The 144,179-nt window shown below is 45.6% G+C and overlaps 1 protein-coding gene across 1 annotated transcript; it reads right to left on the bottom strand.

Moving 5' to 3' along the window:
* Positions 1-39,436: 39,436 nt before the first annotated feature.
* On the bottom strand, positions 39,437-117,655 carry WDFY1 (WD repeat and FYVE domain containing 1). The gene is made up of 12 exons (XM_082252436.1): positions 117,473-117,655; positions 72,055-72,122; positions 65,313-65,386; positions 64,269-64,323; positions 63,772-63,922; positions 62,556-62,668; positions 51,810-51,936; positions 51,258-51,363; positions 49,780-49,881; positions 49,549-49,679; positions 43,507-43,615; positions 39,437-39,776 (listed from the first exon to the last, which is right to left on the bottom strand). The coding sequence occupies exons 1-12, from the start codon at positions 117,604-117,606 to the stop codon at positions 39,717-39,719; spliced, it is 1,230 nt and encodes a 409-aa protein (XP_082108562.1). The 5' UTR covers positions 117,607-117,655; the 3' UTR covers positions 39,437-39,716.
* Positions 117,656-144,179: the final 26,524 nt, after the last annotated feature.

The following is a 144,179-nucleotide window of genomic DNA, read 5'->3' as shown; positions in this document are numbered from 1 at the left end:
GAATCCCAAATGGGATCTATCTCTTCCCCAAAGCAACAAAATAATTAATTTTTTTAGAATATTGATCGTAAATGCCAAAAATTTTGCAAATAGCACTTGTATGTTTTACTCACGTTGTGATTAGCATAATATACTGTATGTACCCTCTTCTCACGTACCCCTAAAGAAGGAGCTTTTGTCTCTGAAATGCATTGGATAATTCTGCACTAACAGTCACATGTACAAGTATTCATGTTAGAAGATAGCGTTAGCCAGAAAAATTGGGTAACCATATGATTGTAACGTATTGCGATATGTACATCTAAAAATCAGCCGTGTCTTCGTTTTTATAATGATTTTTTTGGTTTTGTAACTCAATAAAGACTGATATGTTTTTCTTTTAAATAGAATGTGTTAGTTTTTCCTATAAAACCCTGAATGGGGAAATGTATGGTCTTTTGCTACTTGCTTTAGGGATGTTGGCAACAATGGCAAGCATCAAAGCAAACTCATCAATGTAACTTTACCTATGGATGCTGGGTGGCAGACAGCTCCTGGGACATTGTACGTACAGTGCCTTGAAAAATATTCATACCCCTTTAAATTTTCTACATTTTGTCATGTTACAACCAAAATGGGATTTTATGTAATAGATTAACCAGTGTTAATTTCGTCGACTAAAACCGACTAAAACGTTTTCGTCGACTAACACAATTCAGATGACTAAAATACAACTAAAACTAAAATGGCATTTTAGTCTTAAGACTAAAATACGACTTAAACTAAAATGGCATTTTAGTCAAAAGACTATAGACTATAACTAAAACTAAATCGAAATTTGCTGCCAAAAATTAACACTGTTGCATGTTCAAAGCATAAATAATAACATATTAGATTTTTCACTCCAGGACCAGCAGTAGTATATGATGAGTTTGGAAATTGTAGAGAAATGCTTAAATAATGCATTACAAATTACAATTGAACTACACCCATTTGATTATAGATGACTAAAATGAGTTTTAGTCGACTAAAATGTAGGGCGTTTTAGTCGACTAAAATATACTGGAGTTTTAGTCGACTAAATACGACTTAAACTAAAACACTTGCAGAAGACTAAAATAGGACTAAAACTAAAATGCCATTTTAGTCCTAAGACTAAAACTAAAACTAAATTGAAATTTGCTGCCAAAATTAACACTGAGATTAACACAAAGTGGCACATAATTGTGAAGTAGAAGAAAAATGATAAATGGTTTTCAAGCCCCCGAGTCAATACTTTGTAGGACCACCTTTCGCTGCAATTACAGCTGCAAGTCTTTTTGGGTATCTACCAGCTTTGCACATCTAGAGAGTGAAATATTTGCCTATTCTTCTTTCCAAAATAGCTCCAGTTCTGTAAAATTGGATGGTGAATGTCTGTGAACAGCAATTTTCAAGTCTTGCCACAGATTGTCAAAAAAACATTTATTATTTTCCTTCCACTTCAAAATTATTTGCCAGTTTGTGTTGGTCTATCAAGTAAAATCACAATAAAATACATTTACGTTTTTGGTTGTAACATGACAAAATGTGTTATCGTGGGAAAAGGTCAAATAAGTACTGGTCTATCTCAAAAGGTAAATAATTCTACCAACATTCCGAAACCTCAAATCGAAAACATTGTTCCCCCAATTGTGACTTTAAAGGTAGATAGAAGAATAGTAAGGAAGTATAACAAAATGAAAAAGTAATTTTCTTTACTTTTTGTTATACTTCCTTACTATTCTTCTATCTACATTTAAAGTCCCAACTGGGGTAACAATGTTTTTTGATTTAACATGACAAAATGTGGAAAAATTGAAGGGGTATACAGTAAATACTTTTTCTAGGCACTGTAAAGACCTTGCTGTGGACTCTTGAGTGTGCATGTGCTAGAAGGAAACTTAGTGCCAGAGGATGCTATATGGATTGGGATTGCTATTATTGAGTCCTAGATACACTGGCCATTCCATGTTACCTCCAGGAAAGGCTGCTTAGAAAAGATTATTGAGAAACTATCTTCCTGTTACTTTTGCTATTGCTTGGAAAATTCTGATCCCTGAACCCCTTTCCTGTTCACGTTATTCAGCAATAAATTCTAAACAGACATCCCCATAGACTTAAGCCTAGTACACGCGGGCTGAATGTCGGACGACATTCGGCCCGTGTGTATGGCAGCCGGGCCGGCTTGTGTCAAAGGGTCATGACCAAAAAAGGTGTCCCGACTGGCTCCTGATCAGCGCTTTTAGCCAATGGGTGAGAGCACTAATCAGTGTGTTCTAGAGGGGGGGGGGGGGCTGTCCCGCTGTCAGAACACAATAGAACAATGGGGGAGATCACTGTACTACCATTGAATTGTTAGTACTGCGGTTCCAACCTAAGCTTTCAGTTTTTTAGTAGTGTTTACGAGGCTTAAGCCTGTATTGTTGGTGTTCATGGAACTGTGCTTGTGACTGGCAGCCTCTGTACTGGCATAGGAAACCTCTCAGGGTATATTTTAAGCGGCCCATCTTTGTAGTAGCACTACATATACCTTTTTATTCAAAATGTGTACTGTCTATCATCATACTTTTACCCAAAATCAACTAATTTTGTTCCTCATCATGCAAACTGTAGGGTCCTATTGTTGGTCCATGCGATTTTTCTTTTGCAGTTTTAGCCTTTATATCACTTAACAGTATTTTACCATTGTACACTGGAAATTGTTCTATGTTCTTTGCAGTTAGTTACAAAATAAATGCTTCTTCCCTGGAGGCATACACAAATTTTGTCAGATACGTAATTCTAGTGAAAACTTGTTTATTACTCCTTGTTCTAAAAATATAATATTTTCATTCTCAATATTAATTATTTTGTATTAAAAGAATAAAGAAAAACATTAGAGACATCTTACAGACAAGGTTAGGAGGCATATGGACCTTAACATTTGTATACATATTAACAATGCAACTCAGAAAGAACAACATAATACAAGAAGGTTATAAAGTATCTGTAGAAGCATGGAGAATAATGCCTAGTACACATGATTAGAAAATCAGACGAAAAATACCACTTTCGAAGCAATTGTTTGATTGTCAGTACACAGATTTTGGTAGCCGATCATGACAGTTTGTGCAAAATTATCGGAAGGGACAAACACGAAAATTTTTCTCTTATGATACCAGAACATAAGATTTCAGTTTATTCAGCACAGTATTCATCAGAACAAGACCACGCATACTCGGAAATGAAAAAATACTTTACAATAGAATACAATACATTACATCACTTCCGAAGTTGTATTCTGTCATACAAGAATTTTCGTAACTTTAGTAACCTATTGGTTTTCGATATGAGACTAGCATGCAACAAAAAATGGACGATCACTTGTCCAATATTCTGATCGTGTGTACGAGGCTTAAGAGGCGGGATCAAAATCTCACCAGTTAAATAGCAAATGTCTGCTAATGACTACATTTTGAATAATAGTCAATGCTGAACAATAAAAAAATACAGACTACTTGTATGTGAAGGATTATTAGATTGCGGGAATGGTAATTTGCAAGTGGTATTCTCAGAGGCAGTTTGTTATTACAGTGTGTAGGAGATAGAGCTGGTTATGCTAGACGTACACACCTAGATTACTCTCATTCAGTCTAAAGAGTCCACACGCATAAAATCAAGTAAATTCCTCCATCCACGTTATTGTATTTAAAAATCCACAGTGCCCTCGACTGTCTGAAAACCCAAAGAGCTACTGCATGGGATGCAGAGACTGTTCATCCAACAATTTTCCACCCAGCTCCTTTGAGTTTTCAATCAAAGTTTGTTGGGGAAAATAATGCCAACAGGGCCTCCCATATTATGAACTTCAGCTAAATCTGTAGGAATCATCAAAATTTAAATATGGCAAAAGGGCAGCCAATAATCCTAGGGATACTGATGATTACAATGGCTAAAAACGTGGCTGCTAATTGCCAGGTGGTGGCTAATGTTGTCACCCTGCAACAAAAAGTGCTGTTACTGGCAGGTTCCCCAGGTAAGTAACCTTCACAAACCCAACACAATGCCAAACATACTGAAGAATACATTTGAGGTTTACATACACTTCAAGAAAAAAGAGAAGAAAGCATATTCAATTTAGGGTTGCCATATATAGAGATGTTTTGTGTGCGTGTCTATATAAGCTGGTCAATTTTTTGATTAATTATGAATTCATCTAGTCTATATGTCACTTTTAAGAAAAAAACACAGAGTGCTTGTTTAAAAACTTTGCTATAAGCTAGTTTAACTGTCACGAAAACAAATAGTAATAGTTGGCCTTTAGTTAGGTTATCTACCTAGGAGTACAGGACCCAAATCCTATCTTTGTGCAAAATCCTGTGCAATAGATTGTAAAGTAATTCATAGACTCAGATCATAGCAGTAATACCATTGTATCTCTCATTTTAGATGTCTATGGATGAAGAAAGACAATAGAAAAGTACTTGCAAGGGCTGCGAAAGTAGCTCCAATGGGCTATTTTCAACCCCAGACCATAAAATTGAATTAAACCTCTCTAAACAAATGTTTGAATTTGGGCCCCAGGAGGTTTCAGCCATAATGTGCTAGTACACAATGCATATTAGCTCATTATGGCAGATTTACATAGCTAGCTATCCCCTCTGGTGCTGCGCTGTCAGATCTCCTGTCAGTTATGAGCGCTGCCATCTTCTCCCATACTTCCTTCCAGGTTGCTTTGCTGGCCGGTTCACAGAGCTATGCTATCAATCTGCGCAATTTTGTGAATGCGTGGTCTAACATATAGAAAAGCTGACAGTTGTGGAGAAGAGTTTATAACAGGAGAGACCAACAGGGTCTTTTGGCATTAAAAGCTTATCTGTCTTTTTTAATTTTTTTGGTTTAGTTTCACTTTAAAGAAGACATAGTAATGTCACAAATCTCACTCCAAATTCCTGACAGTGGTGATCATGCCACGTGGGCCAAGATTTAGCTTACCACTTCCAAATGCTTCCTGAATATTTTCGCCCAGGAAAACACTTACAAACCACTCTCTCTGTGGTGTATGATTGTGTGTCCAAGTTCACCCTTCGGTATCTCCCACTTTGGTCCGCGATTGTAGAGCATTGTAGGTATTTCCCAGTTGATGGTCCTTCCCCAAGGCTATTAGGTTATGGACGTGGGTCTACATCGTGATCAGATCAGTCCTTAACATTTCTTTGGCCCGCAACCCTTGGGAAGTCCTATTGCATGAACAGATCTCAGCACTGACTGTGAATCAGAGAAAACTGGTGGGTTTATGTTCCTGGCTGCCGGGCAAACCCTGGCTAGAATGTGGAAACAATCGTTCCTCAATTTCACTGAAGTATGACACAGGCTCATGGGCATGATGGTGCACAGGAAGCCTATTTCCTTCCTAGAGGACACCCAGAACAAATTTCTCAAGGTATGGGATCAATGGATCGCATACAACACTCAAGTGAACATAGACAGAACTTTTCTTTCATTCTGACCAAACCTGGCAACCCACTGATATAGTGACCTGGATGATCAAGTGAGAGAGCCCCCTACTTTTTTTTCTCCCTTATCTGTTCTTCTACCAGGAAGTCTTTCTGCAGCTCTTCCCACATTTCATCTTCTTCATTTACTTTTCTTCACTCATCTGCTTTCCCCCTTTCCTGCCTATTTTGATGCTTTTGCAAACACTCGTTAAGGCCTCATGCACACTGCTGCTGTTAAACTCACATTTTTGTGAGTTTGGACGTTTTTTTTTTAACAGCCCTTTACCATCCTCGATGTTATCCTACACATGGACGTTTTCAGCAGCTTATCAGCATTTATGGGCTGTTGTCTGAACGCCCTAAAATCACGTTCAAGAGCGGTTCTTCTGACCACAAAAAAACACTGAATGCTGAAAAATGCCCAAAAATGCCCATAAACGCTCATAAACTCTACCCACGTTTAGCACTTCAGCGTTTATTTCAACGGCCAGAATAAATTAAAATTCTGGCCAATGAAATAAATAAACTCCCCAACTTTAAACTCTGGTAAACTCTGCTAAACATTTGAAAGAATGCAGTTTAGGTGAGTTTATAATCGCTGATAATCTCCTGTCAGGATAAACAACATTTACAAGAAACTAGTGTGCATGAGGCCTAAGGTGACAGCTACCAATTGAAAAGAGCATCCTTCATTGACTGTCACACTGTATCGATCTCTCTGACATCTTGGCTGCAAACAAAGCACAGTCTGAAAGCCTCTCACAATTTTATGTAGCTCCTCAATCCTTGAAACACTCTGATTATCCCCTCTACCTGACAACTTGGGAGCACAACTTGCAGTGTACACTCTAAAATGTGCATTGCGACAAAATTCTCCAGTTAGCCCACACATCCTCTATCTTCCAAAGCAGCTGAAATGAACTTCAAAATGCTAGCAAGATGGCATTATTCTCCATCACATTTACACCAAATGTACCCTGAATACCGCCCTACATGCTGGCGAGGTTGTGATATAGAGGCCACCCATGCTCATATCTGGTGGACCTGCCCACTCCTACAGCCATTTTGGTCAGATGTCAAATCTCTCATTTCACAAACAGCTGGAGTTTCACTCCTGGACGACTGCTGGACTGTGCTCTTCCATTGCTCCAAAGAATCTCCTAAATCATATAAACGCTCCATTACTCCCCACCTATTGAACACTGCAAGTCCCTAATCCCCACACTCTGGAGAAAGACACAAATCCCTACTATCAAGTCCTGGTTACAGGCAGTTGACCATACTTATACTATGGAAGACCTCACCTCCGTACTCTGTAATACCCAATCATCTTTCACCAAGATATGGGCATGCTTGCTGGACTTCAAATTCTCTCCATGCAATGCAGTAATCACTGGCTCCAATTAAAATCAATCCTGTCCAAATAGTCATAATCCTGCTCTGGATCTGGTTATTACTGGTATTTGTAACCAATGTAACACAGGTTTCTAATTGATAAATGTGTCACGCCTCTCCTCTCTCTCGTTTTATCCTCCCTCCTTTTTCTACTTTTTGGATAAAATACCTGAGATGTTTACACTTACCTCAATGTGGTAAGAACCACTATATTGGTTATATATTATTGCACTCCAAGTTTTTCTGTAACACTTCACGTTTTTTTAACTCATCTCAAAAAAAGATTTATTAAAAAAAAAAAAAAGTTTTGCTAAAGCCTCGTACACACGCAACGATTATCGGCTGACCGATCGGCTGTCTTTTGTCCAGTGTTTTGTTGGTTGAAATGTGCTCTAGACTGCACACGAATTTTCTCGGCCAACAACAACCAACTTCAGAAGTGATGTCATGTTCTGGTTTACTTTCCGTGTGTTTTTTCTTCTCTGAGCATGCCCAGTCTTGCTCATCAGATTTTTGTCTGCCGAAATCTGTACCGACTGACGAAAAATCGGCCGTTCTGTTGACGGCCAACAAAAATTTTATAGCATGCACACCAGATTTTGTTCGGCCAAAAAGTCGGAGTCGGTTGTCGGAAGCATCATACTAACAAGCCGAAAATCGGCCGATCGGACGTTGGCCGAAAATTCACGACCAACTATCGATGTGTGTGTACGTGGCATTGAAGTGGAAGTCAGAGGCAGCAGTGCCTTAGCTTTCACACTGCAGATATACAGCTAAAATACTTTAGGCACAGGAGTGCACAGGGACCCCTTACCAGGAAGTGCACTGCTATTTGTAGGTAGAATTCAAGACAAAATGTAAATCTTCTGGGGCACTGGTTTAAGCACCATTAACCTTATAGATAACATTTAAAATCTTTTCTTTTTGATTTTAGGTCCACTATAAACACCCCTACCCAACTCATTATCAAGTGCAAAATGTAACAAGTCTTCCTTAGAGTCGGTTCACACTGAGGCGACACGACTCCTTACTACTTCGGGGGCGACTTGTGCATTACCATGCACCACGACTTCGGAGCGACTTGCAGGGACTTCACATAATGGAAGTCTATGCAAGTCGCTCCGAGGTCGCCCCGAAGTAGTACAGGACCCTTTTTCTTAGTTGGAGTGACTTGTGTCGCTCCTATTAGAACGGGTCCTGTAGCGGTCAATGGACCACGAGGGAGCGCGACTTGTCAGGCTGACAAGTCGCGCTAGTGTGGACCGGCTCTTAGGAACTATTGAGTGTACATTATTGTCCTAGTCATTTATAGATTTCCTTCTTCAGTATTAACTCAATTCACCTTATAGACCTTCTAGTAAAGAGAAGCAGGTTCCTGTCACTGCATTGTACTGCATTGTGCATAGCAGGAATACCCCCCAGTGTTTGCCCTTGGGAATTCTAGATAAAACACACAAGATTACAAAATCCAAGTTAAAGCATAACCAGCTAAAATGGGACAGCTTATCATTCATATTCTAGGAGGACAGTCAGTCCCAATATACACAGTTACACATTTTTATGTAAGCAATAGGATGTAGATAAGCATGTATGACTCATATGGGAAGTTTTTGTCAGTAATACCATTGCTCGCAGAAGTGTCTTCACCGCTGATACATAAAGGAAGCACTCCCTACATACAGGTTGACCTGGTGCTGGCCTATCTCTGCATTAAGCTAAGAAAAATATGAATATTTCCAGCTCCATAAGACCAATAAGGCCCCCTTCAGACCTAAAAGTCACGCAATTTTACCACGATTTTGACTGGACTTGAAGCAATGCCTGTGTAATCTTGTAACGCATTAGTCAGACCAATGTAGTGCAGGGACTACTTTGAAGTCGCCCAGATCTGAATGGTACTCATTGAAAACCATGTAGTACGACTTGTCATGCGACTTTGCAGTCTCAAGTCGCACAAGTGTGAAAGGGGCCTTAAGCTTTAGTTTGTACAGTACGCACTTATTACACAAATGCTTCAAAACAAACACTTTTTTCTCAGAATATATGACTATCCTAAAAAAGAATGGTGGACAAAACACAATTTGCAGCAAAAATGAACCAGCAAATAAACATAGCTTGGCAGAATGCAAGTTTTCTGGTAATTCCTAAAAGAAGTAAAGAAGTTGTGTGTGCCTAGGATCCACTTTTTGTCTTGTACTGTTGTGTAATTTTAATCCAGATCCTGCCAAGTTTTCTAGCAAAGGCCATGTTTCCTAGCAAACCATAGCTAGCAACATCCACACACTTAGAACAACCAACGTTAGAGGTGATTTATTATTCCAAAGCAAATACACCTTTGCACTTTGGTACGGACTAGTACTCCAATGTTTCTCTTCTCCCTCACTTAGCTATCGTGACCCCAGTGCTGACAGGGAAGGGCAGGGGAAGGGAGAACATGGATGCTGTGCAGGCACCTGATGTCCTCCTTATCAGTTGATGTTGTTAGTTGTTTAGATGCCAGCGGCTAAAAGGTTGTAATGCTGCACAATAAAAACCTGTGGCTTTGTGTAACTAAAAGGCAGGCTTCATCTACCCCCTGGCTTATATACAATTGTTGTGAAATGGTAGGGCATTTTGCCAAGGCAGCCCTAAAGGAACCTGAAGGCATCCTGGTTTAAAAATGCTGCAATAGATTTTAACGTGTAAGACTATGGGCACTTAGTTGCCGTATACAGTGTGTGTTCTTAAACAAGCCCTCACTGGCTATAGGCACTGTGGAGTAATCCATCCTCAAAGGTCAAAGAAGAAACACCAAAGTTCTTCTCTACGCCAGCCGGCTTACCCTTCTCTCCCGTGACAGCAGTGACTTTGCAGTCTGCTTTTCTCCGATGCAAATTTAGAGAAGGTCTTCTGGGTGTTTGAGCAAAGTGAACCAATCTTCAAAAAGAAGCCAGGGTGATTGCAGTGCTTCTGCTTTGAACTTTAAGAATTGCTCTACAGTTAGAGCGGCCTTAGAGGTCTGTGAGGGCTTGTTTTAAATCTCATTTACTGTTTGTTAAAAATATGTTAAGACTTAAAGGAGAAGTTCCCCTTTTCAAAAATAATTATAAATGCACCTCTATTTGCAGGTAAAAAAAAATGGACATTTATTATATTTTTTATTGGTAGCCAGTAAAACATTGTACCCATGATTAGCAGATCATGGATGCTATGCTGGCCTCCTGGAGGCTGTCAGTGTAAAGCCCCGTACACACACGCAGATCGTCGTCATACATACGTTGGCGGACGAAAGATCTGCCGATTGTATGCGTGTTAGTATGGTGCCTCCGACAGATGTCTGCACACAATCCGCGGACAAGAGTCTTTCTTGCAAACATGAAAATTTTTGTCTGCAGACACCAGAACGGACGATTGTTCGCCTGTCAGTACAGAAATCAGCCGACAGACCGCAGATTTGCAAGACTGGGCATGCTCAGAAAATAAAAAACACAGGGAAAGTTAACCATTACATGACATCACTTCTGCAGTCAGCTGAAGTCTGCGGACAAAATTCTTGTGCTGTCCTTGTGCTGTCTTTGCACTTTTCAACAGACACCGACATCCCGGGGAGAAAAGACGAACATTTGTATGACGACGATCTGCGTGTGTGTACGGGGCTTAAGCTGTGTGCTTGTACCTCGTACCTGCAGACAGTTACACACTAGCAGGAAGCATCAATTAAAGCACTCAACAGAACCCTGGTAGTTCATTATGAACTACAAGCTGACAGCCACAAAGGCTGTCAGTACTTGTAGTTCTCCCATTCACAGAACTCTGTGAATGAATGAATGACATGGCCTGGGTGGGAGAAGCTCTGCATGGTCACATCTTTTTTAAATTGTGACAGCTGGAGCCGGGAAAAGATCCCCAGCTTGCTTTCACAGCGTGAACTCAATGGGGGGGGGGGGGGGGGGAGTAATCACAGGGGCAGCTGCAGCAGTAATGTGAACTTATCCATTAATGGCTATAGCTTTGCTAGAGGTTTACTTTAGAACAGTGTATCTTAACCTTTTTTCAGTCAAGGTACCCTTTAAAATTATGCCCAATCTCGTGGCACCCCATAGTTCTACATAATGCAGCAACATCCACACATGTAGAACACCCAATGCCGGAAGTGATTTATTCTTCCAAAGCAAAGACACCTACTGCATACTGTTTCTGACTAGTACTGCAATGTTTCTCTCCCTCACTCAGCTAATGTGACCCCAGTACTGATGGAAAGGGCCGGGAAGGGTCTAACAAGGATGGTATGCAGGCGCCCAATGTCCTTCCTATTAACCAATGACTCAATAGGTTGCTAGCAGTGGGGGCTGGTGCTCAAAATTTTTGGGGGGGCGCAAAAAGAAAAATGTAATAGGTATTGCTTCGCGTCAAAAAACGCAGTAAAAAATTGCGTGACTTTGAAGTCATGGTACAGGCATGGCACAGATGATGGTATAGGCATGGCATAGGTGATGGTACAGGAGATGGTATAGGCATGGCACAGATATGGTATAGGCATGGCACAGATATGGTATAGGCATGTCACAGGTCATGGTACAGGAGATGGTATATGCCCCCTTTCAATGCAGTGACCAGCGTACATGCCCCCTTTCAATGCAGAGACCAGTGTACATGCCCCCTTCAATGCAGAGTTCAGCGTGCGTGCCCCCTTCAATGCAATGAACATTGTGCTGTGCCCCCTTCAATGCAATGAACACTGTGCTATGCCCCCTTCAATGCAATAAACACTGTGCTGTGCCCCCACAATGCAGAGTTTAGCGTGCATGCCCCCTTCAATGCAACTGTGCTGTGTCCCCTTCAATGCAATGAACAATGTGCTGTGCCCCCTTCAATGCAATGAACACTGTGCTATGCCCCCTTCAATGCAATAAACACTGTGCTGTGCCCCCTTCAATGCAATAAACACTGTTCTGTGCCCCCTTCAATGCAATGAACACTGTGCTGTGCCCCAGCAATGCAGAGTTCAGCGTGCATGCCCCCTTCAATGCAATAAACACTGTGCTGTGCCCCCTTCAATGCAATAAACACTGTGCTATGCCCCCTTCAATGCAATAAACACTGTGCTGTGCCCCAGCAATGCAGAGTTCAGCGTGCATGCCCCCTTCAATGCAATAAACACTGTGCTGTGCCCCCTTCAATGCAATAAACACTGTGCTGTGCCCCCTTCAATGCAATGAACACTGTGCTTTGCCCCCTTCAATGCAATAAACACTGTGCTTTGCCCCCTTCAATGCAATAAACACTGTTCTGTGCCCCCTTCAATGCAATAAACACTGTGCTGTGCCCCCTTCAATGCAATAAACACTGTGATGTGCCCCCTTCAATGCAATAAACACTGTGCTGTGCCCCCTTCAAAGCAATGAACACTGTGCTGTGCCCCCTTCAATGCAATAAACACTGTTCTGTGCCCCCTTCAATGCAATGAACACTGTGCTATGCCCCCTTCAATGCAATAAACACTGTGCTGTGCCCCCTTCAATGCAATAAACACTGTGCTGTGCCCCCTTCAATGCAATAAACACTGTGCTGTGCCCCCTTCAATGCAATGAACACTGTGCTATGCCCCCTTTAATGCAATAAACACTGTGCTGTGCCCCCTTCAATGAAATAAACACTGTGCTGTGCCCCCTTCAATGCAATGAACACTGTGCTGTGCCCCCACAATGCAATAAACACTGTGCTGTGCCCCCTTCAATGCAATGAACTCTGTGCTGTGCCCCAACAATGCAGAGTTCAGCGTGCATGCCCCCTTCAATGCAACTGTGCTGTGCCCCCTTCAATGCAATGAACACTGTGCTGTGCCCCCACAATGCAGAGTTCAGCGTGCATGCCCCCTTCAATGCAACTGTGCTGTGCCCCCTTCAATGCAATAAACACTGTGCAGAGTTCAGCGTGCGTGCCCCCTTCAATGCAACTGTTCCGTGCCCCCATCAATGCAGAGTTCAGCGTGCGTGCCCCTTTCAATGCAGAGCGCCACAGCATTGTCCCCAATCACTGCAGAGCGCCACAGCATTGTCCCCAATCACTGCAGAGCGCCACAGCATTGTCCCCAATCACTGCAGAGCGCCACAGCATTGTCCCCAATGATTGCAGAGTGCGCCACAGCATTGTACCCCAATGATTGCAGAGTGCCACAGCATTGTACCCCAATGATTGCAGAGCGCCACAGCATTGTACCCCAATCACTGCAGAGTGCCACAGCATTGTACCTCAATGATTGCAGAGCGCCACAGCATTGTCCCCCAATGATTGCAGAGCGCCACAGCATTGTCCCCCAATGATTGCAGAGCGCCACAGCATTGTCCCCCAATAATTGCAGAGCGCCACAGCATTGTCCCCCAATGATTGCAGAGCGCCACAGCATTGTCCCCCAATGATTGCAGAGCGCCACAGCATTGTCCCCCAATGATTGCAGAGTGCCCACAGCATTGTACCCCAATGGTTGCAGAACGCCACAGCATTGTCCCCCAATGATTGCAGAGCGCCACAGCATTGTCCCCCAATGATTGCAGAGTGCCACAGCATTGTCCCCCAATGATTGCAGAGTGCCCACAGCATTGTCCCCCAATGATTGCAGAGTGCCCACAGCATTGTACCCCAATGATTGCAGAGTGCCACAGTATTGTACCCCAATAATTGCAGAGTGCCCACAGCATTGTACCGCAATGATTGCAGAGTGCCACAGCATTGTACCCCAATGATTGCAGAGTGGCCACAGCATTGTCCCCCAATGATTGCAGAGTGCCCACAGCATTGTACCCCAATGATTGCAGAGTGCCACAGTATTGTCCCCCAATGATTGCAGAGTGCCACAGTATTGTCCCCCAATGATTGCAGAGTGCCCACAGCATTGTACCCCAATGATTGCAGAGTGGCCACAGCATTGTCCCCCAATGATTGCAGAGCGCCACAGCATTGCCCCCCAATGATTGCAGAGCGCCACAGCATTGTCCCCCAATGATTGCAGAGCGCCACAGCATTGTCCCCCAATTATTGCAGAGTGCCACAGCATTGTCCCCCAATGATTGCAGAGTGCCACAGCATTGTCCCCCAATGATTGCAGAGCGCCACAGCATTGTCCCCCAATGATTGCAGAGCGCCACAGCATTGTCCCCCAATGATTGCAGAGCGCCACAGCATTGTCCCCCAATTATTGCAGAGTGCCAGCATTGTACCCCAATTATTGCAGAGTGCCACAGCATTGTCCCCAAATTATTGCAGAGCGCCACAGCATTGTCGCCCAATGATTGCAGAGTGCCACAGCATTGTCCCCCAATGATTGCAGAGCGCCACAGCATTGTCCCCCAATGATTGCAGAGCGCCACAGCATTGTCCCCCAATTATTGCAGTGCCAGCATTGTACCCCAATTATTGCAGAGCGCCACAGCATTGTCCCCAAATTATTGCAGAGCGCCACAGCATTGTCCCCCAATGATTGCAGAGTGCCACAGCATTGTCCCCCAATGATTGCAGAGCGCCACAGCATTGTCCCCCAATGATTGCAGAGCGCCACAGCATTGTCCCCCAATTATTGCAGAGTGCCAGCATTGTCCCCCAATGATTGCAGAGCGCCACAGCTTTGTCCCCCAATTATTGCAGAGTGCCAGCATTGTCCCCCAATGATTGCAGAGCGCCACAGCTTTGTCCCCCAATTATTGCAGAGTGCCAGCATTGTCCCCCAATGATTGCAGAGTGCCAGCATTGTACCCCAATGATTGCAGAGTGCCACAGCATTGTACCCCAATTATTGCAGAGTGCCCACAGCATTGTACCCCAATCGATGCAGAGACCAGCGTGCGTGCTCCCTTCAAACTTACCTGGCGGCGGCGCGGCTCAGCTTCTTCCTCCTCTTCTGCGGCGGGTCCTTCTCCCTCGTCTCGGCGGCGGGAACCGGTGGGCGGCCTCTCCTCTTCTCTGAGCGGTGGTGACGGTGAGTGACTGACGCACGCACCGGCACCGCCCCCATTGCGACGTCAGCGATATCCTGGATGATGATTGGTCCAGGCTGTAGACTGGACCAATCACAGCCAGGATATCAGAAAGTGGGGGTGTCCAATCGCAAAGACTTGCGCCCAGGTTACCCCCCAGAAGGCAGCCAATCGGCGCCTCTTCTGGGACGTAACCCCACCCCCCCAGCCACCAGTTCCTTCAGGCGAGGCCGGCGAACCCAATTTTTTTTTGTACAACTTTATTTGTTCATTTTGTTTTTCTTTTTTTTAGGGGTAGGGGGCGGCGCCCTGGCGCCCCCTATGCACGGGCCGCCACTGGTTGCTAGGATGCCAGCAACTGGAAGGTTATAATGGTGTACAATGAAAACCTGTGATTTTGTGAGACTCAAAGGAAGGCTTGATCCATCAGATGGCTTGTATACAATTCTGGGGAAATTTTTAGCATTTTTTTCTAAGGCAGCCCAGGAGAAACCTGAAGGCACCATGGTTGAAAAAAGGCTGCTTTAGAGCATACAACTAAAGACAATTTTTTTTTTTTAGTATTGTATAGAGTGGAGACTGATTAGAACACCTGTTAAAATGCATTGCTGTCTGGGAATCCCAAATTTTGGATTGTCTCCAGAACAGTAATAGAGGGGAAATCTTCCAATAAGGACACTAGTTCTGGAGACAACCAGGAATTCCCTCACTTCGAAATAATTTTTTTTCACTTCCTGTTTTGACTATGGGACGGGAAGTGAATTAAAATCTCCCTAATGTCTCACAGATGCAAAAAAAAAAAAAAAAAAAAAAAAAATTGGACAGAGGTTACAACCTTTTCCTTTTTCTATTCAAAATTAAAAAAAAAATAGGATTTTTGACTTACCGTTAAATCCATTTCTCTGATGTTCATTGACAGACACAGTTATACTGCCCTCTACAGCAGTAGGACACTAGGCAGAAATAAAGTCTGGCTACGCCTATGGGCAGTCCCAAGGGGAATACTCCCTCTCTCTGCTATAGGTACTCAGTTTTGTTACAAGCAGTGTCAGAAGAATTACACACTACACAGAGCAGTGGGTGCTGTGTTAATCAATGAACATCAGAGAAAATGAATTTTATGGTAAGTCAAAAATTAAATTTTCTCTTTCGTTCAATGATGGACCCAGCACCTGAACTTCTTAACTATTGGGAAGTCCCAAAGCAGTGTTAACCACTTGCCGACCGCCGCCCGACTATATACGGCGGCGGTCAGCCCCTCACAGGCAAAGTGATGTACCGATACGTCACTAGCCTGTGAGCCAATAGGGGGCGAGCGCGCGCCCCCGCTCGTTCCCTAAGCAGCCCGCGCGTGTGACTGGCGGACCAGATGTCCGCCGGTCACTCGCGATCGTCGGGTGGAGAGGGAGAAAGGCAGGCGGCTAATGTAAACACAGCCGCCTGTCATTCTACCCTGTGTAAAATCGCAGATCATACGGTCCTGCTATGTAGGACCGTTGATCTGTGCTGTTACACACACAGCCACATCCAATCACTGTTAGAAGCACGCCCCTAGGGACACACTTAACCCCTCCCTCTCCAATAAAGTTAACCCCTTCCCTGCCAGTGTAATTTTTACAGTAACAGTGCATATGTATAGCACTGATTACTGTAGTAATGTCACTGGTACCCCCAAAAGTGTCAAAAATGTCAGTCAAGGGTCCGATCTGTCTGCCGCAATGTCGCAGCCCCGCAAAAAAAAAAAAAAACAATAAAAATGACAAAAATCTTTCCCTTAGTTAGCTTTTTGCGATTTTTTTTACCAAACATATGTAGCAGAAAACAAATTGGCCTAAAATGTTAAAAAATTTAGATTTTTACATTTTTTGGGGGGGGGGAATTTCATATAAAAAAATTTGAAAAATATTTGAAAAATATTGTTATTTTTGTAAAATTGTCGCTATTTTTTGTTTATAGCGTATGATCAAAAAATCGCACAGGTGATCAAATACCACCAAAAGAAAGCTCTGTTTGTGGGAAAAAAAGGACGTCAATTTCATTTGGGTACAGCATCGCACGACCGCGCAATTGTTCGTTAAAGTCACGCAGTGCCGAATCGCAAAATAGGCCCTGGTCAGGAAGGGGGTAAAATCTTACGGGGCTTAAGTGGTTAAACATGAGGGTTGGGAACAGCGGAAAATAAATTCCGTGGTGACCACTGTCCAATACAAGGGGAGGAAATATTTTCCCAGCCGAAGCACGAAGCCACCATATCAGGGACTCTTATTCCCTGACTGCGGATTCTTGTTCCATTTGGCCAAAATCTCCCTTCAAGGGAACTAGTATGGAACTGTGCAAACAGAACCGCCTCAAAGGAGGTCCAGAATTGGACGCACCTTGCCTTCCTTCCTGGGGACTGTAAACAGGTTTGCATAAAAACCCCTGAAAAAGTGCAGAATTCAGAAACGGGACCATCACCCTTTAAAGTAAAAGGTCTTGCACACCCCAAAAAGAGCCTGTAAGCAGACTGGGGACAGTCGCACATTGGAAGGACGAACCTTACTCGATCTTGTAGCTGGACATTATGACCTTGTGGACCCACCTGACTTGTACAAGGGGAGTCCATGGGTTCGGGAACCAGCGAAGACATCCCCCCACCCCAGGCGCACCTTCATGCTGAAGAGGCCTTATCCATGAGTCTGGAGAAGCCCGCTCTTGACTTGCCAGACCAAGTTTGCTTGGATCATCCAGAGGAAGCCCCGAAGGTCTCCAATCCCTTGTCAGTCAACCCTAAGGGACGCAAAAACTTCTTATGAGCCGAGAAAGAGGGCCCACATCTACGACGAGGGTCCTTGCCCTTAGTTGCCTGCGAAAGAAAGGTACTCTTCCCCCCTATGAGACCTTTAATGATGTCATCCAGGGTAGCACCAAACCGGCGATCTCCTTGAAAGGGAAGATCAGTCAAGGCATTTTTAGAATTCTGGTCCGCAGACCAGATTTGAGCTAAAAGACACGCCGAAGGACCACTGCCGAAACAGAGAGCTGAGCCACTAGGGGAGCCGCATCCAAAAAGACATCACAGATAAATGGCAAACAATGGACCAGCTGGTCCACCAGTTCAGCAAAGGCAGTGGGGAGCTACTTCCCCTCCAGGTCACGGCGCAAAAGCCTAGCCTATTCGGTGAGAGACTGCGACACACCAGGGCAATGGAAAATATCGGCCCCAGTGCCTAACCAGCCAGGGTGTACATATTGCGGGCCACAGCCTCTGCCTTCCTGTCAGACGGGACCTTAAAGGCCAGGGACTCATCAACCAGGATCATAGCTGCCTTGTTTAATCTGGAAACCGGAGGGTCTACCACCGGTGAAACAGTCAACTTCTTAAGAAGGGACTCCTCATAGGGGTATCGCCTAGCAAAATCGCTTAGGGGCCCCAAGGGGACGCTTTAGTCATCCCTACTATTTAGTGACAATTCTGTCAAAATAGGAGAGGAAAGGGAACACATTTCCCACTCCAGATGGCTTGTGAATGCCAAAGGGAACCCACGCCTCAGCTGCGTCCTCCATATTTATGGTCTCACACACAGCTACAATCAGTGCATCGACCATCGCCTTTTTGTACGCAGTTGCAGAAGTGGAGGAATCCTCCTCACTATCTGAGGATTCCAGGCACGTGGTTGCATACCAAGCAGGGTGACCCACATCCATGGCATCCAAATCAGATTCAGGATCTGATGAGACAGATGAGGCAGGGGAAGGCGAGGGGCGCTTTTTGCCAGCCCGTTGCCCAAAAACCACCTCCACTCGGGACACCAAGAATTCCAGGACCGCTGTCAGTGCACCGATGGATGGATGGATGGACCCGCAGAGAGGGGATCAGGTGGGGAGATGTGCTCCAAAGACTCCATGAGTCACCAAGGGGACCCCACAAAAAAGTGTAACACCCCCACCGCTCTGGCAGCCCACCGGGTTGCCAGCCACAGAGCACCAATTAATCCTCAGTAGAGAGGGAGAGGACCCCACCAGACTCACCACCCCGCAGAAACCAGCCGATCGCCCGGTCGCTGGCAGCGCACCCTGCCCCCACCATAGGCGTGGACCAGGCAAACCCACAGCCCCTGCGTCAGTAAATGAGGGGGGGCAATATGGCCCACAGGGACCACCAGACCGATGCGGGGGGTGCCTAATGGGAAGGAGGGGAACCCAGGGGTCCAACTGTTCCATGGAGGGTCCCATATCTATCCCAAAACCCTCAAGGGGGAGAGGGGGGGACAGTCACTTACCACTCCAGACAGACCCTTCTCTCCATCGAAATGGGGGGGCTAAAAGCCAGGAGGAACGCTGTGACTCAGGTCGAGACCCGGTCGTATGCGACCTCGTAAAGCGTTTAACTCGTGGCCGACCAAGCGCGGAGCTGAGGTCTGCGCGCGCCCGCTAGCCAGACTGGGGTGACCACTGGATCTAGATTATCCAGCCTGTCGACCAGTCTGGCAGTGGATTGTATATCTCACAGGAAGAATTCCAGGAGAAAAAATTCAATCTAAAAAAAAAAAACTGCCAGGACCAGAGATCCCAGCAAGGAACTAGGGCCTTACACCTGACTAGGCAGAAAAAAATGAGTACCTATAGCAGAGAGAGGGAGTATATCCCCTGAAACTGCCCATAGGTGTAGTCAGACTTTTTTTTTTGCCTAGTGCCATACTCCTGTAGGGGTCAGTATAACCCAATGGTTAAGAAGATAAGGAGCTGTATCCTTCAATGAACAAAAGAGACGTTTTGCCTTTAGTTTCACTATTACTATCAACCACACCACCAAAACTGTCTGTACTTCATTGACTTGTGGATTCTAGTTAGAATTTCGGACCTGCTTAGTATATTTATGCAGTTTATTTTTTTTTTATATACCATCACTAGAAATAGATCTCTAATGAAACCAGTTATCTGCTGGTGTGACATGAACCATTGCTAGCTTTTCTATAATCCCATAGTACACCCTATTGAATATGTGTCCAATACTGGGGTGGCATTCACACTATGACTGCTGTCTGCTTTATTAAGTGTACAGACACCAAAATCCTCCTACCCTTCCATTCTGATTCCCTAGCAACAGCAGACTATTTATGAAAAAACAGATGTATGGCAACCCAGAATAGAGGGATCTTCTTGCTTTGACTCCCACCAGTTAGCAGTTTTCCTGCTCAAACATTGGACATTTGTTTTGCATTTTGTTCTGATGCAAAGACCTTGGTGTGCTGTGATGATGTGGCTTGTAAGATGCAGAATCAATGGCATTCCATTGCTGAAACAGTTCTCGTCATGCTGGTTTTGTGGAACGTGATGTATGTCTCTCTTCCCCTGCCCGGAGCTGCACCAATCAGTGTATGTGTGATGTCTCATCTAACACTTTTAACTTGCAAAGAGATTTTAGTTACTGAGATTTTCAATTTGATTAGAATACAACGCTTTCATTCAAACAGGCAATATACTTGAGTAACTTTAATGTTCAGTCAAGTAATTTCCCTATTCAACCATTAAGGGGGAAGAAACGATGCTGAAGATATCAGCATAATTTCACTGTGACTTTCAACTGCTGCCAACATATCAGCAATGAATGCAAATACCACACCATTGTAAATGAACAGAATGTGGATGATGTCAGATGTTGAATGACTAAAGGTAATGCAGTAATATTATTCGGATAGGCATTCATTATTAATCACCAACCGGGCCAATTCTGACACTTCTCTCCTACATGTAAAAATCAACTTTTTTTTGCTAGAAAATTACTTACAACCCCAAACATTTTATTATATACATACACACACACACACACAGTGCCTTGCAAAAGTATTCGGCCCCCTTGAACTTTGCAATCTTTTGCCACATTTCAGGCTCCAAACAAAGATATAAAACTGTAGTTTTTTGTGAAGAATCAACAACAAGTGGGACACAATTATGAAGTGGAACGAAATTTATTGGATATTTCAAACTTTTTTAACAAATAAAAAAACTGAAAAATTGGGCGGTTCAAAATTATTCAGCCCCTTTACTTTCAGTGCAGCAAACTCTCTCCAGAAGTTCAGTGAGGATCTCTGAATGATCCAATGTTGACCTAAATGACTAATGATGATAAATAGAATCCACCTGTGTGTAATCAAGTCTCCGTATAATTGCACCTGCACTGTGATAGTCTCAGAGGTCCGTTTAAAGCGCAGAGAGCATCATGAAGAACAAGGAACACACCAGGCAGGTCCGAGATGCTGTGATTTCAGCTCATACAAGGAAAAGACTGATCAGAGATGCAGCCAAGAGGCCCATGATCACTCTGGATGAACTGCAGAGATCTACAGCTGAGGTGGGAGACTGTCCATAGGACAACAATCACTCGTATACTGCACAAATCTGGCCTTTATGGAAGAGTGGCAAGAAGAAAGCCATTTCTTAAGTGCCGGTTCACACTTGGTCGCCTCACAGGTCGCCTCCCATAGGGAAGCTGCGGACCTGTTCTAATAGGAGTGACACAAGTCGCTCCGACCTAGAAAAAGGGTCCGGAGCTTCTTTGGGGCGACCAGGAGGCGACCGCCATAGACTTCAATGTTATGAAGTCCGTGGCGGCCGCTCCGAGGTCGCGGCGCGTTGCTCGCACCGCGATCTCGGAGGTCGCCCCTGCAAGTAGCGTCGCGGTAATGTGAACCGGCGCTAAAGATATCCATAAAAAGTGTTGTTTAAAGTTTGCCACACACCACCTGGGAGACACACCAAACATGTGGAAGAAGGTGCTCTGGTCAGATGAAACCAAAATCAAACTTTTTGGCAACAAAGCAAAACGTTATGTTTTTGGCGTAAAAGCAACACAGCTCATCACCCTGAACACACCATTCCCACTGTCAAACATGGTGGTGGCAGCATCATGGTTTGGGCCTGCTTTTCTTCAGCAGGGACAGGGAAGATGGTTAAAATTGATGGGAAGATGGATGGAGCCAAATACTGGACCATTCTGGAAGAAAACCTGATGGAGTCTGCAAAAGACCTGAGACTGGGACGGAGATTTGTCTTCCAACAAGACAATGATCCAAAACATAAAGCAAAATCTACAATGGAATGGTTCACAAATAAACATATCCAGGTGTTAGAATGGCCAAGTCAAAGTCCAGACCTGAATCCAATCAAGAATCTGTGGAAAGAACTGAAAACTGCTGTTCACAAACACTCTCCATCCAACCTCACTGAGCTTGAGCTATTTGCAAGGAGGAATGGGCAAAACTGATAGAGACATACCCCAAGCGACTTACAGCTGTAATCGCAGCAAAAGGTGGCGCTACAAAGTATTAACTTAAGGGGGCTGAATAATTTTGCACGCCCAATTTTTTAGTTTATTTGTTAAAAAAGTTTGAAATATCCAATAAATTTCATTCCACTTCATGATTGTGTCCCAATTGTTATTGATTCTTCACAAAAAATTACAGTTTTATATCTTTATGTTTGAAGCCTGAAATGTGGCAAAAGGTCGCAAAGTTCAAGGGGGCCGAATACTTTTGCAAGGCACTGTATATATATATATATATATATACATATACATACACACACACACACACACACACACACACACACAGAGGCCCTATAGAACAAAATGGTGGATGTTGCAATTTTTTATGTCACATGGTATTTGCACAGCAGTTTCTTGAACTAAAAATTCTTTTGTAAAAAAAAATACACTTTCATGAATTTTATTGCACACAAACACAATGCAATACAAATTTTTTTTGTAAGATATAAAGATGTTACGCCAAGTAAATAGATACCCAACATGTCATCCTTAAATTATTGCATCTGCCTGATGAATGGCAGCAAACTTAACATTGTACTTAACATTCTCCATAAGTGTTCGGCCGCAGGCCGGTATTTGTGGGAGGAGCTAGCGGGCTTTAAAGCACCACCCCTCCCCTATACCGGCCTGCTGCTGCTCTGCTCGTCACTCGGCTGGTCAGGTGTTCTTGTTGGTCACCTGACGTCGGCCGAATACCGCTGTCTCGTGGACCGGACTTCCGGTCGGGACCCGAGTCTGGAGACACCGCTGCTGGCGCCGAGCTCCTCTATTCCTGCGGCGCATCCCAGCACTTCCTCCGCCTGTGCTGAGCTCGTCCTTCACGGCCATCCGCCCCATCTCTGCCTCCAGCCGCCATCTGCACGTCCAGCTGCCAGCTCTACTCTGCTGCTTCTCCCCGCTGTTCAGCAGGGGGTCAGGTACCTGCAGGGTATGGGGGGGAAGACTTTCCTGCACACACTGCCTGCCTCCCTGTAAGGCCACGGCTAACTCCATCACACAGGCTCTCTTGCACACACTGCCTGCCTCCCTGTAAGGCCACGGCTAACTCCATCACACAGGCTCTCTTGCACACACTGCCTGCCTCCCTGTAAAGCCACGGCTACTCCATTACACAGGCTCTTGCACACACTGCCTGCCTCTCTGCTAGGCCACGGCTTCCTTTTGATATTGTGTTCCCCTGCACTCACTGCCTGCCTGCTGGCTTCGGCTACCTCATCTCACGTTCTCCTGCATTACTGTGCCCGCTTCTGTTACACGGGCACCCTGCATTGGGGGGGGGGGGTCGCTCTGCTTTAAACGGTGTGGGGGGGGTTGGTGCTCGGGGGTTGGGGGGGTCTCATTTGCATTGCAGGGTTTGTGTTGTTCCTGGTTCCATGTTATGTATTTTCTAGTGGGGGGTTATGGGTGACCCCCCTTGACCGTTTTGCCTTTTTCCTTCAGGTTCTCTTCATGTCCTTCAATGCCGGCATCAGGTACTACTTCAGGTTCAGGTTCCTTGGGTACCACACGGCTCCGCTTATCTAGTCTTCACAGACGCCACTGGCGTCACCCATAGACACTGCGAGGCCAGTTCTTCTCTTTGGCCTCCACACACTTAGTCACTTGTCTGGCTTGCGCCCGGTGGTTAGGCCCCTTCCGGTTACACTTCAGGCTCGTTCCACACTCTGTGATTCACCTGCGGACGCCATTTGGTTCCTGTGCTCCGTCACGGCTTCATCACCTCTGTGCACATACCACACTTCATGTCGTTTTGTCCTCCTCGTAGGCACTGTTTTGCTGTTGCACTTCAACTGTGTTGTTCTTGTCATGTTTTGTTCTCCCCCCCTCCCCCGTAGGGCGAGTTAAACTGGCTGTTAGGGTTCAGGTGCTGGCCCTATAGCCCCCCCCTTCATAGCCGGTCCCGCGAGGCCAACCTCCCAATCTCGTCTGAGATTTTCCCGCCCCTCGGGCCAAACCAAAGCTAGCGCCTCGCTCCACCCTTCTCATGGGTTTATAGTTAGGGCCTCACCTGTCACGGCCACTCGTTTTGATTCTGTACTGTCACCGAGAGGCCAACTTTCCCGCCACCACATCAGTGGCTCACGCCCCTCGCCCAAAATCATAGGTAGAGCCTCTCACCGGCCGCTTGGCATCTAGCAGGGCCTCACCTATCACGGGGTAGTTAAGTTTTTCGCCTTTGGGCACTAGCTAGCCAGCCAGTGATTCTCCTTTCATGTTACGGTCGTTAAATCGGACTTGGGCGTTTTATTTTTTGTTTCCTTCAACAGCGGGCCTCAAGGAGCCATCCTGGAAGAAGGATCTTCATCCCCCTCCATGCCACCCAGACCCAGCACCCCCGTCAGATCTGGTACCCCCAGGGGTCGTCGGGTTCCATCTCCGCTGGGTTCCTATGGGCTTGGACCATTCCGAAGATCTCGGCAGTACTACGCCAAAAGGGTATCCCGTTCCCAGCCACGGCAAGGAAAGCGGAACTTTTCAGGTTAATGACGGAACATCCAGAAGATCCTGGACTGGGCACCAGCTCTCAGGGCTGTACGTCAGCTATGCAAGGGACCCTGGACTCCATCCTGTCTTCCCTGCAGTCCATCGGAGATAGGCTGACTAAGCTGGAGGACGCCAGTCCAGCTCAAGGGGGTCCTCCGCCTTCCTTGCCGGTGCTGACCCCAGTTCCCGCTAGTGATCAGGGTAGGCCCCCAGTTCCCCTCTTGCCCTCTTCTTCGGTTTCTCCTATAATCACCCCGGCCCACATGGTCCCCCTAGCTCTCCACGAGGATATCTTGAAAGGGAAGGATGTAAACCTGGTGGCTCTCCTCATCGCCTCCCAGGACATGGTCGAGAATAAAATCTACAATTACGGGGAATTGTCCGTAGTTATGAAGGCCAGGGACCCTAGGCTCAATAAGAAGCTCACTATCCCAGAGTTTGTCCTGGCTTTCGGTATCTACAGGGACGTATTGTGTTCCGTATACCCACATCGTCGGGAGGAGTTAGATCTTTACCTGCATAAGGTCATGGATCTAGGGCACAAATACGGGGGTTTCACCTTCTTTGACTTTCACAAGTCAGTCTCGGCCAAAGCGGCGGCGGCCTTGGCTCAATTCAACGTACGGGTTGATTGGAGTCTTTTGGACACCGAGCTGTTCTGCAGGCACTTTGCAGGCTTGGCACCTCCCTCCTGTGCCACATGCTCCTCCACTTCACACTCTGCCAGCCTTTGTCCCGTGGAGGCGGAATCCTCCCCGGCCGGGGGCCTGGGGGGGGGTGTGCTGGCAGGTCAGAGCAGCGTGGCCTTAGGGATAAGCTGGGTCGTCCCATCGTTTTCTTAGGTAAGGCCCAGGTTTGTAACAATTTTAACGGGGGGGCATGCAGCTTCAGTGCCTGCAGGCTGCTCCATATTTGTTCCATCTGTTTCAGGGCCCATACTAAATCCATGTGTCCGTCCAGGATCAACCCTAAACAATGACTAACCGGGGTCAAGCTTGAGGTGTTGGAATTTTATCTGCAGGCTCATCCGTCTCCTCACCTGGTGGAGTATCTGGTTCAGGGGTTCTCGGGAGGGTTCCACACGGGGCTAGTGTCTCTTCCCTCTGGGACATTGGAATGTCCCAACTTGCTGTCGGCCAGAGAGGACCCGCAGTCGGTGGACCTACTGCTCGAGAAGGAAGTGCAGGAGGGGTTCATGTTAGGTCCCTTCCCGGCCCCCCCCCCCTTCTCCTCCTGGCGTACCAACCCCATCGGTATCTCTACGTGTAAATACACCAATAAAAAACGGTTGATAATCGATATGTCGGCTCCTCATTCTTCCACCAACCCTAGTCTTATTTCCCTTATTCCTTCAGCCGAGTTCTCTCTCCACTATACTACCGTGGACAATGCCATCCAGGCCATCTTAGGGGCTGGTAGGGCTGCTTGGCTTAGCAAGACGGATATCGCCAACGCCTTCAAGCTTCTGCCCATTCACCCCTCCTTATGGCACGTCCACGGTGTTAAGTGGAGGGAGAAATATTATTTTGCTATCAGGCTGACATTTGGGTCCAAAAGCAACCCAAGGTTATTCGATACCTTTGCAGAGGCGCTCTGCTGGCTCCTTCTGAATATATCCAGGTGCCCCACGGTTTTGCATTACTTAGACGATTTCCTGTTGGTCGAGCGAAGCAACTGCACGCCGGTCAGTTTGAGGAGTACTATGGCCTTATTTTCCACCTTGGGGGTCCCTCTGTCGCCAGGCAAGACGGTCGGTCCCGTCACCAGGTTGGATTTCTTGGGGATTACCCTGGATTCCGTCTCTTTGCAGTCCAGCCTCCCTGAGGATAAACTTAGACGCATTCGTGAGGTGGTTGGCAGGTTTTTGGAACTAGGGTCTTTTTCGAGAAAAGAGTTGCAGTCCTTGATCGGGTCATTGAACTTTGCCATGCGCATTATCCCCCAGGGCAGGTCCTTCATCTCCCGGTTGCTGCGGTTGTTGCCAGGTCTTCCGGAGGGCGTCATCTCCCACTTGGATCCCCCTGCCAGGGCGGACCTGGGTATGTGGGTTGAGTTCCTGGAAAGCTGGAACGGCATCTCCATGTTCATCCCGCCCATCTCTTCCCAGTCCCCCGTGTTTTGGACGGATGCGGCCGCCAATACCGGGTTCGCGGCCATCTTTGGGGACTCATGGTTCAGGGATAGTTGGCCGGCTGAGTCACTTGCCTTACCGGCTTTCCAGGAGACCTCAGCTTTGTTTGAGTTATACCCTATTGTGGCGGCAGCTGTCACCTGGGGTAGGTGCTGGTCAGGGATGGCAGTCAAATGTTTTAGTGACAACATGGCTGCCTGTGACATTATCAACAAGGGCCGGTCATCATCCCTGACTATCATGAGGCTGGTTCGCAGGCTGACCTTGGTAGCTGCCACTTACCAGTTTTTTCTGTACTGTGAGCATATTCCGGGTCACTCCAACTCAGCCGCTGACGCTCTTTCCCGGTCCAAATTGCAGGTATTCTTCGCCCTCCACCCGACGGCCGACAGATGCCCCACGCAGACCCCGGAGTTCGAGGAACTGGTCCTGGACTAGCCCGGATTGTGGCGCATGGACGGGAGTTGGCCCGTATGGCTCTGTCATCCAACACCAGGAAGGCCTATGACCGAGCCATGTCCATCTTCCAAAGGTTTTTAGTGGAGTTCGGGTTGGACGACCACTCAGTGCAGACTATGGTCGCCTTTGCTGCCTTTTGCCACCTCCAGCTTAAATTATCTATCAGTACTATCAAACTGTATCTGGCGGGTGTCCAACACCATGTCCTGACGCACCAGCCAGACTCCTTGCCTTTTCTCAGGGCATATCCTCTAAAGAACCTCCTGAAGGGTATTGGCAAGGTGGATCACCATACCTCGGTCAGGCGGTTGCCAATTGATGGGGAGAAATTCCGGGCTCTCTCCAACCTGCTGGACACGGCCCCTTTTGAGCCATTCACAAATGCAGTCGTAAAAGCCGCCATGTATCTGGCCTTCTACGGCTTTCTCAGGCCCGGGGAGTTTACGGTAGCTTCCACAGCAGAGGGACGCTTATGTCTCCTCAAACGAGATCTGGTCAAGTGGGGGGATCATTACGTTTTGACACTCCAGTGCACCAAGACCAGGCAGGTGGGCCGCCCCGTTACCATCCCGTTTTACCCATCAGGGAATCATTGGTGTCCAGTCAAAGTGTTGGATGAATTTGTGGCTCAGATCCGGAGCTCTCCCAGCCATGCACCGCTTCTTACGCTGTTGGACGTTCCCCTCACCACGTCCAAGTTCATATTCTACATCCGAACTCTTTGCATCAGACTGGGTTGGGACCCTGCAGCGCACTCTGGTCACTCCTTCCGGATAGGTGCGGCTTCGGCTGCCTCCAGGAATAACACGCCAGGCCATATCATTAAAAGGCTTGGTCGGTGGGAGTCTGACGCCTTCCAGGTTTATATTCCTCACCCAGAGAAGGAGTTGAGACTAGCGTTTCGTAGGCTTGTGACTTGAAGTTGTATTGAATAAAGTGTGTTGTTTGCTTCCTCTTTTGCCCTCTTTATTTACAGGCTACCCCCCTTACGTCGGTTCAGGCACACCTACACCGACTTTCCATACCAGGGTGATGACATTAAGTATTGACCACAAGTGTTCGGCCACAGGCCGGTATTTGTGGGAGGAGCTAGCGGGCTTTATAGCACCGCCCCTCCCCTATACCGGCCTGCTGCTGCTGCTCTGCTCGTCACCCCACCCACCTTCACCCTTTTTTTCTCAACCTCTTTCCTTTTGGGGTGCCCTCTTTATTTACAGGCTACCCCCCTTACGTCGGTTCAGGCACACCTACACCGACTTTCCATACCAGGGTGATGACATTAAGTATTGACCACAAGCAATGTTTTAAATGCCTTTGCAAGTTACCGGTTTAGAAATACACAGGTGGTCTGGTGCGAGCATTATTTTTCTCACTCTGACATTTGTGACAATACCTCACACATGCATGTGCATTTGCGCGTATGCACGGGGGGGGGGGGGGGGGAGGTTGGAGGCTTGGGGCGCTTTATTTTATACAAAACTTTTTTTTTTTTTTTTTACACTGTCTCCAATTTTAATTTTTTTGTATTAACTATTTTTTTTTTTTTTACAGGGGATGAACAACAAACCCCAAATCTCTCTTCTGGCCTCCAATGCAGCCGATCAGACACAGATTGGTCTGATCGGCTGCTTTCTTGGCCGCTAACAGCAAGGTAAAATGAGAGGTGGAACCGAAAGTGACAACATACCCGTCGTTTCTAGTTTCCCGGTTCACAGAGAGAGGAACAATGTCAGTTCCTCTCTATCTTTGCAGCCATCGCATCACTCCTGTGCCCCGCGATCAGATGGCACACCACAGCAAAAGGTGGCAGTGGGAAGGGGAGCCCCCTTCCAACACCCACAGAAGTGATTCAGTGGCTGTTCAGCCACTCAAATCACCTCTGCAGTACAGGGAATCGCCAACTGACAATTTTCATACTGGAATGATGCCTGCAGTTGCAAGCATCATCCCGGTATAACCACTGCAAACCAAGGACGTCCTTGATTCACAAAACAGAAAAAGTTAAAAGCAATAATATGCACACTGTAGTTTCCCATAGCAACTGAGTGGCTAGATTTTTTTTTTTTTTTACCTGCAAATTATTTCTTTGTGTACTGCTTTACAGAATAAACCAAGCAGTTACAACTGTAGAAAACTGAATAAAAACACCAATTTAGGCAATACAGTGTTCCTTACATGGCCACCACTTTGCAAAGACCAGCTAGATATATTTTCCTTTTTCTCTTTTTAGACACTTTATTAGTTGCTTACTCAAATTGAGTTTTGTTTGCTTGGTGGTTGAATTTGTGTAATTACACACATCAATCCTCTGTTGCTTGGCAACTGTGCACATTAGAAAAGCTATGTATTACTAAAGTTAACTTCAATTGATCATCTAGAAAATGATTAACAGGCTGAGCTGTTATCAATGACAATAGCCCATAAAAAATGCCCTGAATACTTGCAAGGTAAATTGTCTCTTCTCTTATCTTATACAGAGGCATGGGCTTTCAAACTGAATTCTTTTTAAAAAATGTCATGAAAGTATAGCTCTATAACCAAAAACACATGCATGAAATCATTAGCTATCTTGTATGCCATGTATTTAAAGTCACTGACACAAACCCCTGACACACTATATAGTCAGGATGGCGACAGCATGTTTTACTAGTACAAGGTCCTTTATCCTCTCTTTTTTGAGCAGTGTGCAATAATAAATTTTTTTTTGTGGTGCAAAGGGGCCAAAGATGGTAAAAACTGGATTTTTGTCTTACCGTAAAATCCTTTTCTCTGCCGTTCATTGACGGACACAGCTCCATATCTTCTTGACCCTTGGGTTTACGCTGCTCCCTACAGGAGTAGGACATTAGGTGGAAAAAAGTTTGATTATGCCTATAGGGCAGTCCCAGGGGGTATACTCCCACTTCCTGCTATAGGTCTTCAGTTTTGTAACAAGCAGTGTCAAAAGAACTTTTAACCCAAATCAATAGGAGGGGTGGGTGCTGTGTCTGCCAATGAACATCAGAGAAAAGGATTTTACGGTAAGACAAAAATCCAGTTTTCTCTTTCGTGCATTGACGGACACAGCTCCATATCTTCTTGACCGTAGGGACATCCCAAAGCAGTGTTAACATGAGGGATGGGAAGAAAAAAGCAATAATCATACTTCTCAAAGGCTACACGTAGCCAACCAGATAAAACTGGAGCTCAACCAGGAACAACTGGCGCTCACCTGACAAAAAGGTACACCCTCAAAAAGAACTAATCCTCTCCAACAGCGGCCTCCAAATCCTTACGGCCAAAGGAAGCATCCGCAGATGCAAACACACCCATCTCATAAAAGTTTTTGAAAGTGTGCACGAATGACCAAGGGGCCGCCTTGCAAACTTGCACCACTGACGCCTGATGATGGAAGACCCAAGAGGTACTAAGCGCCTTTGTAGAATGCGCCCTAACAGGGAAAGGAGGATCCTGACCCTTAATGGAATAGGCCTGCACCACCGTCTGCCTAATCCATCTGGAAATGGTTGCAGCAGACGCGGCCATCCTGTTACAGGGTCCATCGGTAAGGACAAATAGGGAATCCGATTTTCGGAAACTACTATGTCGCCGCCAGGTACACCCTGATTGCCCGACCCACATACAAAGAATGTAAGGCAATCTCCTAAGGGTGCTTAGGAAACAAGGAAGGTAACACAATGCATTTATTTAAATGGAAACCAGAGACGACCTTTGGAAGGAACGACTGGCAGGGACGAAGCACCACTATCTCTGTGAACCACCAAGGTGAACGACAAGACAAGCTGCCAGGTCAGACCCCCTACGTGCAGAAGAAAAAGCCACCAAGAAGCCTACCTTCTGGGACAATGTAAGCAGAGGAATCTCGCAAATATTTTCCAATGGCGGTTACTTAAGAACCGACAGCACCAAGTTGAGATCCCACGAGGGCAATGGAGACCGCACTGGGAGAGCCAAGTGGCGAACCCCCTGAACAAAGGTGCGAACCACAGAAAACGTAGCCAAAGGACGATGAAAGAAAACTGCCAAGGTTGAACCCGAGGCCAGAGACTGTTCCACACCTCATTGGATGAAAGCCAAATTCTGAGTCACCGAAAAGGAGCGGGTTGAACCCCAAGAGATTCACATCTGCAAAGTACGCTCTTCAAACGCGATGGTAAATCTACCTAGAAGTAGATTTGCTAGCTTGCAGCAGCGTGGGAATCACCGATCGAGACAATCCTCTAGCCTTCAGCACCTGGCTTCTGACAGCCAACCTGATAAAGACAGCGACTGTAAAGTAGGATGGAAGATTGGCCCTTGAGCCAAAAGCTCTCCTCTAAGAGGAAGTCTCCAAGGAGCGTAGGTGATCAACCGTATCAGATCTTCGTACCAAGACCAGCGAGGCCAGTCTGGAGCCACTAGGATGGCCGTAATCCCTTCTGCCTCGAGCCTAAACAGGAGTCTTTACAGTAGTTCTAGAAGAGGAAAGACGTATATCAGACGATACCAGTCACAAAGGAGCCACCAGTGCGTCTGTGGCGTCGGCCAGAGGATCCGGAGACCGTGCCACAAACCCATGCACCTTCCTGTTGAGACAAGAGGCCAACAGGACCAGCTTGGGAGTTCCCCACCGGAGACACAACTGGTCAAACACCTCCGGAGGAAATGTCCAGTATATCGACCTGTAGTCTGGATTCTTCCAGAGTCCAGACTCCCCCTGAGCACAACCCATGCCAAAGAACGCCACCCCACTTGGACAGGCTGGTATCCGTGATGACCATCATCCAGTACAGGGGAAGGAAGATTTACCCTGTCGAAGTGCCAGAAAGCGAAGCCACCGTATCGGGGAACCTCTCATACCCTGGCCCAACAGTATCAGATTGTCTAGAGACTGTAGATTCCTGCCCCACATGGCAAGAATCTCTCTTTGTAGAGATCCCGTGTAGACAGATTTTGGAACGCATCCCATAGGAGGGAGGAACACCCTGGCTAAGGCCGAGTTCAGAACAGACCCAGATAGTCCAAACTAGGTGGACGGAACCAGAGACAATACCTGGAAATTTAACCAGACAATACCTGGAAAAGGTTGGCTCGAGCTCGCTGGCCGGACTGGGAAGACCGTAAGGATCTAGGACAGTGGTCCTCAACTCCGGTCCTCAGGGCCCACTAACAGGCCAGATTTTAAGTATTACCTTGGGGAGATGCAGACTAGAGTACTGCAATCACTGAGCAGCAAATTATATCACCTGGGATGTATTTCAGTTATCTTGCAAACCTGGCCTGTTAGTGGGCCCTGAGGGCCAGGGTTGAGGACCACTGATCTAGGATATCCAGACTGTCGCCCAGTCCGGCAGTTGATTGTAGTTCTCACAGGAACAGAAAATAAGAAAAAGCTCAGTTTAAAAAGGAAACAATGCTAGGACCAGAGATCCAAGCAAGGAACTAGGTCCTTACTCCTGACTAGGCAAAATAAAATGAAGATTCATAGCAGGAGGTGGGAGTATACCCTCTGGGAGGGCAGCATAAACACAAGGGTAAAGAAGATATGGAGCTGTGTCCGTCAATGAACGAAAGAGAAAGAATACCAAATGGGTTTTAACCATTTGCCAGTATAGCCAAAACGAAATATTTTTGGCTGGCGTTTCTCATATACTGTATAAGGAACACTCTTTAGCTTAGTAATTTTGGTTGACTGCAAAATTCAATGCGGTAAAGCTGAACTACAGGCAAACAGCTGAATACACAGATGAAATACATTTAAGGGAGCTCTTTTGATTGCTAAAGGATTTGTATTTCTTTCCACCTGAGTTCTGAGATTTACACAGCGCTTAGATATAGCATAACCATGTCTGGCAAGACAGTAGACCTGATTTTCCCTCTGCTGCGCTTAACACTTACAGGTGTTGTCCCTCAGCAGTCTAAGAGGACAAAGCAGCATGGCAATGAGCTCATTTCTATGTGACTGCTCTCTCCTCCTTTCAGGTTTCTTCTGGTTTGCTCCTTGTGCTGCTGCACTATGCTCCAACCTGAGCTCTGCTGTAGAGGGACTGCAAGAGGCTGATGTCAAGTCCAGTTGAGGTACTCCTACACTGCTAGCACTTTATAAATACAGATTTAACCCCTTAATGCCACCTCCTGGCAATACTAAGATGGGCAATAATGCCTGGGAGCCTTCTCTATAAATGTGACCGCTGATTGGCTCTCTGAAAGCCCTTTTTTCTTGCCACCGCAGATATAGGTTATGCAGTTGGAAAGAGGTTAATGATGTATTATTGAATACAGAGCTGAATTAATTTGTGTATTTTACATCAGCCTCGAGTTCAGCTTTAAATATATATATACTTGACTGTTCATTTATTTATTCCAGACATTTGTAAAGACAAAAAGGGATGATCTGACAACTGTAAAGGAAAGGAAATTTTTATTAGAAAAAAAAATGATAATGACATAGAACAAACTTTCTAAAATAGGCAGTTTGTTATTTCCATAGTCAAGAATACATAGGAAGTCAGCTTAGCAAAATGTCAGACATTCCCAGAATGCACTGAGAGTGTGGAAATGACAGAACAAGGCTGGTGGCTGCTATTGCTGTAAAGAATTCACTCATTTACACATTTTATTATAGAACACATGACTGGAAAGATATATATACTGAGTTATTTCACTGGACACACCATAATCGAACAGAACAACTCTGCAGTGGAGGACACCGTTTAATCAGACTAGAAATACAGACTTGATTGCAATTCCAAAGACACTGGGGCGGAGAATAATTTGTGCTGCTCATAATTGCAGTGAACATATTTCTTATGTAAAATGGAAAACAACAGTTGAACGGGTAACATACTAACTTTATCTTTTAATATTTCCCCAATTGGTTTAATATTCTCTGCTGAACCATGCTGGATTGTCTTTCTGCATAATGACAATTAAAAAACCATAATGAAAATCACAGGAAGAAGCTGTAATATAAGCAGCTTTCAGGAAAATATTTAATGTTTTCACAAAAATGGCCAGCACCACAATTTACACATGCAAACAATACCATTATGTTCAATCAGAATGTAAAAACAGTTACTGTAGCCCTGTGCCACATTTTATTGACTGCTGAGGATCAGCATTTGATTCTTGTGTCATAGGTTCAGCATTGGGGGACATTGACTATCAGATACAAGGCAGAGAAAACCTACATCTGCATAGTGTGGAAGACCAAATCAGATGATTCCATGCTCTTCTGCAAGCATGTAACCTGCTCTGTCACAGACAGAGAGCTTGAGGGAAAGCTTTCAAATCCAGTTTGCATTTGCTGTCAAACATGTATGGGACAATAACTCAGGATTTCTGAAATTTCAAAGGATTGAAGCGGAGTTCCACCGAAAAGTGGAACGTCCGCTTTAAATACCGCTGACCCCCTGACATGCCACATTTGGCATGTCATTTTTATTTTTTTTTTGGGGGGGGAGTGGGTACCTAGATTTGACAGGTACCTGCTCCCACTTCCGCTCGGGCCGCCAAGACCTAGGCCACTCTTGGACAGCAGCACTGTAAACTGAGGAGGGTAGTGTTAAATGAGCTAGTAGGTTTATATAGACTTTGCCTAAGTGGCTTACAAATAAAAGCCGAAGGCTGGTCATAGACTGTTCGAATCTCCAGCGGTTCAGCAGGAACCAGCTGAGATTCGAACAGTATATGGGCAGGCTGAATGTACCAAGTTGATTGATCAAGCGATCAATTGGATACAACCAGCCTGCTGAATTTACTTGCGATTATCGCTAGCGGCTGCTATAGCCACTAGCAAAAATTACGGCCTTCTCCTGGCAGGGACGGCTTTTCACCTGGGAGAATACAATGTCTCAGCAAAAGGGATTCCCTTGTCAGCACTGAGGGAAGAATGGTGCGAAATTTGCACTGTCTATGGCCTGCCTAATTACGCCTAAAATGTTTTAAGCAGTTAAAGCAATCGTTTTTTGGAGAAGACCTTAATCACATCTGGTTATTTGAGATCACGGGCAAAATCGTCATGATTCTGCATGCGATTCCAAATTGCACTGCAGAAGTGTCAAAACGCACCACACGTTTGGGAGCAATTCAATTTAATGGCACTTCAAACGTGGTGCGGGTTTTGCCATGCAGCAAACCGCGTTGCGTGAAGCTTGTTGCCCAAAACGGAGCAGATACAAAAGGGGCCAAAAGGTGAGGGGGGGGGGGGTTACCTATATGAAAAGCTCCCAATTTAGGCACCTCCGTCCCTTCTGATGGAGAGGTTGGTCTGTTAAAGGAAGTTAAAAAAAAAAATCAAAGACTTACTGGCTGGTTCAGCAGGTTATAAAACTATGTTACAGGGGAGACTTAAAAAAAACAAACAAACAAAGGCATTCCAATTGTTAGTTGACAATCTGCATTAGGTGTTATTTTGCCCATAGTGCCACTTTAATTTCAGAATGATTTTTATGTGTTACCGCAGAATGCTGTCTGTACTAACTAAAAAGTGGAGTTATATGTGTGGATAAGCAAATAAGTTCATTACATCTGGTTCTAGAGGTTCCTCTATTGGTTGTGTAAACACATAATTAAATAGGTCTCTAATAAGCCTAGATCTCCAATGTGGGTGGGTAAGAATTCCAGCGTTCAAAAGAGAGTACGGCATTTATAAAAATCCAAATACAATCACTCGAATGAATACAAAATAGGAGTAATAAAAGGAAAAAAAAAGTAAAAACAAACTAAGGTCTAGAATACAAAATAACATTTATTTAATAATGTGGTGCAAACAAACATAACATTTGATAACTAGTCATTATTTCTGTGCAGCTCTAACTTATCCTGAAAAACAATGTATGCTAAAATTGAATTTGGTTGTGATTTACAGCTTCGTAGTGCTAGATCTAAGACATCCCATTATGTGGCCATCCATTTTTTGTTCCCAAGGGCCCAGTCACATTAGGTGCATTAGGACTGTGCTGGGTAGCTTTGCCCAGTGCCGTTCCACACTAATACAAAGCAAAAAGCCTTGCTCCACATAATGCCAGTTCACACCACCGCACTGCAATGTTGTGTGCTGCAGTAAGGCATGCGGTACTTTTTTCCAGCACAACATGGTGTGACGCAATCCTCTGCATTGCACCGTGCGCCACCAATAGAGCCTAATGAAATGTCATTTTGACATTTCAATAAAGTTTACACATTAAAAAAAAAAAAGTAAATCAGTGGAGTGTGCTGGGATTGCCACATCGGCACTGCTCCTCCCAGCACACACCAGCAGCCCTATGTTTAGCACGGCTGTTGGTGTGAATGAGCCCTAAAGCAATGATTCTTAATCTAGTCCACACCCATCTGACCATCTATGGGCAGAAAACGATGACAGCACTGAAGTGGAAACCAACCGGACAGACAAGAAAGCATAAGCCAATACTACACTCCCCGTGGAATTGGGAGCTCATTGGAAGCGCTCTATTCAATAAAAGCCATATGTCAAATGGAAAAACTGGTATTGAGAGTAAACTTTTCTCCAACAGAAATTTCTAAAGCCCTAATGTGTAGGTAACTTAAGCAATGCATATTAGTAATCACCATTTCCTTTTCCTACTTGCAAGACCTAGGACCATACAGAAGAATTCAACAAGTAATGCAGAATGGAGGAAGATGTGAATCTTACAATAAAGTGCTGCCAAGAGCAATAAAAGAAATGAGTGTTTCAAGTAGTATTAGTACCACGCATGGAAATCTAGTGCACCCTAGAAATCTGATCTCAGCAGGACACAATTACATAAAGTGCAAGAAACTTGAACAAGTTTCATCTGCTTTTGCCCATTCAAGGCAGAACAGGTTTGCTTTAATCACCACCCTCCATAGTATATACTTAGCCCCTACCTTTACTCCCGTCACTCTGCACAGCACTGGATGCCAAAGTAATACCCGTGTGACAATGCCAGGACAATGACAGGCCAACATAGGCATGTTTGAGCTGCAACTCTGGAGACCCATAGCTTACATAGGACTTTCCATTGCTCCCAGAAACTGCAAGAAGTGGCAGGATGAGTGATAGGAAGGCACATGTATGCTGCAGAGAAGAGCCTAATTAAAGTGAACTTAAAGTGAAAATTCATATTGCCTGATTTAAAGGAAACCGGTTCTAAAAATATGTAGGCATCCAGTCCTAACTTTATCCTGAAAATGCCATCTGCCAGGCTTTTATCCAGAACAACATATAGCGTGTGAAATCAGAACACCTGATCTGCCTTCTTGCTCCCAAAAATGGAAGCTACTGGATCACTTCAACAGCCAGAATTCCTTCTTAGAAAAGCAAAAATCTGCATTCTTATATATTATTGACAACCGAGACCCCTTGACTTTCAAATATGATCTATTGGTCCCAGGATTTCAAAATAACCAATTTTTACATTTTAGTCTAAAGCAGCCTAAAAAATAAACTGTTACAACAAAATAAGCACATTTATTAGATAAACCTACTTGACAAACACTTACACTAAAGCCTATGTTATACAATTTCAATCCATAAATACAACCCTCAGGCTGCCTATTTATGAAGTCTCATGAAGGTCAATATGGGCTCATGTTTTTTCACCATGCAGACTGCAAACTAAAGCAGTCTTAGGAAACCAGTCTCTATCCAGATGTTGCAGAACTACAATTCCCAGCATGCTTGTGAGTGTGAGCTAGTATGCTAAGGGCATGCAGAGATAGCATAAAACATCAGTATTGCCAAGAATGAAAGAGAAGAACTCTAACTAAATTTGAGAAAATGTGGAGGAATACATAACTAGATATATAACTGCACATTTCTTTATCTTGTGTATGTAAAAATATACAAATTATTCTATACATTGCATTCTGTGTATCTTTTTTCTAATATCCTTCATTTACAAATTTTAGCAATGAATACCTTTCGGGAAAGGAGTTCACGGAGAAGGTAAAAATGGATTTACTGCTTGTGCGGTAAAGTGATATGTCCAGACAGAAATATGAGGAACTGCCAACGTTGACTTGTTTTTAAAAATGCAAGTTCTAAGGCTGCACTCCTCTTCCTTACATCCCTACACAGGAAAAGCAAAAAAGAAGATGGCTACACTAGAACCTACACAAGTCAGAAATGGCAGCTCCCACATTTTTAACCCAAAGATTCCCTTTATCAATTGCTAAGATTCCCCGCCCCACCCAAAAAAAAAAAAAAAAAACCTAATCACAAATGGCTACTATGCTGCTGATATGAAATAAAGTAGGTCACTGATATACCCTATTTCTGTCATTCTGGTATGTAGCAATTGCAGGGTAGGTAATATTAAAAAAAATCTCCAAAAGGTTCCCTAAGCTGAGTTTGTCACCTACAACCTGACTGCACTGGCTGTATGCTCAGATGTCCTTCTAAAGACCCATCCACACCAATTGCTTTGCAGTAATGTACTGTGCATTACATTCCAAAATATACAGCAAGTAGGATTTTAGGTCCTTTGAGGTGTGTTAGGCAGCTCTTTCAAATTAAAGGCCTACCTTGATGCATTGCACGTTAACGCACCACAACAGAACGCCCTGGTGTGACCGGGTCCTGAGGACATTGCAAATAAATGGATCCAGAAACTCCAATGAAAAAATTTCCCCAGCAAAACTGCTTGGATAAATATAGACTGTGGCTGGATCAGTGGTTATAAGCCATGGTTAGCTATTCGATTTGTGAACTACCTGTTAGTGCCGTATATTATTGTAAGCAAATCTTATTACTGCACAGAAGGAGGTTTAATGGTGGCTGTAGAATGTTCTCAGCTTTCGGGATTCTTTATTACAGGATATTTCATCCTAGAAGTACAACTCCAATCAATGCACATAAAATGTAAAGAGCAGCAAGGAGAAGATTATAAGAGCCAAACAATATTCCTAAGTGAGCTTACTAGCGTGCTTTCAGTATTTGATCTTGCCACTTTCTATGCATGACCACCAAGAAGGATATACATTACCTGTAAACAAAAAAAAGCCTGTAATACAGGAACATAGTCAATGATCTGGTTAGGAAAATACTAGGGTCAGCCTTCATACGTTTACGAACCATAATACAGCAGACAACGTACAATAAACGCAAAACAGCCTCTAATCATTAAAAAATGAACATAGAATGATAATGTGCTAACAGACTTTCCTAAATACATATTGGAATAGAAGGAAGTTTGAAAGAAAACAAAAAAGAAAAAAATAACTTTTTTAAAGAGCAATTAAGCAATAAAAATGTGCTAATATAATAAAAGTATCCTGTCTTTATAAAGTTATGTGAAATGATTACAGACAGCTGGTTCCTGTGCGGCTTTGCAGTTTGGGTTGGAACTTGTAGCAGAGTTAAGGTAAGGACGGGCAGCTGTGTGGGGTTTAAGGCACCTCCTCCTGGTTTGGGAGAGCGGTTGCATTGCTTTGCTTCCATAGGGTGCGTACGATAGAAGCACAGAAGGTGGGCAACGCCCTGGGTGAGGTGGTGTGCATGTACGTGGCTGTACATAAGGTGCTTTCTTCAAAGTAAACTGAAACTGGAGGGATCAACGAGGAGAAAAGCCAGTAGCCAGACTGCAACCTACTGTAGGCGTCATGTCCCAGATCTACAAAACGCAATAAAAAGAATTACTGTGACAGGTATACACAATAACATACTTTACACACAGTGAAAGCCATATGCCCCATTTGAAGAAGTTACTTTTTACCCGGTGATGTGTGAAAAAATGTATATAAAAAGATTAAATCTATGCATTTCGAAAAACAGTCAATTATAATTTACGGTAACCACTTAACTACCAGAGCCATTTATAAAACAGTGGCCGGAAGACAGGGATTTTTAGGCACACTCCTGGCTGCTATGCTGCTTTATAAATGTAGTGAGCAAGCGATAGGCTTTCATGTGGAAGTGATTACAGCCACCCGATCAGTACTATAATGTGCCCACAGGCTTCTACATCCCCCCAAGAACATTGATTAGGCTTTAGGCTCAGCAAATTGCTTAGGTTACAAGTTTAAAGTGATTGAAAAAAAGTCTAGTTTTTCTATTAAAATAACAAACATGTTATACTTACTTCCTCTGTAAAGTTGTTTTGCATAGAGCAGCCCAGGATTCTCCCCTCTTCTTGGGTCCCTTTTTTGGAGCTCCTGGCCCCTCCCTCCAGTTGAGTGCCCCCACAGCAAGCAGCTTGCAATGGGTCACCTGAGCCGAGCTGCAGTTCCATGTATCCATTCAGACACTGAGCTGCCGTTCGGCCCCGCCCCCTCTCTCTCCTGATTGGCTGAGTTTAATTGACAGCAGCGGGAGCCAACGACGCCGCTGCTATATCTCAGCCAAATTAGGATTGAGAGTCCCGGATGGCTGATGCACTCATGGACATCGCTGGATAGAGATAGGGCTAAGGTAAGTATAAGGGAGGCTGCTGCACACAGAAGGTTTTATTTCTTAATGCATAGAATGCATTAAGATAAAAAACCTTCTGACTTTTCAATCACTTTAAGACACCAAGGTAAGAATAACAGAGTGACTTATTGTCGCTTATATGACTGGACATTAAATCTCAGTTTCCTGAGAAAAGTTAAATCTCAATAAAAAAAATATGAGTGTCTATCCATGGTGATCCTCAGGGCTGGCCATCACCCTTATGGTGAAGGCAGGGAGAGTCACAGAACACCTTTTATTGCCTCCATTTTTATTTAATTTCCGGTCAAAAACTTAAAATTGCACATTAAGCAGATAGATAACTGCAAAATCCCACTTTTGAATTCCCTGGAAAAAACTCTGATCGGTTAAAGCTGAAATCCAGGTACCCTCATAAATATAGCTCCCTATATTGTAAGGTAAACTGCATATACATTGATCAGCCATAACTTTATGACCATTAACCTAATACTGAGTAGGTCAATTTTTGCCACCCAAACAGCCCGGACCTGTCAAGGTATGGATGCCACTAGGCCTCTAAAAAGGTATGCTGTGGTATCTGGCACCAAGATGTCAGTTGTAGATCACTTAACTCCTGTAAGTCATGAGGTGGGGCCTCCGTGCATCAGACTTGTTTTCCAGCACATCCCATGGATGCTCAATTGGCTTGAGATCTGGATATTTTGGAGGCCAAGTAATACCTAGAACTTCCTTAAACCATTCTTGAACCTTTTTTTATAGCGTGGCAGGTAGCATTATCCTGCTGAAAGAGGCCACTGCCATCAGGGAATTCTGTTTCCATGACGGGGTGGAGTTGATTTAGAACAATGTTTAGGTAATTGGTAAAAGTAACATCCACACGAACGGAAGGATCCAAGATTTCCCAAAAGTACATTGCCCAAAGCATCACACTGCCTCCGCTGGCTTGCCTTCTTTACATACTGCGTCCTGGTGCCATTGCTTCCTCAGGTAAGTGATGTACACTCACCTGGCCATTCACATGATGTAAAAGAAACCGTGATTCATCAGACCAGGCCACCGTCTTCTGTGGTCCAGTTCTGATGCTGACGTGCCCATTTGCAGGCACCTTTGGTTGTGGACACTGGACAGCATGAGCACCCAGACCTGTCTGCGGCTACACAACTCCATACACAGCAAACTGTGATGCCCAATATTTCCGTTATCAACACATCAATTTCAGGAACAACATGTTCACTTGCTACCTAAAATATCTCACGAACGAGATAATCAATGTCAATGTCATTCTCTTTACCTGTCAGTGGTCATAAAATTATTGTTGATCGGTGTAAATTGCTATTAAATTGTTTCTAATTTTTCCACTCTTTCACCCTTTCCTGTCATGCAGTGCTAATATATTTTTCATTTTTGCCTATAGAGTGCCGCTTTCAGAACATTAATATGTCTGAAAGGATAGTAGATATGAATTCACAGTCATAAAATGCCATGTGACCCCAGAATCTTTTGTAAAGGTACACATACACAGAATCTCACTGTCCAATGTCTGTCAGGAAAATAAATCTCTGATGTCTGAAAGCATAACAGACAACCTGTGCAAAGGTCAGTCAGCTGGAACCTGGATGAATAATTCTGCTTTGTTCTCCACAGTTAAAACATTCATTAGATATTGCTTAACCAGCAGGACCAGGTAAATAGGATCACATAGGTGGGGCGCTAATGACTAATTGGACTTTGAAAATCTCACTGATCAAAGTCTTTTATGATCTAATGAATTTTACTCTAATTTCACTGCTTTCCAAACACAATTCCCAATTTGTTCTGCTATCTGACACAAAGGACCAGTGTAACTGTGTAAATGGAAATGTGGCAACTTTGTATTTTCAAATCAAGAATATCCTACAAAACTTTGCATAGGTTTTAAGGGCTTTGCACTTTCTACATTTTTTGCAGAAAACCTACTACATCAATAAAATTTAGCAATTTGTTGGCTGCAAAAGTATTCATGTAAGTAAACACTTGACTGAATCACCCTGGCTACAAATACAGTTGCAAGTGTTCTGGGGTAAAATCTTTACCCGTTATGAAATTTTATGTCCACTTTTTTGGCATAACAGCTTTGTCATGTAGGATGGGACCGCCGTGAGCATCAGTTTTCGAGCAATGGCTTTTGTTTTTTAACAATTTCAGTTCAGTCTTGTTTGTGTGTGTCCTGGGGGGAGATCACTGTCTTGTTGGAAAGGTGGCCTCCCGCACTAGTCTCAGGTCTCTTGCAGATTAAAGCCTAACACACATGGGCCGAATGTTGGGCGACGTCGGTCAGTTCAATAAAAACAGGCCGACATTCGCCCCGTGTGTCTGACAGATGGCCCGGGTTCTTTTGGATGTGCATGCTGGAAAACCAGAAGCCGACCAGCGCCCAATAAGCCCTCTCAGCCAATGGCTAAGAGGTCTGACCGGAGTGTTCTGGCGGGGGTCTGTCTCTGTCAGAACACAATAGCAAAGCATGGGATTGTTAGTACAGCGGCTCTGATCAGAACATTCTGATCTGAATCCGTTCAACCAAAAAAAAAAAAAAAACTAGTGGTGTGTACCAGGCTTTCCTATAGTATTGTCTTTACTTTTGTCCATCCATTTTATCATCGACCCTGCCCAGTTTCTTAATCACTGCAAAAATAAAGCATCTTGACAACACCATGGTGCTATCACCATGCTTCACTGTGGGGATGTGCTCTGTGTGTTTTTGCCCTGTATGCACTACTTTACCACCATGGCTGCTATGAGCTTCACTGCGCATGCCCGAAATCTAAAACCAGAGTGATTCCAGCTACCATTTTTTTCTCTTTTGGTATTCTGCTCAAGAAACTAACAACTAAAACCAGAATATACAAAAATATATGCCTATTTTGATAGTTAACAATAAATTTGTTTTTCATTACCTTTATCAGCCGGTCTGTTCCGCAGGTAACCATAAGTCCTCTTGAGACATCCATTGTCATGTAGCAAATGTTGTGTTTACCCTCATGGAAAGTGGCCAATGGTGTCCGACTTCAGAAGAAAGACAGTGTTTTAATAAAATTGACCAGTTATAATAGAAATAGTATTTTTGTACTCACCGTAAAATCCTTTTCTCTGAGTTCATTGACAGACACAGTTCTATATTCTTTACCACCATAGAGTTATGCTGCCCTCTACAGAAGTTATACTAGGCAGACAACACAAAAGTTTGGCTACACCCTGTGGGCTGCCCTCAGCCAGCATAATACCCCTCTTTGCTTAGAGATTCTCCGTTTTGTAACAAGCAGTAACAGAAGCATAAAAAATTCCTCAGAGGGGTGGGTGTGGTGTCTGTCAATGAACTAAGAGAAAAGGATTTTACTGCGAGTACAAAACAATCCTATTTTCTCTTCTGTTCATTGAAGATGAAGATGCCAAAGGAGGCAACCTGCAGATGCCAAAACATCCACTTTGTAATTTGTAAAACTGAGAAAAAAGTATGCACCAACGACCAAGTGGCCACTGTGCACACCTGCACCACTGACGCCTGATGACGGAAGGCCCAAGAAGGACTAAGTGCCCAAGTAGAATGTGCCATCTGACCTTCAAAAAGACTCGGTGGCTGCCAAATAGACCTGAGTAGCTCGAACAACATCCAGAGTATGCAATACAAATTCCTTGGAATGAGCCACCATGGGACACAAGGACAGTAGCACAATGTCCTCATTCAAATGGATATCAGAGACAACCTTTGGGAGAAACGACGGCTGTGGTCACAGGGCCACCTGATCCCTGTGAACCACCAGATATAGAGAACGACAAGACAAAGCCACAGACAAGACAAAGCCGCCAACTCTGACACCCTGCCAGTAGAGGCGATAGCCACCAAAAAAGCCACCTTTGTGACAGCGCAAGTAAAGGGATCACCCATTTGTCTTCAAAGCAAGATTTTTGAAGAACCAACAGAACCAGGTTCAAATCCCGCGGTGGCAGAGGAGAACGTACAGGCAGAGTAAAATGGCGAACCCCTTGAAGGTATGTACGCACCAATGAATGGAAAGGCAAAGATCTTTGAAAAAAAGACTGCCAGGGCAGACACTTAGCCTTTCATGGTGCTCAAACCAGTTTCTGAACAACACTATTGAAGAAAGGCCAGGACCTGAGCCACTGTAAAAGGAACGAGGATGGACTCCTCGAACCTCACACCAGGAAATGTACATCTGATGATAAAGCTTTCGAGATGTAGATTTCCTCGCCTTTAACATGGTGGGAATCACTGAGCCAAACAAACCCCTGTCCTTCAGCACTTGACTCTCAACAGCCAAGCAGTCAAAGCCAGCAAAAATCATCCCTTGATACAACAGATCGTCCATAAGAGGAAGCCTCCAGGGGATGTCGGCGACCAGATGCACCAGATCGGCGTACCAAGACCGGCGAGGCCAGTACAGAGCCACCAGAATGACCGGAATCCCTTCGGCCTCGATTCTGCATAGAAGTTGAGGAAGAAGCTGGAGCAGAGGATAGGCATTAATCAGATGGTACCGGCTCCATGGAGCCACCAGAGCATCTGTGGCGTCTGCCAGAGGATCTGGCCACCTGGCCATGAACCTCAGCATCCTTCTGTTAAAATGAGACACCAACAGATCCACCTTGGGAGAGCCTCACCCTAGAAAAATCAGATGAAACATGTCCGGATGAAGGGACCAGTCCTTCTGGTCCAATGCCTGATGACTGAGGTAATCCGCCTAAACAATTTTCCATGGTGGAAATGTGCAAACCGTTCTGCCTTCCGGAGAATACAGGACACCTCCAGGGCTGCTAACAACACACTCTTCGTGTCACCCTGGTGATCGACATAAGCCACAGCTGTGGCGTAGTCCGGCTGAACCCGCACTGGGAGCCCCCGGAGCTGCACCATCCAACGATCCAGGCAAAGCCTGATCGCTGGAAGTTCAAAAGACACTGATGGGCATCTGTAGCAAGGTCGGGGAGCACAGCCATCAGACCAGAAAATACTTTGCCGCCCAACTCAGAAAAATCACCTTGTCCAGCGACTTGGGGCATTTGTCCCATTTGACCAAAATCTCCTTTTAAAGAAGTCTCATGTAGAATTGTGCAAACCGCCTCAAAAGGTGGACACCATCAGGCCCAACACTCGCATGCACGCCCAAAGGGACAACCACATGTGGGCTAGCAACAGTTGAATCGCAGAATCTAAATTCTGCAACTTTTCCAGAGGAAGGAACACTCCAGCTAGAGCAGAATCCAGAGTCAGCCCCAGATAATCAATCTCCTGGACGGAACCAGGGCAAACTCCCGAAATTTCAGAAGCCACCTGATCTCCCGCAAAGTCTGGACAGTAATTTCCACATCAACCATCAATGCCAACGGAGACTCTGCTCGCAACCCCACGTTGACGCAGCAACGCTAAGACTGGGGCCAACACTTTCATGAAGAACCGAGGAGCGGAGGCTAGACCAAAGGGTGATAGTGCTCCTTTCTCAAAGCAAAACTGAGGAAACGCTGATGCCGGATGCAAATTGGAATGTGCAGGTAAGCACCTTCGACGTCTAAAGATGCCAGAGAACCCCTTGATGCAGGGACGCCACCACCATCCAAAAAGGACTCCATCCTGAATTATTGCACTCGTACAAAACAGTTCAGGGCCGGGCCTGAGGTCCAGAATCGGACAAACTCGCCCTTCTTCCTAGGAACCATGACAGGGTATGAATAAAAACCCCTGAAAACGTTCCGACACCGGAACTGGTACAATCACGCCTTGGGACAACAAGTCCTGTCCACAACAGAGCTTGCAGCCGATCCAAGGGCAAGTGCACAGTGGAAGGAAGGAACCATTCTGAAGGACAAGAATGGAATTCTATCTTGGAGCCGGATACGATCACCTCGTGGACCCACAGTCCCGGAACCAATGAAGATGTCCCCCTACTCCAGATATGGAGAGGGGCAAACCTTCATGTCGAAGGGGCCTTGTCAGCAGGTCTGGAGAAGCTTGTTCTCTGATTGCCAGACCAAGGCTGCTGGAAAACCACCCGAAGAGGCTTTAAGGGGTTTGGAACCTTTTTCTGAAGTCCCCGTGGGAGGAAAAAAACGTCTTATTGGCTGTGGAAGGAAGGTACTCTTACCCCCCCCCCCCCATCAGACTTCTAATGAGGTCATCCAGGGTAGCCCCCAACAGGCGCTGGCCCTGAAAAGGTAATTCAGCCAGGGCCTTCTTGGAGGTTTGATCCACAGACCAATAGTTAAGCAACAAACTATGCCTAAGCACCACTGCTGAGACATATAGCTTAAGAGTCTCACGGGAACTGCATCCAAAGATGCATCGCAGACAAACTGAGGACCCTGGACCAACTCATCTGCCTGTTCGCCATAGGCGGAGGGAAACTGGCTGCCCCCCCCCATAGCCAGACACAAAAGCGTCACCCACACCATCAGTGTCTGAGAAACCAGAGCAAAAACAGGCCACAATAAGGCACCAGCCACAGTAAACAGGTAACGGGCCTTAGAGATTTTGCCTGCCTGTCAGCCAGATTCCTAAAAGCCGGGGATACTACCACCAGAAAATGGTTGCCTTAGTCAATCTGGAAATAGGGTTCCACTATTAGCCTGGGCACCAACCCCCAAACGCCACAAGGGGGGGCGGAAAAACCCTGGAGGGATAGACCACCCCAGGGAGTACCTGCGCCCCACATCCCATCCAGGGAAGGAGAGGAGGAGGAGGTTCTTACTTACTGATTCAGCAAAGCCTGCAGTTAACACTCCTAAGACAGGAACCTCCTCGCCACCGAAGTGGGCGAGCTGTCGGCCAGAAGGAATGCTGCGAGGAGGCGTATTTGAGCTTGCGAGATGTTTAACCCACGGGCCAGCCCCCGTCCAGTGGGGCTATGTCGTGGCCGACTGAGCACAGAGCTATTGCCTGCCCACTTGCTGGCCGGGCTGAGGGGACCCAATGGAACTACAATAGTCCAGCCCATCACAGTTGCCAGAAGATCTCCACAGGAAAATCCAAAAGCAAACAGCAAAAAATAGGGCCGAGAGAACTAGGCAAACAGAAATGGAGTATCTCTAAGCAGATAAGGGGATTATGCCAGCTGAGGACAGCCCACAGTGTGTAGCCAAGCTTTTGTGTTGTCTGCCTAGTCCTACTCCAGTAGAGAGCAGCATAACCCTATTGTAAAGAATATGGTGCTGTGTCTGTCAATGAACGGAAGAGAAATCTACTTTTTGATCAATGCAAGTTTATTATGAAACAGTTGTTAAAAAGTTAAATTACATGACAGCCTGGATTACTGTGACAAGGTAGATGCTAATGTTACGCCACTCTTACAGGCGTGGTACAGTGTACATGCATACAAATGTAGGGTCCTGACAGCACACGGTCTGCATTCGGGGCCACGCACCCACAAGGTTGTCAAACAGAGCAGTAGCTGTGTCCATACAGCTGCTGTGTCCCTACTGACATGAATGGGAAAACCTGCATGGAGATGCACGAACACCTGTACATCCCCGTGCAGGTAAACACAGCCCTTGCACGAGCGTACACTGTAGCATGCCCTTGTGATTCAGACCTTGACAACTGTAGTTATTTTAATTTTGGAATTTACTTCCTATATGTATTCTGCTGCACTTTATTTTGTATGGCTTCGTACTAATCCCTAAACGTTTTACTGCCAATAAAAATGTAAAAATGTAGATAATCATGTTGAAAGAAATTAATAATGTTTTGTATATTATTTCTGTAGTCTATTCATTACTAAAAAATATTTTAACTGTCCTAAAGTTGGATAAATATGAAATGAAGTGTAGAGTATTTCATACTTTCATTAGCAGCCAACAGGTGGCACTACAGGCTTGGTAGTTACACATTTAACAGTCTATTATCAAATTCGAACCGAAAATTGCTGCAAAATTTTCAAAGTAGAAATTTAGACTAAAGGGTTATTTTTTTGCCAAGTGTTTGTATTTGGAGAAACCTTTTTTAGAGGATATATATATATATATATATATATATATATATATATATACATATACATACATACACATACACACACACACACACACACACACACACACCGGTATATGTATATATATATATCAAATATTTATATATTTTAGAGTAAAAATATGGTTTTGTACTTTAACTTATACTTTAACTTTAGATGGTGGTGGCACATTTTTGGTTTTCTATTTAACAATGTCTTATGTAGAGCTGTTGCTCACACCCCTTCAGTGGTGCAGTGCACACTTTGTAGACCAGTAGTCAAATTATTTGATATAGGGGGGCCTTGAGTGCAGCCCCTGACATCACTGAAGAGCCACGCATAATATTCTGTGAGATGTAATGGTACAGAAAGCGTTAAGATTAAAAAATGAAAAAAGCAAGAAAAGGAATGGATAGCATGGAAAAAAGGAATTCCTCTTCTTTTCATAAGATTGTGATTCAATAGCAAGTATGTTCTCTATGTATTGATAGAACATCTTGCATCTTTCTGATGTTTATATCGGATTGTTGTGCACAAAAAAAAAAAAAAAAAAAAAAAGGAGGAGTGTGAAAGAATTAAACCAAACTTTTTAACAGCTAGAAGACAGTATAAAGACTATTTTCCTTCTCTGGTCTAAGCGAAAAGCAACACACAGACTATCATGTGCAGAGGCCACCAAGAGATGTGCCATAAGTGTCAAAAGGGCTGCAGGTTGGAACCCAAGAGTGCAGACTTTTAGAATTCAAATCTCAGAAGCTCGGCAGAAAGACATTTTTGTATATCAACAGATGCTGCCACCTCTGTAAGAGTTAAATTTTTGCGCATCCTGGATATTAAAAATAGACAACTCCACTTTTCAGGTAGAGAGGAAGAAAAGAGGAAATAAAAAAAAAAGTAGAAACATATTTGCAAGCACTAAGGACAATAAGTTAGCTCACACAATAGTTAAAATGTCCTCTGTTCCCCCACCACCCCGATACTCACTCCTCATCTTTGATGGTTTCATAACAAGAGTCACAGACCCGCACCTGGAACTCAAAGCCCATGATGGGATAACTGGATCTCTTAGAGCTGCATTTACCGCAAACAGCCTGGCCGCACTTTCTGCAGTGATGCTGAAAAAAAGAAAGACACATTTTGTTCAGTAATCAGCAAAAAAGACAAGTGGAATTAAATACAAGAATACAAAAAAGTTAGAGAAGACACTTTACCCACCTGTCGTAACCCAAGTGTCTTTGAATCCCACATCTGCTTAATGTTCCAGAAAAAAGGCTGTGCACATTTCTGGCAGGAATCACTTTCTAGCCACTGAGGAGCCTGTAACGCATTCAAAAGTACATATGTGAACTGCAGTAAACAGTAAAATATGAGTAAAGACAGATTAAGCCCAGTCTGTTTTGAGTTAATCACCATTACTGACCATTTAAGAAACAAAACCCAGCATATAAAGCCTGCACTGCTCTGTCATGTTTCCTTGCTTCTGATTCCCTGCTCAGTACAGAATAACCACTGGAGCCAAGAGGCAGATGCTTTCAATCTATTACTTAAAGGCCAACTCCACCTTTAAGACTATTTTACACCCATATTAAGGGTGCAACATGTAACATGGTGCCAGGTGAACCATGCCCCAGTAATGATCACAGTTGCAGAAAGATAGAAAATGCACATTTTCTGCAAATACTGTATATGTACATTTATTTTATTAGTTTCTTTTACATAAGGTGGACTTAGCCTTTACGCAATCCTGGGTGCTTGGGGGAAAGCTTCTTTACCAGAGTGACAGTTGGCAAGCATGAGAAATAGCATTGCAATTTAAACTACAGTGTTTGCTTTGATGGGTCCTACATTTAGGAAAAACTCTAAGACATGGGATTAAAATGGGAAAATAAATCTTTCCATAACAATGTGCAGTTGACTTTATTTGCCAATCCTTGAACAGATGTAATACATTTGTCTGCCACATTATCCTAATCTGTACAATCAAATGCCTACCAAGGAATCCTACTACAAATAGCAGTACCTGTCTTCACTGTGGATGGCACTCACAGATTTAGGTTGAAAGTTCAGGTATGTAAATTATTCAGAGTAAGCCTACATTCACATCTGAGCAGAGCATATTCCTGGTGATTTTTAAGCGTTTTACAAGCATCTTGCACATGTATCAACTTTCAGAAGTTTGTTCCTGAGCTAGGCGAGGGGAGGAGAAGAGTTCTTAGGTCTGAAAATGCACGTAAAGCTCCCTCTAAAATCTATGAGACAAAAATGGACTAAACACTCTCAAAAAAAAGCACACATACATTTTAATTGCCCAGGGCTACTGGGCGTAGAAGAGTACACAAGGACAATTAGAAACAATGGGATTCTGCATTCTAAGCATAGTCAAGCATAGGGAAATGAGAACAAAAATGTTTAAGTGTGAATGAGGGCTCTAAACCCACATGTGCTAATGATGTAAACTTTTATACATTAAAAATATATTTTATACAATGTTCGAAGCATTAAATCGGGTTTCTCCTTTAGTGTAAAGCAAGTTTGAGCACCTCTCCACTGTGCTAACTTTTAGATTTACATATGGGACACTGCAAAAAATGGAATGGTAGCACAGAGCCCACCAAAATTTAAGAAACACTAGCATGAGGTAGATTTTAAAAAATCCAGATTACAAATACAGCAACGCAGAGATTAAGACATACCTCTTCTCTATCAATATCCATATTCCATACAGAGATTCCTCCATCAACAGAACATGACACCAGCTGGCGTGTGAGTTGCAGGTAGCAGAGTCCCTGCACCTTGTCACTGGGCAAAGAAGAAAGCAAGTTGATGGTTATCACAGGCTTCCCATACAGTCTACCAATATTGTCTACAGATTTTCTGAAAGTTTACTAAATCAATGATAAACTGATAAGCACACAAGGCAGAACTCATTCTGCATCACAGTAATTACATGTACAACCCCCCCACTCCATTTAATGACAAGTGATGTCACACCTTTCAATCCATCAATTACTAAATCTTTCTATGGATAACAATGTGGTCCTGATGTTGGCCATCATCCTGTCTTATATGCCATGTACGTAACCAGTGACTCAGAGTACATCAAACTATGTCTTTCAATTACATTAAAGTGAAGTTTGGCTTAGAGCCAGAATCATCTTTATGCAGCTCAGACACGTGCCAGCACAGAACTGAATGGAGCAGTGTCATACAAATAGTGGAAGCATGTGAAAAAGAATGATCCTTACTGGTGTCCTTGGAGGATTATGGTTCGTCCTTGTCTCCCTCCAATATCCCACAGTATAATACTGTGATCTGCTGACCCTGAAAAAAGAAACCGTTGCACGGGGTCCCAGTACATGCAGGAGATGCTGCCTAAATGGAATAAAAATGCAACACGTGTCAGGGTCAGGTCCGCTTTAAACACCGAAACATATCTAAAATGCAAAATGTGTATTTTATGAGATACAATTAGTAAACTAATTTAGGTGTTTCAGACAGGTATATGAAGATTAAGAATATCACACAATGGGGGAGATTTACTAACGTTGGAGCACACAGAATCTGGTGCAGCTGTGCATGGTAGCTGATCAGCATCTAACTGCAGCTTGTTCAATTAAGCTTTGGAAATCAAACCAGAAAGCAGATTGGTTTCTGTGCAGAGCTGCACCAGACATTGCACTCTCCAGTTTTAGTAAATCCCTCCAAATATGTCGAAAAGAAAAAGAGGGGAGGGACTGAAATCCGATGGACTGGTATTTTACAAAAAAAATGAAAATATTAATCTGTAGATGAAACAAATGAATAGAGATTTTATTAATGCGGTTTTGGTGCTACAACACGCTTCCTTCAGCCTTGGCTACAGTTACCTGTTGGATGATCGTTTGTTGACTAAGTGGCCAGGTCATCAGACATGTAGCCAGCATTGAAGGAAGCTTGGAACAGTATTTTCACTTAGAAAAGGTAAATATTTTAGATCCTGTGTTACTACTGAAAATAAAATAGGCTGTTCTCGTTGCAAGGAAGTCTTTCCCAGAGCTAGGTGAATGTAATTTTGCAAGGAATACCGAATGACGTGCAAGAGAAAAAAAAAAAAAAAGCTTTTTTACTTGCACGTGATTGGATGATTGACGTCAGCAGAATCTCACCTCATCCACTAACCTCTGGGGGAAGTTCCTCTGCATGGTTCAACATCCCTTGGAAAGAAACCAGTCTATTTGGCTTTAAATCAACCCCTATATCTAATTTCCTTTCCCCGGGAAAACTATAGAAGGATAAGTTCACTTTTTTTTTTTCAAAAACAAGAATAAATGCACATGTTTTTGCAGTGAAAAAAAAAGAGCATTTATCATTTTTTTTCACATGAGCCTGCAGAGCATTGCACCTCTGATCAGTGAATCAAGGATGCAATGTCAGGCTCATACACACACTGCTTGCAGCTTTGTTACCCGTACCTCTGCACTGGCTGTTACAGAACTGCAGGCAGTGTGTGAATGGACTACAAGCATGCTAATCAGTACACTCACAGTCTATTGAGAACTACAAGCCATCTGCTGCGGTGGAAAATGGGACTTTTTTCTCATTCAGAGGCTCTTGTGAATGACGCGGTTGTGCGGGCATGTAGAGAGTGGGGTGGGCGATCAGCGATGCAGAGGGCAGGTCTGGAGCATGTTACACATTACACTCCAAATATGGGTGTAACATGTTACCAAAAGTATTGGGACGCCTGCCTTTACAATGATTAAGCACACAGTCAGTGTGTGAAACGCGTCTACCTTGTCACGATTGTCATATTTGGATGTCCAGTCAATAAACCTGGATTTTGACTCAACCTGGAGTGCTGCCAATTCCTTTTCTTTTATCAAGTTTTCACGGAGGCGAGCCGGGGCATGCACCGGTGTGAGTCATCAGGCAATTACACCACCTTGAGCAGTGACTCCTTGTCTGTTCAATTGCCTTTACACACACATGAACTTTAATGACATCCCAGTCTTAGTCCGTAGGGTTTAATATTGAGTTGGCCCACCCTTTTCAGCTATAACAGCTGTCCACAAGGTTTAGGAGTGTCTATGGGAATGTTTAACCATTCTTCCAGAAGCGCATTTGTGAGGTCAGGCACTGATGTTGGAGGAGAAGGCCTGGCTCACAGTCTGTGCTCTAATTCATCGCAAAGGTGTTCCATCAGGTTGTAGTCAGGACTCTGTGCAGGACAGTCATCAATCATTCAAATAATTTACTGGAGGGGGGATTATGGTGTGGAGTGTTTTACAGGGGTTGGGCTTAGCCCCTTAGTTCCAATGAAGAGAACTCTTAAGGCATCAGCATACCAAAACATTTTGGACAACTTCAAGCTCCCAACTTTGTGGGAACAGTTTGGGGATGACCCCTTCCTGTTCCAACATGACTGTGCATGTTGTAATCACCGAACTGTAGATACATGCCCAAAATTGTATAAATTTACCTGCTGTACTCTGCTGTAATTCAGTATTATAAATATCCCTCCTCCTGTTGTAGCTTTGAGATCTTTTAACAGCAATCAGTGCTTGTATGGTGTGTATGAGCACATGCCTAGCCGCAACACAGAAAGAAAGAGCCAGGACATGCTTCTTTACATCAGCTTGTGGCACAAGTAAGTGTCAGACGACACACAAGGGCAGCGCTCTCAACAAAGGAGAGTCCTGACAAATCTGAAGTGGAGTCTTACGACTGAGCACACAGGCTTAAAGGATCGCCATCCATTGTAACAGGTATTCCGAAGAAAAGGTAGAGTTGCCGGCTACCTTTTCTTCTTATTACAAGTAAATGTCAACATGAGAAAAAAAACAAAAACAATGCAGCGCTAACTTACTAATCAATAATACAATGATGGAACCCTCTAATGTATGGAAATCTCAAACTTCAATATCACCACAATACCGGTCTCTGTGTTATGCAACGTCACATTTAATACACATCATTGTAAATGTGTAAATGTGCAAAAACTGCACTAATCCAAAAGAAATTGCATCTCTAGCTTCTCACACATAACATGGTCATAAAAAACAAATAAAATGAAAAGTGTAGCGCTAAACCAAATCTAATAAATATCACATAGATAAGTTGTGCAAATATATCAATGTAAAAATTGTGCAAAGTACAAATAAAACCACAAAAATACACAAAGATGATAAAAAAAACAGTGCAGTCCGATAATTAGTAATAAAGTCCACAGACTGAAAGCATGAGCCTCAGTGCAGGAAATAGTGTAGAAATAAACCGTGCTGCTTTCTGTGCTTCAATCCTCAATGTGTAACCTCCACCACTAGAAATCACTGTTTACCAGAACATGTGGACTCCGTTACCCATACATGTACTGGGTCAACCACGTTTAGAATCTGTTCAGAGCATGACTCCAAAATATTTCCAAACAGGATAGTGCCATGTATTCGCTCCTCACAGTGTGGTATCAAATGGTATGTAGAACCATAGGATAAAGAAAAAGGCTCCACACAATGTAAAACTTTATCACTCAATATTTATTAAAGAAGGTAGAAAACTTCCATCAAATCCGAACAAGCGCTTGTAACATCACCCAGCATAAAGGATTAGAGTGCAATGGCCAGAATAATAACAAAAAACCCAACGGGTTTCATCTTCAAAGACATCATCTGGGGTCTGAAGACATGCTGGCCATTGCTTGTATATATAGCATTTACAGTAATTATACAAAAGTCCATATGCAGCGATGAAAAGGAAAAAACATTGAATAGTCCATGATCAGAGCAGGAGGATGCAATCTCATCACCAGCATCAGTGTAGGTAGACAACACACTACACCGCAGTGCCCAAAAAAATCTCCTTACCAGAGTCAAATATTACATGGATATGGAAGTGTAGAGATATGGTCACCAGCAGTGTTCAGGTAAACAGCCTCCTCAACAGACACTTCCACTTGGCAGGAAATAATCAACTCCACTCCTCCATACATAAACCAATGCTATGCTGCAAGGGCTGCCTTTAATTCCAGACGTGGGGATATCATTACCAAGAAGAAACAACAAAGCGGTATATAGTGAAGGTCTGCGGTCTGCATGAACCATAAGAAATTTATTAAAAACATACTTTCAAAAATATGCGATAAAAGAGCATCATAAACATCATGTTCTGCCGCGGCTCGAAGCGTAATTGTGATTAGGCGTCCCACTCCCGAGCCGCAGCAGAACGGCGCAAAGCACCACTTTATCTCAGTGAACAACCAAGTAAGGTGAATGACAAGACAAGCTGCCAGCTCCGACACCCTACATTCAGAAGAATGGAGACCGCAGTGGGGGAGCCAAGTGGCGAACCCCCTGAACAATTGTGCGAACCACAGAAAGGGTAGCAAAAGGACGATAAAAGAAAACCGCTAAGGCCGAACCTGGCCCTCAGTGGTACCAGAGGCCAGACGCTGCTCCACACCTCATTGGAGAAAAGCCAATCTCAGAGTCACCGAAAAGAAGCAGAGGTGACCCCAAAAGATTTCCATGTGCAAAGTACGCTCTTCAAACGCAATGGTAAATCTACCTAGAAGTATGTGTGGGAATCACTGATTTAGACGGTCCAGGGGTGTCAAACTGGCGGCACTCCAGCTGTTGCAGAACTACAAGTCCTATCATGCCTCTGCCTATGGGAGTCATACTTGTAACTGCAAAGCCTCATGGGACTTGAATTTCCGCAACAGCTAGAAGGCCGCCAGTTTGACACCTGTGCGAGTCTAGCCTTTAGCGCCCTGCTTCCGACAGCCAAGCCGTTAAAGCCAGCGACTGTAAAGAAAGATTGAAGATTGACCCTTGAGCCAACAGATCCCTTCTAAGAGGAAGTCTCCAAGGAGCATCGGCGAACAAACGTATAGGATCTGCGTACCAAGACCGGCGAGGCCAGTCTGGAGACACTAGAAGGCCATAATCCCTTCTGCCTCGAGCCTACGCAGGAGTCTTGGCAGAAGTTCTAGAAGAGGAAAGACGTATATGAGACGATACTGGAACCAAAGGAGCCACCAGCGCGTCTGTGTCGTCGGCCAGAGGATCCCGAGACCGTGCCACAAACCCAAGCACCTTCCTGTTGAGACGAGAAGCCAACAGGACCATCATGTGAGTTCCCCACCGGAGACACAACTGATGAAACACCCCCGAAGGAAATGTCCACTATATCAATCGGTAGTCTGGATTCTTCCAGAGCCCAGACCCCCTGCGCACATCCCGTGCCAAAAAACGCAACCCCACAAGGACAGACTGGCATCCGTGGTGACCACCATCAAGTACAACGGAAGGAAGATTTACCCTGTCGAAGCGACGGAGAGAGAAGCCACTGAATTAGGGACCTTCTACGCCAGCCCAACAGGTTCAAATTGTCTAGAGACTGTGGATTCTTGCCCCATATGGCAAGAATCTCTCTTTATAGAGGTCTCATGTGGATTTTTTGAAACTTGTCAAATGGGAGGAACACCCTGGCTGAGGCCGAGTCCAGAACAGACCCAAATAGTCCAACTATGTGGAAGAACCAGAGCCAATACCTGGAAATTTAAATTTCCAACCAAACTTCTGCAGAGTCCCCACAGCAATCTCCCGGTTGTCCTTCAGAGCAGTCGGAGACTCTGCTCGCAGAAGAAGATCATCCAGGTACTCCAGTATCACAATTACCCGCTGGCACAACAATGCCAACAACGGGCCTAACACTTGCTCCTCGCCCACGGCAAGCGAAGAAAGCGCGAATGACCGACATATAGCAATATGAAGGAAAGCGTCCTTAACATCGATAGAAGCCAGAAGACCCCCCTGATATAGGGATGCCACTACCGTACGAATGGACTCCATTCAAAACATCTGTACCCGCACAAAGAAGTTCAGAGCTTGAGGTCCAAGATTGGATTAACCTCGCTTTCCTTCCTGGGACCTGTAAACATGAAACAAATGTTCCCATTCTGAGACCGGAACAATCACCCCTTGTACTAGCAAGTCTTGCATGGCCCCGAAGAGACCTCACAGGGGGTCTGGGGATAAATGTAGGTTGGACAAAAAGAACCTCTCTGGAGGAGAAGACCGAAAACTCGATCTTGTAGCGAGACCGAATCAGCTCGTGGACCCACTTGTCTTGAATCAGGTCCACGGGTCCGGAAAGAAGCGAAGAAGTCCTCCCCACCCCAGATAGGAGTGAGAGCGTTTCTTCAGGCAGAAGAGGTGTTTGTCTGCAGGTGTGGAAGGACCAGCTCTCGGCATACCAGACCAGGTCCTCATGGAACCCCCGGAGGAGGTCCTTCCAGGGGAGCTTCTAAAGACGATTCCCCACAAAGGGGAAGATCACATAAGACCTCCTGGAAAGTCTGGTCCAGACCAGACCAGCATTTAAGCCATATCCTGCGCCGAAGGATCATTGCTGTCATGGACAGCCCAGAGACTAAGAGAGCCGCATCCAGAGAGGCATCACAGACAAACTGCAACCCCTGGACCAATTAGTCTGCTAGCTCCGCAAAGGTAGGAGAAATCTTTTCCCCCTCCGGATCCTGGCGCAAAAGCTTTGTCCACTCTGAAAAGTCAGGGACACCATGCTATGGTGAACACCGGCCTAAGGACCCAACCGGCCACAGTAAACATGTGGCAGCCCAAAGTCTCGGCTCTCCTGTCAAAAGGATTTTTTAAAACCGGAGAATCCTCCGCCAGAATTAGGGTGGATTTAATCAGCCTGGAGACCTGGGAGTCCACCACAGGTGGGACTGGCCACGTACTCCACAGAGACTCCTCAAGGGATTCCGTCCATCGTCAGGCTTAGACACAGCCATATTGCGTTTAGAACAACTCCACTGACTCGTGAATTTTGTCACAGTAGGCGGGAAAGAGGAATACTGTACCTTTGCCGCTTCAGAGGATCTGCGGGCCCCCGAGAGGACCGGTGCCTCTGACACAGCAGCTGCATCCCCAGTCAATCGGACAGCTTGGTCAATCTCTTGGACAGCCAGTTCCGTCAGCTGCGAGTAGACCGCAAGGCCACGGCCTACATTTTTGGTACAACCTGGCCACGTGAGGCGCCCATCCGTCAACAGTACCGTCCGCTATATCATCAGCTCGGGCAGCTTGGTCAGGCGCTCGGGCAGCTTGGTCAGGCGCTCGGGCAGCTTGGTCAGGCGCTCGGGCAGCTTGGTCAGGCGCTCGGACATCCGCGAGTAGGACGCTAAGCTGCGGTTTAACTTTTCAGCCCGATTTGGCCACGTGAGGCATAGACCTGCGGATGAGGAAACGTACACTCCCCCCAGCCCAAGAACCACAGCAGGGAGCCCAAAGTACATCCCTGCCCCAGTCATTAACCCCCAGGGGGCTGGAACCCACTCAAAGACCCCCCGTGTGCGATCTGGACAACCCGGTCAGCAGCAACCACCCCCACCCACAACAGGAGCAAGTGGCAAAGCCAGCTCTTACCCCACCCAAGGAGGGGGGGGAGATGGGGGTAGGTTGGGGTCAAAAGACCACCATGACTGTTAGAGGGGCTGGGGGAATGCAAGGGAACCAGGGGGTCAGACCATCCCAGGAAGGGGCCCACGTCCACCTTGAGGGACCACAAAGGGAGAGGGGGGACACTACTTACCACACCATGGAACCGGGTGGGAACCTACCTGACCAGACCGCCTCCCCATCTTGGAATGGAGGGTGCTGCGGGCGAGAGGCAGGCTGTGACTCAGGTCAGGACCAGGGCTATGCGTCCTCGTGAGGCGTTTAACTCACTGGCCAGTCCCCCTCCAGTGGGACTATGTCGTGGCCGACCTAGTGTGGCGCTGGCTGGCCAGACTTGGAAGACCGTAAGGATCTAGGATATCCAGTCCGTCGCCCAGTTCCGGCAGTTTATTGTAGTTCTCACAGTACAAGAAAATAACAAAAGAAGTCAGTTTAAAAAAGGAAAAAATGCCAGGACCAGAAATTCCAGCAAGGAACTAGGTCCTTACTCCTGACTAGGCAAGAAAAAAACTGAGATCCTAGAGCAGGAAGTGGGAGTATAAGACCTTGGACTGCCCCATAGGCATAGTTAAGCTTTGTTAACTTTTGTTAACCCTTTCTCGCCTAGTGTCCTACTCCTAGGAAGAGCAGCATAACCCATCTGTCAAATGAAGTTTTGAAGCTGTGTCCATCAATGAACATTAGAGAAAAGGATTTTTATTGTAAGACAAAAATCAATTTTTCTGCTCTTGTTTAGGTTTTTATGTTGGATAGGTAGGGCCAAGCTCATTTAGATGTCCCTATCTATAGTGAGGTTGATTTCAGATGAGGTTGTCACTTCCCTTTTTGTGATCCGTTGGTCTGCCTAGGGGGGTAATGATCGTGTTGGGCAAGTTTGACACATGCGCTTAGTGGTAATCTATACGGCGCGTGCGCACCAAGTCATGTCCGGATTACATTGTGCGTTCACATATGTAATCCAAGACGAGGCTTGGATAGCGCCACCTGATACACACATAGGGGAATTCAAAATGAGGCTTGGAGCGCACTCTGATAATCATGAGAATCCAGTGAGGCTTGAAGCTCACTCTTTACCGCCATGTTCATTACCAGGCAGTATTTTTCCCGGATGGATGTGCATGGGGGGACAGCAATTAAGGTAATTACTGTAAATGCTATATATACACAAGCAATGGCCAGCATGTCTTCAGACCCCAGATGATGTATTTGAAGACGAAATCCGTTGGGTTTTCTTATTATTCAGGCCATTGCACTCTAATCATTTATGCTGGATGATGTTACAAGCGCTTGTTTTTCGGATTTGATGGAAGTTTTCTACCTCGTTTAATTAATTTTGGGTGATACAGATTTACAGTATGTGGAGCCTTTTTCTTTATCCTATGGTTCTTACATGCCATTTGATACCACACTGCGAGGAGCGGATGCATCGCACTATCCTGTTTGGAAATATTTTGGAGTCATCCTCTGAACATATTCTAAACGTGGCTGACCTAGGACCTGTATGGGTAACTGAGTCCCAGTGTTCTGGTAAGCAGTAATTTCTATAAGTGGTGGAGGTTTCACATTGAGGGTTGAAGCCCAGAAAGTGGCACGGTTTATTTCTACACCATTTCCTGCACTAAGGCTCACGTTTTCACTCTGTGGACTTTATTCAATTATTGGACTGCACTGTTTTTGATCATCTTTACTGTGTATTTTTGTGGTTTTATTTGTACTTTGCACAGTTTTTACATTGATATATTTGCACAACTTACCTATGTTATATTTATTATTAGATTTGGTTTAGTGCTACACTTTTATTTTATTATAATACACATCAAACTAAAAATAAGACCTAAAAAATAAAACTTTCCAGGGATGGTAGAAACCCCTCCTATGGATATTTGGCAGTGGGCAGTAGACCGTGTCATCAGTGCAGCCCATTTGTTCCACCTATCCTTGCCCATCAGTGCAGCACATAAGTGCCCATCAGTGCAGCATATTAATACCCATCGGTTAAGCATATCAGTGCAGCCTATCAGTGCCCATCAGTGCAGCTTATCAGTGCCCATCAGACATGCCTCATAAGTGCCGCTTCATCAGTGCCGCATATAAGCGCACCTCAGTGCAGCTTTATCAGTACCCATCAGTGCAGCTTCATCAGTGCCCATCACTACAGGCCCATCACTGCAGATTATCCTTGCCCATCAGTGAAGCATATCAGTGTCCAGCAGTGTAGCTTCATTTGCGTCCATCAGCGCAGCTTGTCAGTGGCCCATCAGTGCAGCATATCAGTGCAGCTTACCCGTGCCCCATAAGTGCAGCTTCATCAGTGCCCCAATAGTGCAGCATATCAGTGCCCCAATAGTGCAGCATATCAGTGCCCCAATAGTGCAGCATATCAGTGCCCCATTAGTGCAGCATATCAGTGCCCCATTAGTGCAGCATATCAGTGCCCCATTAGTGCAGCATATCAGTGCCCCATTAGTGCAGCATATCAGTGCCCCATTAGTGCAGCATATCAGTGCCCCATTAGTGCAGCAATTCAGTGCCCCATTAGTGCAGCCTCATCAGTGCTCCATTAGTGCAGCCTCATCAGTGCCATTCAGTGCACCATATCAGTGCAGCCTTATCAGTGCCCCATAAGAGCAGCATATCAATGCCCATCAATGCGGCTTCATCAGTGCCCATCTGTGCAGCCTCATCAGTGCAGATTAGCAGTGCAGCATATCAGTGCCGCATAAGTGCAGCCTCATCAGTGCCCATCAGTGCAGCAGGGATCACAAGGAGGAATCGGCCCAATCACACAGAGCCAGGATCTCCCGCTGTGACACAGCTGGTACATGAAACGCTGGCCGCTGTCAAACAAAGTCCCACCACCAGTGTGTGGTCTATCATAGGAGTCGGTCCAGTAGGCTGGTCTTTGTTGGACAGCGGCAGGCGTTTCATATACCAGCTGTGTCAAAGGGGGATGTCCCCGCACTGTGTGATCCAGCCAGCAATGCTCAAGATTCTTACTTTGATCTCCCTGCAGCAGTGACAAATGGCGAATGAAAGTACATCCCTGCTTGACCGGTCGTTGGGGGAATCAGAGGAATAGCAGACATCGGTCTTACAAACAGGAAATCACAGGGCTGTAATGGTTTTATTTGAAAATCATTAGGCTATTACACAGCAACTACTGAGCTAAGAAGATGGATGGCATATTCGGTAAGGTATTAAGGTAAGAGATCAGCAACAAGGACATGGGAAAAGGTTTTTGCCTGGATTTCTCCTTTAGAGTTCATATGTGTGTAAAGGCAAGCGTCCCACTACTTTTGGTAATATAGTGTAGCTTTATGTTAGCATTATTGCGTAGGTGCAATTTAAAATGCTGCATGCTTGCTTTTGTCACTGACATTTTCCTTAGTGGAAACTTGGTGGTGTGTTTTTCCTTCATGAATTGTAGAATAAGAACTACACGGTAACCAGTTTTTAAAAACAGTACATTTCTATATTAGTCAGCACTGAACGCCCAGTTTAAAGACTGAATGATAAAGTTATTTGAGCAATTACCTTCATGGCCTTTAAGTGTTGATATCACAGAACATTTGTCTTTCTCCAGCTTTAGCAGTGTAATCAGCCCAGAAAAATCACCAACAAAGGCATATCTGGTGTCTTCATCGTATCTGAACAAGACTTTTGTTAAGGATCACATGGCTTATTACAGAGATCAGAGAGGACAAGATATAATACTAATCTCCTAATAAACTGCAAGTTGTCATGGAGACAGTTCTAAACCTTAGTAAAGCTGTATCAATGGAACCAGCAAATTATAACCCAATAATAGAGAGCAAGATAAACGTTAACACCTTTACAGAACATCATTAAAATGTATGAACAAATGGAGAGAACAAGGAAAATACTTCCTGCAATGAAGCAGCAATACTTCATGCACTCAGGGAAAGCATACAATCATCATACATTTACATATTCTCTACATGCAAATTCTGGATTTCCCACAAAAATGCAGATACACGGATTAGAGTTCAAGCTTAGCAGTGGTGTTTTCACAAAAGAGGAATCACACAAACAGGAGATTAATGTTGGATAAAATAGCTTAGAATCAATCTGGACAATTTCAATCAGTTGCTTGTACTGGACAGGGCGATAAGGGACTTGTGTGTACATGTATCTCTATAGTCATTGCAAGAACTGGTATTCTAAACTGGACGAGTTAATCTCAACCAGGACACTACCTGCATTGAGTATGCATGTTATCCCTGTGCTTGCAAGGGTTTCCTTTGGGTATCCTGTTCCCTCTCACTCTCTAAATACAATCTTCTAGTTCAATTTGCTCCTGTCATAACTGGTCCTAATATGTATGCATGTAAGAAAGGGACCTTCGATTGTTAGCAGATCAATGTGAGCAGGGACTGATATGAATGTACGAGTAAAAGGGCTGCTTAAACTGTTGGTGCTATATAAATACCTGTAATAAATAAATGACACAACAAAAAACATTACAGGAAGAATTCCCGTATCTAGGCTGTAACACGTTCCTAAGCATCCCCCCACAGCCACTGTCACATTTAAATCTGGCATGGTTGTGTGGGGTTCCACTCACACAGCTACATCCTTCATTGTGATCTGTGGTAGACAAACTAGTAGTTTCAATGGACGGCTAGTGTAGTAATCAGCGCACTCATCGTCCATTGATGCTTCCTTCACCTAACTAAAAGCCTGTACAGAGTATAAATGGTTATAAATTACAATAGGCCCCAAAGGATACTGAAGGCAGGATGCCCAAGCAGAGAAAGCATATCTGCCCACCAAGGAACCACTCTGAGTGCACATCCAGGTGATGAACTTATCCTGTCCAGTGCTAATCACCCACTCAGGTCCAGGAGAGTAAATGACCTCTGTCACTCGGCTCTGATGAGCTGTAGAGGCAAAAGAGAAATCCATTAGTGAGACTAGCTGCCAAACAATGGGGCTGATTTACTAAAGGAAAAAACACTGTTCACTTTACAAGAGAGTTTTCACTGGAGCTTGGTGAATGAGGTGAAACCCAGCTAATTTCCATCATCTAATCATGCACAAGCATAAAATGTGAATTGTTTTATTTTCCTTGCAAGTAATTGGGTATTCCTTGCAAAGCGAAATTTCACCATATTCACTAAGCTCTTCACTAATCTCCCTTGCACTGTGCAACTTCCTTTGCAAGAAGAACAGCCCATTTGCCTTCCAATGTGCCAGTAAAAGACGAACAGTACAATGATTACCCACCTGGGTATGTTTTTATAAAGTTCATTTTGTTGAAGTCATCAGAGATGACAAACTCCTACAAAACAGAAAAAATATATATATATAAAAATCACATTAGGAAACTGAACATATTGGGGTATCAACTTTAATGAATAGGTACAGGTTTTTATTTTCTAGACTTTTACCTTCAGAAGTAAAGCATAAGTGACTGAGTAGCCATTTCATTAATGGCTATAAAGCCTGGTACACACTGGCAGGTTCTTTTCGTTCAACCCGGTGGGCTGAAGGAAAAAAAAAAAAAAAAACAACAACTAAAGAGCTTGGGAGAAGCGGCTGTGCTATCTGATGTTAGTGCAGCGATCTCCCCCACTGAGCTATTGTGTTCTGACGGGGGGGGGGGGGGGGGATTTATGGGCAGACAGCTTGCGCTGAAAGTCTGTGGGAGACCTGCATGACATCAGTGATTTTCTGTTCTCTGGTGCAATGCTTTCCAAAAAAAGTAAATGCACACACACACACACACACATATATAATTATATATATATATATATATATATATATATATATATATATATATATATATATATTTTATATTTATGTGAACTTCTCCTTGAACAGTCTGTGTCCAGGGCATCGTGTATGTCCCTGTGCGCATATACTTCTCAGATGTGCATATATCTGCGTAAAGCAGCTGTATAGTTTAGCCTGCCGTTGATTTTGACAGGCTGCTGGCAGTGGACTGAACGTAACTCTCCAGCAGAAAATTACATCTGAATGTGCACTTTACTGCCATCTTGAAGCCATATGCATTGGCCCTTATCTTTCTAATTGCTTCATGAATGTGTTTAACTGTATTTATCTGAGCAAAACTAAAACCAGCTTAGAGGAGGGAAAAAAACAAAGGTGAGTACAGAAAAAGCAGAGCTACTGCCCAAAGTAACCAATCACGTATAACTTTCATGATTAAAAGGCTGGATACAGAAGGGCAACACCTCCTTTTTCTGTGCTGCCGATTATCCAACTCCGTTCTATCTATACTGGCAACAATAGAATTGATTGACTCACCACATTGGCGCCACTATCCTGTCCCACAAAAATCTTCCTGCTCTCATGGTGGTATCTCAGTGCTGAACAAGGAGCTGAAAGAAGACAGACAATAATATGTTACTAGTGTAATCCCAGAAGTGTTTAATAATGGTCTTTAAAAAAAACGATGTCACTTAAAGGATCATCCAAAGCAGCACTCTAGGTATACTTTCTGCTGTCTAACAGAGGTAGAATTCAATATAAGTAATGAATCAATGTTTTTTCATCAACAAATCCATTCAGTATGTGGTTATACACAATACACATAATTAGCTTCACAAGGAAACGGTACCTTCTGCATTTAGGTTCATGGTAAATATACGTAAAGGCCAACGCTGCTTCCATTATAGGCCAAGAAGAGGCCCGCCAGGAAGTCAGCCATTAGAGGTCACTCCTTAGCATTGGATTTTTTAACTTTAGTTTCTTCAGTTCTGAAAAGGTTCAGAAACTCTTGTTTATCGTGCATATCAACTATTTGCCTAAGCCAAACGATGCCCAAATACTTGCCGTCCTTAGGCCATTAGGCTTGGACTTCAAGTGGTTTGAAACAAGCTCACAGCTTGATACCATTTTGTTTTTAGCAGGTTCTTAGCTTTTTAATAAAAGATTTAGGCGGGTTTCATTTTTACATTACCAAGAATGACGGCAAGTGGTTAAGCAGAGTTTGGCTTACATAAATGGCCAATATAAAGTACATAATTAAGAGATTCGGGAGCTTGTCAGAACTGAACCTGGAAGCAATGAACACGGTCACTTCCTGTTTGTGCTAGTTTAGTTGTAGTGGAGATGCCATCACATAGGGGGCATGTTAAGCTGGCCAAAGATTGATTCAATCTTGGCTGGTACAGCATGGACCGCCCAAGATTTGATTCATCTATTGGCAGGCTGGTTGTACTGAAGTCGATCCATCTATCAACTTCATTACACCAGACCTGCCAGATTTTTTGCATGCCATCACTACCAGCGGCTATAGCTGCTAGCAGTGATCATCACATTTGGCTGGCAGGGAGGGCTTTCTGCCGGCAGAACACAATAGCATAGCCGGAGCGATTCCCCAAAAAAACACTGTGTGGAGGGGGGGGGGGTGTTGAATTGAGCAATTTTCTTTCCTCCAACCCGTGGAAGGGAAGAAAGAAAATTGTACAATGTATGGGCTACATATATAGGGAAACCGCAACTGTGCTTCACATGTCAGATACTGCCACAAACGTCTAAGGGAAAGAAAAAAAATTATATGGCCATAATTCACAGTTCATTTTAAGATGATAAACTGTAAATACTTTTTGTCATTTTACAGGCATGCAATTTTAAAGTGGTCACAAACCTTTGACAAAAAATATGAGCAAAGCATATCCCTCTATACTGTGTACTTGTCTGAATCCAGGAGCACTAAAGCTTCGTACACACGATCAGTTTATCAGATGAATTTTCATCCGTTTTTTTGTTTCATGCTAGTCTCATATCGAAAGTGAAGAGGTTAATTTCAAACGAAAAAATTCTTGTACGACAGAACTCAACTGCAGAAGTGATCATGTCATGTGTTGAATGGTTTTGTATGTATTCTTTCATTTCTGAGCATGCCTAGTCTACGATTTTTTCGGATGAAAACTACTAATTAAACGAAAATCGGACATTGTGTTGACGTACGATAAAACTTTTATAGCCTGCACATCTAGTTTTTGTCATACGAAAATTCGTAATCAGCTGTCGAAAGCACTAAACTAACGATCCAAAAATCAGCAGATCGTTCAGATTAAATTTACTTCTGATTTTCTTATCATGTGTACAGGCCTTACGTGTCATTTCTGTCTGCTGCCCCATTCTTCTGCTATCAGCACGAGTCACTTCTGACAAGTTGTCCTGACACCAAGAGAAAAATGGTGACGGGGAGGGACCTAACTGAGCTCTGCAGAGTGTAATTTTAAAGGAGAATCTTGAAGAGATCTGGACTGTCCTTATTATGACAGACATGGCAATTAAAAAAATCGAAATACCTTCTATCAGATATTTCCTGACTCCGCAATAATAATGACTTCCTTCAGATGGAGTACAAAGATTTAAAACCCAGGAACTATCCAGCTGATGTATGTTACTTCTTGTTGTTAATTGACAACAAAGTTTCCAGGATATTACAAGGACAGAAGGTTTGTTTAGCTTTACTCACAATTCACGTCAATCCAACCAAAAGCACAGAACTCTCTTCTCCCATTTACACAGTTCTCCAAAGAAACTAACAATTTAATAGGGAACTCCAGACAACAAGTAAATTCCACCAGTGACCTGCAGTTAAAGGAGAAGTACAGCCAAAGCTCATTTGGCTGTACTCCTGTGGATGATAGGAGTGCAGTTCGTTCTGCACTCCTGTGACCCGTTTTCAGCAGACAGCAGGGTGAAGCCCGCTGTTAGCTGATGTCACAGAACTGGTCCAGGCTGGGGCAAGATCACGATAATAAAGTCAGGATTCACCCACAACCCTGGACTGCCACTTGGATCAGCCTCTCAGAGAGCCGCTGAGAGCCTGAGCCAGCCGCCCCCCACCACAGCCCAATGCTCCAATGAGCATGGAAGGAGGGGCAGAACAGACAGCGACAACTGACAGTCACCAGCTCTCCGCTCACAGAGCTCTGAGAATCAAGCGATCAGCAGTAAATGATTGCTTGGTTCTCAGTCTTAGAGCTGGCGGGGGACAGATGCAGCATCGGACCGATGTTGCATGCACATAAGTAGATTCTTTAAAAAAAAAAATCCGAACTTCTCCTTTAATACTGCAGCTTGTGCTAAAGTCAGTAAACCTGCTTAGCTTATTTGCTAGCACAGACTGAGAGCACATTCCTGTTCATGGGTCTTATGGCTGCACCTGTTTCCTTGCAGGGTGTCACACAGCCTACAAGCTGACAGGAAGTGTAAAATGCAGCAAGGACAGGCCTGCCAGGAAGACAATAAGAAAGCAGAAGGGAAGGGGGGGGGGGGGGAGAGACACATGACAATACTGCCATGAGACCCACCAGTGAGCACAGCTCTACATGGACTGTTTCCTCCACATTACTTTCTCCTGTGTGCAATTACTTGCTTATGGGCCATTGTATTTTATATTAACCATTTTATACTTATATGTTTTAATGACCATAATGTGATTGCGCTACTGATACCAGTTTCTCTACGAAGATTAGTTGGTGTTGCAATATTATTCCCTTCAGCATACTTCACTGTTGGGTTGATGTTTTGAGGTTAGTAAGCTGTGCCTTTTTTTGCGCTATACAGTGCCTTGCGAAAGTATTCGGCCTCCTTGAACTTTTCAACCTTTTGCCACATTTCAGGCTTCAAACATAAATATATAAAAACTGAAATATCCAATAAATTTCGTTCCACTTCATGATTGTGTCCCACTTGTTGTTGATTCTTCACAAAAAATTACAAACTTTGTTAACAAATAAACTGAAAAATTGGGCGTGCAAAATTATTCAGCCCCTTTACTTTCAATGCAGCAAACTCTCTCCAGAAGTTCAGTGAGGATCTCTGAATGATCCAATGTTGACCTAAATGACTAATGATGATAAATAGAGTCCACCTGTGTGTAATCAAGTCTCCGTATAAATGCACCTGCACTGTGATAGTCTCAGAGGTCAGTTTAAAGCGCAGAGAGCATCATGAAGAACAAGGAACACACCAGGCAGGTCCGAGATACTGTTGTGGAGAAGTTTAAAGCCGGATTTGGATACAAAAAGATTTCCCAAGCTTTAAATATCCCAAGGAGCACTGTGCAAGCGATAATATTGAAATGGAAGGAGTATCAGACCACTGCAAATCTACGAAGACCTGGCCGTCCCTCTAAACTTTCAGCTCATACAAGGAGAAGACTGATCAGAGATGCAGCCAAGAGGCCCATGATCACTCTGGATGAACTGCAGAGATCTACAGCTGAGGTGGGAGACTCTGTCCATAGGGCAACAATCAGTCATATACTGCACAAATCTGGCCTTTATGGAAGAGTGGCAAGAAGAAAGCCATTTCTTAAAGATATCCATAAAAAGTGTCGTTTAAAGTTTGCCACAAGCCACCTGGGAGACACACCAAACATGTGGAAGAAGGTGCTCTGGTCAGATGAAACCAAAATCGAACCTTTTGGCAACAATGCAAAACGTTATGTTTGGCGTAAAAGCAACACAGCTCATCACCCTGAACACACCATCCCCACTGTCAAACATGGTGGTGGCAGCATCATGGTTTGGGCCTGCTTTTCTTCAGCAGGGAAGGTGGTTAAAATTGATGGGAAGATGGATAGAGCCAAATACAGGACCATTCTGGAAGAAAACCTGATGGAGTCTGCAAAAGACCTGAGACTAGGACAGAGATCTGTCTTCCAACAAGACAATGATCCAAAACAAAGCAAAATCTACAATGGAATGGTTCACAAATAAACATATCTAGGTGTTAGAATGGCCAAGTCAAAAGTCCAGACCTGAATGCAATCGAGAATCTGTGGAAAGAACTGAAAACTGCTGTTCAGAAACGCTCTCCATCCAACCTCACTGAGCTTGAGCTGTTTTGCAAGGAGGAATGGGCAAAAATTTCAGTCTCTCGATGTACAAAAATGATAGAGACATACCCCAAGTGGCTTACAGCTGTAATTGCAGCAAAAGGTGTCGCTACAAAGTATTAACTTAAATTAACAAAGTTCGAAATATCCAATAAATTTCGTTCCACTTTATGATTGTGTCCCACTTGTTGATTCTTCAAAAAAAATTAGTTTTATATCTTTATGTTTGAAGCCTGAAATGTGGCAAAAGGTCGAAAAGTTCAAGGGGGCCGAATACTTTCGCAAGGCACTGTACATAGTGCTGAGAATTCTTTTCAAACATTTCAACTTTTTTTTTCCATCAGTGGACAAAACGTTTTGCGAGTGGTTTACCAAGGTACTTTTTGGTAAACTTCAGGCACCCATCAATGTTTTTTTTAAGAGAAGCAGCTTCCTGTGCTGTTCTGCCATTGGATACCCTGCCTGTTCAAAGACTACGTATTGTGGACTCATGAACGGGGAAATTTGCCAGTTCCAGTGATGTCTTAAAGCCTTTAGCTGCTACTTGTGGGTTCTTATATACCTCACTGAGGATTCTGTGGTGTGCATTTGGATTCATCTTGGCTGGGCATTCACTACTAGGAAGAGTAGCCCCAGTACTAAGCCGTCTCCATTTATAGACTATTTGGCTGTCCACTGACGGATGCTTATACACGTTGAGATTGCTTTGTATGCCTTTCCAACCCTATGCAGATCAACTAATCTTGATTATATGTCTTCAGAGAGCTCCTTTTTGTGAGGCATGGTTCACATCAGCTGATGTTGTTTATGAACAGCAATCTTAAAATGTTTGAGTGTCTTATCAAAGTAGCTTTAAACCACATAGCCAAATTCATTTTAATAACTGGCCTCCAGGTGTACAAACTACAGACTCCTATTAGCTTTCCTTTAAAGAGGAAGTAAACCCTCCTCTACAACTTGTACCTATAGGTAAGCCTATGATAAGGCTTATCTATAGGTACTGTAAATATCTCCTAAACATGCACCGTTTTGACATCACTGGTGCATGTGCTCCGAAGGAACGGCGCTGGTGCCGTTCCTTCAGAGCCCTGTGCCGAGACCGTCGGCTCCCGCGCGCATGACGTCATCGCGGCTCCAGCCAATCAGTGCCCGGATGCCGCAAACCTGGAAGAAGGGCGACCGAACATGTCACCCGTGAGAGAGGTGAGCGGGCGGCACTGCGGGGGCTTCGTTCTAAGGTAAGTATTTCATTATGAGCTAGTATGCGATGCATACTAGCTCATTGTGTGTTTTTTTTTTTTTTTTTTTTTTTTTTAATTCTGAGGTTTACAACCTCTTTAGGTAGTGTAAGGTTTCACTTACATTTTCCTCCAGCACTGTGAATGTTTAATGGGCTTGTTCAATAGAAAAAATAATACTTAGTATGTGATCAGCCTAAGCACATTGTGTTTGTCTATTGTTGTGACTAAGATAAGCATAAGATCACATTTTATAGCAAGTTTCTGCAGAAAAGCAGTTAAACATTTTCTTGCCATTGAATGTAATGGAATAACAGACAATGTGGGTTCACAGTGGGAAGTGGGATCAGACACCTGCTTTAGGTCACTAACCCGATTCTGTTTTTTGTGGGTAGGGTATAGGTAGAGCAGTATTTCTCATTATTTTTTTGGTCAAGGCACCCTTTAAAATTATGGACATCTCGAGGTACCCCATTCTAAAATGTAAAAAAACTACTCTAATAGTTTTATATAATGCAGCAACATCAATACATGTAGGACACCCAACGTTCAAGCTGATTTTTTTCTTCCAAAGCAAATGCATTTTTGCACACGGGTACTGACTAGTATTCCAATGTTTCTTTTCTCCCTAATTTTCTCTTCATCAGTCAGCTAATGTGACCCCAGTGCTCTGGGCGAGATGCAAAGGAGGTTCAAACAAGGATGCTGTGGAGGCGACAGACATACTCATCATATGATAACATCATTTGTTCTTAGGATGCCAGAAAGTTGTAATGGTGCACAATGAAAACCTGCGGCTTTGTGTAAATAAAAAGCAGGCTTCATCCACCTGCTGGCTTGTATACTATTTTTTATCAATTTTTAGGCATTTTGCCAAGGCACCCCTGAAGAAGCTTTAAGGCACCCTGGGTGAAAAAGGCTGAGGTAGAGTATTAGATGAACTCACATGACATGGTATGGTAGATACTTGGCCAATACTGCCCGCTGTCTCTCTTCAGCCATACTCGAATTGTCCTAAACACAGAAAAATTGTTCAGATTAAATAATGTCCACATCCTGAAACAAAAACATACAGACACCGAATGATTACAGTAAATGCTGAAACAAAATACATAATTTTCATAATAAATCCATAATTGTTCGCTTATCGCTGTTTCAAATGAACTGATAGACAGGAAGCCTTAGAATCCACTCTATTGTCTTCTCTCTTTATCAAGGTTTACACATACAGCAGCTTTTGCCACCCCTCTAAAGTAGTGGCTTACCTTTCAGATGTATTCAACAGGCACTAACAGCTTTCTTTTTGTGGTATTTAATCAAGACTGGGTTTTACTTTTTGCAACAAGCAAAAAAGAAAAATCAGAAAACTTAAAAAAAAAAAAAAAATTCTCCTGTTCTAAAACCTATCCAATAAAAAAGAAATCAAAATATTTAACCACTTCCGGACCGCTCCCGCCGCAGATTTACGTTGCTACTTTGACGTTAAATACCAGGGTTATGGCAGCAGATCGCGGCGGATTTGCCAGTCGTTTTCCCCGCTTACCGGAGTGGAAAGCGATTCAGTCCTTTCCCCTCCTAGGCAGGAAGTTGAGTAAGGGCAAGCTGGCCCTCACTCGACTCTATAGCCTTGAAGGACAGGAGCAACATGATACGTCGCTTCCTCCCAACGGCCTTAAAGCGGAGTTCCGGCCACAAAAAAAAAAATTCAATGAACATACCCCTGGGACAGTCAGGGCTAGTACATTCCACAATGGCTAGCCTCTGATCTGTCCCGGTTCGCACTTACCTGCATGCCCAGAAGCTGTTTAGCAGGGAATGCGGCGTCGCACCGGAAGTGACGAGTGGGGCCGGTGCCATCGCATTGATTCCTGGGAGCGATGACGTTCAGCTCCCGGGAATCATTGCAAACCGGAAGTGACGGCACGGGCCGCGGCCGCCGAGGGAGGAAGTGGAAGAAAGGTGGGTATTTATTTCTACAATAACAAGGTAAAAAAAAAAAAATCTAACTATCCATTCCCTTTTCAGGTGAAGAAAAGCAAGCGGATGGCCACAAAATCGATTATGTCGATTATGTCGATTTTGTGGCCGGAACTCCGTTTTAAAGAGCCCATTTTTTTTTTAATGATGAAAAAAAACTTCCTTTTTTTTGCTTTTGTCTTTTTGACCCCAGATCTCACATTAAAGAGGACCTATCCTACCTATTCCTATTACAAGGGATGTTTACATTGCTTGTAATAGGAAAAAAAGTGATAAAAAAAAAATGGATTTTTGTAAAATCTTACCGTAAAATCCTTTTCTCTTAAGCTCATTGACAGACGTAGTCCTCGTTGATTAATAACAACTCGGGTTATACTGCCCTCTACGGGAGTAGGACTAGACAGGAAAGAAAACATTCTGGCCACACCTTAGGGGGCAATCCCAGAGGGTATATCCTCTCTCTCTCTGCTACAGCAAATCAGTTATGTCACAAAGCAGTGTTTAGAGAATTTAACCCAACCCAACTCAAAAACAGAGGGGCGGGTACTACGTCTGTCAATGAGCTTAAGAGAAAAGGATTTTACGGTAAGATTTTACAAAAATCCATTTTTCTCTGTCGCTCATTGACAGACGTAGTCCTCGTTGATTAATAACAACTCGGGACGTCCCAAAGCAGTACCACAAATGAGAGGTGGGAAAATGGAAATCAAAATCCAATCTAGAAGGCCCAACCGGTGCCAACTAGAAGTTCTAAAGGCTCATCAATCAAAGATGAGACTCAACAGAAATTCCAACGGAAAAAAACCCTCGAGGTAGACCACCGGTCTCCTCAAATTGCGGCCTGCAAAACCTTGCGGCCAAATGAGGCATCCGCCGATGCCATCACATCAATTTTATAAAATTTTGTAAAGGTATGTACCGACGACCAGGTGGCCGCCTTGCACACCTGGACCACTGACGCCTGATGGCGGTAGGCCCAGGAAGTACTGAGCGCTCGAGTGGAGTGCGCCTTAACAGGGAACGGAGGATTCCGACCCTTAATAGAGCCTGTACCACCGTCTGTCTAATCCATTTGGAGATAGTCTCGGCAGATGCAGGCAACCCCTTTCTGGGGCCATCCGTTATCACAAAAAGTGAATCAGTTTTACGGAACGATTCCGTAGCCTTCAGGTGTACCCTGATTGCCCGAACCACATCCAAGGAATGCAACGCATGTTCCCGATGATGATTGGGCTGAGGACACAAGGAAGGTAGCACAATATCTTCATTCAGATGAAAGTCTGAAACCACCTTTGGAAGAAAGGATGGCTTTGGATGAAGAACTACCTTATCCCTATGAACCACTAAATATGGGGACTGGCATGATAATGCAGCCAGTTCTGACACCCTGCGTGCAGAAGTGATAGCCACCAAGAAGGCCACCTTCTGGGATAAAGTAAGCAAGGGAATCTCCCTGATATTTTCAAAGGGAGGTTTCTGCAGAACCGACAAAACCAAATTAAGATCCCAGGGCGGTAAGGGCGCGCGGACTGGTGGAGCCAGGTGCCGCACCCCCTGAATGAAATTCCGCACTAAGGAATGAGTAGCCAAGGGCTTCTGAAAGAAGATTGCTAATGCTTAAACCTGACCCTTGATGGTGCTCAAGGATAGTTTCTGCTCAACCCCCTTTTGCAGAAAAGTCAAGATTCGGGTCACCGAATAGATACGTGGAGGAAATCCCAAAGATTCACACCACGCGATTTAAGTCTTCCATGTGCGATAATAGACCTTGCTGGAAGTCGCTTTCCTTGCCTTAATTAGATTAGGAATAACTGAAGCTGACAACCCTCTGTCCTTCAGTACCTGGGTCTCAATGGCCAGGCCATTAAAACCAGCGACTGTAAAGCACAATGGAAGATCGGTCCTTGAGACCGCAGATCCTCCCTGAGAGGAAGTCTCCAAGGAGCGTTCGCGACTAGCATGTCCAAGTCGGCCTGACCGGCTTGACGAGGCTAGCCTAGAATTTCCAGGATAACTGGAGATCCCTCCATCTCCATCCTGCGGAGAAATCTCAGCAGCAATCTGAGAGGAGGGAATGCATCTAATAGCTGACACTGCCTTAACAGGCCATTCAGCGCGTCTGCTGCGTCCGCTAGAGGATCGTGGGCGTGCGTTACCAACCTCCGCGCCTCCGGGATGCTCTGAAGAAGACACAGATGGTGAAATCCTTGGTGATCGACCTAAGTCATCACCCTGATATTGTCTGACTGGATCCGAACCAGGCTGCCCTAGAGCTACCTGGCCCAGGCAATCCGACAAAGTCTGATCGCTCTCTGTTCCCACACATTTATCAGACACCCGATTCCTATCAGGAGTGATGATTTCTCCTGGTTGAACATTAGAGACCGAAGTCACCCGGCTAGATGCTCCTTGGTCTGTCTGCTCAACCGGATCCGATTCCTGTGGGGAACTGAGACTAATCTTTGGAAAAGGTAAAGAAAATGATCTGTTCAGGGAACGGTAACTACCACTCCTTGTGGTACTTAAATGTTGGAAGGGAAGAATCGCACCGGTAGCAGTGATCGATGCTCGATCTAGTGCTCTGAATACCGGTGAAGACGTCCCCCCACCCTCAAGCCGGGTGGGGGCGCACCTTCAGGCTGTATAAGCCTTAGCTTCAGGTTTGGCTGAGTCGGTCTTTTGTTTGTCCGACCAGCGCTTCTTGAACCCTCCTAGAGGGGTTTTGCCTTTCCCGCTCGCTCCAGCAGAGCGAACGAACCCTTTATGAGCGGCAAAGAAAGGTCCACGCTTGTTGCGAGGTCCTTTAGCTTTAGCAGCCTGCGGCAAAAAAGTGCTTTTGCCCCCAGTGACATCCTTAATGATCTCATCTAGGGTGGCCCCAAATAGGCGATTCCCCTGAAAGGGGAGATTCGCCAAGGTCTTTTTGGAACCTAGGTCCGCTGACCAGCATTTTAACCACAGCACACGTCTGAGGATTACCGCTGACATAGATGCATGCCCTAATAGGGGGGTGGCATCCAAGGCTGCGTCACAGATGAACTGTAGTCCTTGTATAATCTGTTCCATCAAATCAGATGTTGCCTGGGGGATACCTTTCCCCTTCAGGTCCTGGCGCACCAATCTCGCCCATTCCGTTAATGTCTGTGAAACTAAACCAATGACAATTACTGGTCTAGAGGCTGACCCCATCAGGGAAAAGATAGTGCGGGACTCCGCTTCCATCTTCCGATCCACCGGATCCTTAAAGGACGGAGCGTCCTCCAACGGGATAACCGTGGCTTTATTCAGTCTGGAAATAGGTGGATCCACCACTGGTGGTACCGTCCATTTCTTAATGAGGGATTCCTCAAACGGATAGCGTCTAGCAATGCGCTTGGAAATAGTAAAGGTACGCTTTGAATGATCCCATTCCTCTTTAATCTTATTACCAAAACATCTGGGTAAAGGAAAAACCTTCACCGTCTTGGTAGGTTTGCTAGTACCAAAGGGAATTTCCATTTCAGTTGCCTCTGCCGGTAAAACCTCAAGTCTTAAGGTTTCCCGAACCGCCACAACTAGTGCGTCCACCAATGCTTCTTCTTGTGCTATGGCGGAAGCAAGAACGTCCTCCTCACTGTCTGAGGGAACTTTACCTGAGACAACAGCCCCTGCAGAGGGACCTGCAGCTGCAATGACCATCTCAGAATCTGAATCTGAAGTATCAGATGATATAGGGGTAGGCGGGGGTCGCTTTCTTGACCCCCGTCCCTGACAGGCCGTCTCCACCCGAGACACCAAAGACTCCAAAACTGCTGTAAATGCATCCATACTCTGTGAACTGGCGGGTCCTGCGGCCACCTCGAGGGAAACAGGTGGGGGTACCTGTGTGGCAGGGTCCATGATAATTCCAGACACTACCCGGAAAAAAATCAATTGCCAAAAATATAAAACTTTTTTTTTTTTTTCTTTTTTTCAGACCCCCAGCGCCACAATGCCCCTCAGTGTTACCTGCTTAGGGACCCCTACAGAGCAAGAGAGAGATAGACCCCAAGGCTCACCACTTGATGCTCAGAGTTTCAAATGCAACTTGTTTCAGCACTGTCTATAACAGACAGGAAGTCTTTGGCTGGCTTCCCGGGTAAAAAGGAGGCGGCTCCGCCCCTTTGCACGCCTTCCGGCGCCTCCCCTAGCTCCTCGAGGTGTTTTGGTCACCTCAAACATGGCCGCCCCATGCTGGAGACACGAGGCTACGCCAATATGGCGGCCTCGTGCGATCTCCCAGACAATGGCGGCGGCCTGTACAGGATAACGGCGTGTCTGGCGGCCTGCGGGAGTATCTCGGCCCCACAAACCTTCACCCTGATGGTGATCAGCCTGGCCGGCGGTACCGGACCCTGGCAGGCCGCATGCGGTCCGTGGGCCGTCGGAAGGCAGCCCTCTGCCCTTGCTGGAGGAATGCGATCTGGACTGCAGGGATTCATGGCATCGCCCTGTGAACACCTCTGACAGGTAGGATACCTTATGCTACCATAGTAACATTCTAGTACTGCCACGGACTTCAGTCATCTTTACAGTTTTGAAATGACATTAGATTGTCAGCTCCCAAACCAAGCCTCCTGGTTTCTTGTTCACAAAATCAAACTCAAATAGGGGGATCTGTGACCTGTTATAGGATAGAGGGGAGACCCATCCTTACCATTTCAGAGAGGGGCCCTCGTTCACCACAAACCCGTCAGGGGGAAAAGGGGGAACATACTCACCATACCGGAACCAGGCGGGCGCCACTCCTGACAGAACCCCTCTCCACCGGGGTGGGGGGGCTGTCGACCAGTACAGACGCCGTGACTCTTGGTCATTGGCGTTCAAGCGAGACGTTTAACTCGCAGGGTCAGTCCCCGTCCAGTGGGACTATGTCGCGGCCGACCCAGCGCGGAGCTATGGCCTGCACGTGCTCGTAGGCGGAACTGGGGTGACCACTGGATCTCAACATCCAGCCCGTCGCCCAGTTCCAGCTTTCTTGCTTGAAGATCTCACAGGAACACTGGAGAAAAAAGCTGTCTAAAAAAAAAATCTTTCTAAGAAAAAAATCCTGCCAGGACCGAAGATCCTAGCAAGGCATCTAGGTCCTTACTCCTAACTAGACAGAAAAAAACTGATTTGCTGTAGCAGAGAGAGAGAGGATATACCCTCTGGGACTGCCCCTAAGGTGTGGCCAGAATGTTTTATTTCCTGTCTAGTCCTACTCCTGTAGAGGGCAGTATAACCCGAGTTGTTATTAATCAACGAGGACTACGTCTGTCAATGAGCGACAGAGAAATGTTTTTTAAAAGACAGTGTAAAAAAAAAAAAAAAAAGAATATAAAGCGCCCCGTCCCTCCGAGCTTGCGTGCAGAAGCGAACGCATTTGCGGGTCGCGCCCACATATGTAAACGGTGTTCAACCCACACGTGAGGCATCGCACGATCGTTAGAGCGAGAGCAAAAATTCTGGCCCTAGACCTCCTCTGTAACTCTAAACTGGTAACCTGTAGAAATTTTTAAAGCGTCGCCCATGGAGATTTTTCAAGTACCAATGTTTGTCACCATTCCACGAACGTGCGTAATTTTGAAGCATGACATGTTGGGTATCTTTTTACTCGGCGTAACATTAGCTTTCACATTATAGAAACAAATTGGGCTAACTTTACTGTTTCGTTTTTTTTTTAAATGTAGTGAAATTTATTTTTTCCAAAAAAAGTCGCGTTTAAAAGACCGCTGCACAAATACTGCGTGACACAAAAAATTGCAACAAATGCCATTTTATTCTCCAGTCTTTGCACAAGAAAATTATATTATATATAATGTTTGGGCAATTTTCTAGCAAAAAATATTCATTTTAAACTTGTAAACAACAAGTGTCAAAAATAGGCCTGGTCCTTAAATGGTTATCTCTTCATAAATTCAAGCCAAATGTATTCTGCTACATGTCTTTGGTAATAAAAAAAAAAAAAAATGGGAATTTTGACTTACGTAAAATCCATTTCTCTGATGTTCATTGACGGACACAGCTCCTGATCTTAACCATTGGGTTATACTGTCCCCTACAGGAGTAGGACACTAGGCAGAAATAAAAGTCTGTGTAGGTTTTACGCCTATGGGCAGTCCCAGGGGGTATACTCCCTCTCTCTGCTATAGGCACTCAGTTTTGTTACAAGCAGTGTCAGAAGAATTACAACTCCACAAAAGGGGTGGGTGCTGTGTCTGTCAATGAACATCAGAAAGTCAAAAATCCCATTTTCTCTTTCGTTCATTGACGGACACAGCTCCTCATCTTCTTAACCATTGGGACGTCACAAAGCAGTGTTAAACATGAGGGGTGAGAACAGCAAAAAATAAATTCCAAGGCTAACCATATCCAACCAGGTAAACAGGGGCTCAACCAAAACAACTGAAGCTCACCTGAAAAAAACAATACACCTTTAGGAGGACCAGATCCTCTAAACAGCTTGCAAAAACCTTGCAGCCAAAAGGAAGCATCCGCAGATGCCAACACATCCACGTTATAGAACTTTGTGAAAGTGTTCACTGACGACCATGAGGCTGCATTGCAAGACGGTGCCAGGAGCAGACTTCTGAAAATTCAGAATCCAGCTGAACTCCTGCAGAGTGTGTATTGTAAGCTCCCGGTTTTCCACCCGAACAGAGGGAGACTCCGCCCTCAGAAGGTGATTGTCCAAGTAGTCCAGTACCACGATCCCCCGTTGGCGTAGCAAAGCTAGCACCAGGGCTTATACTTTTGTGAAGACCCGAGGAGCAGAAGCAAGACCAAAGGGTAACACCACAAACTGATAATGCTCCTCTCCCACAGCAACGCGTAGAAAATGCTGGTGACTGGCACATATCGGAATGTGAAGGTAGCCATCTTTGGTATCGATAGAGGCAAGGAAATTTCCCAGATGCAGGGATGCCAACACAGTTCGGATGGATTCCATTCTGAACTTCTGTACCCGCACAAAGCTGTTGAGCGCCTTGAGGTCCAAGATTGGACGCACTTTGCCCTCCTTCCTGGGGACTGAACAGGTTTGAGTAAAAATCCTGAAAACGTTCCGAAGTTGGAACCGGGACAATCACCCCTTGAAGGAACAGGTCTTGTATCGCCCCAAACTAGCCCTGTAAGCGGTCTGGGGGACAGGCGCTGGTTCGAAGGAAAAAACCTTGCCGGAGGACAAGAGCGAAACTCGATCTTGTAGCCAGAACGAAAGACTTCGTGGACCCACATGTCTTGCACCAGGGAAGTCAACGGATACTACAACCAGCTAAGACATCCCCCCATCCCCGATATGGTTGAGAGCGCACCTTATCCACGGGTCTGGAGAAGCCCGATCTTGGCTTCCTAGACCAGGCTCCTTTGGATCCCCCTGAAAAGGCCCTGAAAGGCTTTGAGCCCTTGTCAGTCGAGTCTGAGAGACGGAAAAACTTATGAGCTATGAAGAAAGGCCAACATCTACGATTAGGTTCACTGCCCGTAGTGGCCTGCGGAAGAAAATTACTCTTCCCACTTGTGAGACCTTTAATGATGTCATCCAGGGTAGCTCTAAACTGGCGATCTCCTTGGAAAGGAAGATCAGTCAAAGCCTTTTTTGAAGTCTGATCCGCAGAACAGCACTTGAGCCAAAAGACACGCCTATGGACCACCGCCAAAACAGAGGGGCGAGCCATCAGGGGAGCCACATTCAAAGAGGCATCACAGATAAACTGCAGCCCCTGGGTCAGCTGGTCCGCCAGCTCAGCAAAGGCAGAGGGGAGCTGTTCCTCCTCCAGATCACGGCCTAAGAGCTTAGCCCACTCAGTCAGAGTTTGAGCCACTAGGGCAATGGTAAATACCGGCCTTATTGCCAAACCAGCGGGCCACAGCCTCCGCCTTAAAAGCCGGGGACTCTTCAACCAGAATCATGGTTGCCTTGTTCAATATGGAAACTGGAGGGTCCACCACCGGTGTGCACAGTCAACTTCTTAAGAAGGGACTCCTCATAGGGGTAACTCCTAGTAAAGCGCTTAGGAACCCCATGGGGACGCTTTGGTCGTCCCCACTCTTTTACAACAATTCTGTCAAAATAGGCCGGGAAAGGAAACACCTTTGCCGCTTTAGATAGCTTGTGAGTGCCAAAGGGTACCTGCGCCTCCATCGCAGCTTTAGCTGCGTCCTCCATCTTTAGGGTCTCACGCACAGATATAATCAGTGCATCCACCAGCGCGGTTGCAGACGTGGGGGAATCATCCTCACTATAAGAGGACACCAGGCGCATGGTTGAAGACCCAGCGGGGCGACCCACATTCGCAGCGGCCGAAATAGATTCAGGATCTGATGAGACAGATGAGGCAGGGAAAGGTGGGGGGCGCTTTTTGCTAGCCCGTCATCCGAAAGCCACCTCCACCCGGGACATAAGGGACTCCAGTGCATGGATGGATGGTTGGGACCCGAAGCCTCAGAGGGGATCAGGTGGGGATATGTGCGCCAAAGACTCCATGAGTCACCAGGGGTCTAAGGGACAACCCCCACGGCGCTGGAACCACCCGATCGCCCACAGCGCTGGCAACACCACCAGATTGCCAGGCACAAGACGCCAATCGATCCTTAGCAGAGAGGGGGGAAGACCCCACCAGACTCACCCCAGAAACCACAAGGATATTGCACTACACGTGGCGATCAGGAAGTAAAATCATCCAGGAGTCAGCACCAGGGGATGAGGGACTCCCACCGCCCAAATCACCACCCACAGAGCTCCACTGTCAAGGCCACCGCTATTTTCAATGGCAAACCACAGAAAAATTGCTGCCAGACAACACAAACATGGCTGCCGTGTATAGTACTACACAGGCTACAACAAAATGGCGACAACACGAGGGAGACAAATGTAATATAAATAGAAGAAAAATTTCCGCGCTAGATGTGACAGAAAACCAAATGATTAAGAACAATAGTGAGCAGCTGGCACAAAATCAACTAACAGTGATTCAAAAAATACAATAAAAACCAAAAAGTGCAGCGCTGAAATCAGTAAACAATTATATAGCTGAAAAGCTCATATAAAGAAAACAAAAAAGGAGAGGGGATAATGTCCAAATGAATAGTCCCAATATTAAGTGCAGAGATGTGAATCCACGTGCAAAATAACTTTCTTCCAGTGACACCAGGGAAAAGTGTAGGAAGGGGACACCCTTGTGCTCAGGTATAACAAGCAGCTTACCGAAATTCCGTGGCTGCTCAGTTTAATGAGACAGCCTCTCCCAGCTAGTAGTAAACCAGTAGGTCAACCGATATCAAGCTCAGGTGCTTCGAAAGACTCCAAAAGCCGAAAGCCGTTTCCGGTGTGTTGTTAAACCGATCACATTAATATGTGGCACACTTGGAACTTCTCATATACTCCATTGAACGTAAAGCCATATGTAGAAAGAAACAGAGGCCCATAGCGTAATCCCGTAAACCAATAGGTAAATTTATTAAAAAAACTACTTACAATTTAAAAGACAAAAACAGGCATGTAGTATGTGCCGGTCATGGATCTAACCGCGGCGTCCCGCAAGTCTCCAGATCAGCATATGGATAAACAGCCGGCTTCGTTGGGGGGCGTGTGGACGTTTATGTCTGGGATCGCCAACGTTTCGTCATAAGAAAGACTTCTTCTGGGCGTGACCCCAGACGCAACACACACGCCTATGTACCCCCACACCTATGTCACATGACGGTCACCTCTGCCAATGGGGGAGACAAAGCCTCAGGGACAGATCCAGGCAGAATGAGGGGGCCCTGGCAGGAGCCCCCACCAGGTACAACTCCCCCTACATCGTCCGGTCGCCGGCAGCGCACCCCCCCGGTCCCCATCGCTAGTAAGCGCCCTGCCCTCACCCCAGAAACAGTGGCCAGGCCACCCAAAGACAGCCCCAACATATGTGGAGGGGAGGGGGGGTCAGGTGAGGGACTCGGCAAGGGGGGTAGCCTGCGGGATGGAGGGGAACCCGGGGGTCCGACCATACCAGGAACAAGGCGGGCACCGCTCCAGACAGAACCCTTCTCTATCGAAATGGGGGGAGCCATCAGTCAGGAGGAACGCCTCATGAGGCATTTTACTCACAGGCCATCCCCCGTTCAGTGGGGCTATGCTGCGACCGACCTAGCATGGAGCTGAGGTCTGCATGCGCACGCTGGCCAGACTAGGGTGACAACTGGATCTAGATTATCCAGCCCGTCGCCCAGTCTGGCAGTTGATTGTAGCTCTCACAAGAAAAAATTTCTATCTAAAAAGAAAAAATTTGCCAGGACCAGAGATCCCAGCAATGAACTAGTTCCTTACTCCTGACTAGGCAGAAAAAAAAAACTGAGTGGCTATAGCAGAGAGAGTGAGTATACACCCTTCCCCTGGGACTGTCCATGGGTGTAGCCAGAATTCTTTTCTATTAAAAAAAAACTGCCCATTTTTATTTATGGACTCTCTTCAGATTTGGTAGTAATTTCTTTTGCATTTGCGCTTTTCTTTTTTTTAAATATATATGTCTTTTGGTTCATAGCTGCAGCAGCTTTGGAAATACATGGGTATGCTCCCCCAAATTTTTTGCCTGTTTATTATGTATTCGGTCTGACCAGACTATCGGGGTTGAGCAGCCCTCCCCACCCCCCACACACACCTGTACTCAATCAGTGTCCACCATCAAGTGGATATAGGAGGAGTCCCCTGTAGTGCATTTGTACATTTTTCCCAGCAAGGAGTATTATCTCCAAGGGTTAGAAAGGCTGGATTCATCTCTTTTTCATGGATAGTGTAGGACCCACTGATAATGGGGTACTTTGACGCAGTAGTGGGCTTGAGCACGATATGGCCATATGGTGGGACCAAACCCCCATTTTTATTTATGGACTCTCTTCAGATTTGGTAGTAATTTCTTTTGCATTTGCGCGCTATTCTTTTTTTTAATATATATGTCTTTTGGTTCATAGCTGCAGCAGCTTTGGAAATACATGGGTATGCTCCCCCAAATTTTTTGCCTGTTTATATAGAATTCTTTTCTGCCTTGTGCCCCACTCCTGTAGGGAGAAGTATAACCCAATGGTTATGAATACCAGGATCTGTGTCCATCAACGAACGAAAGAGAAATAAGCATTTTTTTTTTTTTTTTTTTAATTGGTATTAGGATAAGTTAGTGTCAGCGTACTTTAGGTAGGAGGAAAAAAAAAGCAACAAGCAGTTTGTTTCTGGGCCCTACTACGGGTACAAACAGCAAATAGTATACACATATATACAGCTCTCCCCCAGATATACAACTCATCCACCACAGTCATTACCTTTTGTAATACTTGACCCTCCCTTTTATACTGTAAGCTCTAATTAGCAAGGCCCTCTGATTCTTCCTGTATTGAATTGTGTACGGTCTGCCCTCATGTTGTAAAGTACTAAGCAAACTGTTGGCGCTACATTCAGTAAATCCTGAACAACAACAATTTGTTTTACCCTCTGCCATGAAGAGGTTAAGGGGGGGGGGGGGGGTGCAGTAAACATATGGCTCAACTGACTGTTTTTACCACCCTCCAGTTGCAGTGTAAACAAGCCTTAACAGTGTGTACCTTTAAACATTTTTATACAATGGGACTATGCAACATACATAACCAGTGTGAAAAGTGCTGTAAATGAAGAATGCTTTCAGAAATAGAAGCGTTAATAGTTTATTTTTATCAATTAACAAAATGGAAGGTAAATGAACAGAAGAGAAATCCAAATCAAATCAATATTTGGTGTGACCACCCTTTACCTTCAAACAGCATCAATTCATCAGTTCCTCTAGGTACACTTGCACACAATTATTTAAGGAACTCGGCAGGTAGGTTCTTCCAAACATCTTGGAGAACTAACCACAGATCTTCTGTGGATGTAGGCTGCCTCAAATCCTTCTGTGTCTTCATGTAATCCCAGGCAGACTCGATGTTGAGATAAGGGTTCTGTGGGGGCCAAACCATCACTTCCAGAACTCCTTGTTCTTCTTTACGCTGATGACTTTTTTGGGGGTCATTGTCCTGTTGCAGAATACAATTTGGGGCTAATCACACCCCTCCCTAATGGTATAGCATTATGGATAGGTATCTTCCTGTATTTTTCAGCATTGAGGACACCATTGATCCTGACCAAATCTCTACCTCTATTTGCAGAAATGCAGCCCCAAGCTTGCAAGGAACCTCCACCATGCTTCCCTGCTGCCTGCAGACACTCATTATTGTACTGCTATTCAGCCCTTCGGCAAACAAACTGCTCCTGCTACAGGCAAATATTGTACATTTTGACTTATCAGTCCAGAACACCTGCTATAATTTTGCTGCTCCCTGGTTCCTACGTTTTTGTGCATAGTTGAGCCGCTTAGCCTTTTTTCCATGCTGGAGGTATGGCTTTTTGGCTGCAATTGTTCCACGAAGACAAATTCTGGCCAGACTTACTCCGGAAAAAAATGGGTGTACCTGGGTCATGCTGGTTTCCATCAGTTCCATGCTGATGGCACTGCTGGACATCTCCTGAAGTCAAAGGGAAGTATGATGTGCCTTTCATCTGCTGCATTAAGTTTTCCAAGTAAATGGTACGCGATTCTGCACTTCCGGTTCTGAGGCAAACAGTGACCCGCTCCCACTGTTATTGGACACAGCGGGTGCCAATCAGTGGGTCCTGTGGACTTGATGTCCACCAGCAATTATTCAGGAGAGAAGCAGAACAGCGGTCTTTCTATGTAAACAAGGCAGATCACCGTTCTGTCAGTAGGGAAGGTAGTGATCTTGTGTTTCTGCTACGCAGTTTCTGCTACGCAGATCTCTGCCTTCCCACAGTACAAGCACATTCCTCACAGTTAGTAAACACTACCTAGGCACACATTTAACCCTTTGAGCACCCCTGATGTTAACCCCTTCCTAGTCAGTGTCATTAGCACAGTGACAGTGCATATTTTTAGCACTGATCTCTGTATTAGTGTCACTGGTCCCCCAAAAAAGTGTCACTTTGAGGTTTATTTACTAAAGCTCGAGAGTGCAAAATGAGTCACAATTCTGCCGAAGCTTAATTGAACAAGCTGTGGTTAGCCCATTGGTTTCTTTGCAGAAATGTGAAAAATTTTGCACTCTAGGTTCAGTATTTAAACCCCTTAGTGTCAGATTTGCCCCCCCCCCCCCCAATATCACAATTCCGCTATAAGTCGCAGATCGCCACCATTACTAGTAAAAAAAAAAAAAAATATTCCATAAATATATCCCATCATTTGTAGACGCTATAACTTTTGTGCAAACCAATCAATATATCCTTATTGGGATTTTTTTACCAAAAATATGTAGCAGAATACATATTGCTCTGATTTGATGAAGAAATTTGATTTTATTACATTTTTTATTGGATTTGTTTAATAGCGGAAAGCAAAACAAGTATATTTATTTTCTTCAAAATTGTTGGTCTTTTCTTGTTTATAGCGCAAAAAAAAAAAAAAAAAAAGTTGAGGTGATCAAATACCACTAAAAGAAAGCTCTATTTGTGGAAAAAAGGGCATCATTTTTATTGGGTACAGTGTTGCACGACCGCAAAATTGTCAGTTAAAGTAACGCAGTGCAGTATTGCAAAAAATGACCTGGTCATTAAGGGGGGATAACCATCCGGAGCTGAAGTGGTTAAACAGCACATCTTGAAACCCCAGTCTGCTTTAAATTCTTTGATTGGGAGAGACTTTGGTGATGCAGTACCATTGCCTTGTGTCTTGTTGCTGTGCTCAGTCATGCCATGGGGTATGACCTGTGACATGAAACTCTCCCACAACCTCACCTTAGTAGCAGAGTTTGGCTGTTCTTCACCCAGTTTTAAAGGGATTGTAAAGGCAGAAGGTTTCTTTTTTTTTTTTTATAATAATGCATTCTATGCATTAGGATAAAAAAGCCTTCTGTATTCAGCATCCCCCCCTTCATACTCACCTTAGCCCATCTTTATCCAGCGATGTTGCAGAAGTGTCATAGCTGCCCCGGACTCTCCTCCTTGTTGGCTAAGACAGCCGCGCAGCGTGACTGGCTCCCGCTGCTGTCAAAGTCAGTCAGCCAATCAGGAGAGAGAGAGGGGGCGGGGAGGGTCACAGCTCCATGTCTGAATAGACACAGGGAGCTGTGACTCAGCTCGGGTGCCCCCACAGCAAGAGGAAGATCCTGGCCAACTGCACAGAGTAGGTAAGTTTTTTTTTTTTTTTGTAAACGAGCCTTTACAATCACTTTAACCAGTTCTGGACCGGAAGGATTTGCCCCCTTAATGACCAAGCCATTTTTTGCGATTCGGCACTGCGTTAACGTTACCGGAAAAGTGCGCAGTCGTGCGACGCTGTACCCAAATAAAATGTATGTCCTTTTTTCCCCACAAATAGAGCTTTCTTTTGGTGGTATTTGATCACCTATGAGATTTTTATATTTTGCGCTATAAACAAAAAAAGAGCGACAATTCTGAAAAAAAAAAATACATATATATTTTTCACATTCTGCTATATAAAACATTCCCTCCCCCCCCCCCCCAAAGTAAAAATCGTTTTTCATCATTTTAGGCCAATTTGTTAAAAATAAATAAAAATAATCGCAATAAGCGTATTTTGATTAGTTTGCACAAAATTTATCGCGTCTACAAACTAGGGGAAAGATTTATGTCATTTTTATTGTTTTCTTTTTTTTTTACTAGTAATGGCGGCGATCTGAGATTTTTAGCGGGACTGCAACATTGCGGCAGCCAGACTGGATCCCTGACTGACATTTTTGACACTTTTGGGGGGACCAGTGACATTACAATAGTACCATAATCAGTGCTAAAAATATGCACTGTTACTGTAATAATGACATTGGCAGGGACGGGGTTAACACAGTGGGTGATCGAGGGGTTAAATGTAAGCCTAGGGGAGTGTTTCTAACTGAGGGGGGGTGGGCTTTTGAAATGATCACTTTGAAATGATCACAGAGACCTGTGATCCTATATAGAAGAGTCACAGACGCTCTGTGATCATTCCAGACAGCTGACCGTTCTCTGTCAGTGGGGAGCGATCGCAGGTGGCCAGCTGCAATTGGAGCCGCTGGCCCCGTGCATTGGGGTCCCTGCTGCCGAGTGAGGGCAGGAGGGGCTGCCTGCCGCAGTAAAATTGTGGCAGACGGTCCTTAACCACTTAAGCCCCGGAGGATTTGGCTGCTAAACGACCAGGGGGTATTTTGCGATTCGGCACTGCGTGACTTTAACGGACAATTGCGCGGTCGTGCGACGCTGTACCTAAACAAATTTGACGTCCTTTTTTTCCCCACAAACAGAGCTTTCTTTTGGTGGTATTTGATCACCTGTGCGCTTTTTACTTTTTGCGCTATAAACAAAAAAAGAGCGTAAATTTTGCAAAAATAACAATATTTTTCACATTTTTTTATATGAAATTCCCCCCCAAAAAAATGTAAAAATCAAAATTTTTTAACATTTTCGGCCAATTTGTTTTATGCTACATATGTTTGGTAAAAAAAAAAAAAAATCGCAAAAAGCGTATTTTTATTGGTTTGCGCAAAAGTTATCGCGTTTACTAAAAAAGGGAATGATTTTTGTCATTTTTGTTTTTTTTTTTTTTAACGCGCAATGGCGGCGATCTGTGATTTTTTTTGCGGTACTGCGACATTGGGGCGGACAGATCGGACCCTTGACTGACATTTTTGACACTTTTGGGGTTACCAGTGACATTTCTACAGTAATCAGTGCTATACATATGCACTGTTACTGTAAAAAATACACTGGTGGTGAAGGGGTTAACTTTATTTGAGAGGGAGGGGCTGTGTGTGTCCCTAGGGGCGTGATTCTTACTGTGATTGGCTGTGACTTGAGGTGTAAGGACACTGATCAACGGTTCTACATACTAGAACCGTGTGATCAGTGTTTTTACACCGAGGAGAATGACAGGTGGCTTGTTTACACAAGCTGCCTGACTTTCTCCCTCTCCCATCGTCCGCCGGTCACACGCGCGGGGGGGTCCGTGAGCGCGCCTTCGGCGGCGCGCGCTCGCTCCCCAGACCCTCCCAGGCTAGTGACGTTAATTAACGTCACTCTGCCTGTGAGGGGCTGACCGCCGCAGTAAATTTACTTGCGGCGGTCGGCAAGCGGTTAAGTGGTTAAGCATCCTGCACAGCTGATTAGGTTTTAGTTAATGACTAGATTTCAACAAACATATGAAATTGATAATCATCAGCACCTGCTTAGTATAATTGGTTAATCATGCACCTTACTAGAATCCTACAAAATCTCTGACTTTGTGCGAGTGTACAAAGTATACAAGTGTAACAATGGAAGCTGGTTTAAAGCCAAAGGGTAGTCACACCAAATATTGATTTGATTTAGATTTTTCTAGTGCACGCTCACTTTGCATTTTTGTAAATTGATAAAAATAAACAAAATTAAAAATAGATTATTGAAAACATTCTTACTTTACAGCATTGATTCACACCTGCCTAAAACTTTTGCACAGTTTTAGGCAGGTACAGTGCCTTGCGAAAATATTCGGCCCCCTTGAACTTTGCGACCTTTTGCCACATTTCAGGCTTTAAACATAAAGATATAAAACTGTAATTTTTGGGGAAGAATCAACAAGTGGGACACAATCATGAAGTGGAACGAAATTTATTGGATATTTAAAACTTAAAAAGGGAATAATTGGGCGTGCAAAATTAATCAGCCCCCTTAAGTTAATACTTTGTAGCCCCACCTTTTGCTGTGATTACAGCTGTAAGTCACTTGGGGTATGTCTCTATCAGTTTTGCACATTCCTCCTTGCAAAACAGCTCAAGCTCAGTGAGGTTGGATGGAGAGCATTTGTGAACAGCAGTTTTCAGTTCTTTCCACAGATACTCGATTGGATTCAGGTCTGGACTTTGACTTGGCCATTCTAACACCTGGATATGTTTATTTGTGAACCATTCCATTGTAGATTTTGCTTTATGTTTTGGATCATTGTCTTGTTGGAAGACAAATCTCCGTCCCAGTCTCAGGTCTTTTGCAGACTCCATCAGGTTTTCTTCCAGAATGGTCCTGCATTTGGCTCCATCCATCTTCCCATCAATTTTAAACATCTGTCCCTGCTGAAGAAAAGCAGGCCCAAACCATGATGCTGCCACCACCAAGAGTGGCTTTCTTCTTGCCACTCTTCCATAAAGGCCAGATTTGTGCAGTATATGACTGATTGTTGTCCTATGGACAGAGTCTCCCACCTCAGCTGTAGATCTCTGCAGTTCATCCAGAGTGATCATGGGCCTCTTGGCTGCATCTTTGCACCTTGTATGAGCTGAAAGTTTAGAGGGACGGCCAGGTCTTCGTAGATTTGCAGTGGTCTGATACTCCTTCCATTTCAATATTATCGCTTGCACAGTGCTCCTTGGGATGTTTAAAGCTTGGGAAATCTTTTTGTATCCAAATCCGGCTTTAAACTTCTCCACAACAGTATCTCGGACCTGCCTGGTGTGTTCCTTGTTCTTCGTGATGCTCTCTGCGCTTTAAACGGACCTCTGAGACTATCACAGTGCAGGTGCATTTATACGGAGACTTGATTACACACAGGTGGATTCTATTTATCATCATTAGTCATTTAGGTCAACATTGGATCATTCAGAGATCCTCACTGAACTTCTGGAGAGAGTTTGCTGCACTGAAAGTAAAGGGGCTGAATAATTTTGCACGCCCAATTTTTCAGTTTTTTATTTGTTAAAGCGGAGTTCCGGGCACAAAAACAATTTTTTTTTTTTGTGCCCCTCCGCTAGGTAGAGCTCACCTGAAAAGGAATTGGATAGTTATTTTTATTTTTTTTGTTTACTCACCTTTTTATTGAAGATCGTAAATACTCACCTCTGACTGCTTCCTCCCTCGGAGCCGCGGCTCACCCCGTCACTTCCTGCCTCGCGATGATTCCTGGGAGCTAAACGTCATAGCTCCCAGGAATCAATGAGAGGGCACCGGCCCCGCTCGTCATTTCCGGGCGACGCCGCATTCCCCTGCTAAACAGCTTCTGGGCATGCCCAGAAGCTGTTTAGGAATGCGGCGCCGCACCGGAAGTGACGAGAGGGGCCGGTGCAGTGCATTCTGGGACACGAAGATGCGGAAGAAGACAGAGAAGAGGACCGCGCCGGCTTCAGCTGCCCACAACAGAGATGGAAACGCTGTGGAAGAAATTTTCTAAGTAAGTATTTCTTCTAAAAGGTAAGTGCGAACCGGGACAGATCAGAGGCTAGCCATTGTGGAATGTGCTAGCCCTGACTGTCCCGGGGGTATGTTCAGCAAAAAATCATTTCTGTGCCCGGAACTCCGCTTTAACAAAGTTTGAAATATCCAATAAATTTCTTTCCACTTCATGATTGTGTCCCACTTGTTGATTCTTCACAAAAAATTACAGTTTCATATCTTTAGGTTTGAAGCCTGAAATGTGGCAAAAGGTCGCAAAGTTCAAGGGGGCCGAATACTTTCGCAAGGCACTGTATATATCTGTATAGCTACTCTGGTTATCGGTAAGTCATCTGATTTTACTGCTGAATGCCATCTTAAAAACCAGTAGAACAGGATCACACTGCAGAAAGTACAGCAGTGAGGTCATAAATGCAGATCCTATCTCTTGAGGAAATGGTTCCATGCACAGCAGCCTGCAGTGGTTTATGGGGGGTAGTATTGGGTCAAAGCACTCTAAGGAATTATGCGGAGCTGGGAAACAGAACATCTGCTGAATTGTTCATCACTGAGAGATCAAAGGGCAGACAGGGGCCTTAAACTCTTCCAGGGCTAAATTATTTTCCAAATGACAGTAAATCTCCCCAATGAAACAATGACTTTTATCTCCTGTCCCATGGACAACAGGAAGTGAAAAAAGTTCTCTCTAAAGCATGGGTGTCCAACCTGCAGCCCTCTAGCTGTTGTGGAACTACAAGTTCCATCATGCCTCTGTCTTTGGGAGCCAAGTTTGAAACTGTCAAACTTGCAATGACTCATGGATCCTATAGTTCCGCAACAGCTAGAAGACCTCAGGTTGGACACCAATTCTCTAACGCTGGGATCTCCAAACTTTGACCCTCCAGCTGTTGCGGAACTACACATCCCATGAGGCAATGTCTGTGACTGTCAGAATTTTACTCTGACAGTCACAGACATGATTAGGCATAATGGGAATTGTAGTTCCGCAACAACTGGAGGGCCATAGTTTGCAGACCCCCGCTCTTGGTTAAGTGTTCCCATTGGTAGATTCTCTCTCTATTCCTGCTCTGGGGACAACTTACATTTTTTTTGATTTTCCCTTCACTTTCCCAATTTTAGAAAGAGTGATCACTGGAGCAAGCAATGTAACTTGATCAACAGAGGTAAAGACAGCTATAAATACCTGACAGGGGTTCTAAACTTTCACCACTCTATCCAAATAAAGTTTTGGCTTTTTACACTTAAAGGATAAGAGGCAGGTAAGGGAATCTTTGAATAGTGCCCACCAGGCATTGAAATATTTATTTTGACTGGACTGATAAAACACAGCTTGCAAATAAAGCTAGGAACCTTTTAGAGTAGCAATTGTAAAGGCTGAAGATTTTTACCTTCATGCATTTTATGCATGAGGGTAAAAAGCCTTAAGTATGCAGCTCCCTCCGCAGACCCCCTAAGGCTCCATTCACATATTGGCGTCTCAGATAGAATGGGCAGCGATTATGCCCGCAATCCCAAATCATTGCAAATCGCGGGAGACCCATGTGATTCCCGTGACTTGCAATGGTATCCCAAAAGCAGTGCGATTTTGCCGCGGTTGACGGCGACGAATAGTGGTAAAATCACGCAAACAGAAATGCTGGACACCTGTCGCCCAAAAAACGGAATTTTTGTAAAATCTTACCTGTAAAATTCCTTTCTCTGAGTCCTCCGACAGTCGCCGCCTCTTCATATTCGTCACATATGGGGTATTAGACTTTGCTCCGAAGGAGTAGCTAGGCAACAGAATATGTTAACATTAAAGCTTTTAACATATCCCACCCTCAAGGGGTGGTCCCTTCAGTCAATACCCTCCTACTTCCTGCAACCATATCTCAGTTTTAGTGGAATAGCAGTAGAGTATACAACCAAACCCCAAAAGAGGGGCGGGGGCGGCGACTGTCGGAGGACTCAGAGAAAGGAATTTTACAGGTAAGATTTTACAAAAATTCAGTTTTCTCTTACGTCCTCCGACAGTCGCCGCCTCTTCATATTCGTCACATATGGGGACGTCCCAAAGCAGTGCAAACATGAGGGGTGGGAAACGCATCCGCGCCGAAAAGGCAACGCAGTCTCCGCATCAAGAAAGGAACCTTACCAAAGGAAGGAAACCAGCTGGGCAACAGGAAAAAACAGGTGCTCAACAGGAGCAACAACCCAGGAAAAAACAAATAACCATGGGATAAAAATTTTTTCCAACAGCCAGAGGTCCCCATAAGGGACCCTAGGGAATCGCCGCACTAAGAACCTTGGGGCCAAAGGAAGCATCCGCCGATGCCTGAACATCTACTTTGTAGAATTTTGTAAAAGTGTGTACGGTCGACCAAGTCGCCGCCTTACACACCTGGGCAACAGAAGCCCCATGACGACAGGCCCAAGACGTACTCAGAGATCTAGTAGAGTGCGCCTTCACAGGCACAGGGGGAACCTTCCCCTGCAAGGCATAGGCCTGTTCAATGGTCTGCCGGATCCATTTGGCGATGGTAGAAGCCGACGCCGCCATGCCCTTCCGAGGACCCTCTGGAAGAACAAACAAGGAATCCGTCTTTCGAAAAGACTCAGTCGATTTAAGGTAAACCCTTATCGCCCGAACAACATCCAGAGAGTGTAATCTCACCTCCTTTGGATGTTTAGGCTTCGCGCACAGCGAAGGCAAGACAATATCCTCATTTAGATGGAATTCCGAAACTCTCTTCGGAAGAAAAGAAGGATTAGGTCGCAAGACCACCTTATCCAAATGGACAACCAGATACGGAGACTTGCAGGACAAAGCTGCCAGCTCCGATACCCTGCGAGCCGAAGTGATCGCCACCAAAAAGGCGACCTTATTGGACAACATAGACAATGAGATCTCCCTGATCTGTTCAAAAGGAGCACGTTGTAACACAGATAGAACGAGGTTCAAGTCCCAAGGGGGCAAGAGATCCCTCCTAGGAGGAACCAGATGCCGCACACCCTGAACAAAAGTGCCAACCAAGGAGTTGGAAGCCACGGGACGTTGAAACAGAACGGCCAGTGCAGACACCTGACCCTTTATCGTAGCCAGCGCCAAACGCTGATCAACACCCGTTTGAAGGAAAGACAGCACACGGGAAACCGAGTACGTGCGGGGTGAAAACCCCCTGGACTCACACCAGGCAAAATAGGCCTTCCAAGTACGGTAATAAACCTTCCCCGAGGAAGACTTCCTCGCGTTGATCAAAGTATGAACGACCTCTGGAGAGAGACCCTTCTCCTTCAGGACCTCGGTCTCAACAGCCAGGCCGTCAAAGCCAGCGACTGTAAAGCAGGATGGTATATCGGTCCTTGAGACAGTAGATCGTCTCGAAGAGGCAGACGCCACGGGGCGTCGACCGCCAGATTCACGAGGTCTGCGTACCAGGCCAGGCGAGGCCAGCCCGGTGCCACAAGAATCACCGTGCTGCGTTCCGAGTGTAACCTGCGAAGGAACCTGGACAGCAACTGAATCGGTGGAAACGCGTACATCAGCCTGTACTGATGCCACGGGGCCACTAACGCGTCCGACGCGTCTGCCCGAGGGTCGCGCGTCCTTGCCACAAACCTTTTCACCTTGTTGTTGAGATGAGACGCGAACAGGTCCACATCTGGAAGACCCCACTTCGCGCACAACATCTGGAAGACAGCCGGGTGGAGAGACCATTCCCCCTGATCCAGGGTCTGGCGACTCAGATAGTCCGCCTGCCAGTTCTCCACCCCCGGAATGTGAACCGCCGTTATCGCCGGGACATGAGTCTTGGCCCAAGACAGAATGCCGGCCACTTCTCAAGCCGCTCGGGCACTCCTGGTGCCCCCTTGGTGGTTGATGTAGGCCACCGCCGTGGCATTGTCCGTCTGCACCCGAACCGGGCAGCCCTGCAGCCGGTCCGTCCAGCGATGAAGACAGAGACTTATCGCACGCAGTTCCAGAATGTTGATCGGAAGGGAAGACTCCCCCTCCAACCAAGTTCCCTGGGCGGACAGAACGCCCAGAACACCACCCCAGCCCGACAGGCTGGCATCCGTGGTGATCACCGTCCACGAGACAGGACGAAACGACTTGCCCCCGGACACTAACGGGGACTGGAGCCACCACAGAAGGTTTCTTCTGGTGCGATGACACAACGAGATTTGAAGATCCAGAGATTGAGGTCGCCCGTCCCACCTGGACAGGATCTCCGCTTGGAGACCCCGCGTGTGAAACTGGGCGAAGGGAATCGCCTCGAAGGCCGAGACCATCAATCCCAGACATCTCATGCACGTCCGCAGAGACGAGTGCGGAACGTCCCTGAGGGACCTGACTTCCTCCTGAAGAGTTCTGAGTTTGTCTTCCGGCAGGAAGACCTTCGCCTGCACCGAGTCCAGAATCATTCCCAGGTAGGGAAGACGAACCGACGGACTCAGTGTCGACTTTGGAAAATTTATCGTCCAACCAAACTCCTGCAGAGTTTGCATCGTGACAGACAGGTCCTTCTCCAGACCCTGGCTGGTCGCAGACCGAACCAGAATGTCGTCCAGATACCCCAGGACAGAAATGCCCTGGGCCCTCAATAATGCCAGAACCGGTGCAAGCACCTTGGTGAAGACCCGCGGAGCCGAAGCGAGACCAAAAGGCAACGCCACGAACTGGTAGTGATCCTCCGCAATGGCAAATCGAAGGAACCTCTGGTGACCCTCGAAAATGGGGATGTGAAGATACGCATCCTTCAAATCGATGGAGGCCATGAATTCCCCCGGAACCAGGGCAGCCACCACCGACCGCAGGGATTCCATGCGGAACTTGCGAACCCGCACAGAGCTGTTCAGAGCCTTCAAGTCCAGAATTGGACGAACCTTGCCCTCCTTTCTGGGCACGGTGAACAGATTGGAATAAAACCCCCGAAATCTGTCCCGATGAGGCACCGGAACCACCACTCCCTGAGCCCTCAGGTCCCGCACCGCCAGGTGCAGGTCCCGCAAACGCTCTGGAGACAGTTGGAGATTTGAGGGAAAAAATCTGCTCTCCGGCCGAGAGAGAAACTCGATCTTGTAACCAGATCGAACGATCTCCTGAACCCATCTGTCCCGCACACGGGCCAACCAGGGCTGAAGAAAACCGAGCAAGCGTCCCCCCACCCCAAAACTGGGTGAGGGCGCCCCTTCAGGCCGAACTGTTATGGGCTGCAGATCCGGATTGACCGGACTTCTGTTTCCCAGACCAGGGCTTCTTCTGAGAGCCTTGACCTTTGAACGGCTTGCCCTTGTAGTGCGGCCGAAAGGCACGAAAGGACCCCTGAGGGGGCCGAAAATTAGCATGCTTCTTCCCAGAAGCCCCCTTAGCCTTGGGGAAATGGGGTAAGAGAGTGCTCTTACCTCCAGTGATCCCCTTAATCAACACATCCAAGGACTCCCCAAAAAGGCGAGACCCATCATAAGGCAGATTGGCTAAGGTCTTACGTGAAGATTGGTCCACCGACCAACATTTTAACCAAACCAGGCGGCGAGACAACACCGCCACGCTGTGCACACGTGCAGCCAACGGAACCAGGTCCAGGTCCGCATCACACAGATACATGACACCTTGGTGTATTTGATCCACCATATCCAGGGTCGCCGGCGAGGCCGAATCGGCCACCAGGACGCGCCTAAGCATCTGCGTCCAACTTGCGATCGCCTGGGCCGCCATGAGAGAAGCAAACAGAGCCTTAAGCATAGAACCTGTAACAGAATAAGTATGACGGGCAAGAGACTCCAATCTCCTATCCGTGGCATCACGGAACACAGGGGAATCCTCTGCAGGAATCGCAGTGGCTTTGTATAAAACCGCAATTGCGTGATCCACTGGGGGAGGCACACACCACCTTTCATCAGTGGAAGGCGAGAAAGGATAACGCAGCTTGAATCTACTTGGTACAGCAAAAGGTTTGCGCAGATTGCGCCATTGTTCCTTAACAGCGCGCTGAAAATCATCATTGCAGGGAAAAACCTGCGGTGTCCTGCGTTTTCTCTGCGTCCCATAAGCCGCCAAGGCGGCGGGGGGACACACTTCATCCTGCAAACGCAGTGTTTGCTTTATGGAAGCAATCAACTCATCCATGATTGCAAGCTCTTCAGGCGAGCCAGGGGGAGAATTATCAACCCCCTCAGCTTCAGCCTCCACCTCGGACCCCACTAGATCTAGGGAGGAGCGGGACCCCGATAAGGAGGCCCCCGCCATAACAGCCCCATCACCTTCACCCTCAGAATCAGAGGAAAGAGCAACTCTGGGCCTTTTAGTAGATTGAGCAGCCACCAGCATCTGCACCTGAGCAGCAAGGCCAGCCACAATAGTGGCTAAATCCCCCCCTGGGGGGGAAACAGCGGTCCCCTGGCTTTCCACCAAGGCGGTAGGAAATTTGCCCTCCTGAGAATCCATTGCCCCTGTAATGCCGGACAATAAAGGGTTAACTGCCCCTTTAAGCAAGCGCGGCAAGCGCAGCCCACCGCACCACACTCAAGCACAATGAGACCCCCACAGGGAGTATGCAAACTGAACACAGGCAATGGATAGCAAGAACAGAAGGATAAAACCTGAGGAGACCCTCGCCGCTGCTGCTGCCTCGATCGGTGTTCCTGGAAAGAGGAAGTGATGCTGCCAGGGCGCTCTATGAAAGCCTATGGAGGCTACAAGAAAATGGCCGCCATGCATGTAAAACATGCGGCCGGAGCGAGTGTAGGCAAAATGGCGCCGTTTGGCGCCGAAACCGCCGCTCCACAGTGCAGCAATGCACACGTGACATCCCTGTATAAGAATACATGTCAGATCGCCGCAGCGATCGCTGTATATGCCCAAACATGCCAAAAAAACATGCCCCACAGCACACAGCTTCTCACACTGACCAGGCTGACACACACAGTGTCACACAGCTCCCCCCCCCCCCCTTGCAGCCCACAGCATGCAGCCGAGAGATAGGGAGACAAGCAGTGTGAATAGAGGCAGGTTACACAGTCCCAGACTGACACCCCCCCAGACAGACAGGTCCCCACATAGATACACTTACCTCTCAATGGCGTGGGGGACCCGCACAGGCGAACAAGCCGCTGCACATGAGGCAGGGAGAGTCGCAATTCAAGACGCACAAAATGGGGGTTAAGAAACCGCACAGCGTCCAGTGAGGTAGCCACCTCACCAATCATCCCTGCACCGAACAGGGATGGGTCGTTCACTGTGCCAGGAGCGTTACCTGGCTGAACGCTCGATGGCAGGCTGGGAAGCCACTGACCCACGACCTGCGACCAGGGGGATCAGCCCGAGACCCAGCCCGCATGATCCTCTTCATCAGAAGAACTAACTAACGCTGACAAAAAGAACAGCTAAGTAAAGGTAGAGAGAAAACTCAAACAAAATTTCAAAAAGAAGAAAGAGTCTGGGGCAGAAAGCCCCAGCACAGAAAAAGCCAGCCACTCCTGACAAGCTAGACATTAAAACTGAGATATGGTTGCAGGAAGTAGGAGGGTATTGACTGAAGGGACCACCCCTTGAGGGTGGGATATGTTAAAAGCTTTAATGTTAACATATTCTGTTGCCTAGCTACTCCTTCGGAGCAAAGTCTAATACCCCATATGTGACGAATATGAAGAGGCGGCGACTGTCGGAGGACGTAAGAGAAAAAGTAGAACTTTTTGGGCGACAGGCATCCCAGGTTTCTGTTTGCGCGATTTGTCATGTGACCATCGCGGCGAGTTTGGGGTGCCATTGCAAGTCACAGAAATCGCACAGGCGCCCTGCGATTTGCAATGATCCTGGATCGCTGACAGAATCGCGGTGAGCCAAGCCCTGTTCTGCCTGTCTTATCGACACACAGAGCGGGGCTTGGGAGTGAGCACAGAGCCAGTGGGACAGAGCAGGTAAGTATAAGCATGTTTATTAAATTTTTACCTTTACTATCACATTAATTATTTTGAGGTCTCCACTGTACTGATAACACCAGTTCCAAAAATCATGTCATTAGAAGCCCTTTTAGGTTTTCTGGTTTCAGAAGGAGAGAATGAAGTCCACATGCAAAAAACCCCACAATGCCTAAGACAAAGACAGACCCCATATAGCTGATCATATGAGAGGCGAAGAGGGTTAAGTGTGACGCCTCACCTCACATGTTGTGAACTACACAAGAGATCCTTGTTCAATTCCAAGAACGAACAACTTCCCCCTTTATTCTGGGCCATTTACATATTACCAATTAGATTTGAAAGGGTCAGACAGCACTGAGCGCCATTGTGATCAGCAGCCGCTGGCTAAATAGCTAGAAAATGCTCATAAGATGTAGATAAAAATAATGGGAATAATTAACAGAGGGAAAAGTATGGAAGCAATATACAGCTTACTCTGTCGTTTTCAAAGTGAGTATAGTAAAGTCTCTATAGAGGTTTCTCTCTCCACATTACTATAAAATTCCAAGTGACGTGTTTATATGGAAACCAACTGTTTTTTTTACACTTACACTTATATAAATGTAAAAGGGATGGGGCGGCTTGTGTGCCAGGGCAAGTGACTGGTTTCACATCACCCAGTCCTCAAAATTAAAGCGGAGTTCCACCCAAAAGTGGAACTTCCGCTTTAAATAGTCCTAACCCCCTGACATGCCACATTTGGCATTTATTTATTTTTTTTGGGGGGGAGCGGGTACCTAGTTTTGACAGGTACCCGCTCCCACTTCCACTCGGAGCACCGCGGCGCCCTGAGTGGAAGTTCTCCTCTCTCCCTCCAATCTTCTGGGACATGCCAGAGGTCCCAGAAGATTGCCGGCCAATCACAACGCGTAACGCAACTCGTGCATGCGCAGTGCGTACCCGGCTGTGAAGCCGCAAACTGTCACAGCCGGCTGCCCACATCAGTGATGCCGGCGCCGCGGAGCAGAGAGGGAGAAGACGGCGCATCGCTGGACCGTGGGACAGGTGAGTGTGCGGTTAGGCTGGAACTCCGCTTTAACATTTATTTACTGCCCGCCGAATGCAATCTATTCAACTGAACAGGGCCGCGCCCATTAGGTGTTAAGCCAGCCATGCATCGAAATTTAGCTGGTCCCTGCTGAACCTGCACAATTTTAATTCATGTATGGTCAGGCTGATTGTACCCAAGTCAATCTATCGATCATCTTTAGTACAACCAGTCAAGTCCAATTTTTGGCATGCGATTACTGCCACTAGCAGTAATCATTGTGTTCTGCCACTAAAGAAATTTGTGGTGCTTAGCACCTTACTCCTGCGCTCAGAAACCGGGCTCCCAGGCTACTCCTGTCACGGGACTCATACTTGGCATCTCCAATGGCTAGACCTTGCTGCCCTCTACAACCAGGGTGGTCAACATAACACTGCAAACAAAAACACAAAGAAAGGGCGCACCAGCCTAGCACATTATCCTCAATAAGGTCTTTATTATTCTTAAAATAAAAGATGTCTGCTCAAAAACGGGTGATGTAAACTAGCATGACAGATTCAAACAGCGAAGTCCATCGTTACAGAGTCCACAGTTTCAGTATGTGTTGTTGGCTAACGCATTTCGAGGCTACGCCTCTTCCTCAGAGCAGGGAAGGCTTTCTGCACCCTCCCACCCGCAGAACACAATAGCACTGTGGAAGGCATTCCCCTATCAACACTGAATCAAATCATGTATGGGCTGCCTTAGTGAACACTAAAAATGGTTCCTAACACCACATATTGGCATTTGGTTGATTTACCTGAATTTACCAAATGCAAAACAAGTGGAAAACAGCCAATAAAGATGAGGTAGGGAAAATAAATTCAGTGGCCTCCACCTGTAAAACCATTCTGTTTTGGAAGTTGTCTCATTGTTGCCCATCTAGTGCCCCTGTTAATTTCATTCACACCAAAGTAGCTGAAACGGAAAACCCCTAACTAAAAACCCCCTATGCCACTTAACTGACCAGAATTGACCTTTGATTAAAAAGTGTTCCTTTCATTTTATTTAGCTGTGTGTGTGTGTGTGTGTGTGTGTGTGTGTGTGTGTGTGTGTGTGTGTGTGTGTATATACACACACATACATGAGTGTGTAGTGAGTGTACAGCTTGTATAACAGTGTAAATTTGCTGTCCCCTCAAAATAACTCAACACACAGCCATTAATGTCTAAACCGCTGGAAACAAAAGTGAGTACACCCCTAAGTGAAAAAAGTCCAAATTGGGCCCAAAGTGTCAATATTTTTTGTGGCTACCATTATTTTCCAGCACTGCCTTAACCCTCTTGGGCATGGAGTTCACCAGAGCTTCACAGGTTGCCACTGGAGTCCTCTTCCACTCCTCCATGAAGACATCACAGAGCTGGTGGATGTTAGAGAACTTGCGCTCCTCCACCTTCTATTTGAGGATGCCCCACAGATGCTCAATAGGGTTTAGGTCTGGAGACATGCTTGGCCAGTCCATCACCTTTACCCTCAGCTTCTTTAGCAAGGCAGTGGTCCTCTTGGAGGTGTGTTTGGGGTCGTTATGTTGGAATACTGCTCTTCTGACCAGTCTCCAAAGGGAGGGTATCATGCTCTGCTTCAGTGTGTCACAGTACATGTTGGCATTCATGGTTCCCTCAATGTGTTGTAACTCCCCAGTGCCGGCAGCACTCATGCAGCCCCAGACCATGACACTCCCACCACCATGCTTGACTGTAGGCAAGACACACTTGTCTTTATACTCTTCATCTGGTTGCTACCACACACTCTTGACACCATCTGAACCAAATAAGTTTATCTTGTTCTCATCAGACCACAGGATATGGTTCCAGTAATCAATGTCCTTAGTCTGCTTGTCTTTAGCAAACAGTTTGTGGGCTTTCTTGTGCATCATCTTTAGAAGAAGCTTCCTTCTGGGACGACAGCCATGCAGACCAATTTGATGCAGTGTGCGGGGTATGGTCTGAGCACTGACAGACTGACACCAAATTTAACACACCTGCTCCCCATTCACACCTGAGACCTTGTAACCCTAACGAGTCACATGACACCAGGGAGGGAAAATGGCTTATTAGGTCCAATTTGGAGATTTTCACTCAGGGGTGTACTCTTTTGTTGCCAGCGTTTTAGAAATGAATGGCTGTGTGTTGAGTTATTAGATGGGACAGCAAATTTACAATGTTGTACTACAAGCTGTACACTCACTACTTTACATTGTAGCAAAGTCTAATTTCTTCAGTGTTGTCACATGAAAAGATATAATAAAATATTTACAAAAATGTGTGAGGTGTACTCACTTTCGTGAGATACTGTAATTATATATATATATACACACACATATACACACACACACACATACACGTTTGTTTTAAAAAAAAAAAAAATTTTTAAATATATAATTACAGTATTATATGTATATACATTAAATTTATGATACCTGCAATATGTTACTATAGGAGCAGGGATCCTCACAATACGGCCCTCCAGCTGTTGCGGAACTACACATCCCATGAGGCATTATAAAACTCTGTCATTCCTAGACATGACTAGGCAGGCATGATGGGAATTGTAGTTCCTGAACAACTGGAGGGCCATAGTTTGAAGACCCCTGCTATAGAGTATAGACTCTCAGTGTTTCTGTGTTGCTGGATTGGAATATGCCGTGGGAACAGAGTGAAGCAGATAGTCACCTACATGTAACTCCACCCACACGATTGTACTAATGATGAATAATGCATTCTGTGTTGTATAGAAACTTTCTGTAACAATATTGCATCATGCTGTGATGTTTAAAGCCCCGTTCACACTAAGGCGACCTGTGAGGCGACCTGGTCACCTCACAGGTCACCTCCCATACAGAAGCTATGGACCCGTTCTAATAGGAGCGACACAAGTCCCGCCGACTTAGAAAAAGGGTCCGGAGCTTCTTTGGGGCGACCCGGAGGCGACCGCCATAGACTTCAATGTTATGAAGTCCGTGCCGGCCGGGGCCTTAAATTTACTTTTATTAAGTTTAAGATTTTGTTTGTTTGTTTTTTTTTTGGGGGGGGGGGGGCGCGCGACTGCACATATCATCGGCACAGCACCAATCAGCGCTGGCAAAAAATCAGAGACAATCACTATACAAGTCAGAGAGGAGTGAAGTCTACTCCTACAAGAATATATATTTATTTATTTATTTGGGATAGGCCGATATATCGGGGGCCGATATGCACTTTCCCCGATATATTGGCCCCGGAAATTGCTGATATTTTTGTGACGTCATTCTGCCTTCTTAGGCCGCCTCCCTCGCCTTGGACAGCCTCATCTGGAGTCGGGACTAGTCTCCCAGGAGTGTATCACAGCCATACACCCACCCATAGCAGCCCGAAGCCAGCCAGCCACCCACATCCACAGGCCCTGTACCAGCCAGCCACAAGCACTGTACCAGCGAGCCAGCCAGCCACCCACAGGCCCTGTACCAGCCAGCAACCCACAGGCCCTGTACCAGCCACCCACAGGCCCTGTACCAGCCAACCAGCCAGCCACCCACAGGCCCTGTACCAGCCAGCCACCCACAGCCCCTGTGCCAGCCACCCACAGCCCCTGTGCCAGCCACCCACCCACCCACCCACCACAGGGTGCCAGCAAACCAGCTATTAAGCATTAAACAAAACTTAACATGTTCAGTACCAGATTTGTGTGAAAAGTTGTCTTTATTTTTCAAAACTTTAAATGTAAAAAATATCGGCCCATATCAGCCGATACCGATATGTTGTGTATTGGCCCTGAAAAAAAAATAATCGGTCTATCCCTTTATATATATATATATATATATATATATATATATATATATATATATATATATATATATATATATATAATTTAGCCGAGACCCTAGAGAATAAAATGGCGTATGATTGCAATCTTTTATGTCACACTATTTGCGCAAAAGTCTTTCAAACGCAGTTTTTTGGGAAAAAATACACTTTAATAAAAAAACTAAAAATAAAGTTAGCCCAATTTTTTTGTATAATGTAAAAGATGATGTTACGCCGAGAAGCGTGATCTTTAATCTAAGCAAAAAAATAGTGATTCTCATTTTATCCAGAATCGTGCAGTTCTAGGTGGAGCAGATCAGATCAGAGGTAGTCAGGTGTAAACAGACAGTGGAGTCCATTTACTCCCAGACACCCATAAAGCAGAGTGATGTATCATCACTCTGCTCCGATCAGCAGGGGATCAGCTCACAGATCCCCTGCTGATTGCAACGGAATCCACCCCATGTAAAAGGGGCCTACAGTACAAATGAATTATGCCTGCCCCTAAATTGTGGTCTAAGCTCCTTGGCAGCCAATTTACATATAGCAAGTCCAACACAGGAAGCAAAAGTCATTTGTAACCGATCATTATTTGCCTACCTGTAAAGTATTACTACAAATAACTCAGAGCAGAAGTGAAAGCTTCTCAACGCGAAGCATCTGTTGAACGTTCCTCCAAAGTAACTCATTGTATAGGATAGTGGTTTTTGTTCATTGTAATAAAGGGCAATGGCAAAGCACCAGCCAATCCCATTTGCTTGTTCTAGCTTAAAGTAGAGCTAAACCCACCAATTTAACAGTTTCCCAAACCAGTTACATTCAATGCATGCCATGAATGATCACCGTTACTGATTGGACAGCGTATTTAATGTGTCAGCACTGACCAATCAAAATCCATCTGATCCATCCTGAAAGCGCTGATGGAAAAGAGGGAGACTGTGAGGGTGCTGACAGCTCAGCAACCCTGGAGGCAAGTACAGTGGGGACTGGAGGGTGCAAAGGTGAACACTTTAGTCTTTGCACCAGATTATTAAATAAGCAACAATACACTAAGACAAAAAAAAGTCAAGTGTCATCTGGCAATTTAGTGAAAAATATGGGGCTGACATAGCTAAGAGCTTTCTGAATCACCTAGAACAACTAAGGGACAGAGAGATCAGAATTCTTAATGCTCAAGTGCACCTGTGTTTAGACTATACAAAATATTTGTATGTTCCTAAACCACTATGATGGAGTGTAAAACGAATCCTTTTGACCTGTCATGGCGGCTACCCCCATAATTTCCTGGAATGTCAGGGGTCTTGGTAGTCCCTTAAAGAGGGCGATGGTATTCTCAGATCTTCGTAAATACCAGCCTGCTATTGTTGGTTTACAAGAAACCCACTTGGTGTTTACGGTACTCCTGGGTAGGCTGGGCGTACCACTGGTGTACAGGTCCCTGGATTTTCAGGAGTTGCATACACAGGTGGACCCGGAAGGGAGATATGTCTTTTTGCACTGTAAATTGTTTACCATGACATGTACTGGCGATGCTATATATTCCTCCTCCATTTTCTTCAGTAGTGCTGCGGGAATTGATAGCCTACGTCTTTACGAAGCCAGACATCCCCCCTGTATGTTTTGGGTGATTTTAATGGGGTCATAGACACTAAAATAGATAGGCATCCACCTGCGTCAGCTACATCCTTGTCCAGGGGCACAGCCCTTTCGCGTTTTATGCTAGAGGTGGGCTGGGTGGATTTTTGGCGTATGAAATTTCCTAATATTAAACAATTTTCATGTTTTTCTAAAACACATGCCTCTCTCTCGCGCATAGATCTGTGTCTCGGCTCTGGGTCTGCTTTGGCCCGGGTACGTGGCGTGGAATGTGCGCAGAGAGGGGTCTCTGGTCACTCTCCGGTGGTGATGGGTGTAATGGCCAGAGCTTCCATCAATTTATTGAAGGTCCTGTGGCGAATGAACACCTTTTGGCTAAACTTGATACCATCTAGTGCAGCCATCTCTTCCCAATTGAAATTTTTTGGGGAGAATGCCTCCTGTGAGGATGTATTGATTAGATGGGATGCCTTTAAAAGCTTTCTTAGGGGTATTTTTATCTCTGCCATAAATCAAATTAAATCCTGCACGAGTGAATTGGAGGAGGAGTTGACACGGCGGGTGAGGGAGTTGGAGGGGGGAGTATGTGGCTGACCCTGGGGATGCCACTAGGGCAACCTGGCTTGCAGCTCAAGATGTATTGACTAAAGAAATTCATTTAAAGGCGGAGAGGAAACATTTCTTTTCTAGGGTAACATTCTATGAGGAGGGGAAGCAGACCAGCCGCCTCTTAGCTAAAATTGTTAATGTGCGCCCATCGGTTCCAGCTATTGGAAACTCCAGAATGGTAAAATGGTTAATTCCCAGGAGGGGATTATGCAGGAATTGGTTAGATTCTATACTGATTTGTATGCATCTCGGGCGACTTATTCCTCCGAAGAATTAAATACTTATCTGCAAAATATTACCCTTCCTCAGCTTATGGATATTCAAAGGTTGCAATTGGAGGCCCCACTTTCATTGGAAGAACTGCGGGAGGCGGTAGGTCTGTTTCCCAAATCCCAGGCCCCGGGGGATGACGGGTTACCGATGGAGGTATATCAAAACCACTCAAAAATGTTGCTGCCAAAAATGCTAGAGGTATTCAATGAGGCAAGGGTTCAACAGAGGTTGCCCGAATCCATGACTAAAGCCAGCATAGTATTAATACTTAGGCTGGATAAACCGGTAACTGAGCCAAATTCATACCGCCCTATCTCAGTTTTGCAGACTGACGTCAAACTATTGGCAAAAGTTATCGCCAGACGATTGAATAAAGTGGTGAGCTCCATAATACACGAGGACCAGGCAGGATTTATGCCCAATAAATCTACATCAGTGAACATGAGGAGGCTATATGCTGATATGCAGACTCCAACTGACAATGGGGGACGGAGGGTATTACTGTCGATAGATGCCAACAAGGCATTTGACAGTGTGGAGTGGGAATATCTGTGGGCCGTTCTGCAGGGATTTGGGTTTGGTCCCGGGTTTATATCCTGGATACGTTTACTGTATAATGCCCCTTGTGCATCCATTAGGGAAGGGGGGAAGGCAATCTGCTGGGTTCCAATTGGAGAGGGGAACCAGACAGGGGTGTCCCCTCTCCCCATTGTTATTTGCCCTGGCAATCGAGCCATTGGCGGTGTGTATTCAAAATAATGAGCATATTGTGGGGTTCAAGTACGGTTCTTTACAGGAAAAGATTCTACTATATGCGGATGATATGCTTTTGCTTCTGGGGGACTCAGATTCCTCGCTCAGGGAAACTATGGCCACTATTACTGAATTTGGGAGGTACTCTGGGTTTACTATCAATTGGACGAAATCTGCTCTGATGCCCCTAGATGGGATGATGGATCCATTGGCGAGTAGTTTCTGACTGGTTCCGGTAGTGGCCTCATTTCAGTACCTGGGGCTGGTGATCTCGCCAGCCCTGACGGATTTTTGTAGACTTAATGTACTATAGCTACTGGTAAAACTTAAAGATCGGGCCAAAATCTGGAGGAAGCTATGGCTATCTGTTGCCACACATGTTAGTCTGGTTAAAATGATTCTCATGCCTCAATTACTTTATTGTCTGAATAATTCCCCGGTGGTCATTCCACTGCGGACTTTTCGAATGATAAATTCTATTTTTAGGGATGTAGTCTGGAAGGGAAGCACTGATAGGATAAGGCTGGAACAACTTCAAAAGCCTAAGGAGGGGGGGGGGGGGGGCTTGCCCTCCCGAATCCCTGGCTGTATTATATAGCTTCACAGTTACAGCATCTGGTGGGGAGACTGGCGGCTGGACTGGAGGCCTCATCATTACGTGTTATGCTTCAATATAGCGGTGCAAAGTCTTTGGCGGAGGGCCTGGAGGCCCAATTATTTGCTAAATCTAACAAATCATTCCCCACGTACAGACTTGTCCAAAAAAATATGGTATAAAACCAAGCAGTTACAAGGTGTATCTGGGTTCACAAAATATAGCCCGATATGGAATAATTATGGAAATGGAGAGGCGATAGGAGCTATATGTTTGCAATTTTGTATAACGAATAGTATTTTTGTAACATTAGGTATGTATGGACCTGTTATAAAATGTACTGTTGTTGGCATTTAAATAAAATTGTTCTTTATTAAAAAAAAAAAAAAACGAATCCTAATACTTAAACCAAGCTTTGCAACTTTTTACTGTGCTCGTAAAACTGTACATATCACTGCAATTATTTGCTGTATACAGGTAAATTATACTTTCTTTGTTTCGGGACAGATTGGGATTTAATTTGGTGGTAAACGGTACATCTAATTTTTTTTTAGATACATATAAATGAATACCCCTAGACCAGCACAAATACCAAATAAAAATTTTAAAACAAACTATATACATTGAAAGCAACACTTATCAAATTGAAATAAACAAGAAATTGACCAAGCTTTCAGTGCAAACAGATAAAGTGACAAGTGAAGTAAAGTGCATAAAGTCCCAAGTTAAATCAATTCATGAAAAACACAGTCCCATGAGTGGTTAATATCCTCTAAACACCCAAACTTACGAATCACCCGAGAAGTGGGTGTGGCGTGTCATGTTTAGTCCCACCCTACACACACTGACGTAACGCGTAGGCTGGGACTAAACGTGACATGCCACTTCCACTTTGTGTACCGCATCGTGGAGTCCCCTAGTTTACGATTATGCTTGGAAACTTTCATCCATTGCAAGTGTATTTTTAACCTTTAAAAATAAAATTACTAGAACATACTGCACTATGAGAGGCTTCTCTCTTTTCACCTCTACATGGGTACCATGAATATTTAGACCTACAGGATTACCGTTACTGACAGGCTCTACCGGACTCATCTCTCTAAAGTGGGGATTTCTATTTCTGGCTGTTTTTGACCACCTGTAATGGGGATCAATACGGTCTGGTAAGTGGGATGCACATATGACTGTTGGTGGAGAGGAGACACCAGGTCACGGTGATTCGGCAGTACGGGTGTTTGGAGATATTAATCACTTATGGGACTGTGTTTTTTATGAATTGATTTTAACTTGGAACTTTATTTCACTTGTCCCTTTATTTGTTTGCACTGAAAGCACAGTCAATTTCTTGTTTGTTTTAAATTTTTTTTAAATCAAATGAAAACTGGCACAAAATAGTAAAAAAAAAAAATATATACAAACACACACATATATATATATATATATATATATATATATATATATATATATTATACACACATACATTTTTTTTTTTTAACATTTAGCTGTCTATTTCTCACTGTCTACTACCAAAGAACCACCCCAAATAAACTCTTCTGCCCGAGGATTGCAGCAATAACACATCTGTACTGTATTCTGATTTTTATATCCTACCTAAAATACATTAACCGACATGGACACTACATTTAAAAATCCTTTTTTTTTTTTTTTTAATAAATTCTACCTAAAACACACTGACCCTAACAAAAATCACCTAGATCAAACTCTGATCTAGCTATTTTAAACTTACTTATTTTTACAGATAGTTTTTTTGTTTATAATTTTCTCCTGTAGCAAGACACAATGGGGTCGAGTACAAAATCTGGTCTCTGCATAGACACCAACCCAGAGGAGCGGGTTGTACTGTGACTTTTCACTGCCATAGCTAATTAGAGCCTATCACAGTGATCAGGGGATTGGGCCTCCCAGGTCCCAATCATTAGTGCATAATCCATAGTTCTCGGTGAGAACATGGTCACTGTGCTGGGAACATGCTGTGCAGCATGCTCTAAGCACAAACACAACAGTGTGTACACACAGCCCCACAGATAAAGACCCACTTCCATGTAGCTGCATATATGTATACACTTTGCAGGAGTTATATACCAAAAGATCTGTAAACCAAGCCAACTCTTACCCCTCAAGCTGCTAACATTGTGGGGTTATTAATTCTCAAGAATCACAACAAAACTGTAAAGTAAGGTTTACAGATTTTGAAAATTAAATCAGGGGACACCCGACTGACCACCCCTACAAAACCTACACCCCCATTTGAAGCCACACACAAAAAATGACACACATTTTAAAAACACACCCTGAAATCAACTAGTCACAGACTTCTGGCAGAGATTCAAGGTATAACAAAATGGCTTGGGCACCATGAGCAGAGGAATTATATGGCGAATGAAGTAAGCTGTGATGTATTGGCGTAACAGTTTGAGGGGCTTAAACAAAAAAAAAAAAAAAATCTGTGTATGGGGAAGGCGTAAAAACACATGGATGCAGGAGTTGGAAGCATGACTTGCACAGATTGCAGGGGTAAGTAATGCACAGATTACAGAGGTAACACACATACAGAGGTCAGCAGTAACGTAGAAGGTGCAGAGGTCAGGAGTATGTAACACATATAGAGGGTCAAGGGTGCAGATTCACGTGCAGCAGTCAGGAGTTATGCACAGAATTCAGCGGTCAGGAGTAAAATAAATAAAGCATGGAGTGCAGGGGTCAGGACTAACAAAGTACAGAGGTGAGCAGTAACACAAAGGATGCAAAGGTCAGGAGTATGTAATGCACATCAAGGGTCAAGAGGGTAGAATGCAAAGGTCAGGAGAAAGTAGTGCATGGAGCACAAGGGTCAGGAGAAAATAGAGCACGGGGCCCAAGGGTCAGGAGAAAATAGAGCACGGGGCCCAAGGCTCAGGAGAAAGTAGTGCACGGAAAGCGCAAGGCTCAGGAGAAAGTAGTGCACGGAAAGCGCAAGGCTCAGGAGAAAGTAGTGCACGGAAAGCGCAAGGCTCAGGAGAAAGTAGTGCACGGAAAGCGCAAGGCTCAGGAGAAAGTAGTGCACGGAAAGCGCAAGGCTCAGGAGAAAGTAGTGTACGGAAAGCGCAAGGCTCAGGAGAAAGTAGTGTACGGAAAGCGCAAGGCTCAGGAGAAAGTAGTGTGAGAAAGTAGTGTACGGAAAGCGCAAGGCTCAGGAGAAAGTAGTGTACGGAAAGCGCAAGGCTCAGGAGAAAGTAGTGTACGGAAAGCGCAAGGCTCAGGAGAAAGTAGTGTACGGAGCGCAAGGCTCAGGAGAAAGTAGTGTACGGAGCGCAAGGCTCAGGAGAAAGTAGTGCACGGAAAGCGCAAGGCTCAGGAGAAAGTAGTGCACGGAAAGCGCAAGGCTCAGGAGAAAGTAGTGCACGGAAAGCGCAAGGCTCAGGAGAAAGTAGTGCACGGAAAGCGCAAGGCTCAGGAGAAAGTAGTGCACGGAAAGCGCAAGGCTCAGGAGAAAGTAGTGCACGGAAAGCGCAAGGCTCAGGAGAAAGTAGTGTACGGAAAGCGCAAGGCTCAGGAGAAAGTAGTGTACGGAAAGCGCAAGGCTCAGGAGAAAGTAGTGCACGGAGCGCAAGGCTCAGGAGAAAGTAGTGCACGGAGCGCAAGGCTCAGGAGAAAGTAGTGCACGGAGCGCAAGGCTCAGGAGAAAGCAGTGCACGGAGAGCAAGGCTCAGGAGAAAGTAGTGCACGGAGCGCATGGGTCAGGAGAAAGTAGTGCTCGGAGCGCAAGGGTCAGGAGAAAGTAGTACATAGCTGTTAGGAGGCGAGAGCACAGCAAAATCGGGTTGACCTCATCGGTGTACTGCTCCTCTTTTCTATGTTGAGTTAACAGGCTTGGAGTGGGTTGTAGACTTGTCACTTAAAATATGAAACTGCCACAACGAAAGATCAGAACCACTCCCCGGCCAGACCATGATTTAATAGTGGAACTTTACCTAGAAATTAAAAAGTTGTAAAATGGCGGGTGTGCTACTGCAAAGACACACTGGGGTTGATTTACTTAAACTGGAGAGTGCAAAATCTGGTGCAGCTGTGCATGGTAACCAATCAGCTTCTAACTTCAGCTTGTTCAGTTAAGCTTTAATAAGAAAATCTGGAAGCTGACTGGTTTCTATGCAGAGCTGCACCAGATTTTGCCCTCTTAGTAAATCAACCCCACTGTCTCTTCTGCAATGAAGGGACTGGCTGTCCATGGCTAGCAGGGAAGGGCAGGGAGTATCAACCTAGGTAGCAGAGGGCAGGAAGTAGCAGGGAAAGGGAAGGGAGTATCATCCTAGGCATTGTAGGGCAGGAAGTAGCAGGGAAGAGCAGGGAGCATCAACCTAGGCAGTAGAGGGCAGGAAGTAGCAGGGAAAGGGAAGGGAGTATCATCCTAGGCATTGTAGGGCAGGGAGTAGCAGGGAAGGACAGGGAGTATCATCCTGGGCAGGAAGTAGCAGGGAGGGGCAGGGAGTATCATCCTGTGCAGTAGAGGACAGGAAGTAGCAGGGAAGGGCAGGGAGTATCATCCTAGGAAGTAGAGGGCAGGAAGTAGCAGGGAAGGGCAGGGAGTATCATCCTAGGAAGTAGAGGGCAGGAAGTAGCAGGGAAGGGCGTATCATCCTAGGCAGTAGAGGGCAGGAAGTAGCAGGGAAGGGCAGGGAGTATCATCCTAGGAAGTAGAGGGCAGGAAGTAGCAGGGAAGGGCAGGGAGTATCATCCTAGGAAGTAGAGGGCAGGAAGTAGCAGGGAAGGGCAGGGAGTATCATCTTAGGAAGTAGAGGGCAGGAAGTAGCAGGGAAGGGCAGGGAGTATCATCCTGGGAAGTAGAGGGCAGGAAGTAGCAGGGAAGGGCAGGGAGTATCATCCTAGGAAGTAGAGGGCAGGAAGTAGCAGGGAGTATCATCCTGGGCAAGAAGCAGCAGGGAAGTGCAGGCACTATCATCCTAGGCAGTAGAGGGCAGGAAGTGGCAGGAAAGGGCATGCAGTAGAGGGCAGGAAGTAGCAGGGAAGGGCGGGAAGTATCATCCAGGGCAGTAAAGGGCAGGAATTAGCAGGGAAGGGCAAGGAGTATCATTCTGGGATGTAGAGGGTAGGAAGTAGCAGGGAAAGGCAGGCAGTATAATCCTGGGCAGTAGAGGGCAGAAAGTAGCAGGGAAAGGTGGGAAGTATCATCCTGGGCAGTAGATTGCAGGAAGTAGCAGGGAAGGGCAAGGAGTATCATTCTGGGCAGCAGAGGGCAAGAAGTAGCAGGGAAAGGCAGGTATCATCCTGGGCAGTAGAGGGCAGGAAGTAGCAGGAAAGAGCAGGGAGTATCATCAGAGGAAGTAGCAGGGAAGGGGAGGGCGTATCATCCTAGGCAGTAGAGGGTAGGAAGTAGCAGCGAATGACAGGGAATATCATCCTAGGCAGTAGAGGGCAGGAAGTAGCAGGAAAGAGCAGGGAGTATGATCCTGAGCAGGAAATAGCAGGGAAGTGCAGGCAGTATCATCCTAGACAGTAGAGGGCAGGAAGTAGCAGGGATGGGCAGGGAGTATCATCCTAAGCAGGAAGTAGCAGGGAAGGGCAGGCAGTATCATCCTTGACAGTAGAGGGTAGGAAGTAGCAGGGAAGGGCAGGGAGTATCATCCTAGGCAGTAAAAGGGCAGAAAGAAGTAGGGAAGGCAAGGAGTATCATCCTGAGCAGAAAGTAGCAGGTAAGGGCAGGCAGTATCATCCTAGGCAGTAGAGGGCAGAAAGTAGCACGGAAGGGCAGGGAATATCATCCTGGGCAGGAGCAGGCAGAAAGTAGCAAGGAAGGGCAGGCAGTATCATCCTGGGCAGAAAGTAGCAAGGAAGGGCAGGCAGTATCATCCTGGGCAGAAAGTAGCAAGGAAGGGCAGGCAGTATCATCCTGGGCAGAAAGTAGCAAGGAAGGGCAGGCAGTATCATCCTGGGCAGAAAGTAGCAAGGAAGGGCAGGCAGTATCATCCTGGGCAGAAAGTAGCAAGGAAGGGCAGGCAGTATCATCCTGGGCAGAAAGTAGCAAGGAAGGGCAGGCAGTATCATCCTGGGCAGAAAGTAGCAAGGAACGGCAGGCAGTATCATCCTGGGCAGAAAGTAGCAAGGAAGGGCAGGCAGTATCATCCTGGGCAGAAAGTAGCAGGGAAGGGCAGGCTGTATCATCCTGGGCAGAAAGTAGCAGGGAAGGGCAGGCAGTATCATCTTAGGCAGTAGGGGGCAGGAAGTAGCAGGGAAGGCAGGGAGCATCATCCTAGGTAGTAGGGGGCAGGAAGTAGCAGGGAAGGCAGGGAGCATCATCCTAGGTAGTAGGGGGCAGGAAGTAGCAGGGAAGGCAGGGATTATCATACTAGGAAGAAGCAGGGAAGGGCAGGAAGTATCATCCTTTGCAGGAAGAAGCAGGGAGTATCATCCTTGGCAAGAAGTAGCAAGGTGTATCATCCTTGGCAAGAAGTAGCAAGGTGTATCATCCTTGGCAAGAAGTAGCAAGGTGTATCATCCTTGGCAAGAAGTAGCAAGGTGTATCATCCTTGGCAAGAAGTAGCAAGGTGTATCATCCTTGGCAAGAAGTAGCAAGGTGTATCATCCTTGGCAAGAAGTAGCAAGGTGTATCATCCTTGGCAAGAAGTAGCAAGGTGTATCATCCTTGGCAAGAAGTAGCAAGGTGTATCATCCTTGGCAAGAAGTAGCAAGGTGTATCATCCTTGGCAAGAAGTAGCAGGGAGTATCATCCTTGGCAAGAAGTGGCAGGGAGTATCATCCTTGGCAAGAAGTAGCAGGGAGTATCATCCTTGGCAAGAAGTACCATCCTTGGCAGGAAGTAGCAGGGAGTACCATCCTTGGCAGGAAGTAGCAGGGAGTATCATCCTTGGCAGGAAGTATCATCCTTGGCAGGAAGTAGCAGGGAGTATCATCCTGAGGAGGCAGTGGCAGGGAAGGCCAGGGAGTATCATCCTGAGTAAGAAGTATCATCCTGAGGAGGAAGTAGCAGGGAAGGGCAGGGAGTATCACCAATTGAAGTAGCAGGGAAGGGCAGGGAGTATCACCAATGGAAGTAGCAGGGAAGGGCAGGGAGTATCACCAATGGAAGTAGCAGGGAAGGGCAGGGAGTATCATCAGAGGAAGTAGCAGAGAGAATGGCAGGGAGTATCACCAGAGGAAGTGGCAGAGAGAATGGCAGGGAGTATCACCAGAGCAAGTGGCAGAGAGAATGGCAGGGAGTGTCACCAGAGGAAGTGGCAGAGAGAATGGCAGGGAGTGTCACCAGAGGAAGTGGCAGAGAGAATGGCAGGGAGTGTCACCAGAGGAAGTGGCAGAGAGAATGGCAGGGAGTGTCACCAGAGGAAGTGGCAGAGAGAATGGCAGGGAGTGTCACCAGAGGAAGTAGCAGGGAAGGGCAGGGAGTATCACCAGAGGAAGTAGCAGGGAAGGGCAGGGAGTATCACCAGAGGAAGTAACAGGGAAGGGCAAGGAGTATCACCAAGGGAAGTAGCAGGGAAGGGCAGGGAGTATCACCAGAGGAAGTAGCAGGGAAGGGCAGGGAGTATCACCAGAGGAAGTAGCAGGGAAGGGCAGGGAGTATCACCAGAGGAAGTAGCAGGGAAGGGCAGGGAGTAACACCAGAGGAAGTAGCAGGGAAGGGCAGGGAGTATCGCCAGAGGAAGTAGCAGGGATGGGCAGGGAGTATCGCCAGAGGAAGTAGCAGGGAAGGGCAGGGAGTATCGCCAGAGGAAGTAGCAGGGAAGGGCAGGGAGTATCGCCAGAGGAAGTAGCAGGGAAGGGCAGGGAGTATCGCCAGAGGAAGTAGCAGGGAAGGGCAGGGAGTATCGCCAGAGGAAGTAGCAGGGAAGGGCAGGGAGTATCGCCAGAGGAAGTAGCAGGGAAGGGCAGGGAGTATCACCAGAGGAAGTAGCAGGGAAGGGCAGGGAGTATCACCAGAGGAAGTAGCAGGGAAGGGCAGGGAGTATCACCAGAGGAAGTAGCAGGGAAGAGCAGGGAGTATCACCAGAGGAAGTAGAAGGGAAGGGCAGGGAGTATCACCAGAGGAAGTAGCAGGGAAGGGCAGGGAGTATCACCAGAGGAAGTAGCAGGGAAGGGCAGGGAGTATCACCAGAGGAAGAAGCAGGGAAGGGCAGGGAGTATCACCAGAGGAAGTATCAGGGAAGAGCAGGGAGTATCACCAGAGGAAGTATCAGGGAAGAGCAGGGAGTATCACCAGAGGAAGTAGTAGGGAAGGGCAGGGAGTATCACCAGAGGAAGTAGCAGGGAAGGGCAGGGAGTATCACCAGAGGAAGTAGCAGGGAAGGGCAGGGAGTATCACCAGAGGAAGTAGCAGGGAAGGGCAGGGAGTATCATCAGAGGAAGTGGCAGAGAAGGGCAGGGAGTATCACCAGAGGAAGTAGCAGGGAAGGGCAGGGAGTATCACCAGAGGAAGTAGCAGGGAAGGGCAGGGAGTATCATCAGAGGAAGTGGCAGAGAAGGGCAGGGAGTATCATCAGAGGAAGTAGCAGGGAAGGGCAGGGAGTATAGCCAGAGGAAGAAGCAGGGAAGGTCAGGGAGTATCACCAGAGGAAGTAGTAGGGAAGGGCAGGGAGTATAGCCAGAGGAAGAAGCAAGGAAGGGCAGGGAGTATCATCAGAGGAAGTAGCAGGGAAGGGCAGGGAGTATCATCAGAGGAAGTAGCAGGGAAGGGCAGGGAGTATCATCAGAGGAAGTGGCAGAGAAGGGCAGGGAGTATCATCAGAGGAAGTAGCAGGGAAGGGCAGGGAGTATAGCCAGAGGAAGAAGCAGGGAAGGTCAGGGAGTATCACCAGAGGAAGTAGTAGGGAAGGGCAGGGAGTATAGCCAGAGGAAGAAGCAAGGAAGGGCAGGGAGTATCATCAGAGGAAGTAGCAGGGAAGGGCAGGGAGTATTATCAGAGGAAGTAGCAGGGAAGGGCAGGGAGTATCATCAGAGGAAGTAGCAGGGAAGGGCAGGGAGTATCATCAGAGGAAGTAGCAGGGAAGGGCAGGGAGTATCATCAGAGGAAGTAGCAGGGAAGGGCAGGGAGTATTATCAGAGGAAGTAGCAGGGAAGGGCAGGGAGTATAGCCAGAGGAAGAAGCAGGGAAGGGCAGGGAGTATCACCAGAGGAAGTAGCAGGGAGTATAGCCAGAGGAAGTAGCGGGGAAGGGCAGGGAGTATCATCAGAGGAAGTATAAGGGAAGGGCAGGGAGTATCACCAGAGGAAGTGGCAGGGAAGTGCAGGGAGTATCACCAGAGGAAGTGGCAGGGAGTATCACCAGAGGAAGTGGCAGGGAAGGGCATGGAGTATCACCAGAGGAAGTAGCAGGGAAGGGCAGTGTGTGACTGTATGAGGGAAGAGGCTCATGACATACTTTGTAGTACAGGGCTGTCCTATTCTACTTATAGTATGTGTGTAAATACATGAAGGGAAGATCAGTGTGTCACTGTGTGTAATGCAGGGAAGGCACAGAATGACACAATAGGCAGGGAATAGGCAGTGTGTGTCAGTGTTTACAATGAAGTTCCAGCAGGGAAGGTGGATTTATTTTCTAGTGTCTCGTGACGTCAGAGGGTGATTTGAGCCCCCGCCGCCCTGTATAATTACCGGTCTTCGCCGGCGGTGATGATGCCGTCCTCTCTCGGGATGAAGCAGGCGGAAGTGACCTGCTCCCGGTGTCCGGGTATCTTGGTGAGAAGTACAGGGCCGCGCGGAGACCGGGAATGGATCTCAGCCGCCATGACCAGTCATGTGACCTAGACGGTACCCTGTCTACAATACACGTGATAGCGGCGCACAGTCACTCGGCAGGAGCCGCAATGTACCATGTAGCGGCGCCTCACGGTCTATAAGTTCCGGCGATGCAGAGCGGAGTTGCGCTTTTATACTGTGTAATACGTGAGATGTTGTAGTGCGCATTCGTGGTGTATAAATAGCTGTAGGTCGGAGATGAGGTATGTCATATCATGATGTTATCTTCTACAGACAGCGGCCAAGGTCCACACATATGTGTCTCCTGTATGACACTCTATGGCCATACCACACCGAGATTATGCGATAAAAGTGTCAGTAATAATAGTTCATTAGCACACACAAGCAAAGTCTCACCTACATATAGTTGTATGGATAAGAAGACAGAGGCTTTTCATTACAATTGCCAGCAAAGGCATTCCTTTCCTAAAGCAGAAATAAATGCTAAACTTTTTTTCATTTTCGAGAAAGTGGTGGAAGGTTACAATCCCTATCTGTTTTTTTTCCCCACCACCCCTGTCCCATTGCAGAGATTTTCCTTCACTTCTGGTCCCACAGCAAAACCGGAAGTGCAAGATCATTTTTCCAAATTAAAGCGGAGTTCCCGGCCCCAAAATCGATTTTGGGCCATCCACTTGCTATAGGTCACCTGAAACAGAAATGGATAATTAGGATTTATTTATTTTTTTTACTTACCTTGTAATTGCAGAAAAATATACTCACCTTTCTTCCACTTCCTCCCTCGGCGGCCGCGGCCCACGCCGTCACTTCCTCTTTGCAATGATTCCTGGGAGCTGAACTTCATCGCTCCCAGGAATCAATGCCCCGACGTCAGTTCCGGTTCAGGCGCCGTCATACCTTGCTAAACAGCTTCTGGGCATGCCCAGAAGCTGTGCAGGGATGAAGCTGCGGCCCCGGAAGTGACGACGGGGCCGGTGCAGTACATCGTGGGACCGAAGAGGACGCAGAAGAGGATCGCGCTGGCTTCAAGCTGCCCACACCTGAGATGGCAGCGCTGGAGAAGAAATTTTAAAAGTGAGTATTTCTTCTTGCAGGTAAGTGCGAACTGGGACAGATCAGAGGCTATCCATTGTGGAATGTACTAGCCCTGACTGTCCCGGGGGTATTTTCATTGAAATTTGTTTTTGGTGGCCGGAACTCCGCTTTAATGAAGTCCTACTTTCTGGTAGTCACCAGAACCCATGTCCCCATAGGAAGATTTTCCTCTGTTCCTGTTCTGGTGACCACTCAAAATGTAGGATTTTCTTTCACTCTCTGTGATAATGGCAAACAGGACAAATAGAGAGGGTGAATCTTTCTAACGGGGCAAAGACAGCAATAAAAACTGACAGGTGTTCTAATCTCTCTCCACTATCTAAATCTAAAAAAAAAAAACAATCGACATATACAAAAGGTACATTATAGTTACAGATATGATAAGAGGGATATATGTGACAGGGGTTTCATTCTTGGCACCGCCATGACTGACTGTGGTGGAAATAGTGACATCTTTCCCCCTCCATCCACTCACAGGAAGTGTTGTGTTCATTGATAAAATACAAGGCTTCCTGTGAAGCGGCCCAACTCCATTTTGTTCTTGCAGCAGACAGGAAGTCTCTTGGGACACTGCTGGATAACTGTGCCATCTACTGCATTTACTGTATTTAGCTGTTAGGCCCTTTTCACACGGCTCCGTTCCATCGACGGAGTCCGTTCTGCTCAGCGGGGGATCGATCTGCCGATCCCCCACTGAGCAGGTGGATGACAGCTCCGTCTCTGCTGTCTGTGCAGAGATGGAGCTGTCAGATCCCCACTCTCCCCTATGGGGGAATCGGATGAGAACGGACTGCCTGTCTGTTCTCATCCAATCCCATCCGATCCAATCTGCTGGATGGATGGAAAATAGTTTTCCATCTATCCGGATTTGACGGACAGGATCGGATCGGATGGCAGCGAGTGTCAGCGGACATGTCTCGGCTGACATCTGCTGCCCCATACAGATGCATGGGGCATCCGATCAGGGCCGCCTGAAAAACTGACAGGCGGATCTGATCGGACCGTATGTGTGAAAGGGGCCTTATACATTTTATACAGCGCTGGCAGCAGGCACATCTCTAAGATGCGTTAAATTAAAAAACCTTCTGCTTTTAGAACTTGGCTGTTTTGAATGCTTTTAAGTGCAGAGGAGGGGTTTGGGGTCTTTTAGACCCCCAAATCCCTCCACAACTGTACCTGTAAAAAAATATATATATTTTTTAAATGTCAGAAAATATCGGCCAATATCGGCCTATATATCACTACTACACACACTGCCAGCCGAAATTAATGTTCCCATTCTACTAGCTGCCTTGTGCCAGCTGTCGGCCACGAGCCCTGGTGTGGACCTGTTTACTAGATTTCTAACTGTAAAATGTCGGCTTTCCCATCACTTGGCTTTAAAGTAATTTACAAAATATTTTTTTATTAGAGGTACTTAGATAGCGCCATCAATTTATGCAGCACTTTACATATATATATATATATATATATATATATATTATTTTCAGTACCTGAAAATAATAAATAATAATAATTATACATTCACATTTGTCCCTGTTCCCAAGGAGCTTAAAAATCTAAGGTCCCGAATTCGTACATACACATACTAGGGCCAATTTAGAAAGGATCCAGTTACCTACCAACATGTCTTTGGAGTGTGAGAGGAAACCGGAGTACCTGGAGGAAACTCACACATGCACAGGAAGAACATGCAAACTCCAGGCAAATAGTGTCATGGTTGGGATTCGACTGATGAGCCTGGTCCTGCTAGGCAGAAGGGCTAACCACTTAGACCACTTATGAATTTTTAAGCTACTTTTAGCCAACCAGTAGGAACTGCCTGGACACTGGTGCATGCTGGGACAAAATATAAATGTTTGGGGAGGCCAGGCGATCTTCCTCTTCCACACAGGCCCTGGCCTTGAGTGGGTGGATTTATGTGGAGCAGCTGTGTGACTAGGCCTGAAGCCTGAGGCCTAACTATCCACTCTGGTCTCTGAGACTTGGGAGCCTGTCTAAAGATACTGAATGACCTAAGAGGACGTGTTAGAGGTTACCCTGCCATAGGGGGAAGCTAAAGAGAACCTGGGAAAGCGCTCATCCAGTCTGTTCCTGCATATACTGTGAGTCACCGTTGCTATTGGAGAATTCTGCTAAAGTTAGTAAAGAACACTGAGCCAGCCTAGAGGCTCTTTTCTATACTGTTGGCCACTGTCTTTGTAGGAGTCTGCTAGCTCCTGTTTGCTTGTTCTGGATGTCCTGAGCCCTTATCCCTCTCTCCCTGAAATTTTCTTAAAGTGAGCAATAAATGCTCTTTTGTTATGTTCTAACAGTGACTAGTGCCTATTTGTTATACTCCTATTCCCATCCCACCGTGCCCAACTACCGACATCCTAAGGTTAAAAGTGAGCCCACCCTGATGCCAGGGGTCAGTAGGGTGCTACATATGCTTCAGTTTATGGATAAACAGGAGCCTCTGTCTCCTGTTCATTCATCTGCAGTGCAGCTGAGGCTTTAGAGAAAGGGACTGGGGAACGTGTTTCTTCAGTCCCATTTCTGTCTCAAAAATGAGACTTCAGGGGACTGTTTAGAATAGTGATCGACCGATATAGTTTTTTCGTTGCCGATACCGATATTTTGGCGATCGCATATCGGTATTGGCCAATATTTTTGTACATTTAAAATTTTGCAAAATAAACACAAATCTGTTACTGAACATGTAAAACTGTATTTATTAACAATTTTAACATTAAGGGCTTGTTTTTCACACCTTAACTGCATGAGAACTAATGTGAAAAATTCAATTGCAGGGACATTTAGTTTCACATCATTCTGATTGTGCATTAATGCATAATAAACTGCTGCAGTAGTGCACTCACTCACTGCAATACTTTAAATCCACTACTGCACTGCAGGCAGTGCAAAACTGCTAGAAAAACAGCTAGGCAGTGGATTGGAGTCAATGGACTACCACTGCAGTAGGGCACTTGATAAACTCCACAGACACGATGTGGTTCTGCACTCAGTCCTTTATTTTCTCCTACACACTAACTAAACAGGAAGGGGAAATACATCATAGAATAGGAGGGAACACTGAAAAAGATGCAGTAACCGAAATGACCACAAGATGGCAGTATATTAAACAACTATATCCCTTGTACATGAAGTTAACAATCTCACTCTCTTCTTAACCGCTTGCCGACTGCTCACAGTATATTTACTGCGGCAGTCAGCCCCTCACAGGCAGAGTGACGTAGGTCTACATCGCTCGCCTGTGAGGCTCTGGGGAGCGAGCGCGCGCCCGCGGAGGCGCGCTCCCGCGCGCCCACGGAGGCGCGCTCCCGCTCCTGCGCAGTCACGGACCCCCCCGCGTGTGTGACCAGCGGACCCGATGTCCGCCAGTCACTCAGCGATCGGCGGGGGAGAGGGAGAATGTCAGGCAGCTTGTGTAAACAAGCCACCTGTCATTCTCCTCGCTGTAAAAACACTGATCACATGGATCTACTATGTAGATCCGTTGATCAGTGTCCTTACAGCTCAAGCCACAGCCAATCACAGTAGAAAGCACGCCCCTAGGGACACACACAGCCCCTCCCTCCCAAATAAAGTTAACCCCTTCACTACCAGTGTATTTTTACAGTAACAGTGCATATATATAGCACTGATTACTGTAGAAATGTCACTGGTAACCCCAAAAGTGTCAAAAATGTCAGTCAAGGGTCCGATCTGTCCGCCCCAATGTCGCAGTACCGCAAAAAAAATCGCAGATCGCCGCCATTACACGTTAAAGAAAAAAAACACCAAAAATGACAGAAATCTTTCCCTTTGTTAGTAAACGCGATAACTTTTGCGCAAACCAATCAAAATACGCTTTTTGCGATTTTTTTTTACCAAACATAGGTAGCATAAAACAAATTGGCCGAAAATTTTAAAAAATTTTGATTTTTACATTTTTTTTTGGGGGAATTTCATATAAAAAAATGTGAAAAATATTGTTATTTTTGCAAAATGTACGCTCTTTTTTTGTTTATAGCGCAAAAAGTAAAAATCGCATGGGTGATCAAATACCACCAAAAGAAAGCTCTGTTTGTGGGAAAAAAAGGACGCCAAATTTGTTTAGATACAGCGTCGCACGACCGCGCAATTGTCTGTTAAAGTCACGCAGTGCCGAATCGCAAAATACCCCCTGGTCGTTTAGCAGGAAAATCCTCCGGGGCTTAAGTGGTTAAGATAAAAAAAAAGAGAACGGGTGAGTTTGACATAAAACATTGTCACACAAAAATGATTTTCAGAACGCAGTAGTATTCAAGTGAGTTTGCGTATTTAAACAAAACAAAATAAAAATACCAAGATATATGCTCAATGGACCAGATTTTACAGTTTCCATACACCCTCATACAGCGCTTTAAGAAGCATAAGAGAGGAAGCACCTTTTTTTGTCAAACAGTCAGCAAGTTGTGACTTGGCTGTTGACCAACGCACTTCTTTGATTTTATTAGCATGTATGAGCTCTTTGACACCGCTTATTTCTAATCTTAGTCTCTTCTCTGTGACCTGTTTTGTAGACTTAAGAGCGTCAAACAGGGAATGGTTATCAGTAACACAGACAAGAGGAAGAGCATTAAGATCAGCTTTACCAGTAGTGAGCTCAGAGTAGAGCATAGCCAAGAACATAGCATTGTCAATACCATCTGACATGGCAAGGGTTTCTCCTGCCAGTGTGCTTCTTACCACACGTCTAATTTTTTTAGATTGCCAAAACAGTGGGGAGAACTTTCCTGATTTTTCCATGAGGGCAATTAGAGCCCCACCCTGTGTACCTCCATCTGGAAGATTGCCCAGTGAAGCATCACTGAATACTACCAAACTCAAATCCTCACTGTTACCCAAGTATTGAAACTTAAGTGTTACCTTCTCTGACTTAAGTTTACGGAGCACTTTGTTCACTTCATGTATGGACTGAACAGTAGCATTCTTAATGTTGGATGCTAGGCTACATGTGTCAAACATAACATCTGGTCTTGTTTGTTTAGCAACCCACAGAACCTGTCCTATTTTGGATCTGAGTTGTTCTCTTTCTTTCTCATTCAGTGGGGCCTCTCTCTGTACAGCATGTGTTGCCTGCAAATGAATTGGTTGTAGGTTTTCAATATAACTGTGCTGATGCACCTGTACTACACCACCCACAGTAGCAATGTTCATGAAAAACTCTCACACTCTTCACGACCCACGTGAAATGCAGATTTAAGCACAGGGATGACATTGGTTACAAAATGCTCTGAACCTGCCCAAAAAAATCATCCACATGGCATGCCAGTACTCCTGTTACCTCAGACTGCTCATTCTGCCAATAAAACACTGCAGGATCAACCCGTGACATTTTACCCCCACTGTTCAGCATGAGTTCTTTGACCTTGTTGTACCAGTAGAGGGAAGCATCTGCAAGTCCATACAAACATTTCTTTAGTTTCCACAACACATTGTCCACGCTCGCTTCTGGTGGGGGACGAATGTAAATGTCTCTTGAGAGTTCCATTCCCTGCAAAAAAGCAGACTTAATATCCATAGAGTTCACTTGCCATTTATTTTGACAAATAACAGCTAACAGGAGCCTGAGTGATTCTGATGCACATGTGGGAGAATCTTTCTGTAATTCATGCATATTGACTTCTTCAAAACCTCTCGCCACAAGGCGGGCTTTGGGAACAACACCACTAGAAGTTTCCTTTAACGTACAGACCCATCTAGTAGAGATACATTTCTGACCTTTGTCTGTGACTTCTTCGTAAACATTATTATTTTGCCAGTTGTCAATCTCTTGCTGTTTAGCAGCATCAAAAGAGATGTCTTTGGTAATAAGTACATCGCCATCGGTGTTCTCACATTCAGTGAGAAGATCATCAACTTGTGACACGTCTAAAGCTTCCTTTTGACCCTCGTTGCCATTTGGTTCAAGATACTGCACATTGTACCAGTTTCTATATTGCCCTTTTGCTTTCCCTGCTCTGCCTAAAACTCTGGCCGTGTGTTTCGTCTCATCATTTCTGTTTGTAAATGTCACTGTCTGACCTGTTTTCAGTTTGACACCCGTGGAACCCACTGTATTAGTAGCATCCCTCTCATTAGTTTGTCTCACATCTTCTCTATCATCTGTTTCTGTGTTTTCATGGATTTGCACTTCTCTATTAACACTCATTTCATCATCTGAATTTTCTGACATAGTGTGTATTACATTTTCTTTTTCTGTACTATCTCCAGGAATATCAGGTAGTACAAGTGTATCCCCATCCTGTGCATTAACTTTATTCAGCCTGGACTGGTGTACTCTGACAAGGATACCACCATGTCTGACAAACACTACAGAGCCATCTTGACCGATAACTACAGCAGGACCTTTCCACTCTGTACTGTCTGCTCGTTTGTAGTACACTCTGTCTCCTGTCTCATACTTTTCATCTGTAGGCCTAAGCTGCTTTTGTAAAGCTCTTTTTATTCTTTCTGAGCATTTCACCTCTGTGAATGCTCTTCTGGAAGCATGCAATGCTGCTAGGTGCTGTCCTACTCTAGTACTCATAGAAGTACCTTCTAGAGCAGGCAGTTTATTAACCAAAATGGAGGGAAGATTAGGACTGTGACCAAACACCAGCTGGTGTGAACTATAACCATGCACATTAATCATACTGTTCTTGGCCATTAAAGCCCAGTCTAGAGCAATCTGCCAGCCACACCCGTTTTCCCTTTTCACCTTCAGAAGAATCTCAGTCAGAGTCATGTTGTTTCTCTCCAGCAGCCCGTTGCTCCAAGGACTGTATGCCGCTGTGGTCTTCATCTCAATGTTGAATTTTTCTGCCATCTCTCTTATCTCCTCATTATTGAACTCACCACCGTTGTCAGTGTATATCCGTTTTGGGGCACCATGAACACTTATCCACGAGTGAATGAAAGAGTTGACAATTTCAGAGGCTTTCTTTGTTCTCACAATGTTTCCACCGCTGAAGCGTGTGAAATGGTCGATGATGTGGAGGTACCATATGCCAGGTTCCAGCTCATGTAAATCCATTGCCACCGTCTCATTGTACTCTGAGGCAAAAGGCAAACCCACAGCAGGCCTGGGCTTGGTCCTATTATATCTTTGACATACCTCACAGTCACGGATAATCTCTTGCAGAATAACTGGATAGTCTTTGTCAGTATTTCCAGAGCTGAGGATAAGCCTCTGCAGCCGGTCTGCAGAGGCATGGCCAAACTGTTTGTGAAGCTTCAGGAGAATTTTACACTTCTCTTTTGTAGACATCTCTGCTGTGATGACAAGAACTTCACTTTCATTGGTGTCCACTTCAGTATTACCATCTCTAATGTCGACACAGTAGTGTCCCGAACTAGTGAGCTCAAGAGGCACTGGTTGCTTGAACATGACAACTTTGTCATTCTCCATGTCTAAAACAGTTCCTGCTCTCTTTAGAGCCATTTTGCTCAGCAGTAAAGGGATATCAACAGGAACAACTTCCGTTTCAATGTGACATTTTGTTGGTCCGATCTTAGCGGGAAGCTTTACCTTTCTGTAGGAGTGTACCACCTGACCATCACCAAATCTGAAAGGTCTACAGCTTGAAGATTCTGTTTGCATCAGTTTGTTTATTTGGCTTTGGCTCAGGTCTTTCATGTAACTATCCAGCCACTTTTCACCACAAACAGTACGTGTGCATGCTGTGTCAATGATAGCTGATCCCAGTGATTCAGTTAGGAAGATCTCCGAGTCCGTCATAACTTTTGTAAACAGTGTAATGTTACACTCTTCGACATTTTCATCTTCTGCTAGCTTTACTTCATTTCTCTGATGAGGACAGTCTTTGGCCCAATGGTACGTGCTCTGACAAATTACGCATTTTGTTCGCTTACCATATTTGTCGAGCGGGTTTGTACCTTGCTGTGGCTGCCACTGTCTATTCTGTGACTGGCTGTTGTTCCGTCTGAATTTACCTGGTGGCCTCTGCTCCGTGAAAAACGCCGCATCTTGAGTCAAGCTGTCTCCACTTGCTCCACTGGTTTTTCCTCCGAAAATCCGTTTTAACGCTGACTTCATGGATGCAAATGTTAAATCCGTGCACGCTGTAAGTGCTAGCTGCCTACTCTTCTCTTCAAGACAAGCCGTGTCCAGTAGTTTAAACGCTAACACAGCATCAGGCAAGGTCATGTTGTATTTCTTCATGCGGTTGTATCTCTGCTCCAAGTCTATGATGTAGTCTGCCATGGACATCGCGCTGTCTTTGGAAATCGAGTCGAAATGAGAGTATGCTTCATAAGCGCGGTCTTTTTCTTCTCTCAAGAATACAGAGTCCAGCTTAGCTAACAAGGTTTCCATACCATTGTCTTCATTCAGATCGCTCGCGGGTATTTCCAAAGCAGTCTCTCTGGCTCGCCCCTCGAGCCCTAACACCACCGCTAGTGCCTGCTTCTTCTTGTCCAAATCCGTAACAAGTTTCCAAATACTAATTTCATTTTTCCAGCACTCGTATGGTCTGATTTCGTCAAACTTAGGTGGTACTCTATAGTTGGAAACCATCCTCTGCTACCACTGATAAACTCCACAGACACGACGTGGTTCTGCACTCAGTCCTTTATTTTCTCCTACACACTAACTAAACAGGAAGGGGAAATACATCATAGAATAGGAGGGAACACTGAAAAAGATGCAGTAACCGAAATGACCACAAGATGGAAGTATATTAAACAACTATATCCCTTGTACATGAAGTTAACACACTCACTGCAACTACTGCAGTCAGTGCAATACTGATAGAAAATAATCTAGGCAACAGCTAGACATTGGATTGGACTGGAGTCAGTGGACTACCACTGCAGTAGGGCACTCACTGCAACTACTGCAGTCAGTGCAAAACTGCTAGAAAAAAATTTAAGCAGCAGCTACACAGTGGATTGGATTGGAGTCAGTGGACTACCTATGCAGTAGGGCACTCACTGCAACTACTGCAGTCAGTGCAAAAAACTGCTAGAAAAAAAGCTAGACAACAGCAAGACAGTGGATTGGAGTTGGACTGAAGTCAGTGGACTACTGCTGCAGTAGTGCAACTACTGCAGTCAGTGCTAAACTGCTAGAAAAAAGCTAGGCAACAGCTAGTCAGTGGATTGGATTGGAGTCAGTGGACTACCTCTGCAGTAGGGCACTCACTGCAACTACTGCAGTCAGTGTAAAACTGCTAGAAAAAAAGCCAGGCAACAGCTAGACAGTGGATTTGTGTGGACACTACTCTTTTCAATACTCCCAGTTAGGTAGAACAATATTATACTGCAGAAAGCAGAACATTTCAGCATGTCCATGGTCACCTGTTAAAGGGCTTCTCTTTTGTTCATATAATGCTGCCACTTCATAAATATGCTCAGGAGGAGAGGAAGACAGAGGAGCAGAGAGAGAGAGGTATCTTCTAGCATGGGAAGCAAGTCTTTTGTAGCGTGCCTCATTTTCTTTCCACCACTGAAGAGGATCACTTCTGTCAATTACTGGTTCCTTCAAATAGAGATAAAGCTCATCATCCAGGCTCATTATTGCAGATTCATAAGAAATTGAATCCTCCGCATAGGGCCCCAATAAAACACTAGAGAGAATGGGAGGGAAGTAATTGGACTTTATTGGCACCGGTATTAAAATTGTATATTTTATTGGAAAATTCACAAAAACACATTAATAACAAAAGCACAAAAAAGAGGGATAAAAAGGCCAACATACAATATACATACAATGCAGTAAGGCGGCAAAGCCTCAAAACAGTGTGCAAATCGCATAGCCTGTCAGGTACTAATAGTTGTAACAACAATCACATAAATTACAGAGTAACCTGTGTTCATGAGGCGGCCATAGAGAAGGATAATGACCGTCTCTAAAGGTCGTCTGTACAGAGTGGATACACAGATGTTAGGTTGAGTCCCAGCTGCCCTACATGTTTCGCTTAACCTAGTAAGCTTCTTCTGGAGCATGTGGTAAAAACAGACATCTGAGAAAGATTTCAGGTGATAAGACCTTGTAATGGACCAAGCCTGGTAGGCTAGAATAATAACGAGGGGGGTCGGTACGCTGTGGTTGGAGCAAACTGCCTAATACAATTGCCGGAAATAACATGAGACAAAGTACTTCATATAACATAGGTACAGATCAGAATCAAGGGCTCACTGTCATGGAAATCCGATCCCAAAAAGGGATTGTGTACAGAGGCCGGAGGAAAAGGAAGCCCCGACCTGCAGAACCAAACAAGGGCAGGCGAGGTGGGTACACCTCCTATGCCTAGGACCCAGGTGTATTAGGCACGAGTATGCTACCAGTACAGCGACCGTATTTATACCCCCCCGGATGGGGATACCGCCATAAATTGCAGTTTGCTCCAACCACAGCGTACCGACCCCCCTCGTTATTATTCTAGCCTACCAGGCTTGGTCCATTACAAGGTCTTATCACCTGAAATTTTTCTCAGATGTCTGTTTTCACCACATGCTCCAGAAGAAGCTTACTAGGTTAAGCGGAACATGTAGGGCAGCTGGGACTCAACCTAACATCTGTGTATCCACTCTGTACAGACGACCTTTAGAGACGGTCATTATCCTTCTCTATGGCCGCCTCATGAACACAGGTTACTCTGTAATTTATGTGATTGTTGTTACAACTATTAGTACCTGACAGGCTATGCGATTTGCACACTGTTTTGAGGCTTTGCCGCCTTACTGCATTGTATGTATATTGTATGTTGGCCTTTTTATCCCTCTTTTTTGTGCTTTTCTTATTAATGTGTTTTGTGAATTTTCCAATAAAATATACAATTTTAATACCGGTGCCAATAAAGTCCAATTACTTCCCTCCCATTCTCTCTACTATATAACTCAGGATGTGGCACCCTTAATTAAAACCCCCCCTTTTGTGCGCCTAGACACCCTGCGACCTAGGAGCGCACATATAAACTATTTGACCCAATAAAACACTGAAAATGTCCTGATCAATTTGACCACGATTAAGAACATTCTCTTCTGTACATTGACGTATTTTTGGCCATTTTTCTGTTTTTGCAGCATGCTGCTCTTTCATATTATAAAAATAGTGATCTGGACTTGTCTTTTCCATACCTCCTGCACCTTCTGTTGAATATCTTCTGTCAGCCATTGTTTTGCCTTTGCCAATACATCATCAGAAGAGAAAACATTGTTCTTGTATTGAGGATTCAAAAGACTTGCAAGCACAACATTTTTAATCTGTTCATGCTTCTAAAAACATATATCAATCAAAGCTCTTTAGCTTGACAGACCATCATTTGAAAGTTGGAGGATGTTGTGTGCCATGACACTGAGGTATGCCATATCATCAAGCCTCATTCCTTTCTGCAGGTTTGCTCCACTGTCTCAAAGTAGCGCAAGCATCACTCTGTCTTTGTTGATTCCCCAGTCTTCAAGCATGCCTAGAAACATTACTCTACTGTACTCAGTGTGGGATCCTTGCATCACTTTTGTATTCAACACCAATTGCCTTTTTTTCCACCCGCTGTCAATGAAGTGGCATGTCAGAATCATTAGTGACTCTGACTCTCTTTGTCCTGACCAGCAGTCAGTCGTGAATGAGAGTGAGTTGTCGCAATTCTCTGGTTGCAGCATAGCCTTTACTTTGTCAACGACCTTTTGGTGAATCTTTCCCGGCATTTCTGTTCGATAATACTTCTCACTCTTCAGTGTGTAGCTTGGCTCAAGTATGGACATCAACCACCTAAATCCTGAGTCAGACACCATTGGAAATGGCTGGTTATCAGTGACAATCATCTCTGTGATTACTCTGTCCAGCAGTTGGGATCTTCCATCTAAATCTAGACAGTGACACCTGTTTTTTTTTCAGAAACATATCTGTTATTGTTGCCTAGGGTAGTGGAGGAGGTATTTCAAAATCACATTGATATTCATTTTGTTTTTTCTGTGCTGCATGATATAATTCAATTTGATGAACTCTTAGATGGGCCCGAAGATTTGACATATTTTTGTTTTTTGCAGTTACTGATCCCATGCTTATGCTGTTTGTACATGTGTTGCACACTGCTGCTTTTCCTGGAGAAGGTTGACATGAGAAATAGTTCCAGAACACACTTTTACTTTTTCTCTCATCATCCATCTCCATTTCAATTTGAAAGACACAAAAAAAGATTAAAAAAAAGGCTTGCTGAAGTTGCTGGCACCCTGCTGTAGGTTGGTGGCTGAGGCCTGGCAGCCGGGCCGCTGATAGGGGGGGACCACCAGCCCTCTTGTAGGGGGCCCTAGCACACAGGGGGGGGCCACACAGAGAGGGGGATTAGTGATGGACAACAATTACAGAAATCTTCCTCCAGCACCTGAATCTGATCTGTCCCTCTCTCTGCTATCAGCTTTTATCTGTTGAGAAAGAGACAGTTGTCCCTCACTAATCCCCTTCCCTTGTGTGGGCCCCCCTCCCAGCACTTATCTCTGCTCAGGAGTTTATTTGTAAATTGTAACTTTTGTTTCTCTCTGTCTCTCTGATCACTGAGCTCCAACTGCCCAGCCTGTATATTTTTCTCATCTCATCTTCTTTTTTATTTAACATAGTTTTTTTTTTAGATTTAGCAGGAATTATGCGAGTTATGTTATATTTGTGTCTGATAATAGTCATTTGTTGTAATTTTAGCTAAATATATCTTTAATATTTTCTTGAGGGGGCCCTGCCAGGTAGTCTGTACGGGGCCCCGCAATTTCTAACAGCAGCCCTGCCTGGCAGTGTGGGTTGCTTGCTGGCACCCTGTTGTAGGTTGGTGGCTGACGCCTGGCAGTGTGGGTTGCTTGCTGGCACCCTGTTGTGGGTTGGTGGCTGATGCCTGGTAGTGTGGGTTGCTTGCTGGCACCCTGCTGTGGGTTGGTGGCTGATGCCTGGTAGTGTGGGTTGCTTGCTTGCACCCTGTTGTGGGTTGGTGGCTGACGCCTGGCAGTGTGGGTTGCTTGCTGGCACCCTGTTGTGGGTTGGTGGCTGACGCCTGGCAGTGTGGGTGGCTTGCTTGCTGGCACCCTTTTGTGGGGTGGCTGGCTTCTGTCACCCTGTTGTGTGTCGGTGGCTGACGCCTGGCAGTGTGGGTGGCTTGCTGAGTTGCTAGCACCCTTGTGGGTCGGTGGCTGACGCCTGGCAGTTTGGGTGGCTGGCTGGCACCCTGTTGTGGGTCGGTGGCTGACGCCTGACAGTGAGGGTGGCTTGCTTGCTGGCACCCTGTTGTGGGTGGCTGGCTGGCTTGCTGGAACACTTTGGTGGTGGGTGGCTGGCTTGTTGTCACCCTGTTGTGGGTAGCTGGCTTGCAGGAACACTGTGGTGGGTGGCTGGCTTGGTGTCACCCTGTTGTGGGTGGCTGGCTTGCAGGAACACTGTGGTGGGTGGCTGGCTTGGTGTCACCCTGTTGTAGGTGGCTGGCTTGCTGAAACACTGTGGTGGGTGGCGGGCTTGGTGTCACCCTGTTGTGGGTGGCTGGCTTGCAGGAACACTGTGGTGGGTGGCTGGCTTGGTATCACCCTGTTGTGGGTGGCTGGCTTGCTGGAACACTGTGGTGGGTGGCTGAGTTGGTGTCACCCTGTTGTGGGTGGCTGGCTTGCTGGAACACTGTGGTGGGTGGGCGGCTGTCTTGGTGTCACCCTGGTGTGGGTGGCTAGCTTGCTGGAACACTGTGGTGGGTGGCTGGCTTGGGGTCACCCTGTTGTGTGAGTGGCTGGCTTGGTATCACTCACACACCCTGGCCTGTTGTGGGTGGCTGGCTTGCTGGAACACTGTTTGATCACTGGTCACAGTGGCGGGTGGCTGGCTTGGTGTCACCTGGGTGGCTGGTTTGCTTGCTCGCTGGAACCCTGTTGTGGGGTGGGTGGCTGGATGCTGGCCGCTGGCACCCTGTTCTGTTGTGGGTCGGATGGCTGGCGACTGGCACCCTGTGGTGGGTGGCTGAGGCCAGGGCCTGTGGGTGGATGGCTGGCACCGTGAGCACCGTGAATGGACCAGACTGCAGCTGGCTGGACAAGAGGCTGTCCGAGGTGTGGGAGGCGGTCTTAAGACAGAGAACGTGTGCAGCGTGCAGTGAAATTATGTCACGTATGGGCCGCACAGGCGTGGGAGGCGATGATAGAAAGCAGAACGTTGTGATATCAAGAAAATATCGGCAATATCAGTAAATCCAATGGCCGATTCGATATATCGGGGAAAGTGTATATCGGCCCCCGATATATCGGTGTTGCCGATAATCGGTCGATCTCTAGTTTAGACCCCTGATATTTCACCAGAGCCTCCCAACAGGGCTCCTTAAAAACCTTAAAATAAAAATAATAATAATATTGTAAAAAAATAATAAAAAAAGAAAATTGTAAAAAATAAAATAAAAAAATAAAAAACTACTGACGCCATCCACTGCCCTGGTGACACCGTCCTCTGCCCTACTGACACTGTCTACTGACACCATCCTCTGCCCTACTGACACCAACCTCTGCCCTGCGGACACTGTCTAGTGACACCATCCTCTGCCCTAATGACACCCACCTCTGCCCTACTGACACTGTCTACTGACACCATCCTCTGCCCTAATGACACCAACCTCTGCCCTACTGACACTGTCTACTGACACCATCCTCTGCCCTAATGACACAGACCTCTGCTCTACTGACACTGTCAACACACCACCCTCTATTGCCCTACTGATTGACACTGTTAACTCTCAAGGTAGTGTAAGTTTAAATTTTTACAATGACATTTGTTTTGTTATATTTTTCCTTACTATTTAGTTAGTCCTGGCTAGTTAATTTCTTTAAAAAAAAAAAAAAAAAAAACGAACCCTAGTGATCTTTGTTCTCTTTGTAGATCTCCGTTTCTCAATGGTTGCCTACCCCTGGTCTAAAGTAACTGATACTTCTAGGAGTGTTGGATTCCTGGCTACCTGCGCTGTGTGGTTCAATCTGCTGGCCTCCTTCTCACTACTGCGTCCTGTAGTAACATGGGGGTCAATGAGAGGAACCATAGAGCACAGTAAATGTTCACATTTTGTGAATTTGTGAATGTGCTTATTTATAAGGAGATGGGTGTGTCCAGGATTTGGCTTATCCTTGGGGGACAACAGTGAATGGCCAAGAAAACCCATATGCTTCAAGAGTGCTCTCTGCAGGCTTGTATAGGAGTTAGGATATGTCAATAATTGCCAAGAAGTGTATAAGCATTCCCCAATCCAATTATAAATATTCTGATCAACAGCCATGTCCACTCATCCTAAAATCCTGGGAGTCACCAATGTTTATATAACCCTCGCCTGGGCTCTTTGCATGTCTTTGGAATCTCCTGTGATTCCTGACATCCACCAGACACCCCATATCTGCCACATTCATTTGCTATTAGGTGCAGCCTAAAAAGTGTATGTTCTGGACATCTGCCCTTCCCAGATTCTTTCCTTGCATTAAACAGCCAACGCCAATGAATTGGTTTAGGAGGGGTTCCCCAAGTCCTAACAAATATTTCCTGTAAGGTAAAAAGATTGCTATACACTTTCCCACAGATTCTTGGATAGTGGCTTTTGAATACACCATCACTATTATTATTATTATTATCATACAGAATTTATATAGCGCCAACAGTTTGTACAGCACTTTACAATGTAGAGGGGGGACAGTACAATTACAATACAGTTCAGTACAGAAGGCATAGCAGAGCCCTGCTTGTGGAGCATACAATCTAAGGCTCCATTCAAATATAGGCGTTTCGGATCACGTACAGAATCGCCGCAATTCTACCTGTGATTCCGAAGCATTGCAAGTCGCGGGACGCCTGAGCGATTCCCGTGACTTGCAATGGCACCCCAAATGCGGCGCGATTTTGCCGCCAATGTCACCCGACAAATCACGCAAACAGAATCGCGGGATGCCTGATGCCCAAAATAAATTCTTGTACTTCTTTTGGGCGTCAGGCATCCCGCGATTCTGTTTCCGCGATTTAACCGCAATTCGTTAGGCGACAATCGCAGCAAAGCCGCGTTTAGAGTTCCATTGCAAGTCACGGGAATCGCGTCCTGCGACTTGCAATGGTTCGGAATCACAGGAAGAATCGTGGCAATTCTGCCTGCGATCTGAAACGCCTATACGTGAACGGAGCCCAAAGGACCCTGGAATTTTTAAGGTTTCCAACTTGGAGTAGACTTTGTTATTGTGCTTTTGGACCTGTGCCTGACTTTGGGCTTGTGTTAGGCTAGCCATACATGTATCGAATTTCGAAAAGAACATTCTTTCGCAAATCAGAAATTTTGTGCGTTTTGCGATTCGATGGTGCCATCATTGTTTTCCAAATTCGACCGACCAAGCCTTCTACCTTATATTGCTACTGAAAAGAATTTTCATGGCCTGGGAATCTTCTTTTCTTTCTGGCAATTTTCTTTTCTTGCAATCATGCTCATTTCTTTTTTGATTATATTTCTCGTATGATTTTCCCATCATTGATTAGAAAATCCTTAGTTTTTCAAAAAATTTCCAACATGCCCGATCATTCAAATTCGATGACCGCATGAAAATCTTAGATAAGATTTTTAAAAGAACATTTTTTTGAAGATTGACTAATGTATGGCCTACCATAGTGTAATCAGGTCAACATCCACTCGAGACACTTCTGCAATCATTTAAAATTAATTGACAGGTGCGTTCGACCTTCAGTTGACTTTCTTCTGACTTGTATTTGGCCTGCTTCAAGCAAGTATGGGAAAGCGAAAACTGTATAAAGCAAAAAAATAAAAAACCTGTTGAAGGCAGCTCTTAGATAAAAAACGGAAAATTTATATCAAATACTTACCGTAATTTTCCTTTCCTGATGGACTCCATGGCAGCATACGTATCGGGTTTGGCCCCGCCTCCAAACCTACCCATAGGACATCACTCCCATAAATCTTTGCACCTGTTCAGCACACGTGTTCTGTAACTATCCTCCTCAGAATCCGGGAGGGAACTCCTGCTGCCATGGAGTCCATCAGGAAAGGAAAATTACGGTAAGTATTTGATATAAATTTTCCGTTTTCCTGACAGACTCCATGGCAGCATACGTATCGGGAAATAACTCGCCGTACACAAAAGGGTGGGCAGGTGCTGAACAAAAGTTTAATTTTACTCTGTCAAACAGACAGGACTTGTAAACCAAAGTTAACAGAAGAAAGAGCCGCCGGCTCAACACAATAGTGAGACAAAAAAGTATTTATAGAGGACCAGGACGCTGCTCTACAAATCACTTCAGGGGAGACGTGACTGGACACTGCCCAGGACGTAGAGACACTCCGAGTTGAATGAGCCGTAATCGCCACTGAAGGGGTCAAGCCCTTAGCCCTATAAGCCCATTGGATAGTTTGGATGATCCAAGAAGAGATGGACCTTGAAGAAGCCCGAAGACCCTTGTTCTTTCCACTGAAAGTGACAAACAAATGATCTGACTGTCGAAAGGAGACCGTAGCTTCCAGATACTGCTTGAGGCAATTTCCAACATCCAGCGGATGGACAGAAGAATCTTCTTCTTGCCTAAAGGTAGGCAGAACTATTTCTGTGTTTTCATGAAAAACTGAAGTAACCTTTGGTCTAGCCTCCAGCATAGGGATTAATACTACCCTGTCTGGAAAGAAGGTTAGAAAGGGCTCCTGTGCCCCTAAAGCTCCGATTTCAGAGACTCTCTTCGCCGATGTAATGGCTACCAGGAACACGGTCATCAATGTCAACTCCTTGACAACAATCGTTGTGATAGAAAGTCCAGAACTAAGGGGAGATCCCATTTGGGAAACCTTGGCTTCTTCTGGGGCCTGAGTCTCATTGCCCCTTTGAAGAATTGTCGGACTAGCGTATGGGTAGCCCAAGAAATGCCGGTAAAGGCTGAAATAGCCGACACCTGAACTCTCAGAGAACTGATAGAGGAAGATGTAGACCAGGCTGTAGAAAGTTTAGCACATCCTGAATCTTGATGGATGAATGAGGGTTGAACCTAGTGGCCAGATGAGAGGAAAATCTTGACCAAATTCTCTCATACACCTTATTAGTTGAACTCCCTTCTGGCACTCAAAAGTGTAGAGATGGCCCCTTCAGAGCACCCTAAGGCTTGTAGCCTTCCCCTCTCAACAGCCAAACCTTCAGATGCAGCCGGGCTGGACAAGGATGCAATATGGTGCCTTGAGATAGTAGATCTTGCATGAGAGGCAGCGGAATAGTTTCCTGAACGCTGAGAAGTGTTAGCAGAGGGAACCAAGGCCTGTTGGGCCAGAATCTAATCACCGCCACTATTTCCGCTGCTTCCGACCTGAGTCTCCGGAGAAACTGAAGGATTATGGGAACTGAGGGAAAGACATATGCCCTGTTGAACCTCCAACAATCCGTGAGGGTGTCCAACCCCAGAGCCTGAGGATCCCTGAACCTCGCACAGTATTTTTTCAACCTGCGGTTGCGAGGAGAGACACACAGGTCTACCCCTGGGGAGAACCCCAGGCTCAGGATCCACTCGAAGACCTCCTCGTGGAGAGACCACTCGTTGTTGTCCAACTGCACACGAGATAGAAAGTTGGCTTGGACACCTTTGACTCCCGGAACATACACTGCTGACAGGTCAGACAAGTTCTTTTGAGCCCAGACCATAATTGGCTCCACCTTTCGCAACAAGGACCAACTGCGTGTCCCTCCTTGCTTCCTTATGTATGCGACTGCTGAGGTGTTGTCCAGTCTTAGCATCACTGGAAGACCTTTTGTCAAGTGAGGGAACGCTTTCAGAGCTTGAAGGGCCGCCAGTAGCTCCAGAATGTTGGACATTATCCCCTGGGAGGGGAATTTCCATTTGCCCTGAGACACTTCCGAGAGGCAATGAGCCCCCCAACCTGTGCTGCTGGCATCCGATGTTATCACAACCCATGAGGTCTGTACAAGAGAATGGCAGCACAGAAGATGCTCCCACTGCAGCCACCATGGAAGACTTGCTCTCATGGCTGGGGTCAGGAAGATGGTATGATCCAAATGCCAGGTGTCCCATTGACGAAGAAAGCCTTTTTGGAAAGGCCTCATTCTCCATAGGGCCCACTTTACCATGGGAGCTACAGCCACCACGGTCCCGATTATTCTCAAGCACTGACGCGCTTGGAGGTGAGGTGATGCGAGGGCACGGAGAATCCTGTCCCTGACCACCATGATTTTCTCCTCCTGGAAGGGACACTGTCGCTGTTAGTGTATTGAACAAGGCCCCGAGGTAGACGAGAGACTGGGTGGGAATTAGATGACTTTTCTCTAGATTTAGCAGCCACCCAAACATCTGAAGGGTGGACACTACCTGGTCCAGGTGCTTCAACAGCCAAGATTTGTCTTGGGACAAGAAGAGCAGATCGTCCAAGTAATGATGTAAGCGAATGCCCTTTGTTCTCAATAGAGCTACCACAGCCAGCAAAACTTTCGAGAAGGTTCGTGGAGAAGTGGAGAGCCCGAAGGGGAGGCAAGTGAACTGAAGGTGTAATTAATTGACGGAAAACCGGAGGTATTTCTGGAAATCTTCTGCAACAGGGACATGGAAATAGGCGTCCTTTAAGTCTATAGACACCATCCAGTCCGCAGGTTGGACCGCCTGTTGAATAGAAAGAAGAGTTTCCATCTTGAACCTTCCTTTCTGATGAATTGATTTAGAAAGGTCAGATCGATGACTGGCCTCCATGTTCCGTTTTTCTTGCGAACCAAGAAAAGAGGGGAGTAGATTCCCTGGCTGCACTCTGGTTCTGGTATGGAGACGACAGCCCCTTGAGAAACTAGTGACTCTATGTAGGAAAATAGTGCCTGGCGCTTCTCTCCTGAGGGTGGCAGGGAGGTAGGAAGAAACCTTGATCTTGGGAGTTTCTCTGAAAATCCACTTGTGCCCGTACGTGACTGTCCTGACAGTCCAGGAGTCTCGGACTGAGGCCGCCCAGACATGCCGGAAGTGTAGCAACCGAGCCCCCACCCGACATGTCTGAGCGGGCCCAATCTCAAAAAGACTTGGTCTTATCACATTCACCGGAGGGGATACTCTTAGAAGGTTTCCGCAAGGAGGTTTGTCATGCTCTCCAGTTGCGAAAAAATTCTCTGCCAGGCCTATAGGTACGTGCTTCCCTGGTACGGTCAGGAACATACCTTCTGGGTTGTCCTTTCCTTGTATTGAGAGGGCGTCGAGCCTGAGGGAGAAACCCAGACTTGCTGCCCGTGGCCCTGGTTTTCGACTCATCCAGCTTATTCCCAAAGAGGGAGGAGCCTCCAAAAGGAATACGGCTTTAGACTTGTTTGGAAGCTGGGTCAGCCATCCAAGGGCGGAGCCACAAAGCCCTCTTGGCCGTTACTGAGGACAGCATAACCCTGGCCAACAGACGTATAAGGTCAATAGATGCCTCCCCCAGAAAAGACAAAGCCACCTTAAGTTCCTGAATCGGGGGAACTTCTGGCAGCCTCCTCAGAAAGGCTCCGAAAGGACTCATCCACTAAGTCAGACCACAACTCCATTGCTTTGGATAATGAGGCTAAGGCCAGTGCCGGCTTGCAGGCCATTCCCACAGTCAGGTAGATTCTTAAGATCAGAATCCATCCTCCTATCCAAAGGATCTTTAAATGAGGCTGTGTCCTCTAGTGGGAGGGTCACATGTTTGACCAGCCTCCCATGGAGTTAAACAAATATGACAGGCAAGGAGTACTCACGACCACCAACGAACCGCTAGCCACCAGGGATGGATGAGCATACAGCACACACCGGACTTCATGATTCTTTCAGGGTACCGGCCACCCGCAGCAGCTGGGCTTTTTGGCCAAGGAGCACGTCAGAAGAATCTTCGCCCCTGCTCCATACCCCACAACAGCTGGGGCTTATTGGAGAACTCAATACCCGAATGGTAGAGACATCCATCTCCTGGGATCCATCTTCAGGTAGGATACAGGTAATCCATTAGGAGGACAAAAAAAGAACACGTGTGCTGAACAGGTGCAAAGATTTATGGGAGTGATGTCCTATGGGTAGGTTTGGAGGCGGGGCCAAACCCGATACGTATGCTGCCATGGAGTCTGTCAGGAAATGTATGTAACCTGATATTTTACTGCATTATAAGCATAGCGATTGGCAAAGAACATAAAAAATCTGGTAATAATTAATTTCTGTGTGAACCCTGAACAGTCTTAGGGCTCTTTCACATGGGCGTTCCTTTTTTTTTTGCCCGATCAGGTCCTTTTATTTTTTTGGAACGGACACGGATGACACTTGTGTCATCCGGTCCGTATGTCCGTTTTTCATCCCATCCGTTTGCGGATGAAAAACTGACATAATGCATGTCTATGTAAATACGGATGTCTGCGGATGACACCACTGACATCCGTTTTTGCTTCAGTTCCGTTTTTTGAAAGGAAGAAAAAATAGGGTTCTCCTCCGTTCAAAAAAACTGAACTGAACTGAACTGAACTGACAAAAAACGGATGTCAAAGGATGATCATCCTCTGACATCCGTATTTACATAGAGATACATTATGTCCGTTTTTCATCCGCAAACGGATGGGATGAAAAACGGACATACGGAACGCCCGTGTGAAAGAGCCCTTATAAGGTAATTAATTTGCCTTCAAACAACCTACTCTGTTCCAGTTAAAGTGTATGTCAATGCAAGAAAATATTCTGTAATAGTGCATAGCTAGTCAAGCTGAAAAAGAGAAAAGTCAATTATGTTCAAACAATGGGAAAAAATGAATAGAAAATCTCCATATGTGAAACCCTACACCCACAGTTGATCCAGAGGAAGGGAACAACTGTATAAAGCATGATCCAATTTGATCCATCAGGAGGCAAAAATACTTTCCTAATCCACAAGACAATCAGATATTCCCTTGATAAACAACCTTTGGTGATATTACTTAAATTTGTTAATATCCAGTTATATTTTGCACAGTTAGGAGTACATCCAGCTTTTTTTACACAATCAGCTAAGGTGGCCAGAACATGTTCCTGAGGGAGTCTCTTCAATATTTTTTACAGCCTTTCCCTTTGTGGAGGTTGAATTTCTTTACCTCCAGATGTAAGTGTGCCATCTTGTCCTTTGTAATGACTATACCAGTGGTTCTTAACCTTGTTGGAGGTACTGAACCCCACCAGTTTCATATGAGCCTTCACCGAACCCTTCTTAATTGTAAAAATAAAATATGATTTTTTCAAATTCAAAACATAGGTATATATTATTTTAGGTATATATTTATACATAGGTGCACAAAATGAAAAAAACCATTAAGAACAAAGAACAAAACCATTAAAACATGATTTTCACACAAAAACATAATGAATATTTACTGCAAATTAGTGTGACTTCTGCTGTTGTCTTTCAGAGACCAGTTCAGAAATGCGCGGCTTTATCTTGGCAAGTGCCACTCTCATGTCATTATCATGTGTCATGTCACCTCACCCTGGCCTGCTGTAAGGGGGGATCTATATGGGGAACAGGACCTCACCTCACCCTGGCCTGCTGTAAGGGGGGAGATCTATATGGGGGACGGGACCTCACCTCACCCTGGCCTGCTGTAAGGGGGGATCTATATGGGGGACCTGGTCCCCCATATAGATCCCCCCTTACAGCAGGCCAGGGTGAGGTCCCCCATATGGATCCCAGGTCCCCCATATAGATCCCCCTTACAGCAGGCCAGGGTGAGGTGAGGTCCCGTCCCCAAATAGATCTCCCCCCTTACAGCAGGACAGGGTGAGGTGAGGTCCGGACCCTGGCCTGCTGTAGGGGGGGATCTATATGGGGGGACCCCAGAGTGACCTAACCTCACCCTGGCCTGCTGTAAGGGGGGATCTATATGGGGGACCCCAGAGTGACCTAACCTCACCCTTGCCTGCTGTAGGGGGGCATCTATATGGGGGACCTCATCTCACCCTGGCCTACTGTAAGGGGGGATCTATATGGGGGATCATGTCCCCCATATAGATCCCCCCTTACAGCAGGCCAGGGTAAGGTGAGGTCCCATCCCCCATTTAGATCCCCCCCTTACAGCAGGCCAGGTTCCCCATAAAATAGATCCCCTTTACATAGTCCTCTCAGTGTTCTCACACAGTCAGTCACTAGACTAGTACAGCCAGTACTACTCTAGTCCTACCTTTTTTTCACCTGTGTCCCGACTCCCTATCACAGGCTAGGTTTTCCTCCTGCAGGCTGCAGCACCACTGTCACCACTGGCTCTCTGGCCTCTAACCTGCCGGCTTCTTCTGCTGCTGCGGCTGCCTGGCGGTTCTCTCCCGCGCTGCGCTGGGTGGCCGCTGCACGGGTTAGTCCCTCCCCCAGACAGTCCCTCTCCGCACCGCACGTCTGGCCTGTCTCCAAACCCCCCCCCCCCCCCCCCACCACTCCAGAGTGGGCGACGCTGGCTCCGGCTGGATCGAATTCGGCCAGGAGCCGAGCTGCACAGCCAGCAGTGAGAGTGAGCCAGGGGCAGAGAGAGCTGCGAGTGCGAGCGGAGCGGGAGCGGAAGGACATGCCCGAAACTGGAGAAATAGTCCCTGAAAGCGAAGTGGTACTAACGGAGGGTGTGCCGAACCCTCGAGACTGACCCACCGAACCCCTAGGGTTCGATCAAACCCAGGTTAAGAACCACTGGACTATACAGTACAGTGAAGAAACTTTGCACCTATATGGACCACGTATATATTTATGTATGGTAACTGTACCTCCCTTTTGCCTATTCTTATGGTCCTGTTCACACCCGTGCTTTTGTGATCGCAGGCAGAATCAATTGCATCGCATGAAGCTTGTCACTCAGATAGGGAGCAGGAGCTCCCTCCTTTGGTTGACATGCTTCACGTGACAATTGGGGCAGAATCGCACACCTGTTTAGGTGCCATCGAAAAGGAATGGCACCTAAGCAACCGTTTTGTGATTTTTTAGTTTTTCAGAGCATTTTGGGATAGCGGGAAGAATCGCCGCGATTTGCCTACAATCGCAAACACCCAGGTGTAAACGGGGCCTTAGGGAGAATAAATTCAGTTCAGCTAATCTTTCTTCATAGATGAGATCCTCCATGTTTCCTATTAGTTCCGGTACCCTAAACAGAAATTTCTCAGGTTTTTATCCCTACATGTACAGAAAAATATCTTCGCCTTTAGCTGATTATTTTGAGTTTTGATGTGTGGCTGGGTGTCTTCACCCCCCCCCCCCCCGCACTTCCACAGACCAATGCTCAAAATGTGTGGGTGTATTGGGGGGGGGGGGGGGTGCTTTCTATAGTCTTTCCACGTTTCCTGGTATTGGGAACAGGTTTTCTTGTCTTTTTGATTTAATTAAATTTGTAATGTGACTTTTGGGTTCATTAATTTTTGCAATGTTTGTATGTTGCAATATTTATTGATACTATTTTTTCTTTAGAAAAAGTGGACTAACAGTTACACAGACAGTGGCTTGGATCCTGAAGAAGTGAATAAATTGCACAAGCGTTGACCTAAAACATTATATATGGGTGGTACTTTCTGTGGAAGAAGGTCATTAAAGCGGAGTTCCGGCCACAAAATCGACATAATCGATTTTGGGCCATCCGCTTGCTATTGGTCACCTTGGTCAAAAGAAATGGATAGTTATGATTTTCTTTTTTTTTACTTACCTTGTTATTGAAGAAAATATACTCACCTTTCTTCCACTTCCTCCCTCCGCGGCCGTGGCCCGCGCCGTCACTTCCTCTTTGCACTGATTCCTGGGAGCTGAACGTCATCACTCCCAGGAATCAATGCGCCTTCCGGTGCGGCGCCTCATTCCCTGCTAAACAGCTTCTGGGCATGCCCAGAAGCTGTGGAGGGATGACGCGCCCGCACCGGAAGTGACGAGCGGGGCCGGTGCAGGCGCATTCTGGGAGAAGAGGACATGGAGGAGGACGCAGAAGAGGACGCGCTGGCTTCAGCTGCCCACATCCGAGATGGCAGCGCTGGAGAAGAAATTTTCAAGGTAAGTATTTCTTCTAAAAGGTAAGTGTGACCCGGGACAGTACAGAGGCTATCCATTGTGGAATGTACTAGCCCTGACTGTCCCGGGGGTATTTTTATTGAAAAAAAATTTTGTGGCCGGAACTCCGCTTTAATGATGGTTCTTTGAACAGCATAATTGATGGCCACGTTGTATAACATGTTCATTGTTTTTTAACTTTTGTAATAAATTGTTTTTATTCTTTATGTACGCTGCCCAAAAAAATTAAAGGAACCCTTTTTAATTAGAATATAGCATCAAGTCATTTAAGCTCCTGGGAAATTGATCTGGTCAGTTAAGTAGCAGAGGGGGTTTGTGACGAGAACAATCTCGCCACTGGGCGTTGGAGAAGCCTGGTTGCTCGCCTCCTGCAATGGGACTATGGACCCTCTCATCAGCCCAGGCTAAACGTAAACCCCATGGAAATTTGACTGTGTTTGTGGCATCTGAGCGCTGTTTGGATATGTTGAGCGCTCAGATCCAGGCTATCTGGGGATGGGTTGAATGTAGGGGTTCTGTTCAGTAGACTG

The sequence above is a fragment of the Pelophylax lessonae genome (assembly GCF_965119305.1).
Source record: "Pelophylax lessonae genome assembly, chromosome: 3".
In the NCBI taxonomy this organism is placed as follows: domain Eukaryota; kingdom Metazoa; phylum Chordata; class Amphibia; order Anura; family Ranidae; genus Pelophylax; species Pelophylax lessonae.
This window is presented reverse-complemented; position numbering and strand designations above follow the sequence as displayed.

Excerpts from the sequence above, each read along its gene's own strand:
- WDFY1 (XM_082252436.1), bottom strand. The coding sequence starts at position 117,606 with ATGGCGGCTGAGATCCATTCCCGGTCTCCGCGCGGCCCTGTACTTCTC. Across the intron at positions 64,324-65,312 it reads AGGATAGTGGCGCCAATGTG|GAGTTTGTCATCTCTGATGA; the intron begins GTGAGTCAATCA and ends TCTGTTTTGTAG. Across the intron at positions 43,616-49,548 it reads GAAACCATCAAAGATGAGGA|TCGGACACCATTGGCCACTT; the intron begins GTGAGTATCGGG and ends TTTCTTCTGAAG.